The sequence below is a fragment of the Phyllobates terribilis genome, unplaced genomic scaffold (assembly GCF_046119375.1).
Source record: "Phyllobates terribilis strain yellow unplaced genomic scaffold, ASM4611937v1 Scaffold_7__3_contigs__length_470593459, whole genome shotgun sequence".
In the NCBI taxonomy this organism is placed as follows: domain Eukaryota; kingdom Metazoa; phylum Chordata; class Amphibia; order Anura; family Dendrobatidae; genus Phyllobates; species Phyllobates terribilis.
Window position 1 is genome coordinate 21,753,332 of NW_027362767.1, and position 144,179 is coordinate 21,897,510.

Consider the following 144,179-nt stretch of genomic DNA (forward strand, 5'->3'; position numbering starts at 1 on the left):
CGTCTATTTCTTCTCTGCCCCCTGTGACCGGCTATTTCTTCTCTGCCCCCTGTGACCGGCTATTTCTTCTCTGCCCCCTGTGACCAGCTATTTCTTCTCTGCCCCCTGTGACCGGCTATTTCCTTTCTGCCCCTGTGACCGGCTATTTCTTCTCTGCCCCCTCTGACCGGCTATTTCTTCTATGCCCCCTCTGACCGGCTATTTCTTCTCTGCCCCTGTGACCGGCTATTTCTTCTCTGCCCCCTGTGACCGGCTATTTCTTCTCTGCCCCCTGTGACCGGCTATTTCTTCTCTGCCCTCTGTGACCGCCTATTTCTTCTCTGCCCCCTGTGACCGGCTATTTCTTCTCTGCCCCCTGTGACCGGCTATTTCTTCTCTGCCCCCTGTGACCGGCTATTTCCTTTCTGCCCCTGTGACCGGCTATTTCTTCTCTGCCCCCTCTGACTGGCTATTTCTTCTCTGCCCCCTGTGACCGGCTATTTCTTCTCTTCCCCCTGTGACCGGCTATTTCCTTTCTGCCCCTGTGACCGGCTATTTCTTCTCTGCCCCCTCTGACCGGCTATTTCTTCTCTGCCCCTGTGACCGGCTATTTCTTCTCTGCCCCCTGTGACCGGCTATTTCTTCTCTGCCCCTGTGACGGGCTATTTCCTTTCTGCCCCTGTGACCGGCTATTTCTTCTCTGCCCCCTGTGACCGGCTATTTCTTCTCTGCCCCCTGTGACTGGCTATTTCTTCTCTGCCCCCTGTGACCGGCTATTTCCTTTCTGCCCCTGTGACCGGCTATTTCTTCTCTGCCCCCTCTGACCGGCTATTTCTTCTCTGCCTCTGTGACCGGCTATTTCTTCTCTGCCCCCTGTGACCGGCTATTTCTTCTCTGCCCCCTGTTACCGGCTATTTCTTCTCTGCCCCCTGTGACCGGCTATTTCTTCTCTGCCCCCTCTGACCGGCTATTTCCTTTCTGCCCCTGTGACCGGCTATTTCCTCTCTGCCCCCTCTGACCGGCTATTTCTTCTCTGCCCCCTCTGACCGGCTATTTCTTCTCTGCCCCCTGTGACCGGCTATTTCTTCTCTGCCCCCTGTGACCAGCTATTTCCTTTCTGCCCCTGTGACCGGCTATTTCTTCTCTGCCCCCTCTGACCGGCTATTTCTTCTCTGCCCCCTGTGACCGGCTATTTCTTCTCTGCCCCCTGTGACCGACTATTTCTTCTATGCCCCCTCTGACCGGCTATTTCTTCTATGCCCCCTCTGACCGGCTATTTCTTCTCTGCCCCTGTGACCGGCTATTTCTTCTCTGCCCCCTGTGACCGGCTATTTCTTCTCTGCCCCCTCTGACCTGCTATTTCTTCTCTGCCCCCTGTGACCGGCTATTTCTTTTCTGCCCCCTGTGACCGGCTATTTCTTCTCTGCCCCCTGTGACCGGCTATTTCTTCTCTGCCCCCTGTGACCGGCTATTTCTTCTCTGCTCCTGTGACGGGCTATTTCCTTTCTGCCCCTGTGACCAGCCATTTCTTCTCTGCCCCTGTGACCGGCTTTTTCTTCTCTGCCCCCTGTGACCGGCTATTTCTTCTCTGCCCCCTGTGACCGGCTATTTCTTCTCTGCCCCCTGTGACCGGCTATTTCTTCTCTGCCCCCTGTGACCGGCTATTTCTTCTCTGCCCCCTGTGCCCGGCTATTTTCTTTCTGCCCCTGTGACCGGCTATTTCTTCTCTGCCCCCTCTGACCGGCTATTTCTTCTCTGCCCCCTCTGACAGGCTATTTCTTCTCTGCCCCCTGTGACCGGCTATTTCTTCTCTGCCCCTGTGACCGGCTATTTATTCTCTGCCCCCTGTGACCGGCTATTTCTTCTCTGCCCCTGTGACGGGCTATTTCCTTTCTGCCCCTGTGACCGGCTATTTCTTCTCTGCCCCCTGTGACCGGCTATTTCCTTTCTGCCCCTGTGACCGGCTATTTCTTCTCTGCCCCTGTGACCGGCTATTTATTCTCTGCCCCCTGTGACCGGCTATTTCTTCTCTGCCCCTGTGACGGGCTATTTCCTTTCTGCCCCTGTGACCGGCTATTTCTTCTCTGCCCCCTGTGACCGGCTATTTCTTCTCTGCCCCCTGTGACCGGCTATTTCTTCTCTGCCCCCTGTGACCGGCTATTTCTTCTCTGCCCCCCTGTGACCGGCTATTTCATCTCTGCCCCCTGTGACCGGCTATTTCTTCTCTGCCCCCTCTGACCGGCTATTTCTTCTCTGCCCCCTGTGACTGGCTATTTCCTTTCTGCCCCTGTGACCGGCTATTTCTTCTCTGCCTCCTCTGACTGGCTATTTCTTCTCTGCCCCCTCTGACCGGCTATTTCTTCTCTGCCCCTGTGACCGGCTATTTCTTCTCTGCCCCTGTGACCGGCTATTTCTTCTCTGCCCCCTGTGACCGGCTATTTCTTCTCTGCCTCCTGTGACCGGCTATTTCCTTTCTGCCCCTGTGACCGGCTATTTCTTCTCTGCCCCCTCTGACCGGCTATTTCTTCTCTGCCCCTGTGACCGGCTATTTCTTCTCTGCCCCCTCTGACCGGCTATTTCTTCTCTGCCCCCTGTGACCGCCTATTTCTTCTCTGCCCCCTGTGACCGGCTATTTCTTCTCTGCCCCCTGTGACCGGCTATTTCTTCTCTGCCCCCTGTGACCGGCTATTTCTTCTCTGCCCCCTGTGACCGGCTATTTCCTTTCTGCCCCTGTGACCGGCTATTTCTTCTCTGCCCCCTGTGACCGGCTATTTCTTCTCTGCCCCCTCTTACTGGCTATTTCTTCTCTGCCCCCTGTGACCGGCTATTTCTTCTCTGCCCCTGTGATGGGCTATTTCTTCTCTGCCCCCTGTGACCGGCTATTTCTTCTCTTCCCCCTGTGACCGGCTATTTCCTTTCTGCCCCTGTGACCGGCTATTTCTTCTCTGCCCCCTCTGACCGGCTATTTCTTCTCTGCCCCCTCTGACCGGCTATTTCTTCTCTGCCCCCTGTGACCGGCTATTTCTTCTCTGCCCCTGTGACCGGCTATTTATTCTCTGCCCCCTGTGACCGGCTATTTCTTCTCTGCCCCTGTGACGGGCTATTTCCTTTCTGCCCCTGTGACCGGCTATTTCTTCTCTGCCCCCTCTGACCGGCTATTTCTTCTCTGCCCCCTGTGACCGGCTATTTCTTCTCTGCCCCCTGTGACCGGCTATTTCCTTTCTGCCCCTGTGACCGGCTATTTCTTCTCTGCCTCCTCTGACTGGCTATTTCTTCTCTGCCCCCTCTGTCCGGCTATTTCTTCTCTGCCCCTGTGACCGGCTATTTCTTCTCTGCCCCCTGTGACCGGCTATTTCTTCTCTGCCCCCTGTGACCGGCTATTTCTTCTCTGCCCCCTGTTACCGGCTATTTCTTCTCTGCCCCCTGTGACCGGCTATTTCTTCTCTGCCCCCTCTGACCGGCTATTTCCTTTCTGCCCCTGTGACCGGCTATTTCTTCTCTGCCCCCTCTGACCGGCTATTTCTTCTCTGCCCCCTCTGACCGGCTATTTCTTCTCTGCCCCCTGTGACCGGCTATTTCTTCTCTGCCCCCTGTGACCGGCTGTTTCTTCTCTGCCCCCTGTGACCGGCTGTTTCTTCTCTGCCCCCTCTGACCGGCTATTTCTTCTCTGCCCCCTGTGACCGGCTATTTCCTTTCTGCCCCTGTGACTGGCTATTTTTTCTCTGCCCCCTCTGACCGGCTGTTTCTTCTCTGCCCCCTCTGACCGGCTATTTCTTCTCTGCCCCCTGTGACCGGCTATTTCTTCTCTGCCCCCTCTGACCGGCTATTTCTTCTCTGCCCCCTGTGACCGGCTATTTCTTCTCTGCCCCCTGTGACCGGCTATTTCTTCTCTGCCCCCTGTGACCGGCTATTTCTTCTCTGCCCCCTGTGACCGGCTATTTCTTCTCTGCCCCCTCTGACCGGCTATTTCTTCTCTGCCCCCTGTGACCGGCTATTTCTTCTCTGCCCCCTGTGACCGGTTATTTCTTCTCTGCCCCCTGTGACCGGCTATTTCTTCTCTGCCCCCTGTGACCTGCTATTTCTTCTCTGCCCCCTGTTACCGGCTATTTCTTCTCTGCCCCCTCTGACCGGCTATTTCCTTTCTGCCCTTGTGACCGGCTATTTCTTCTCTGCCCCCTCTGACCGGCTATTTCTTCTCTGCCCCCTCTGACCGGCTATTTCTTCTCTGCCCCCTGTTACCGGCTATTTCTTCTCTGCCCCCTGTGACCGGCTATTTCTTCTCTGCCCCCTGTGACCGGCTATTTCTTCTCTGCCCCCTGTGACCGGCTATTTCTTCTCTGCCCCCTGTGACCGGCTATTTCTTCTCTGCCCCCTGTTACCGGCTATTTCTTCTCTGCCCCCTATGACCGGCTATTTCTTCTCTGCCCCCTCTGACCGGCTATTTCCTTTCTGCCCCTGTGACCGGCTATTTCTTCTCTGCCCCCTCTGACTGGCTATTTCTTCTCTGCCCCCTGTGACCGGCTATTTCTTCTCTGCCCCCTGTGACCGGCTATTTCTTCTCTGCCCCCTGTGACCGGCTATTTCTTCTCTGCCCCCTGTGACCAGCTATTTCTTCTCTGCCCCCTGTGACCGGCTATTTCTAGATTACACATTGCAGAGAACGGCCAACGACACCGACGTCTCCTGTACAGCGCTGATCGTTCTCTCCATCATCACCAATCACTGGCGGCTGTGACACCTGCACCACGGATCACACAAACAGCGCCAACTCTGTCCACAGGTTGTGTGTAGTACTGCACTGAATAGGACTAAACTTCAGTACCACATACGGCCTGCGAACAAGTGTGGCGCTGTTCTAGTAGCTGCTTTGTGCGTTTTGATGATTTTTGTTTTTTTCTCCAATCCATGACTAAGTGTGTAACCAACCTGGAATAAAAACTTCTAGTAAAAAGTTGCTAAAATTAACTAATTATGTTCTGTTTCATTTCTTCACCATTTTTAAAGATCCTTGCTCCTCATGAAGGAAATGACACAATCTTAATATCCAGAGATTTAAAATCTAATAATAATTACTTCTCACATCAGGTGGTTTGTTTTGTTACAATTGTATCTAGTAGTAAGAATCCTCTAAACATCCTGTATCCAAGCCTAAGGCTATGTGCGCACGATCAGGATTTGAAGCAGAAATTTCCTGAGCGTTTCAGCATCTCCTTTTTGACGCGTTTTTGATGCGGCTTTAAAGCGTTTTTGTACATCAATGAATGCTTTTTGGAGCTAAATAAAGTTATTTGGTTGGACATTGCTTAAACCCTTGTATTACCTTCAGAACTGGGATGAGTATATTGGTTAATTTGAATGATTAAAGAATGTGTCTGTTGTATTTCAAATAAAGTGTTTGCTCTGTGTCTGTGTGTTTATTTAACTCTTTACTTTAATTGGTTTTGGTCATGAAAAGTTCTGATTGACACCTTGTCATCACCAAACAAAAGAGCTGGGTGTCAGCTAGTCCCATTCACCCAATCTTCATTAGCATTTCTATTCATGTAATTTATGCGGCTGCTGTGAGCTGGTATTTTTAGCCTGGGAAGGTGCCATTTGCAAACATGGTCCCTGGCCATTAAATAACATCTCACAGCTGGTTCATCACCTGCTACATCCCCCCGACGCAGTGCATTTTTGTTGTGTCCAAAACGTGGTGTTCTAATGCCACACTTTTGTTGTTGGTACATGTGAATCCACCGCATATAATGACACTTCAATCGGTCAAAATCTGCAGCAGAGACTAGCGTGTCCGCTACAGAAATTGACATGCTGTGGGTGAGTTTGGGTTCGTGGCCACGCTCAGGAGCCGTTGCAGGTTTGACGCTGCATGTTTATACAGCGTCAAACCCGCAATGTCCAGATGTTACAGTATAGTGGATGTGATCTCTAGAAATCCCACGTCCACTATGCGTGCATCAGAGGCTGCGAATCACCCGTGGACACTGACATGCGGCGCGTCTTTCAGGACCGCAGCATGTCAAATCCTCTTGTGGAGTCGCTAGTCTCCACAACAGAAATTTGACCACCAGAATGTATTGAATGCGGTAAATCCACATGGTTCAGTGAACACGTGGATTTACCTGCGTTCAATAGAACGTTTTGGACGCAGCACAAAAAATAGCATCCAAAGCAGTGCTACGTCTGAATTTTGGGCACAGAGCCTAAAATTTTTTTAAAAAATGGCGTGGGCTCCCTTGTCATTTTTATAACCAGCAGAGGGAAAGCCGACCGCTGGGGGCTGATATTAGTAGACACGGAAGGGGCCATTACCCAACAATGTTCCCTGGCTATTAATATCAACTCACAGCTGTTTGTTTAACCTTTACTGGCTAGATTACAGGGGGACCCCAGAAAAAAATTGACGTGGGGTCCCCCTATAAAATCTAACCAGCAAAGGATAAACTAGACAGCTGCAGGCTGATATTAATAGCCAGGGAAGGGGCCATGGATACTAGCCCCCTCCGCTGCTATTAATATCACCACTCAGCAGTCCCAGAAATGGCGCATCCATAAGATGCGTCAAATCTGGCGCTTAGCCCCGCTCTTCCCACTGCCCTGTAGCGATGGCAGTGGGGTTGGGGTTCACATCAGCCTTGTATTGGCGGCTGACGTGAAGCCCAGGTTAGTAATGGAGGGCGTCTATAAGACGCCCCCATTACTAACCGCATAGTAAAGTGAACGGCGCTTTTTCAATAAAAACACGGCCAGAATAAAGTATTTTAATGAAATAAAAAACACGTTTTTTAAAAAAAAATGTTATTGCATGCCTCCGCAAAACCCTCGATCTCCTGAAAAAAACGTAAAATAACAAACAACCATATACTTCACCTGTTCGCCGTCAACGACACAGTCCACGATCACCGCCGAGTGTCCCACGACGATCCGGGTCACTTCTACAGCTGTGACATCAGAAATCACTGATGTCGCAGCTGTAGAATACAGCACTGTATACTGACAGGGGTGTAAAATCACCCCCTGTCAGTATACAGGTTACAGGAGGTCACTGGGGTTCATCAGCTGATGAGCCCCGGTGATTTTACCACCGTGGGAGCATTGTTGCGAATGTTCCCATGGTGAACATCAGCTGATCAGTCATGAGACCGATCAGCTGATTACCGACGTCATGTGATCATCAGCTGACGTCACTGATCAGCAGATGGTCGCGTGACCATCAGGTGATCAGTGATGTCACCGCAGGTCCTGGCAGTACACTGCGTGGCACGAGCTCGCGCCCTGCAGTGTACCGCTAGCCGCTGAGGACAGAGCATCGCTGCCGGTGACCAGGAGGACATCGGGGGCCGCCGGACAGGTGAGTATAAAGGTCTTTTATTTTTACTATTCTGTTCTTTTCTTTACTACTGCGGGCACACAGGCTTTGAAGAGCAGACTGCTGCTCCTCCCATCCTCGCTGCTCTCGCTGTTATCAGCCAGAGCAGCGGTCGGATGAGAGGAGTAGCGGCCTCCTCTCCCGACCTGGGTACCACCCGCAGCGCGATTTCGCGCCTTTTGATTTTCATTGAAACGCCACAAATCCGCATGTATAGATATTATACCTGCGGGTTTGTTGAGATTCAATGCAAGTCAATGGGCACAAATTCACGATGGAATCGTGCTAGAAATGGTCTTGCTGCGGTTTTTGCCGCAATGGTAATCCGGAGTGGAAATTTCCGCATCATGTGCACAGCTCATGCAGATTACCATTGCTATTCATGGCAGACCTATTAACAAGTGGTTTTAATGCGTTTCCGCTGTGGAAAAACCGCCGCAGAAACGTATAAAAACAGCATCGTGTGCATTTAGCCTAATACAACTTGTGACCAAATGTTGGGACAGGAGAGATTGTCTAGACTGAATACAACTGTAGCAAAACCTCAGCTAGGAAAAGTATCTATGCCGGCCTATTACTTATGTCACCAACCACTGGCAGAAGAGATCTTAGAATGATGAATCGAAACCCAAAGATTGTAATACAGAACTATTCATTATAGGATGTAGTAGGAATCTCTGTATACAGGGAGCTTCCTCTAGTGGTGGCTGCAAACAGAATCTTATCATGTATCTCTGTATACAGGGAGCTCCCCCTAGTGGTGACTGCAGACACATCTTATCATGTATCTCGGTATACAGGGAGCTCCCCCTAGTGGTGGCTGCAGACAGAATCTTATCATGCATCTCTGTATACAGGGAGCTCCCCCTAGTGGTGGCTGCAGACAGAATCTTATCATGTATCTCTATATACAGGGAGCTCCTCCTAGTGGTGGCTGCAGACAGGATCTTATCATGTATCTCTGTATACAGGGAGCTTCCTCTAGTGGTGGCTGCAAACAGAATCTTATCATGTATCTCTGTATACAGGGAGCTCCCCCTAGTGGTGACTGCAGACACATCTTATCATGTATCTCTGTATACAGGGAGCTCCCCCTAGTGGTGGCTGCAGACAGACTCTTATCATGTATCTCTGTATATAGGAAGCTCCCCCTAGTGGTGGCTGCAGACACATCTTATCATGCATCTCTGTATACAGGGAGCTCCCCCTAGTGGTGGCTGCAGACACATCTTATCATGTATCTCTTTATACAGGGAGCTCCCCCTAGTGGTGGCTGTAGACAATATTATCATGCATCTTTGTATATGGGGAGCTTCCTCTAGTGGTGGCTGCAGACAGGATCTTATCATGTATCTCTGTATACAGGGAGCTCCCCTAGTGCTGACTGCAGACAGAATCTTATCATGTATCTCTGTATACAGGGAGCTCCCCTTAGTGGTGGCTGCAGACATAATCTTATCATGTATCTCTGTATACAGGGAGCTCCCCCTAGTGCTGGCTGCAGACAGAATCTTATCATGTATCTCTGTATACAGGGAGCCCCCCTAGTGCTGACTGCAGACAGAATCTTATCATGTATCTCTGTATACAGGGAGCTCCCCCTAGTGGTGGCTGCAGACATAATCTTATCATGTATCTCTGTATAGAGGGAGCTCCCCCTAGTGCTGGGTGCAGACAGAATCTTATCATGTATCTCTGTATACAGGGAGCTCCCCCTAGTGCTGGCTGCAGACATAATCTTATTGTAACGGGTCTGGGAGGTGAAACCTCTGAGCAACTATACAAAGGGCAGTCCTTGTAAGGAAGCGGGTGGCTCCCAGGGAAGGCGGGCAGGTAGTCACGGCAAGTGACAGGGACAGTCTCTGGGTAGAAGGGCAGGAAGTCACAGCAAGTGACAGGGACAGTCTCTTGACAGGCGGATGGTCACGGCAAGTGACAGCAGGGTAAGAGTCTCTAGACGGGCAGGTGGTCACGGCAAGTGACAGCAGGGAAAGAGTCTCTAGACGGGCAGGTGGTCACGGCAAGTGACAGCAGGGAAGAGTCTCTAGATAGGCTAGCAGGTGAGCGCTCCCAGGTGAGCGGGCAAGAATCTCTGGACAGGCAGGTGGTCACGGCAAGCGACGGCTGGGCCTCCAGGTAGGCTAGCAGGCAGGTAGCAGGTGAGCGCTCCCAGGTGAGCGGGCAAGAGTCTCTGTACAGGCAGGTGGTCACGGCAAGTGACGGCAGGGCCTCCAGGTAGGCTAGCAGGCAGGTAGCAGGTGAGCGCTCCCAGGTGAGCGGGCAAGAGTCTCTGGACAGGCTGGTGGTCACGGCAAGTGACGGCAGAGCCTCCAGGTAGGCTAGCAGGCAGGTAGCAGGTGAGCGCTCCCAGGTGAGCAGGCAAGAGTCTCTGGACAGGCAGGTGGTCACAGCGAGTGACGGCTATGCCTCCAGGTAGGCTAGCAGGTAGGTAGCAGGTAAGCGCTCCCAGGTGAGCGAGTAAGAGTCTCTAGACAGGCAGGTGGTCACAGCTAGTGACGGCTAAGCCTCCAGGTAGGCTAGCAGGCAGGTAGCAGGTGAACGCTCCCAGGTGAGCGAGTAAGAGTCTCTGGACAGGCAGGCAGGTATCAGGCAGGTATCTGGCAGGTACTTCCTGGTCCGCAGGCGGACTGATCCATAGACAGACTGGCAGGTGCTGGTAGGCAGACTGTCGGACCACAGGATAGCAAGCAGGTAAGCAGATATCAGGCAGGTATCAAGCAGGAATCTGGCAGGTGACTGGCAGGTAACTGGTAACAGGACCTGAGGGCTGAAGCAGAGTTGAAAGGCTTTCCAACAACATTGCTCAGGCACCTCCATTTTGGAGAAGGTGCCTTATATATGGTGAGGTTCTCCGGCTATTGGTCGGGGACTCCTTAGGACGACGCGCGCGGCCCCTTTAAGAGAGGGGGAGCGCGCGCGCGCTCGCCCTAAGCACAAAGGCCGGGAAGCAGTGCTCGCTGCCAGCAGAGCGGGAGGAAGATGCCGGGCACGGAGCGGAGAGGTGAGGGGAACGGCGTCCCTGCCTAGCAGGAAGCAGGGACGCCGACGCTACACTTATCATGTATCTCTGTATACAGGGAGCTCCCCCTAGTGCTGGCTGCAGACAGGATCTTATCATGTATCTCTTTATACAGGGAGCTCCCCCTAGTGCTGGCTGCAGACAGAATCTTATCATGTATCTCTTTATACAAGGAGCTCCCCCTAGTGGTGACTGCAGACAGAATCTTATCATGTATCTCTGTATACAGGGAGCTCCCCCTAGTGCTGGCTGCAGACAGAATCTTATCATGTATCTCTGTATACAGGGAGCTCCCCCTAGTGCTGGCTGCAGACAGAATCTTTTCATGTATTTCTGTATACAGGGAGCTCCCCCTAGTGGTGGCTGCAGACAGAATCTTATCATGTATCTCTGTATACAGGGAACTCCCCCTAGTGGTGGCTGCAGACAGAATCTTATCATGTATCTCTGTATACAGGGAACTCCCCCTAGTGGTGGCTGCAGACAGGATCTTATCATGTATCTCTGTATACAGGGAGCTCCCCCTAGTGGTGTCTGCAGACAGGATCTTATCATGTATCTCTGTATACAGGGAACTCCCCCTAGTGGTGGCTGCAGACAGAATCTTATCATGTATCTCTGTATACAGGAAGCTTCCCCTAGTGGTGTCTGCAGACAGGATCTTATCATGTATCTCTGTATACAGGGAACTCCCCCTAGTGGTGGCTGCAGACAGAATCTTATCATGTATCTCTGTATACAGGAAGCTCCCCCTAGTGGTGGCTGCAGGCAGAATCTTATCATGTATCTCTGTATACAGGGAACTCCCCCTAGTGATGGCTGCAGACAGGATCTTATCATGTATCTCTGTATACAGGGAGCTCCCCCTAGTGGTGTCTGCAGACAGGATCTTATCATGTATCTCTGTATACAGGGAACTCCCCCTAGTGGTGGCTGCAGACAGAATCTTATCATGTATCTCTGTATACAGGAAGCTTCCCCTAGTGTTGTCTGCAGACAGGATCTTATCATGTATCTCTGTATACAAGGAACTCCCCCTAGTGGTGCCTGCAAACAGAATCTTATCATGAATCTCTGTATACAGGGAGCTCCCCCTAGTGGTGGCTGCAGACAGAATCTTATCATGTATCTCTGTATACAGGGAGCTCCCTCTAGTGGTGACTGCAGACAGGATCTTATCATGTATCTCTGTATACAGGGAGCTCCCTCTAGTGGTGACTGCAGACAGAATATTATCATGTATCTCTGTATACAGGGAACTCCCCCTAGTGGTGTCTGCAGACAGAATCTTATCATGTATCTCTGTATACAGGGAGCTCCCCCTAGTGCTGGCTGCAGACATAATCTTATTGTAATGGGTCTGGGAGGTGAAACCTCTGAGCAACTATACAAAGGGCAGTCTTTGTAAGGAAGCGGGTGGCTCCCAGGGAAGGCGGGCAGGTAGTCACGGCAAGTGACAGGGACAGTCTCTGGGTAGAAGGGCAGGAAGTCACAGCAAGTGACAGGGACAGTCTCTTGACAGGCGGATGGTCACGGCAAGTGACAGCAGGGTAAGAGTCTCTAGACGGGCAGGTGGTCACGGCAAGTGACAGCAGGGAAAGAGTCTCTAGACGGGCAGGTGGTCACGGCAAGTGACAGCAGGGAAGAGTCTCTAGATAGGCTAGCAGGCAGGTAGCAGGTGAGCGCTCCCAGGTGAGCGGGCAAGAATCTCTGGACAGGCAGGTGGTCACGGCAAGCGACGGCTGGGCCTCCAGGTAGGCTAGCAGGCAGGTAGCAGGTGAGCGCTCCCAGGTGAGCGGGCAAGAGTCTCTGTACAGGCAGGTGGTCACGGCAAGTGACGGCAGGGCCTCCAGGTAGGCTAGCAGGCAGGTAGCAGGTGAGCGCTCCCAGGTGAGCGGGCAAGAGTCTCTGGACAGGCTGGTGGTCACGGCAAGTGACGGCAGAGCCTCCAGGTAGGCTAGCAGGCAGGTAGCAGGTGAGCGCTCCCAGGTGAGCAGGCAAGAGTCTCTGGACAGGCAGGTGGTCACAGCGAGTGACGGCTATGCCTCCAGGTAGGCTAGCAGGTAGGTAGCAGGTAAGCGCTCCCAGGTGAGCGAGTAAGAGTCTCTAGACAGGCAGGTGGTCACAGCTAGTGACGGCTAAGCCTCCAGGTAGGCTAGCAGGCAGGTAGCAGGTGAACGCTCCCAGGTGAGCGAGTAAGAGTCTCTGGACAGGCAGGCAGGTATCAGGCAGGTATCTGGCAGGTACTTCCTGGTCCACAGGCGGACTGATCCATAGACAGACTGGCAGGTGCTGGTAGGCAGACTGTCGGACCACAGGATAGCAAGCAGGTAAGCAGATATCAGGCAGGTATCAAGCAGGAATCTGGCAGGTAACTGGTAACGGGACCTGAGGGCTGAAGCAGAGTTGAAAGGCTTTCCAACAACATTGCTCAGGCACCTCCATTTTGGAGAAGGTGCCTTATATATGGTGAGGTTCTCCGGCTATTGGTCGGGGACTCCTTAGGACGACGCGCGCGGCCCCTTTAAGAGAGGGGGAGCGCGCGCGCGCTCGCCCTAAGCACAGAGGCCGGGAAGCAGTGCTCGCTGCCAGCAGAGCGGGAGGAAGATGCCGGGCACGGAGCGGAGAGGTGAGGGGAACGGCGTCCCTGCCTAGCAGGAGGCAGGGACGCCGACGCTACACTTATCATGTATCTCTGTATACAGGGAGCTCCCCCTAGTGCTGGCTGCAGACAGGATCTTATCATGTATCTCTTTATACAGGGAGCTCCCCCTAGTGCTGGCTGCAGACAGAATCTTATCATGTATCTCTTTATACAAGGAGCTCCCCCTAGTGGTGACTGCAGACAGAATCTTATCATGTATCTCTGTATACAGGGAGCTCCCCCTAGTGCTGGCTGCAGACAGAATCTTATCATGTATCTCTGTATACAGGGAGCTCCCCCTAGTGCTGGCTGCAGACAGAATCTTTTCATGTATTTCTGTATACAGGGAGCTCCCCCTAGTGGTGGCTGCAGACAGAATCTTATCATGTATCTCTGTATACAGGGAACTCCCCCTAGTGGTGGCTGCAGACAGAATCTTATCATGTATCTCTGTATACAGGGAACTCCCCCTAGTGGTGACTGCAGACAGGATCTTATCATGTATCTCTGTATACAGGGAGCTCCCCCTAGTGGTGTCTGCAGACAGGATCTTATCATGTATCTCTGTATACAGGGAACTCCCCCTAGTGGTGGCTGCAGACAGAATCTTATCATGTATCTCTGTATACAGGAAGCTTCCCCTAGTGGTGTCTGCAGACAGGATCTTATCATGTATCTCTGTATACAGGGAACTCCCCCTAGTGGTGGCTGCAGACAGAATCTTATCATGTATCTCTGTATACAGGAAGCTCCCCCTAGTGGTGGCTGCAGACAGAAGCTTATCATGTATCTCTGTATACAGGGAGCTCCCCCTAGTGCTGGCTGCAGACAGAATCTTATCATGTATCTCTGTATACAGGGAACTCCCCCTAGTGGTGGCTGCAGGCAGAATCTTATCATGTATCTCTGTATACAGGGAACTCCCCCTAGTGATGGCTGCAGACAGGATCTTATCATGTATCTCTGTATACAGGGAGCTCCCCCTAGTGGTGTCTGCAGACAGGATCTTATCATGTATCTCTGTATACAGGGAACTCCCCCTAGTGGTGGCTGCAGACAGAATCTTATCATGTATCTCTGTATACAGGAAGCTTCCCCTAGTGGTGTCTGCAGACAGGATCTTATCATGTATCTATGTATACAGGGAACTCCCCCTAGTGGTGGCTGCAGACAGAATCTTATCATGTATCTCTGTATACAGGAAGCTCCCCCTAGTGGTGGCTGCAGACAGAAGCTTATCATGTATCTCTGTTTACTGGGAGCTCCCCCTAGTGCTGGCTGCAGACAGAATCTTATCATGTATCTCTTTATACATGGAGCTCCCCCTAGTGGTGGCTGCAGACAGAATCTTATATCTCTGTATACAGGGACCCCCTTTCCTCCCCTTGGGGAATTTGGAGCTCTGTATCAGAAGAGAGTTTATAAAGAGATATTTAGAATATGGAACCTATTTTCATGACATTAGTAATTACTGGCGATTGTGTTTCATTGCTGGTTATAGATTTTCTTGCATTCGTCTTTTACCTGTAATCTGACCAGAGCTGATGTTCCTTTGATAAACACTGAGCGCTGAATAAGAACTCTAAAAATATTGAGTAATGTAATTGTAGCCTCGGCTGTGCTGTTTTTGGTGGAGGGAAGGGGGGACATGAAGCTGGATACTCAGTATTATCCATTATCTCTTACATGCACATGGAGTAATTATAAAGAAGTCACATAAGGTTCAGCTCTTTACACAATCTCTCCCCATCTGTACAGGAGTAGAAGTCTGCACTGCGCCCACTACTCCGCCTCACGGGTGTTCATGGACGTCCTGCATGAACCACAATGTTATAAGGCACTCGCAGTGCCATGCAAAAGTATGGGCACCCTGGTCAAAATTAGTGTTATTGTGAACAGTTCAGCAAGATGAAATGATCTCTAAAAAGGCTAAAGTTGAAGATGACACATTTCCTTTGTATTTTAGGGAAAAAAAAAAATACATTTTATATATATATGTCTTTTTTTCCCCATTTTAACCCCTTTACCCCCAAGGGTGGTTTGAACGTTAATGACCCGGCCAATTTTTACAATTCTGGCCACTGTCACTTTATGAGGTAATTACTCTGGAACGCTTCAACGGATCCCCCTGATTCTGAGATTGTTTTTTCGAGACATATTGTACTTCATGACAGTGGTAAAATTTCTTCGATATCACTTGCGTTTATTTGTGAAAAAATCTAAAATTTGGTGAAAATTTGGAAAATTTTGCAATTTTCAAAATTTGAATTTTTATGCCCTTAAATCAGAGAGATATGTCACACAAAAGAGTTAATAAATAACATTTCCCACATGTTTACTTTACATCAGCACAATTTTGGAACCAAATTTTTTTTTTATTAGGGAGTTATAAGGGTTTGACCAGTGATTTCTAATTTTTACAACAAAATTTACAAAACCATTTTTTTAGGGACCACATCACATTTGAAGAGACTTTGAGGGGTCTTTATGACAGAAAATACCCAAAAGTGACACCATTCTAAAAACTGCACCCCTCAAGGTGCTCAAAACCACATTCAAGAAGTTTATTAACCCTTCAGGTGCTTCACAGGAATTTTTGGAATGGGGAAGAAAAAAATGAACATTTAACTTTTTTCACAAAAATGTTACTTTAGACCCCAATTTTTTTATTTTTGCAGGGGTAACAGAAAAATGGACCCCAAAATTTGTTGTGCAATTTCCCCTGAGCACGCAGATACCCCATATGTGGGGGAAAACCACTGTTTTGGCGCACGGTAGGGCTCAGAAGGGAAGGAGCACCATTAGACTTTTTGAATGTAAGATTTGCTTGAATAATTAGCGGACGCCATGTTGCGTTTGGAGAGCCCCTGATGTGCTTAAACAGTGGAAACCCCCCACAAGTGACACCATTTTTGAAACTAGACCCCTCAGGGAACTTATCTAGATGTGTGGTGGGCACCTTGAACCCCCAGGTGCTTCACAGAAGTTTATAACTTGGAGCCGTGAAAATAAAATTTTCACATTTTTCCCACAAAAATGTTTTTCAGCCCCCAGTTTTGCATTTTCATAAGGGTAACAGGAGAAACTGCATGATGCAACTTGTTGTGCAATTTCTCCTGAGTATGCCGATACCCCATATGTGGGGGAAAACCACTGCTTGGGCGCACGGCAGGGTTCGGAAGGGAAGGAGCGCCATTTGACTTTTTTCATGTAAAATTTGCTTGAATAATTAGCAGACACCATATTGCGTTTGGAGAGCCCCTGATGTGCCTAAACAGTGGAAACCCCCCACAAGTGACACCATTTTGGAAGCTAGACCCCTGAGGGAACTTATCTAGATGTGTATTGAGCACTTGAACCCCCAGGTGCTTCACAGAAGTTTATAACATGGTGCCGTGAAAATAAAAAAAAAATCAAACTTTTTCCACAAAAATGATCTTTTAGCCCCAAATTTTTTATTTTCACAAGGGTAAGGGGAGAAAAGGGAACCTAAAAACTGTTGTGCAATTTCTCCTGAGTACGCCAATACCCCATATGTGGGGAAAATACACTGTTTGGGCGCATTTCAGGGTTCAGAAGGGAAGGAGCGCTGTGACTCAAGAGTGGATGCAATGTCGCATTTTGGGAGCCCCTGATGTGCCTAAATAGTGGAAACCCCCCCACAATTGACTCCATTTTGGAAACTAGACCCCTCAGGGATTTTATCAAGGGGTTTAGTGTAAATTTTGAACCCAGAGGTACGACAAAATTTGATAACATTAGGTCATCAAATTGAATAAGTTGTCATTAGTCTTGAGCGCAATTGCTCGCTACTTGAGTTTGCATTGGGTACTCGGGTATGCACCATGTACAGCGTGTGCTCGAATGACATGCTCGAGTCCCTGCCCGCATGTTTCACGGTTGTTAGACACCCAAAAAAAACATGCGGAGATCGCTTGTGCATGGCAGGCGATCCCAGCAACTTTTTTTTTTTTTGCTGCGAAGCATATGGGATGGAGACTCGAGCATGTCACTCGAACACCCGCAATACTCAGTGCATACCCGAGCACCCGATGCAAACTCAAGTAGCGAGCACTTGCACTCAACACTGGTCGCCATATCGTCATTTTTTTTTCTTTACTTTTGAAAAAATACGAGCCCTAACCCCAACCTAGCCCAACCCTAACCCTAGCCCAACCCTAACCGTAGCACAACCCCAACCCTAACCCTAGCCTACCCCTAACCCTAGTCCAACCCTAGCCCAACCCTAACCCTAGCCATACCCTAACCCCAACCCTAACCCCAACCCTAATACAACACCAACCCTAGCCCAACCCTAACCCTAGCCCAACCCTAACCGTAGCACAACCCCAACCCTAACCCTAGCCTACCCCTAACCCTAGTCCAACCCTAGCCATACCCTAACCCCAACCCTAACCCCAACCCTAATACAACACCAACCCTAGCCCAACCCTAAACCCAACCCTAGTCCAACCCTAACCCTAGCCCTAGAGTTTATTTTTTACGCCGTTCCTCGTGCCAACGACTTTATTCTTCGGGTCGGTTTCGATTTCAGCGATACCAGGTTCATATTGGGTTTTTATGATTGACAGCTGTCACATACTAAAAGACGCTTTTTTTTTTGCAAAGACTAGTATTTGCATCGCCATATTTTGATAGCTATAATTTTTCCATATTTTGGCTGACAGAGTCATGTAAGGGCTTGTTTTTTGCGGGACAAGTTGACGTTTTTATTGGTACCATTTTCGGGCACGTGATATTTTTTGATCGCTTTCTATTATGATTTTTGGGAGGCAAAATAAACAAAAAATGGCAATTTCTGAATACCTCTTGAAGCTCATCAAGAGAATGCCAAGAGTGTGCAAAGCAGTCATCAAAGCAAAAGGTGGCTACTCTGAAGAACCTAGAATATAAGACATATATCCAGTTGTTTCACACTTTTTTGTTAAGTATATAATTCCACATGTGGTAATTCATAGTTTTGATGCCTTCAGTGTGAATGTACAATTTTCATAGTCATGAAAATACAGAAAAATCTTTAAATGAGAAGGTGTGTCCAAACTTTTGGTCTGTACTGTACACTGCACAGTATCACTTCTCTTGTCCTGTATATATACACTGCACAGTACCACTTCTCCTGTCCTGTATATATACACTGCACAGTACCACTTCTGTCCTGTATATATACACTGCACAGTACCACCTCTCCTGTCCTGTATATATACACTGCACAGTACCACCTCTCCTGTCCTGTATATATACACTGCACAGTATCACTTCTCTTGTCCTGTATATATACACTGCACAGTACTACTTCTCCTGTCCTGTATATATACACTGCACAGTACCACTTCTCCTGTCCTGTATATATACACTGCACAGTACCACCTCTCCTGTCCTGTATATATACACTGTACAGTACCACCTCTCCTGTCCTGTATATATACACTGTACAGTACCACCTCTCCTCTCCTGTATATATACACTGCACAGTACCACCTCTCCTCTCCTGTATATATACACTGTACAGTATCACTTCTCTTGTCCTGTATATATACACTGCACAGTACCACTTCTCCTGTCCTGTATATATACACTGCACAGTACCACTTCTGTCCTGTATATATACACTGCACAGTACCACCTCTCCTGTCCTGTATATATACACTGCACAGTACCACCTCTCCTGTCCTGTATATATACACTGCACAGTATCACTTCTCTTGTCCTGTATATATACACTGCACAGTACTACTTCTCCTGTCCTGTATATATACACTGCACAGTACCACTTCTCCTGTCCTGTATATATACACTGCACAGTACCACCTCTCCTGTCCTGTATATATACACTGTACAGTACCACCTCTCCTGTCCTGTATATATACACTGTACAGTACCACCTCTCCTCTCCTGTATATATACACTGCACAGTACCACCTCTCCTCTCCTGTATATATACACTGTACAGTACCACCTCTCCTGTCCTGTATATATACACTGCACAGTACCACCTCTCCTGTCCTGTATATATACACTGCACAGTACCACCTCTCATCTCCTGTTTATATACACTGCACAGTATCACTTCTCTTGTCCTGTATATATACACTGCACAGTACCACTCCTCCTGTCCTGTATATATACACTGCACAGTACCACCTCTCCTCTCCTGTATATATACACTGTACAGTACCACCTCTCCTGTCCTGTATATATACACTGCACAGTACCACCTCTCCTGTCCTGTATATATACACTGCACAGTATCACTCCTCCTGTCCTGTATATATACACTGCACAGTACCACTTCTCCTGCCCTGTATATATACTCTGCACAGTACCACCTCTCCTGTCCTGTCTATATATATATACACTGCACAGTACCACTTCTCCTGTCCTGTATATATACACTGCATATATCTATTTGCCTAAAATACAAAGGAAATGTGTCTTCTGTAGCTTTAGGTCTTTAGAGATCATTTCATCTTTAACTTGCTTAACTGTTCACAATAACAGTAATTTTGACCAGGGGTGCACAAAGTTTTACATGCCACTGTAGTGCTGGTCCTGCCCCCTGTAAATAAATTTCTGCAGTTTTTTAATGGACCTTGTGTTTCACATCCAAGATGTCTGGTCTGCTTGCTGTCAGGGAACAAAAACATCATACATGATGATGAGTACAGAGCTTATAGCTTGTTAATGTGTATCAGGGTAGGGGGCGACTTAGGCTGTGTGCCCACGATGCGTTTTTTAAGCGTTTCCGCAGCTGCAAAAACGCTGCAGAAACGCTTAAAAAACGCATGGTAGAAGGCCTGCCATGGTCCCCAATGATAATCCGCATGTGCTGTGCACATGCTGCGGAAATTTCCGCTGCAGATTATCATTGCGGAAAAAAATGCAGCATTACCAATTATTTTGCGGAAGCGCTGCGTTTTCTCCGCAATTGACTTGCATTGGAACGCTTGGATTCCGCATCACTGTATATGTAGATGTGGATTCCATGCGTTTCAATGTGCGGATGGTACCCAGGTCTAGAGGAGAGGAGACTCTCCTCCGGACCCGGGTACCATAGAAACTGTGAAAAAAAGAATAAAATAAAAAATAAATGTTATATTTACCTTCTGACGGCCTCCACTCTCCTTCTCTTTACTTGCCGGCAGCTCGCGATGGACTGGAGGACCTGCGCTGACGTCATAGTCATGTGATGGGTCACGCGATGCTGACATCGGCAGGTCCTTCAGTGTACCGCGATCTGCCGGCATGAGAGGACGAGAGTGAAGCAAGACTACAGGGGCCATCGGAAGGTAAGTATAGATTTGTTTTTTTATTTTTAAACATTCTTTACGGTCACACTATATAAATCCATGCCGGTTGCATGTGTGTCGCCCCTGAGGGTTCAATCGCCACAGAGGTACTGCACCTCACCCAGAGGTGTGGTATCTCCTTCTTTCAGGTAAGGATGGAGTACTGTCCCGGGACCCCAACACCTGCACTCAACACTACACTGCTCCAGGCCGGCTGGAAGGGCATTATGCACTTCTTCTGCTGCCCTGTCCCTGGCTGGAGTGGGGGGAACCAAAGAGAGGGGGAACCAGTAGTGGGTGTGGGTGGAGGACGTAGAACAGGGGAGCACTTAGACAATAGATATAAAAAGGGAAGCCATCTTAGTTAAGCAGTGCAGTGCAGTACAGTCAGTGAGTAGTAAGGAGAGGAGGGGAGCAAAGTCTCTTCAGGAGCTCTGCTCCATTGTGGGCCTAGTGAGTGAGGCCCAGGAGAGGAGGGGAGCAAGGGAGGAAGGCTCCGGGAACAGAAGGGATCCCAGGGGGTACAGTGAGTGCAGGACGGCACCCGTACGCCCGAATCTGCCAAGCGTCAGAGGGATCAGGCCACAGGAAGGGAACCGGTCCCTGGACCAGCCGTGTTACTCCAGGTCTCGGCTGGAAAAACCGGAGGCTTCTGCACTTCCATGGTGCAGTTGCCACAGCCTCACCTTAGTCGCCGTGAAGGGCATCAAGTAGGTCCGGGAACTCCAGGTTGCCCAGAAGGGACTTCAGAGCACCCGATCGGGACTGTGTGTGGGGAGCGCAGGGCAGGAGGGAGAAGACCCAGCGCGGGAAATTGGCCAAGGAAGGAACGTAAGAAAGGGGGTCCCGTTAAGTGCTTCTAATCTACCTGAAGGAGTGCTGAACCCCTGCCTGGCAAACGCAGTGCGACGCGGGAGTCTGACACCTGGACAGTGTACCCGAGGAACCTAAAAAGAACTGTGAGTAAACTCGGATGACTGCACTCCACTGTCTCTGTCAGTTATTTCCATCATGCTACCGCGCCTGCACTACAACGCCCAGCATTACCATCAATCCTGCCCCGGGGGCCCGCTCCGCCTGTGGGGAGTAGAAACATCCCAGCTGCCATCCCATCACCCCCGGAGGTCTGCAGAAGCCGGTACTCATTATCGGGATCCACAGGTGGCGTCACGAGACAAAACTGTTAACAAAAACCCCCTTTTCAAGAGTGACCCCAGAGGATGGGCCAGGGAACCAGCTGCTGTGACATCCTACAAAGAAGGTAAAGGCCCGGGTACCGAGTCTCCCCCATATCCCCCCCTGGGCGAGACACACTTCCTGGCGTCACGAACAGGATTTCGTGCCCGTTATCACCGGGTACTGTGCGCCTAGAGACTGTTTTTGCTTCACCGAATTTGGCGCCCGCCTCAGAAGATCGGGTGCCATTATATGCGTACTCAAAGACAACAAGGAATCACCTCCCATCGTGGGCCGGCTTCCAGAATGGCGCCAAAAGCAAGGCCCGCCCCAAGCAACAGTGACCATGTATGTAGATGTGTCTGTCAAAGTGGGGGCGCCGCTCCTAGGAGTGACCGACAACAGGCTGCCATGGAACCGCCCCCGAAAGGGGAGAGGAGGAGGAGAAAAGAAGTAGAGACAGGGTGTTGTCTTAACCAGTCTAGACAGGCCGCACCCGGCAGCCAGCATGGAAGGAAGCCTGGATCAAGCCTCCGCTTCTGGCCTGCAACAACAGGTGCCCCCCCTCACCCTGGAGGGAGCAATAAGAAAGCTGTCCCCGGAGGATGCCGAATTCCTCCAGAGTGAAGTACAGGAGCTGAGCCAGCGTGTAGAGAAGGCCCAGCAAGCAGCGATCGCATTGTGGAAGGAGCTGCTGGCAAAGATCACAGCCCGGCGGCAGTCAGCGCTGTGTGCCACCAGCGGCACCCCAGCCCCGGCGGAGCCTGATGACCGCCAGGAGGCCGCGTCCAGCACAGGAGCAGGTAAGGTAAGAGAAGATCCCCTGTCCCGGGCGCTGAAATCGCCGACCTGCTCCTGAGCCTCCTACAGCACCCTCCGTCCCCAGCCACGTACACCCTGGAGCAGCTGCTAAGCCCGGAACCTCCACCCCCGGGCGCCGACTTCATGGACCTCCTGCTCGGCTCTCTCCCGGAACCGCCAGCCCCGGCACCCGAGTGGGTGTATGGAGCGCCCTCTTTCGACTGGTCCGCCAAGTACGAGGACCAGCAACAACGCCCTCTACTCCCCGCACCAGCGCCCCCGGCTGCCCTCCATGAAGGAGAAGAATATAGGTGGGACAACCGGGGGGGGGACCTGATGGGGTTCCCGCAGGAGACCCAAGCCCAAGCTCTGCAGAGGGAGGAGTTCTGCAGACAGGAGCTGCTGCAGCTGGCCAAGGAACGGCGCACCCGGCGAGTGTGCTGGGAACAAATGGAGGCCAGGAATAAGGCCGCCAAAGCCCAAGTTCGTCAAACAGAGTCCGTCCGGCCTAGTCCCCGTGCAGAGGGATTAATCGTCAAATTTGATCTAGAGGCCGGATGGGGCTTTATCCGCGACCCACAGTTTGACAGAGACATTTTTGTAAATCGGCGGGATGTCGAGCCCCACCTGGAACAGGGCCATCCCGACCAGAACTTGTACCCTGGTGCTCGTATCACCTACACCAGGCATCACGGGGAACACGGGTGGTATGCCCTCCAGGTGCATAGAGTGGTCGAAGAGGAGGAGGACATGCCCCTGCAGCCTGAGGCTGATGACTCGGCTGGGTCAGTTGGCAAGAATCAGGCGTACCCCCGGCGGGAACACCACCACTAAGTCAAAGTGAGTGGACAAACTGTACCATAGTTACCCGTAAGGGTGCACTAAAGAAAATCTGTTTTTGTGTGAACTGAAAAAGTATAATTATGTGTGCATTAAGTTACCCGTAAGGGTATAGAGACTTGTATGCTGAGGACTGTGAGCAGCCAAAAACTTTCCGTTGTATATAGTTGCACTTATTAAAGTGCCCTCCATTGGTTTTATACTAAAAAGACCACAGAACAAAAACCCGTTTGGCGTGGCCGAAGACGTGGTCCACCACCTGGATCACTTATGCCCTGTAGCCACGCCCAGGGCCTACGTTGAGGGTTTTTAGGCGGGTCCCTCATGCTGCTCAAATTGCGCCTTTACCAGTGAAATGGACACCTGGTATTGGGACTCACCGTAACTTTAAGAAAATGTTTTATAAGTGTAAAAGGAAAATGTTATTTAAAAAGTTTTATAATGTTTCTGAAGAATGTAACCAGTAACGTTTAAGAGAAAGTGCCTCCCATAAAGGGAAGAAAAGTTGTTTATTATTTTCTATGCGAATGCATTCTAAAAATTTGCATGTCAATAATATACCTTGTTTTACTCTGTTCCAGCCCGCGGACGTGCTGTGTTTTGCCGGGGGGGAATGTGGCGCCCCTGAGGGTTCAGTCGCCACAGAGGTACTGCACCTCACTCAGAGGTGTGGTATCTCCTTCTTTCAGGTAAGGATGGAGTACTGCTCCGGGACCCCAACACTTGCACTCAACACTACACTACTCCAGGCCGGCTGGAAGGGCATTATGCACTTCTTCTGCTGCCCTGTCCCTGGCTGGAGTGTAGGGAACCAAAGAGAGGGGGAACCAGTAGTGGGTGTGGGTGGAGGATGTAGAACAGGGGAGCACTTAGACAATAGATATAAAAAGGGAAGCCTTCTTAGTTAGGCAGTGCAGTGCAGTACAGTCAGTGAGTAGTAAGGAGAGGAGGGGAGCAGAGTCTCTTCAGGAGCTCTGCTCCATTGTGGGCCTAGTGAGAGAGGCCCAGGAGAGGAGGGGAGCAAGGGAGGAATGATCCGGGAACGGAAGGGATCCCAGGGGGTACAGTGAGTGCAGGACGGCACCCGTACGCCCGAATCAGCCAAGCGTCAGAGGGATCAGGCCGCAGGAAGGGAACCGGTCCGTGGACCAGCCGTGTTACTCCAGATCTCGGCTGGAAAAACCGGAGGCTTCTGCACTTCCATGGTGCAGTTGCCACAGCCTCACCCTAGTCGCCGTGAAGGGCATCAAGTAGATCCGGGAACTCCAGGTTGCCCAGAAGGGACTTCAGAGCACCCGATCGGGACTGTGTGTGGGGAGCGCAGGGCAGGAGGGAGAAGACCCAGCGCGGGAAGTCGGCCAAGGAAGGAACATAAGAAAGGGGGTCCCGTTAAGTGCTTCTATTCTGCCTGAAGGAGTGTTGAACCCCTGCCTGGCAAACGCAGTGCGACGCGGGAGTCTGACACCTGGACAGTGTACCCGAGGAACCTAAAAAGAACTGTGAGTAAACTCGGATGACTGCACTCCACTGTCTCTGTCAGTTATTTCCATCACGCTACCGCGCCTGCACTACAACGCCCAGCATTACCATCAATCCTGCCCCGGGGGCCCGCTCCGCCTGTGGGGAGCAGAAACATCCCAGCTGCCATCCCATCACCCCGGAGGTCTGCAGCAGCGCCGGTACTCATTACCGGGAACCACAGGTGGCGTCACGAGACAAAACTGTTAACAAAAACCCCCTTTTCAAGAGTGACCCCAGAGGACGGGCCCGGGAACCGACTGCCGTGACATCCTACAAAGAAGGTAAAGGCCCGGGTACCGAGTCCCCCATATCCCCCTGGGCGAGACACATGGATTTATATAGTGTGACCAAGTTGACAAGCACTTTCAATGTGATGCTAAAATCGCTTGGAAAGCGCTTGTCAACCCGCATGCGGAAATGCATGTGACGAACGCTTCACATCCGCATGTCCCTGGCAGGAAAAACGCATATGCAATCCGCATGTGCAATCTGCATGTACAATCTGCATTTGCAATCTGCATGTACAATCCGCATGTACAATCCGCATGTACAATCCGCATGTACAATCTGCATGCACAATCCGCATGTACAATCCGCATGCATTTTTTCTGCCAGGGGAGATGCAGAAACGCTCAGGAAAAATCCGGAGCATTTCTGCATCGTGGGCACATAGCCTTATGCTGTTTAGGATTTTAACTTTACATGTAACTGGGGCCCCAATGTAATATCTGCACTAGTCCCCCCCTCCCACCATGGTCCATATTTAAGAATGGGGTCTTATTATGTAGCAGGGAAGCCCTCGCACCTTCTTAGGCATCACAGCTGAGGTGCATCTGCTATCTGTACCCCCTATACCCTTGTGTAATACTGTAACAAACCCCCAGCTATGTGAGTTGAACGTGGTCAGGGCATTCTCTGGGTGGACAGCAATGTTCTATTCACTAACGGTAACTTAAAATGAGGGATAAATTCAAACAAACACAAAGTTTGAAAGTTTCAGAAATCTACATTGAAACTTTATACAAGACTGCAGACTTAAACTATTAATTTGCAGAACTCCCCCGGACCACCCTGTGGCTGTGCCCCCAGGCGACCTGTCATGTGTCTCTTTGTGTAATGTCTTTCTGGTCTCTGACCCCGATGTATATTCTGATACTGCGGCTTAGAAATGTTTTATTGATCAGAGCTGTGATAAGCGGCAGCTGCTCCCTGCCCGCGCCCGAGGCCGCACTGGGTACAACCTAATCCCTCCTGCAGCTCGATGTCCTTTTATTATGCAGTATGGGTGATAATCATGAAAAGGGCAACTGGAGTTCAAAGGCAGAACGCACCATCGACGCTGAAATGTGGAGAACTACAAGTCCAGTGCAGTCTCTTCCTATTGTGCATAATCCCAATTCCAGAAAATCCCAAAGTCCCTTTATAGACCTGGCTGATTTCTTCAAGAGACAGCGCCACATCTGACTACAGGCTATGTAAGGTACTTCAGCTCAGCCCAAATGACAAGGGCCAAACAATAGTTGAGCTTGGGTTGGCAGAAGGACCAGGGGACACCAGGAACCAAAAAACACCCAAAACTTGCAACTTCTTTATTTAAGCGCACAAAGTCAGGAGAGGCGCCAGTGCTCTGCTCAGAGAAACAGGGCAGAGCGCCTCGCCTGCCTTTCCACCTCTAGAGAAGGTCCCCAGGCGTCTGCAGTAGTTAGAATCGCTGGCTGTTCTTCCAGCTTCTCTACAGGAGAGGATACTGACAGCCAGATAGAGGCACGGTGATCTGCTCTGGTCATAAGAGATGGAGATGGCGACAGCTGGGGAGACAAGACGGGACACCACCCAAGCAAGAAAAACAAAGATCCTGCTGCTGGTAGTAAGGGTGCATGGCCACTGCTGTCAGCATCTTGCAATCTCCTGACTTTATAGTTCAAGTTTAATAGATCATACCCCCTGACAGGCCAACTAGGCCATATAGTACTTTGGATCCTCATTACAGGGCTTCTGGGGACACGAGAGAAGGAACACTGTGTACTGTTAGGGCAGCAGAGCTGTGCGTGCATCCACTCTACATACAGAAATGTTGTGCGCCTGTGCACCTTGCAGTGTTTGCTTTCATAATGTGGATGCTGCGGAGTTTTGTGTGTAAGTATTGCCTCCCTATTTTACCATAGAGTACAAAAAAAATCCAGTGAGACCGTCCCAAATTTGGGAAGCTGCCCTGGAAGGTTGGTGAGTGTGTCCCAACTTCAACTGTATATGTCATTAATTCACAGATCCTGTTCAATACAATGGTGGAGCAGAGAGCCGACAGATCCCTGCTACACAATTCTGTCCAGGTAGAGACTGAAGGATCTTCAGGTAACGTGACGGCACCAGAGAGCAACTCAGTTGCTGAAAAGCATGGATGTAGGCAAGTGAGATGCTTGTGAGAGGGCCACTGCTGGGGCATCGTCGTGTGTCTGTGTGTGTGTGATGGGAGAAAGGTACTGTGGGGGCATCATACTGTGTGTGTGATGGGAGAAAGGTACTGTGGGGGCATCATACTGTGTGTGTGATGGGAGAAAGGTAATGTGGGGGCATCATACTGTGTGTGTGATGGGAGAAATATACTGTGGGGGCATCATACTGTGTGTGTGATGGGAGAAAGGTACTGTGGGGGCATCATACTGTGTGTGTGATGGGAGAAATATACTGTGGGGGTATCATACTGTGTGTGTGATGGGAGAAAGGTACTGTGGGGGCATCATACTGTGTGTGTGATGGGAGAAAGGTACTGTGGGGTCATCATACTGTGTGTGTGATGGGAGAAAGGTACTGTGGGGGCATCATACTGTGTGTGTGATGGGAGAAAGGTACTGTGGGGGCATCATACTGTGTGTGTGATGGGAGAAAGGTACTGTGGGGGCATCATACTGTGTGTGTGATGGGAGAAAGGTACTGTGGGGGCATCATACTGTGTGTGTGATGGGAGAAAGGTACTGTGGGGGCATCATACTGTGTGTGTGGTGGGGAAATGTACTGTGGGGAAATGTACTGTGGGGGCATCATACTGTGTTTGTGGTGGGGGAATTGTATTGTGGGGACATCATACTGTGTGAGGGGAGATATTCTGTGGGGGCTTTATACTATGTGTGAGGATATTACACTTTGCGTGTGTGTGGGGGGGTGTATGTCACAAGTGCACTGTTCGTGGAACTTAGCAGCTGTTAATAGGGCTTCCATGGGAAACCGCAAGCCGCTGTGTTTCACAAGGACCACGGAGTCATCTGCTGACTGGTGGAGAAATCTGGTAGCAAGAAAAGTCATCAAGTGGGGTTAATACCAAGCTGTCATATCTGGGACAATCAGAAAGCGAGAGGACAATCAAAATACATGCCGGAGATAGAGAACAGAATATGCAAAGTAGCACAATAAGAGAAATGTATCAAGTGACCAGGTGTAACTGACCTAATAACTGGCGGAGAAACTGTCTGCTGGGGTTTATATAGTTAGGAGCAGCCCATGGCTCCCAGCAGAAAGCTAATTACAATACCAGCTTCCTACAGAAAAACACAGGTTGTTACGAGTCCGCGTGGTGGAACCTCTGTGCTTTGGTGCAAGGAGGGACCAGAGGGGAGTGACTAAGTGCCTACTCGGCCTGACCAAGGTCGCACGGCGGCTCAATCGACTCCGTGAACCAGGGAGGGACCGAGCAGGGGGACCAAATGCCACTCTGGGACCGACGTTGTATGAGAGCAGGTGACTCCCACGGGTCAGATGGCAAGGACTGACCGATACAGCGGATGAGCACGGCAGGAAGGCTGACGGGTGGTCCGGGTAGATAAGCAGGCTGGTTCGGCAGATAGCCAGACGGGTGCTCTGGGTAGGCAAGCTGGTGGGCACAACAGGTAACAGGTAGGTGCTCCAGGTAGGCTGGCGGACATGACAGGTAATAGGCAGGTGCTCCAGGTAAGCAGGCTAGCGGGCAGAACTATAGACAGACTGGCGGGCTGGACTGTAGACAGACTGACGAGCAGGATTGACAGGCAGCGGGACCTGAGGGCTGAGGCAAGTGTTAGCACACAGAACAACAACCTTGCACAGGCACCTCCATTTTGGAGGAGGTGCCTTATATAGGGGCAGTCCTCCGGCCATTGACCGGGGACTCTATAGGACGGCGCGCGCGGCCCCTTTAAGAGGGAGGGAGTGCGTGCGCCCTAAGCACAGAGCCCGGGAAGCTGCGCATGGTGCGCGCCACAGCAGCGATGGAGCGGGAGGACACCGGACCTGGACCGCGGCGGTGAGGGGAATGGCGTCTCTGCCCGGAAGGAGGCAGAGACACCGATGCTACAGTACCCCCCCCCCTTACGCCCCCTCTTCTTAAGGCCCGCAAGAAATTTTTTAAGAAGATGAGGGGCATGAATATTCTCCCTGGGTTCCAAAGACCTCTCCTCAGGGCCAAACCCCTTCCAATCCACAAGAAAGAAGGTCTTTCCTCTTACCCTCTTGGTGGCCAAAATGTTTTCTACCTCAAAGACGTCCTCAGCAGAGACTGGAGCAGTACCTGGATTGTCAGAGAAATAATTAAGGACAACAGGTTTGAGGAGGGATACATGAAAGGAGTTGGGAATCCTTAAGGTGACCGGGAGTTTCAGCTTGTAAGCCACGGGATTGATTTGGTTAAGAACTTCGAACAGACCGATGAACCGTGGACCCAACTTATAGGAAGGTATCTTGAGATGAACATATTTGGAGGAAAGTCAGACCTTGTCTCCCGGACGGAATTGAGGCGGATCCAGACGTCTCTTATCAGCAAGTTTCTTCATCCACTCGGAGGACTGAAGAAGTTCAGATCTAGTGACTTCCCAAATAGCTGAAAATTCGCTGACCAGAGACTCGGCGGCATGATTGTCCACTGAAGAGGAGACGGGAAACTTAATCTGGGGGTGTTGACCGTAGACCTCAAAGAACGGGGATTTAGAAGAAGACTCGATCTCATGGTTATTATAGGAGAACTCGGCCCAGGGCAGGAGCTCAACTCAATCGTTATGGTGAGCGTTGACAAAGTGCCGAAGAAAGCTGGTAAGGACCTGGTTCATACGTTCCACTTGACTATTGGACTGAGGATGATAAGCAGAGGAGAAATCCAAGGAGACATCCAGCAGCTTACACGTAGCTCTCCAGAAGCACGAAGTGAACTGAACCCCGCGATCAGACACAATGTGGAGGGGTAGGCCATGGAGATGAAAAATGTGATGGATGAAGTCCTTAGCCAGCACCGATGCAGACGGGAGACCAGGCAGAGGGATGAAGTGGGCCATTTTAGAAAATCGGTCAGCGACCACCCAAATGACAGTACAACTGGCAGAAACAGGGAGATCTGTAATGAAGTCCATTGCAATGTGTTGCCACGGAGCATAAGGTATGGGAAGAGGAAGAAGACGGCCGGATGGAAGGTCCCTGGGAACCTTGTTACGGGCACAGGAGGAACAAGCCGCGACGAAGTCCGCAACATCCTTTCGTAGAGAAGGCCACCAGTAATGTCGGGCGATAAGCAGAAAGGTCTTCCTCTGGTCAATATGACCAGCTAGTTTGGATGAATGGCCCCAGAGTAGAACCTTCTTACGATCCAGATCCGCTACAAAGGTCTTACCGGGTGGAAGGCGAGACAGGTCAAACGGAGCCACAGTCATTAGTTTGGAGGGGTCGAAGATATGTAGAGGCTCCTCCTCGTGGTCGTAAGACAGGAATGAGCGGTAAAGAGCGTCAGCTTTAATGTTCTTGTCCGGCGGGTGGTAATGCAGAGTGAAGCAGAACCGGGCAAAGAATAAAGACCACCTGGTCTGACGCGGATTTAATCTTTGGGCGTTCTGCAAATAAGCCAGGTTTTTATGGTCAGTGTAGATGACCACCGGGTGCAGAGCCCCCTCCAGCAAGTAGCGCCACTCCTCCAGCGCTAATTTGATGGCCAGCAGCTCATGATCTCCTATGGAGTAATTGCGCTCGGACGAGGAGAAGAGCTTGGAGAAGAAGCCGCAGGTTGCGATTCTTCCGGACGAGGATTTCTGGGTGAGCACTGCTCCAGCTCCGGAGGAGGATGCATCAACCTCCAGGAAGAACTGCCTGTTGCAATCCGGTCGGTGTAGCACAGGAGCAGAGGAGAAGGCTTGTTTTAGAGAGACAAAGGCCTCCTCCGCTTCGGAAGTCCATTCCCTGGGATTTGCTACTTTATGGGTGAGCGCGTAGATGGGAGCAGTCCGGAAGGAAAAATGAGGAATGAAGAGGTGGTAGTAATTTTCGATCCCAGGAATCGCTGAATCGCCTCCGGTAGGGGCCACTTTAAGACGGCAGAGACCTTCTCGGGATCCATCCGCAGACCAGTCTCGGAGATAATATAGCCCAGGAACGGTAGAGAGGTATGCTCAAAGAGGCATTTCTTGAATTTAGCGTATAGGCGATTCTGCCGGAGCCTTAGCAAAACCTGACGAACATTCCTCCGGTGTGAGGGTAGATCCGGAGAGAAGACCAAGATATCGTCCAGGTACACCACCATGCAAGAATACAGGAGATCACGGAATATGTCGTTAACCAGCTCCTGGAAGACGGCAGGAGCATTACAGAGACCAAAAAGGCATTACGCTGTATTCGTAGTGACCGTCCCGGGTGTTGAATGCCGTCTTCCACTCTTCTCCCTGGCTTATCCGGACCAAATTGTACACCCCACGAAGATCGAGCTTGGTGAAGATCTTCTCGCCTTTGAGGCGGTCGAACAGCTCCGAGATGAATGGCAGGGCGTTCTTATTTTTGATGGTAATCTGGTTAAGACCCCTGTAAATCGATAGAGGGACCTAAAGAAAAAAAAATTATTATACGGTCACCTGAAAATCAGTCGGGAAGGTTAGAGACTGTCAGCACAGAATGACTGCTCAAACCAAGCACAAACGCTCGGTGTACCATAGCGGCCAAACATTTTGGTTCGGAAAAAGTCAGTAGAGATACTGCAGAGACTTGGGCCTGAACAGTTTCCTGAAACCGCTCTGCAAAATCCTGGACAACCCGGGCCAGATTTTTCATGAAATCCACCCTGGTTGGAGGGGATCCATCGTTTGTTGGGACAGTGATTCTTTCATGGGTGCACGGTTTGTGGAGGCCTGGCAGGAGTTAATTGGGCTTCCATGTACAGACTCAGTGCAATCTACTCCATTTACCCAATCACAGGGGTTGCCCAGGCCTTCCCTCTTTTAGCCTTTAACCCCTGCACAGGGACCTGGACTTTCACAGGGACCACTGGGCAGAAACCACAGAGTTAGCTGCTGACTAGTGGAGCAATCTGGGGGCAAGAAGGGTCCTCACGCGGTGTCAATACCAAAAGGTCATGTCAGAGACTAAATCAGAAAGCAAGTGGGGGGGTCAAAATACAATCCGAGGTCAGAAAACGTACCTGACGCGCCCCCTGGGCCATGTTGTATGTAGCGTTGCGCACGCGGGGAATACCCGGAGCCGGATCCGTTGGGGGTGGTAGTCCTCGTGGCGGTGACCCGGTCCGTGCCCAGGGTGTCAAACTAAGTGGCGATGTTTTTAGTGGCAGATGTGATATTGTTCGACTACGCCACCCGTTGAATGCGGTTATGAAACCGCCGCTGCAGGGCAGACCGCTGAGGCCGGTGGTACGGTTCTGCAGCGTGGATAGTATAACACCCAACGGGAGGGGTACGGCCTCAGGGCAGCGGACGTGGATGATGGGGATGGTAGAATTGCACGCAGGCACCAGGAACCACTCAGAGACGGTGCGGTGTAGTTCAGGGTCTTTACTGGTGACAAAGATAGACCCTCCCGGGAGTACTGGCTAGCGGTCGGGGTCTGGTCAGTCCGTGAGCAGACAGGATCTCCCCTGGCCAGGCGGAGTTGTAGGCCTCCCCAACTAACTGTACTCTTCTTGGCTACCTTGCTAGAAGCGGGTAAAAGTAGCCCACGTCCCTGAGTGTACCGTGTGGTGCTCACCCGTATGGCCGGTGACTCGGGGCCTTCTGGTAGCCTCCGCTCCACGACGGCGGTGCTGGTCCCTTGCGTGTGACCGTGCCTTCGGGTTTCTTGGCCAGAGGACCTGAAATCCCCTGCCGGACGGTTTCTGCTGCTGGGTATGGAACAGTTCCCACAGCCTCGGACTCCGTGTCCGGTGAGATCTCTTCAGTCAGGACGAGCTCTACAGCTTCCAGTCCTGGACCCCTTTTATCACTGCTCCCACAGAGCTCCTGATCTTGCTCTCCCTGCATCTGCTCCACTCCAGACCAGACTGTGTCTCTGTCTCTGTCTGTGTTCTTTTCTAACCCCACCTCAGCCCCAGTTTATATAGGGGAAGTTCTTCCCCTCCCAGGACTGGGCAGGAGGTGTGCCATGTTTAGGATTCCTGACCAGGAGACCTCCCACCTGCTCACAGACGTAATATTGCTATTACTGTGGTAACCAGACCCCTGGGGTTCCACATTCCCCCCTAGTAAAATTTAGTACTCCGGGACTAAACATATTTTTTTTTTTTTTTTGAAAACATAACAGGGTATAAACAGGAACAATACAATAAGGAAAAACATGTTAAAGTGGTCACGGCGTGTCCGCAACCGGGTGCAATTTTTGAAACAAAAAGGGTGTCCATTTCACCAAAGAACAGGGAGCCGTAACCAGGTAGGGGTCTGTCCTGCCCCGAGTCTTTAACAGTCTTTAGTCCGTTCCTGGGTTACGCTCCAAACATATATACAATAGAGTTCTAGTAAATCCACAAAAGATACCTATAAAATAACTGGAAAAACATAATTATTTACAAGCAACAGTAAACAGGTAAATATTAATAAAACAGTCTAAACACTTTAGATCCTCCAACGTACGGGCAACTGGCCTCTAGTGGCTCTAGTGGACCTACGGAGCTCACTAACTGGTCCTGCACTACAGGGTGTAGGAGCTGTTAAAGGTAAGCTGGGCAGCTGTCTACGGACTCTTTGGCTCACTAGGGGCACGGCAGGCTCACTATAAGCAGAGGGTCGACTCTCCTGGTCTGCTTGTGTGAGGTCTTCTGCCTCCTGGACCGGCTGCTCTTCCAGCTCTACCTGTTTTTCCGTAGGCACTTGGGATGCTGGCTGGAGGAAGGTGAGGACGGGTACCACAACAGCCCCATTTACCTGTGTCCAAGACCGAGGGAAGTCTCCGAGTACAGTACTGACCATCTCTTCCCTTTCCTCTGCGGGTCGAGGGTTTTCTTGATCTTCTTCAGGGCTTCGCAGCTGCTCGGGACACTTCTTCAGGTGATCTCGGGAGACAATGGCTGTGGTTTCTCCTCCATCCTTACTGATTGTGCAGACTTTCGGGTTTTCATGGCTTGATGGCAGTACGGTGTACGGGTCCTTCTCCCACTGGTCGTCCAACTTGTGGAGCCGTCTTTTCCTCTTCAAGACCTGCTCTCCAGGTACCAGGGGAACAGCGGGAGCATACTGGTTGTAAGTCTTCTCCTGTCTTTCTCTTGCTTGACGGAGACTTCGTTCAACGCTCTCCTGTACTTTCCGGTACTGCTGCTGCCTCTCTGTGTCCCAGTCTGCTTCTGGTGAAGTGTCCTCGGGTGTCAGGACTCCCATATCCAGATCAACAGGCAGCTTACCAGGTCTTGCTCTCATTAGGTAAGCCGGGGTACAGTTGGTAGAACCTACAGGGATGTGGTTGTATAGGTCCACCAGATCAGGCAGTTTCTCAGGCCACAGACTGCGTTCTTCCAGGGGCAATGTTTTCAGAAGGTCTATCACCACCTGGTTCATCTTCTCGCAGAGTCCATTGGTTTGCGGATGATAGGGTGTTGTTCTTATCTTCCGGCAGCCATACAGAGTGCAGAACTCCTGGAAGACTTCCGCTTCAAAGGCAGGTCCTTGGTCCGTCAGCACCTGCTCTGGGTATCCGTGTGGACGGCAGAAGTGCTGCTGGAAGGCTCTAGCTGCTGTTTGAGCCGTTAAGTCCTTGACGGGGACTACAACCAAGAACCGGGAATAGTGATCCACGATGGTCAACGCATAGACGTAGCCACTTCTGCTGGGGGTCAGTTTTACATGGTCCAAGGCTACCAGTTCCAACGGCTGCCTGATGACGATGGACTGCAGGGGAGTCTTCTGGCTGGCACGGTCCTTCCTTCTTAGGTTGCATGGGCCACAGTCTCTGCACCACCTCTCGATGGTTCCTCTCATGCCTACCCAGTGGAACCGCCCGCGCAGCAGGAACTCCAGCTTCTTCCATCCGAAGTGCCCAGCTCCGTCGTGGTATGCCTCCAGCACCATAGCCGCGTCTCTTCTTGGCACCACTACTTGCCAGTTCATGCGTCCGGGAGTTAACCATTCTGCGGCACAACTTCCCCTTGTAAAGGAACAGTCGACTCTTCTCAGCCCACAGTTGCTTGGTCTCCTCTGGAGCGTCTGGGTCAAGGCGGGCATCTGGCTGAGTCAGCATCTCCTTCACCAGTCGGACGGCGGGGTCACTGTCCTGCGTTTCCGCCCAGTTGTAATGAGGTAAGGGGTTGAACGTAGTGGATTGCTTACCCCTTACACGGTGGGAATACTGGGTAGTCCCATGACAGTGAAACGCGGGGAGTTCAACTTCTTCCAATTTCTCTGGATCTTCCCCTACGTCCGGTAGGTTTGGCATTCTGGACAAGGCATCCGCGTTGGTATTGGAGTGTCCTGCCCGGTATTTGATCGTGAACTCATAGTTGGACAGGCGGGCCATCCATCTCTGCTCCAGGGCACCGAGTCTTGCAGTGTCCAGGTGTGTCAACGGGTTGTTATCCGTGTACATGGTGAACCGGGAAGAGGCGAGGTAGTGCTTAAAGCGTTCGGTGACTGCCCACACCACTGCCAGGAACTCTAGCTTGAATGAGCTGTAATTCTCAGGGTTTCTTTCGGTGGGTCGCAGTTTTCGGCTGGCGTAAGCAATTACCCGTTCTCTCCCCTGCTGGATCTGGGACAGTACGGCTCCTAGCCCGATGTTACTTGCGTCGGTGTAGAGGATAAAGGGCTGGCTGTAATCCGGGTACGCCAGGATTTCATCCCCCGTGAGGGCCATCTTCAGCTGGCAGAAGGACTCTTCTTCCAGCTTCTCCCATCTGAAGGGCGGCTTCTGGTTCTTGGCCTTCCTGGACTGGCCTATCAGGAGGTCCTGCATAGGAGCTGCCTTTTTGGTGAAACCGGGAATGAATCTTCGGTAGTAGCCTACCAACCCGAGGAACTGCCGCACTTCCTTTACGCTGGAGGGTCTTGGCCATTCCTTAATCGCGGTGATCTTATCAGGGTCGGGAGCCACTCCGTTAGCACTCACCACGTGTCCCAGGTACTGCACTTTTGGTTTTAGCAGGTGACACTTCGACGGTTTCACCTTCAGACCGTAGTTTGCCAGGGCTTCAAACACTTCCGCCAGGTGTTTCAGGTGGTCTTCGTAGGTTTTGGAATAAACTATAACATCGTCCAGGTACAGCAGGACCGTCTCAAAGTTCCGGTGTCCCAGACAGCATTCCATCAATCGTTGGAAGGTTCCTGGTGCGTTGCAGAGTCCGAACGGCATGCAGGTAAACTCGCTAAGTCCCATCGGGGTGGTGAATGCGGTCTTCTCCCTGTCCGCCTCTGCTACAGGAACCTGCCAGTACCCGCTAGTGAGATCCAAAGTGGAGAAGAAGTTAGCAGATTTTAAAGCAGCCAAAGACTCCTCTATCCTTGGTAAGGGGTACGCATCTTTGTGTGTGATACGGTTGATTTTCCGGTAATCTACACACATTCTCATGGTGTTGTCTTTTTTTTTAACCAAGACTAGTGGAGCTGCCCAGGGGCTACAGCTATCCCTGATTACCCCAGCCTCCTTCATGTCTCTAAGCATCCCCTTGGCGTGTTGGTAGTGTGCAGGGGGTATGGGACGATACCTCTCCTTTATGGGAGGATGGTCTCCCGTGGGGATGTGATGTTCCACTCCCTTCACTCGCCCGAAGTCTAGCGGGTGTTTACTGAACACTCTCTCGTATTCCTGGAGCACCCGGTAGACTCCCTGCTTTTGGTGAGCGGGTGTGGAGTCAGTACCCAAATGCAGTTGCTGACACCAGTCCTCCATTTGTTGTTTAGAGCCGTTACCTTCCTCTGGATGAGATGGAGGCAAGGGTTCCACGGACTGTACAGAATTTTGGTTGATGGTATACAATTTGGCTAGCGTAGCATACCAGGGCAGGTACACTTCCCTCTTCCCGATATTTATTATGTGAACGGGCACCCTCCCATGGCGTACATCAACCACCCCCCGTGCCGTCAAAATGGTGGGCCTACTATCTGAGTAGACTGGTTCTACCATTGCCTGGTAATCTCTACCTCTCAGACCAATAGCTGCCCGGCACCAAATCATCATTTCACTTTTCGGGGGCATGGCAATAGGGAAAGGGTCACACATCCTCACCACCGGAGAGTTCCACCTGTTGCCGTCGCATCAGTGCCCGGATCTCTTTTTGGAGCACTCGCTGCTGGCCGGAGCTGGCGTTCTTGGCAACCTGCTGTAAAATAAGAATCACCTCTGCAAGACAATTTTCAATCACATTAGTTCCTAGAGTTATCTTTGGGTGACTCTCGCGCTTGTCAATGTCCACAATGATCAGTCCCTGTGCTGCCAGTTCGACTTTACCGATTTTAATGGTCATCTCTTTAAATCCGATCTGTGGCACGGGCTGACCATTGCTGGCGATGATACTCAAGTCGTCGTCTGGGTAGCGGGTTATATCCGAGTCATTCCAGTACTGCTTGAAGAGCACGTACGGGATGGTGGTGACCTGTGACCCGGTGTCAAGTAGGGCACTCATAGGAATGCCATCCAGTACTACAGGCAAGACTGGACGTCCTCCCACGTATTTGTCACGCCAGTTCGATGGGCCTGGTGATCTTATTCCTAGGGGTTGGCCCTCTACCCCAGGTTGTGCCAGTTTAAAGGACAGTACCTTGCCATATGTCCGGGTTGATTGCAGCGGCGGCAGATGGGTTGTCCGTCCTCGTTGTATCGGTCGCTGGGTCTTCCTCTGGCCGGTGGGGTCCTCCTTGGTCGGTGCCACGGGATATCCTCCGGTCCGGATGCCAGCTGGATCTTCCCTGGAGTAGAAACCTGTAAAGACTGCACAGTTCGGGTTAGCGCGGCAACGCTTTTAGTTAGCTCTTGGACCTGACGGTGCAGGTCTGTAGCCGGGTCATTGTTTAAAGCCTGCGCATCAGCTCCCACAGGCCCTGCCGACAAGGGCGCCGTCTCCTGGTGGTAAATGGTAGCAGGGCGTTTGTGGGTCACAGCGCCACCTGGTGCCGGTTCTCGTAGCACCTGGATGGCTCTGTCCTTGAACTGTGCAAAGTCCAGATGAGGGTCCTGTAAGGCCATGGCCCGCAACTGGGTTCGGTGGGCATTACAATGTAGACCCTCTATAAATTGTTCAGTCAACAGTTTGTCTTCGTTTCCCACGCCGTCAGGGTCGGCCTGCTTAATGGCTCTCAGGGCCTCTTGTAGGTTTAGCGCATAGTCCCTTATATTCTCATGTGCTCGCTGCTTACACCCGTAGAATCTAAGCTTGATCTCGGCTGAGGTACGGGTATCAAAGGTGTCCTTCAGCCGGGCTAGTATCTCTGCGACAGTCCTCCTCCTCCCAAGTGGCCAGGACTTTACCTCCCTTTTGGCTGCCCCTGTTAATTGAGCCACCAGGATGCTCACTTTTTGCTCTTCTGTGAGGGGGTACACCTGGAAGAGGCTATCCAGCTTTTCTCTGAAGTCATTTAGGGTATGTGACTCCCCTGAGTACTGGGGTAGCCAGGCTGCCCCCGGGATGTAGGGCATGGTGAAAGGCATGACCGCAGCAGCGGTGGTGCTGGCGGTGGCTGTGGCAGTGAAGCTCTCCTCCGTATCCGACATCCTCCTCCCCCCTAGTGGACCGTGGCCTACCTTGCGATGATCCTCTTCCGTAGGCCGCGGCTCCGCAGTGGATCGTCAGGGTTGAGGACCTTCCGTCGCGCTCCTGTGACGTCGGCGTCTGCTGGGTTCCTTCCAGGACCTTACGCAACGTCCGGACGTGAGGCGGGGCTTCAGTTCTCGCGCGCTTTCGGAGTCCACGCCCCTCTTCTTCCCGCGCGGCGTCCTCGAGATGGCGTCCAATGGCGGGAAAACTCCACGGATGGCGGGAAGAAGGCAAAAGATGGCGTCGGATGGCGGGAAAACTCCACGGATGGCGGGAAGAAGGCAAAAGATGGCGTCGGATGGCGGGAATCTTCACCACAGGTAAGTTTAACAGTCTTTTTCAGGCATGCAGTACCCGGTGGTTGCGGGCACGAGATCCTGCCGACTACGCCAAAAGTTGACGCGCCCCCTGGGCCATGTTGTATGTAGCGTTGCGCACGCGGGGAATACCCGGAGCCGGATCCGTTGGGGGTGGTAGTCCTCGTGGCGGTGACCCGGTCCGTGCCCAGGGTGTCAAACTAAGTGGCGATGTTTTTAGAGGCAGATGTGATATTGTTCGACTACGCCACCCGTTGAATGCGGTTATGAAACCGCCGCTGCAGGGCAGACCGCTGAGGCCGGTGGTACGGTTGTGCAGCGTGGATAGTATAACCCCCAACGGGAGGGGTACGGCCTCAGGGCAGCGGACGTGGATGATGGGGATGGTAGAATTGCACGCAGGCACCAGGAACCACTCAGAGACGGTGCGGTGTAGTTCAGGGTCTTTACTGATGACAAAGATAGACCCTCCCGGGAGTACTGGCTCGCGGTCGGGGTCTGGTCAGTCCGTGAGCAGACAGGATCTCCCCTGGCCAGGCGGAGTTGTAGGCCTCCCCAACTAACTGTACTCTTCTTGGCTACCTTGCTAGAAGCGGGTAAAAGTAGCCCACGTCCCTGAGTGTACCGTGTGGTGCTCACCCGTATGGCCGGTGACTCGGGGCCTTCTGGTAGCCTCCGCTCCACGACGGCGGTGCTGGTCCCTTGCGTGTGACCGTGCCTTCGGGTTTCTTGGCCAGAGGACCTGAAATCCCCTGCCGGACGGTTTCTGCTGCTGGGTATGGAACAGTTCCCACAGCCTCGGACTCCGTGTCCGGTGAGATCTCTTCAGTCAGGACGAGCTCTACAGCTTCCAGTCCTGGACCCCTTTTATCACTGCTCCCACAGAGCTCCTGATCTTGCTCTCCCTGCATCTGCTCCACTCCAGACCAGACTGTGTCTCTGTCTCTGTCTGTGTTCTTTTCTAACCCCACCTCAGCCCCAGTTTATATAGGGGAAGTTCTTCCCCTCCCAGGACTGGGCAGGAGGTGTGGCATGCTTAGGATTCCTGACCAGGAGACCTCCCACCTGCTCACAGACGTAATATTGCTATTACTGTGGTAACCAGACCCCTGGGGTTCCACATATCTGCAAAACAGCACAGGAGCAATGGATCAGTGACCAGGTATAGCTGATCGAGCAGCCACAGACTGTCTGCTGGGGTTTATATAGAAGGAGCCGCCCATGGCTCCCAGCAGAAAGCTAATTACTAGTGTTGAGCGAGCACTAAAATGCTCGGGTGCTCGAAGCTCGGGCCGAGCTCGCCGTGATACTCGGGTGCTCGACCCAAGCAACGAGCCCAATGTTAGTCTATGGGAGACTCGAGCATTTTTGCGGTGGCACCCCCGGCAGTCTTTTAAAAGCCTAACAAGTGCCCAAAACGATAGTGACAGTGCTCAAATGACATGGGGACAGCATGGGGATCGCCCCAGGAAGCATTTCTGACCCCCAGGTCACTGCTGTCAACAACGTGGTCAGAGGTATTAAGCCACTTTTACGGGCTCATAATAAAACGTTCAAAAACGAAAGTGAAACTTTTTTCCTGTGAAATATGTTAAGGAACATCCTTTCCAGGGAAAAGACTTGTGTATATGTTAAAATAAATGACCAAAAACAAAAATACTCCTCCACACCTTCGGCTATGTTCACAAGTAGCATTTTTTATGCGTTTTTGCACTTTTGTATTGCTTTCAACTATGACAAATGCATTCACCGGGAAATGTCATTTTAACATTTTACAACCTTATCTGGCCATGTGCTGTGTGACACATGCATAAAGTGCTGAAAAGACATGGGAACAGCATGGGGAAGACCCCTGGAAGCATATCTGACTCCCAGATCACTGTCTAAAAGTGTACCCATCATAAGTGATCCTTGCCGCATCAGAAGATGCAGACTTGCAACTATCCCCATGCAAGTTCTAGTCCCAGGGCAGTGTTCAATTGTACCTCCCCCATTCCTCGCAATACAAGCGCAAGTATGCAGCCTGCCTCCCACCCACCCCCAGGCTGCAATACCATACTGCTAGCTTGCTTGAACTTGAAATTGGGCCTTTTAGGCATGTGGAGGCGGAATCTGGCCACCACATCATGGCTGTGTTGGCGGCCTGGAATCCATACTCAGTCCCCAGCCGCCCGGTGGCCGGGTGTCCATACTCGGTCCCCAGCCGCCCCGCGGCCGGGTGTCCACACACGGTCCCCAGCCGCCTGGGGGCAGCCGGGTGTCCATAAACGGTCCCCAGCCGCCCCTATTTCTCCTTGGAACATCCCCCCCACACACTTTTCTTAGCCCGGCCTGCTTTAGGCAGCATTGGACGAGCCCACCAGAGAACCAGACTCCTCCGGTGGGCCCTGACTTCTCCATTGGTGGAGTTGAGAGTGCCAAGGTGAGGAGCATGATGATGATGACAGAAGTTAGCATCTGCTATGTTTTCTTTTAATGCAAGTGTAAGTGTGCAGCCTGCCACCCACCCACCCCCAGACTGCAATTCCATACTGCTAGCTTGCACTTGAAATGGGGCCTTTTAGTTTGGAGGAGGCCGAAGCTGGCCACTACCTCATGGCTGCTTCGGCAGCGAGGTATCCATACTCAGTCCCCAGCCGCCCCTATTTGTCCTGGTGTGCCTTATACATAAGATTAAGCGCGTATACCAAAACATTACCTGTGCCCTCCCCAGTGCATTTAGTGGGAAGGAGAGCCTATTCCGCTGTAGTGTGGGCATGCCAAACCCCTGTTCATGGTACATGCGAAGATGCCTCCCACCTTGCACCTGTCGTTGCAGACTTGCAACTATCCCCATTCAAGTCCTTGTCCCAGGGCAGTGTTCAATTGTACCTCTCCCATTCCTTGCAATGCAAGCGCAAGTATGCAGCCTGCCACCCACCCACCCCCAGGCTGCAATACCATACTGCTTGCTTGCTTGCACTTTAAATTGGGCCTTTTAGGCATGTGGAGGTGGAATCTGGCCACCACGCCATGGCTGTGTTGGCGGCCTGGTATCCATACTCAGTCCCCAGCCGCCTGGTGGCCGGATGTCCCCGCTTGCTCCCCAGCCTCCAGGGGGTGGCCGGGTGTCCATACTCGGTCCCCAGCCACCCCTATTTGTCCCGGTAACCTTTCCCACACTTTTCTTAGCCTGGCCTGCTTTAGGGCAGCATTGGCCGAGCCCACCGGACTATCAGACTCCTCCGGTGGGCCCTGGCTTCTCCATCAGGGGAGTTGAGAGTGCCAAGGTGAGGAGCATGATGAGGATGATAGAAGTTAGCATCTGCTTTGTTTTGTTGTAATGCAAGCGCATGTATGTAGTAGCGGCTAGGCCTGAGGTGGTCAGCGTTTTGGCGCATATCCTACCTCCTCCGAGGATTGCTGGATGTTTTCCTGCTACTATCCAAGTTCTATGACTCCCGTTAAAACAAAGCTTCAGGTGATAAATGATGGATGAGGTAGTGGCAAAGGAGAAAGAGCAGGAGGAACAGGGGCCATTCACATCAATATCAGGCCAGTCAACCAGATATGTCTTGTAGGATATGTTTCTGTAACAAAAGGAGCGGTTCGGCTACACAGTTATAGGGCATACAGTGAGTGCAATGCCTACCAAAAATTTCGAGGCACTCCAATGCCCCTTGGAAATGACATGGAGGTCAGAGGGCGTTAACTAAACCTTTTTTTCCATTTATAGCAACTGGGTCTCCTGTGCACTGTTGGCCTAAGCAGTGAATGGAAGGCTTTCCAAAAATTATGAGGAACTGCAATGCCCCTTACAAGAGCCATGTGTGGCACCCAAGGGGTCTGGTCACCACAGTAATACAGATATTACGTCGGAGAGCAAGTGGGAGGTTTCCTGGTCAGGATCCCTTAAACATGCAACATCCTCCTGCCCCAGTCCTGGGAGGGGAGAATTCTGCCCTTATAAACTGGATCTGGGGCGGGGTTGAGTGAGTCAGAGAACAGTCAGAGTCAGAGTGAGAGCAAGGGAAAGTAACAGCAAGAAGCTCTGTAGGAGCTAGGAGCTAAAGACCAGGGGCTGGAAGTTGAGCAGAGCTCGCCCTGGCAGAAGACAATAGGAACCGGACACAGGAGTCCGAGGCTGTGAGGACTTATATATCCAGCAGCAGAAACCAGCCGGCAGGGGATTTCAGGTCCTCTGGCCATAGAAGCCCGGAGGCTCAGTCACAAGCAAGGGACCAGCACTGCCGTCGTGGAGCGGAGGCTAACAGAAGGCCCCAAGTCACCAGCCATACGGGTGAGCACTACACGGTACACTCAGGGACGTGGGCTACTTCTACCCGCTTACAGCAAGGTAGCCAGGAAGAGTGCAGACAGACGGGGGGGCCTACAACTCCACCTGGCCAGGGGAACTCCTGCTTGCTCACAGACTGACCAGGCCTCTTATGCTAGCCAGTACTCCCGGGAGGGTCTACCTTATAATCATCAGTAAAGACCCTGAACTGCACTGCAAAGACTCTGAGTCATTCCTGCTGCGCTCGTGCACCATCTCCCCCATCATCCACACTCACTGCCCTGAGGCTATACTCCTCCTGTGGGGAGTTATCCCATTCTCTGCTGCGCACACAGCACCAGCCTCAGCGGTCTGCCTTGCAGCGGTGGTACTCCCTGACCGCAATCCACGGGTGGCGCAGTCGGACAATTAACCTCAAAACCTAAGAAAGACTGCCACTGGTTTGACCAGCCTGAGCCACGGGACCGGGTCACCGCCACGGAGACTACAGACCCCAGAGACCCGGCACCGGGTATCCCACACACGTGTACACACGGCCCAGGGGGCGCGTCACATGCAGTACAGCATATTACAAACATAAGTCCCATTATTGGGGAGTGGGTCTCCCATAGTATTTGCTTATGCCTTGCAAGCAAAAGCTGCCAAAAATTAGGACGGAGCAACTTGCAATACCCCTTACAAGAGCCATGCAGTACAGCATATTACAAACATAAGTCCCATTATTGGGAAGTGGGTCTCCCATAGTGTTTGCTTATGCCTTGCAAGCAAAAGCTGCCCAAAATTAGGACGGAGCAACTTGCAATGCCCCTTACAAGAGCCATGCAGTACAGCATATTACAAACATAAGTCCCATTATTGGGGAGTGGGTGTCCCATAGTATTTGCTTATGCTTTCCAAGCAAAAGCTGCCCAAAATTAGGACGGAGCAACTTGCAATGCCCCTTACAAGAGCCATGCAGTACAGCATATTACAAACATAAGTCCCATTATTGGGGAGTGGGTGTCCCATAGTATTTGCTTATGCCTTGCAAGCAAAAGCTGCCAAAAATTAGGACGGAGCAACTTGCAATGCCCCTTACAAGAGCCATGCAGTACAGCATATTACAAACATAAGTCCCATTATTGGGGAGTGGGTCTCCCATAGTATTTGCTTATGCCTTGCAAGCAAGAGCTGCCAAAAATTAGGATGGAGCAACTTGCAATGCCCCTTACAAGAGCCATGCAGTACAGCATATTACAAACATAAGTCCCATTATTGGGGAGTGGGTGTCCCATAGTATTTGCTTATGCCTTGCAAGCAAAAGCTGCCAAAAATAAGGACGGAGGAACTTGCAATGCTGGCACCCTGGTGGTATAGTGGTGGTGGAGGCTGAGGATAAGGAGAAGAAGATAAAACAGCCGAAACGAGGAAGCGTATACCCATGTGTGGGTGTGAAGCGGTGCATGTGAATACACCTCCCGAAATAACACAGTGGATTTGACTTTATCTTACTCTGCTGTCATTTGGTGGTGATGAGCAGTCTGGCCCAATCCAGCCCTTGTTCATTTTGATAAGGGTCAGCTTGTCAGCATGTCAGTTGACAGGCGAGTGCGCTTATCAGTTATAATTCCCCCAGTGGCACTAAAAACACGCTCCGATAACACGCTAGCGGCAGGGCAGGCCAGGACCTCCAAGGCGTACAGAGCGAGTTCATTCCAAGTGTCCAGCTTGGATTCCCAATAATTAAAAGGCACAGAGGAATCACGGAGGACGCTGGTACGGTCGGCTAGGTACTCCCTCACCATCTTTTGAAACTTTCCACTCCTTGTGAGAGTACCCCGCGCCTCAGGGCCTGTAAGCTGGGCGGGTGTCAGAAAACTGTCCCAGAACGTTGACAGTGTTCCCCTGCCTCTGCTGGATTGGAGTTGCATCTCTCTTGCCTGTACGCCTTGGTTGGGCAACGAACTGTGACCTCTTCCGCTAGCGTGTTCAGATGGGAATTTTTTTAAGAGTTCTGCAGCAAGGGCCTTCTGGTACTGCCCCATTTTTGTAGACCTCTCCACCTCAGGAATAAGAGAGTGAAAGTTCTCCTTGTAGCGGGGGTCTACAAGTGTCACCAACCAGTAATGACTGTCACCCAACATTTTGACAACGCGAGGGTCACGGTTAAGGCAACGTAACATAAAGTCAGCCATGCGTGCCAGACTGGTAACGGGCAAGATTTCCGTGTCCTCACCAAGATGACGACTGACCATGCTCTCCTCCTCCTCCTCTTCCTCCTCCCCCCTGTCCTCAGGCCACCCACGCTGAACCGACGGTATGACACTTGTACAGGTACTACCGTCTACAACGCATGATATCAGCTCCTGTTCTTCCTCCTCCTCCTCCTCCTCTCCCTCATTGTCCCCCAACACACGTTGGGATGAGATGAGGCTGGGCTGTGTGTAATCGCCCGCTACGGCTTCTTGATCCATCTCATCATACTCTGGCTGCAATGCCTCCTCTTTAATTCTCTGCAGAGAGCGTTGCAAAAGACAGACAAGTGGGATGCTGACACTAATGATGGCATCATCGCCACTCACCATCTTGGTGGCCTCCTCAAAGTTTGTCAGGATGGTACATATGTCAGACATCCAGGTCCACTCCTGAGGTCTTATGTGTGGAGTCTGACCTGAATATCGACGGCCTTGTTGCAGCTGGTACTCCACAACTGCTCTCTTCTAATCACAAATCCTTTGCAACATCTGGAGGGTAGAGTTCCAACGTGTGGGGACATCACTCACCAGTCGGTGTGCCGGAAGCTGCAAACGCTGCTGCAACACAGCAAGGGCGGCGGAAGCTGTAGCTGACTTCCGAAAATGAGCTGACAGGCGGTGTACTTTCACGAGCAGATCTGGCAACTCGGGGTACGATTTAAGAAACCGCTGAACCACGAGGTTAAGCACATGAGCCAGGCATGGTACGTGTGTGATCTCACCTCGCCTCAGAGCCGCCACCAGGTTACGGCCATTGTCACACATGACCATGCCTGGATGTAGGTTCAGCGGTCTCAGCCACAGATCTGCCTGCTCTTTCACAGCTAAAAATAGCCTTGGCACTCCAAAAAGTTCGATTTGAGAAAATTTATTACAGTCCAAATTAATATACAGTAAACATACGTTAACGTTTCGGTCTATACGACCTTCTTCAGTTGACCGTATGCTGCGTCAATGGTGCAAGGGAGGATAAGCTGGAGGAGTATATTAGGACAGCCTACTGGGAAGCTCGTGGGAACACCGGACCGGCAGCGCGGCATCCACCGCTAGTTGCTGTCAACTAGCGGTGGATGACAGCAACTAGCGGTGGATGCCGCGCTGCCGGTCCGGTGTTCCCACGAGCTTCCCAGCAGGCTGTGCTAATATACTCCTCCAGCTTATCCTCCCTTGCACCATTGACGCAGCATACGGTCAACTGAAGAAGGTCGTATAGACCGAAACGTTAACGTATGTTTACTGTATATTAATTTGGACTGTAATAAATTTTCTCAAATCGAACTTTTTGGAGTGCCAAGGCTATTTTTACATGTGACAGGGCACGGTCCCTTCTTGAGCACCACATTAGGGTGTGCAGTGATTTCTTTATTTACTGCTCTTTCACAGCTGTCCACAACTCACAAGCAGTGTAAGGTTTATCACCTAAGCTTATGAGTTTCAGCACAGCCTGTTGCCGCTTGGCTGAGGCAGTACTGCAATGCTTCCAGCTTGTAACTGATGTGGTGATATCTGAGATGGAGGGTGAACATGAGGAGGAGGAGGAGGATGCGCAGGAGCTGTACACTGTGGAGGCAACTCTGACTGACATAGGGCCCGCAATCCTCGGTGTGGGGAGGATGTGTTCCGTCACAAGGTCCGACTGGGTCCCGGCTTCCACTATATTTACCCAATGTGCCGTCAGAGAGATTTACCGTCTCTGGCCACAAGCACTTGTCCATGTGTCCGTTGTCAGGTGGACTCTCCCAGTAACTGCGTTGTTGAGGGCACGGCAGATGCTTTGGGACACGTGCTTGTGTAGTGCGGGGATGGCACACCGGGCAAAATAGTGTCGGCTGGGGACCAAGTACCGAGGGACGGCCACCGCCATAAGATTGCGGAAGGATTCCGTCTCCACCAGCCTAAAAGGCAGCATTTCCAACGCAAGCAGTCGTGAAATGTGCGAATTTAGGACTGTGGCCTGTGGGGCGTTAGCTGCGAATTTCCGCGTTCGTTCAAAGGTCTGGGATCTGGACAACTGAACGCTGCGGTGGGACGTGGACGTGGACGTTGATGCTGTTTCTTGAGAAACTGCCATAACAAGTGAAGACTGAGAGGAGGGGGCATCTTTACATGCAGTATGGACAGGGGATTGCCTTGCACACACAACAGAGGGTTCTATTGCACGGACAACAGTGGAATAAGCAGTGGTGACACCCGCTGACACTGGTCGTGGACCCTGGGTTTCGCCCCACAAAGTCGGGTGCTTTGCTGCCATGTGCCTGATCATGCTGGTGGTGGTCAGGCTGGTAGTTTTGTCACCCCTGCTGATGCTGGCATGGCAGGTGGAACATATGGCCTTTTTGGGGTTATCAGCAGAGTCTTTAAAAAAATTCCAGACTCTGGAAGACCTACCGCTTGTACTGGCAACGTCCCTTGTGTTGGTGTTACGGTGAACGGTTGCCTGCCTTCTGTCTGCGGCCACCACACTGCTTCTTCCTGCCTGTTGGGGTACTCTGCCTCCCTCCCCCTGTGTGCTGCTGGCCTCACTCTGCATGTCCTCCTGCCACGTTGGGTCAGTTACTAGATCATCCACCACCTCCTCCTCTTCCACTTCCGCACCACCGTCCTCCTCCTGACTTCCTGGCAATTGTGTCTCGTTATCGTCCACCTCTTGTGACAGATTGCCAGCGTCGACTTCCTGTGGCCGTGGCTGTTCAAATATTTGGGCATCGCAACACGGGATCTCCTCTTCCACCACTTCAAGCGTATCAGGCGAAGGGCCCAAATATGGAAATGGACCAGTGAACAGCTCTTCAGAGTGTCCAAGTGTGGGATCACTTGCTGTCTGATGACACTCGGCATGGTGGGAGGAAGGAGCATCAGGGTGAGGAGGAGTATGCGGTCGAGACTCACGGCTACTAAGAGTTGACCGTGTGGAAGACAGACCGGAGGTGGTGGTGCCCAGGTGACTGGAAGTATTATCTGCTATCCAATTAATAACCTGTTCACACTGATCAGTTGGTAATAGTGGTGTTGTTCTGTGCTTCCCTAGTAATTCGGTCAAGAACTGGAAGCGAGAAGATGTGCCTGTTGGCTGTGGCACATTTTCACCTTGACCACGGCCCCGTCCTCTACACGCACCATCACCAGAACGTCCACTTCCATGTCCCTTGCCACGCACCTTGCCCATTGTAAATGAAGTAAAATAGCTTACACTTGCACTATCAATGGAAAAAGGGTAATAAAGAGTAGATTAGAACCGTGGAAGAGGAAAACCACAGTTATTGTTTACTGGGGTATACCACACTTTTTTAAATAGAGATATTTGCGGCTGAACTTTTTCTTGGGGGGGGACACCAAAAGGTTAATAAGACGGGTATTTGTACAGTGTGAAGGAGGAAAAAAAAAGGAGGATTTAGATGAAAAAAAAGGATTTTTGCTGGCCCCTGAGACCTGGTGCTAAGTCCAGCAATTTCAGCAACAGGAGCACACAGGACTGTAATGCAGCGTTTGCTGGTATAACCACTGCGTCTCCTATACAGCCTGCCTGCCTGGTATCTGGGATGGATATTAGTCCTGAGAAGGACTGTTTGTTTGATCTGGCAGCCTTTACAGACCCTACACTACCTATTTCGCAGTTTATATCTCTCCCTAGCTCAGCAGCGCTGTCCCTACACTGTCTGATCCGGAGCGACTGTGTCCAAGATGGCGGCGCCTGGTTTTAAATACTTGAGGTGACGCTTTGCGGCCAGCCAATCACTGTAATGCCCACAACCAACATGGCTGCGGCATTACAGTGACTGGCTGGCAATACCTGCATGTTCATTGGCTCTGTAAAGAGCGCCAAACATGCAGGGCGGAGACCCGGGCTCCCGCCCGAGTAACCCGGAAATGCTCGGTGCTCGCCGAACATCCCGAGTAGTGAGATGCTCGGGCGAGTACCGAGCAGTGTCGAGCATGCTCGCTCAACACTACTAATTACATACCAGCTCACTGCAGCAAAACACAGGTGAATCGAAAGGGACAACTAGTCTCAGCATTCTTAACCCTCAACTGGTGAGGTGGGGTTTTTGTCACGCAACTGGTGATGTGGGGTTTCCTATAACCCAGTGTTTAGAAATCTCTTATTTTTACAGAAAAAGCAAAGGATTACATTTGTTTTAATCGTTTTCTTATTGGCGATTGATTACACAGGAGTATAACAAATTTTTGACACCCACAAATGGATGGAAGCTAGTGAGACACGTATCCTCATACCAGCATTTTTCAATGAATGACAGCTGAACAAAAATTCCCTGGGGTGTGGCAAACCCCACCTCACCAGTGGAGGGTTAAAGCTAAACTGCCACCCAATATCCAGCAGCAATAGAGGTATTAGTGCAGCACCTCCTAGTGACCAGGGCAGGGGTTGCAGCAGAATGTTCCGACACGGATGTGACAGTGTACTTTGAGGGCATCATACCGTGGGGGACTCTAAATATACTGTCTGTGTGTGTGGGGGGGGAAAATACTGTGGGGTCATCATACTGTGTGTGGGGGTCTTATACTGCAGTGATCTGGGGGGTTTTGTGTTCTATGTGGAATAACAAAGCCCGTAGTTGGCTTACCAGGCCGCTGTTTAGATGCGGTCCCAGACCTGCAGTCCCGTTGTAGAGCACTAACGCTCGATCCAAACTTTCTTAGGGAAATCGGCACATCCACGTTGCTTTAATGTCACATCTTCTTTATTAAAATAGAATTTAAAAGGTGCAAAACACATTCAGCGAGTTACAGACTAAAGATGTGACATTTTAAAGGGAATCTGTCAGTGATCGTCCCTCCTGAGCCGTCTATATGGGCACGCAGGTCATAGGAAGCTGAATAAACTGATGCCTTGATATCTGCGATCTGATGTCTTATTCCAGAGAAATCCACATTTTTCTTACCATGTAAATGAGCTGTTAAGATCTATGGGCTGGACATAAATCTCCCAGAAAATCTGCCTCCAAAGCTTATTGTAAGTGATGGGGCGTTACCAGTGTGAGACATGTAAGGGCTGACAGTCCGCTCTCCTGATCTGCATGTCTCACACGTTGCTCTATGATGGTGGTATTGGCACCTACACATCTGGGACCACATCTGGTAGATATATAAAGTATTTACATCATCTGTGAAGATTTAATTAGTAGGAAAGATGTTTCTCCTATTTTCCGCTATCTAGCCCTGGGACGCGTCTTTTACTGTAGTGTTCAGCCAGTGAGACGCACATTACTGTATATCCGTCCCTCTCTGTGCTGCAGTCGTCAGAGTCTGTATATGGCGTCATATAAGGGGGTCCATGCAAAAGTTTTCTTTATGGCCCTGTCTTTTCCACTTCCATCTCTTGTGGTTATTTGATCACTCAGATGATAAATAAAGTGTCTCGCTTCTCCTGGATCTCGACAGACATCAGTCAAAATACTGCAGCCTGGAATGTCTTGGTATGCTGGGAGTTGTAGTGCTTTCTTTTTTTTGCATCCGATGCTCTGCAGATCCTCCTGTCTCTGAGTTTTGTATGTGACAGAAGTGACAGCTGGGGGGGAATATACAATGTATTCCTGAGAGCAGATGGCGTCGATGTCATCACGGGACTCAGTACAACAAGTTATTTCATTCTTGTAGTTTCTAGGACAAATCCTGGTGCCCGTCCAACCTCCAGTCACCCAGCTGGTGCCATCCTTGCATCACATGTTCATTCTGATCAATAATTCGGGCGCGTTTTACACTGTCAAATTGCTGGTTACTTTAATATATTCACATTTTGCTCCAAATCTCCAAACGTGAGATTCGCCTTCAATTTCTTACTTTTATGATGAGAAGTTTTGAAACTTTCCAATACCTTCAATTCCTCAGCGCCTGTTTAGGATCTCTGCTTGCTGTCGATTGTATAGAATCATTTTTGTTTGCTGAAGTCCCATCTGCAGGTAATAATTAGCCTTTTATTACAATTATATCCAGCCTAGACCACTGTATGTGGGTCAGAATGATAGATTTTACCTGCACTGATACATTGTAGCAATCTGTCCAATCAGGAGAGAGATTTGTGTTTTGCTCACAGAGGACTTTAAAGACTGGATACAACTGTAACAAATCCTCAGCTGTGAGAAGTATTGAGTTAATCGGACTGTCGGTCTTAAGTTACACAAGCAATTACTTCCAATCTGACCTTGGAGAAGAGCGAAATCTGCTAAGTGATCTATGACGTGCGGCTCCTTAGCTTTTGTGGAACTACAATTCCCAGTATGCCCTGCCTACACACTACACTGTGTTCCAAATTATTATGCAAATAATATTTTCTCAGATTTTCCCAAATTACCTATATGAATTGCAGTCATTGTAATTTTCCAGTCAAATATCTATTAGAGTACAATTGAAAGGTTTTTGTACAAACTGCCTATGATAACAGTATATTTAAAAAAAAATAAAAAACTCAAACTGCACTCAAAATGCATGTTCCAAATTATTATGCACAGCAGAGTTTTCAACCTTTTCATTTTAATAAAGAACAAAAAAATGGTCATTTTTGAAATTATAAGCATTAGCAGGTTATTACAAACTGAAATCAAACAGTTTTCAACTCAAAACTTTATTCTAGGTGATGTTACATTTGCACATAGGACCCCTTGTTGGAAAGGAGCTTCTGAACTCTCTCGTCCATTGAATTTGTCAGGTTTTGGATGGTTTCTGCTTCAATTGTTTTGCATGAGGACAGAATACCCTCCCAGAGCTGTTGCTTAGATGTGAACTGCCTCCCGCCATCATAGACACTCCTTTTGATGATGCTCCAGAGGTTCTCAATGGGGTTGAGGTCAGGGGAGCATGGGTGCCACACCATAATTTTGTCCCCTTTTATGCCCATAGCAGCCAGAGATGCAGATGTGTTATGTGCAGCATGAGACGGGGCATTATCATGCATGAAATGATCTCGATGGTCCAGATGGATGGAGTGGAGGATGGCTGGTTGATGGACACCCCATGCAAACACGGCTACAGCGCCAACAAGGAGGAGGTGGAGTAATGTTTTGGGCTGGAATCATGGGGAGAGAGATTGTCGGCTCTTTTAGGATCCCTGAAGGGGTAAAGATGAACTCCATAATGTATGTTGAGTTTCTCAAACAGCACTTCCTTCCATGGTTCAAGAAGAAGAACCGTGCATTCCGCAGCAAGATCATTTTCATGCATGATAATGCCCCGTCTCATGCTGCACATAACACATCTGCATCTCTGGCTGCTATGGGCATAAAAGGGGACAAACTTATGGCGTGACCCCCATGCTCCCCTGACCTCAACCCCATTGAGAACCTCTGGAGCATCATCAAAAGGAGTGCCTATGATGGCGGGAGGCAGTTCACATCTAAGCAACAGCTCTGGGAGGGTATTCTGTCCTCATGCAAAACAATTGAAGCAGAAACCATCCAAAACCTGACAAATTCAATGGACGAGAGAGTTCAGAAGCTCCTTTCGAACAAGCGGTCCTATGTGCAAATGTAACATCACCTAGAATAAAGTTTTGAGATGAAAACTGTTTGATTTCAGTGTGTAATAACCTGCTAATGCTTATAATTTCAAAAAAGACCATTTTTTTGTTCTTTATTAAAATGAAAAGGTTGAAAACTCTGCTGTGCATAATAATTTGGAACATGCATTTTGAGTGCAGTTTGAGTTTTTTATTTTTTTAAAAATATCCTGTTATCATAGGCAGTTTGCACAAAAACCTTTCAATTGTACTCTAATAGTTATTTGACTGGAAAATTGCAATGACTGCAATTCATATAGGTAATTTGGGAAAATCTGAGAAAATATTATTTGCATAATAATTTGGAACACAGTGTATTGATAAAAGTAAAGTGCATTTACACTACCTGATTATCGGGATCATGCCTAGGAACGCTTGTTTCATGATCCTGTAAACAGGCTGCCGATCACCTGATGAACGAGCAAAAGGTTCATTCATCGGATGAAATTATGTTTTGTGCTGCACAAAAGATCATTGTTATGAAAAATGGCAGCTTGTGCAGACTGAACGATTACAGGTGGTCAGTGCGCCTTGTTAGGGTGGTCTACCTGAGGAAATGGGCTGTTAAACGACCACCGATCAGCGGCCGTTTAATGCCGCCGGTCGGTTTGTGTAAACCAGGGGTACACCAACTTTTTTTGTTCTGAGGGTCACATTGTCAGATTGGACCAACCCCAAGTACCTCAATAAAACTTGGGTATTAGCGAGTCTTACCTTCCAAGGATGTATCTAAAATATAAGCCATAAATATCGAATAGATACTGCTTCTATTTTGCAGAAGGATAATGGTCGCCTTCTCCCCGCTCACAATGCAGAAAGGAAGAGACCGTGCATTCAGCTCTTCCACTGTAGTTAAAGGGATCAACTTGTTTTCCCAGGATAGGGGATAATTGTTGATCGTGGGGGTCCGGCCGCAGGGACAGAACTGGGAATTTGTATCTGCCCCCTGGAATGAAGCCGCTGTGGGAATATTCTACTGCCACTCCATTCATTTTCTAATGGACTGCCCAGCTCTGGATTTGGCATTTTCCGTCAGTCCCATAGAAATAGTGTTCCTGTTCCTCACCATCGTTAACATTCATTGACCGCAAGCACAATCTTAACATTCCTATTTATATCTAAACCTATAATGGCCAACTGACCAGGGTGCGTTGCTTGTTACATGACAGATCTGACAGCTACTACGAGCCGGCGTCTGTGTGCTCAGGATGTGTTTTCTGAGTGGAAATGACATTTGTGCAATTCACTGATAAGGAAATTGGTTTACAAATCACTGAAAAAGGCCATTATCTGGTAACGTGGCTCAGTACTCATCTCTTATGCCCCGGCACGATGACATCGGCAGCCCAGGACCAGATGTTGAACAGTTCAATGGGAACTATGTAGAGTAGATAGCGGGGGCAATACTTCACATTTTCCTTTAACACATAGAGAGAGCATCTTGACATACATTCTTCCTGTCCTCAGAATGGCTCGGTTCTCCCTCACTCCATCCTATATCTTTATTGCTACCTAGCACAATACTACGGTCCAGTAAGTGAAAGTCCTATTCTCAATCCGCAGTTCCTTGTCCTCTTCCCTCTTAATGGAACTAGTTTGCCAGTATGGCTGGTTCTCAGCCTCTTTGCTTCTGATGCTTTGGACTCCCACCTGCGGCACTCATCATCTCAAGTTCTCTGTCCCATCCTGGCCCGTTACTTCCGAGTTATAAACTCAGGGCCGTACTACTAGGCGTCCTGTCCCGGGATCAGTCTCAAGTGCGTCGCTCCGATCTCCGGTCACTTCTCTCTTTTCCACTTTCTCTTTACTGAGGATCATGCTGTCTACTGCCTCGGTTTCCACTCACGTTAGTTTCACCTACATCACACGGCTCTGCTCACTAGTCAGACCATAGGTCTGCTTTTACTGCACGCTGGGCCCTATCTAATGTCCTGACAGGAAACGGTCTCTGTCCCTTCACCTTACACCTTTCCACTCTGGGCTAGTCCCAAACATTAACCCCAACTCTCCCTACTGTTGGGCTGAACACAACACTATCACCAGTAAAATGTATCCTTGCAAGGAGAAGAGCAGAAGAACAGTACATTTGTTGAACCCGTAGAAGCGTAGTGCGCGAAATGGCCATCGTCCTCTCCTCACTCCTGCACCCCCCAGCCAACTGCGGCATCTGAATGTCCGATCTGGAATAAAGGACTTCATACCGGCATCTGATGATGAGTGCTGTTCTTCTGCTCTTCTCCTTGCAAGGATATATTTCATTGTAATGTGTATAGCATCATCATAGAAAGATTGCCGACAGCCACATGCCCCGGAAATAGGGTTAACAGACGTACAGGGTTTGTTTGTAGGAGCTGATGCCTTTCAGCTATTCTCACAGGACTACCATCACCAGTAACACATGTCAAAATACATGTGTCATCAAGGGGAAACATGGGCAGTATGTCCATCTTCTTACTATCTACTGATACATGTGCATGATCAACAGGCTAACATGTGCTGCACTACACGTACCAGAGTGACTGGCGCCTTATCTGTGTGCAAACGTATTACTAAGCTTCCACCCCCGTGGGTGATAGGAGTATGAGTGTATCAGTAAGGTTGGACTTTTCCAGTAAATAATAATGGTGCTATTCATAGACAGACAGCAAAGATCTCCAAAATGGTGATGAATCGAAACATTAATCAGACTTAGAGACGTGGCTAGGATCCCCACCTCCAGTTACCCATCACTCGATTGCTTCCCCTTATTTCCATTTATTTATTAAAGCTGATACTAAATCTGGATTCAGGACTCCGTGTTTTGCAGTCCAAGTATGGCCTGATTCAGGTCTCCTGATGTGAATTCTGCCTCTCAGGCGGTCGTGTTTGGGTCAGGGCCATGGCCGATCCATGCATCATTGTCCGTCCAGTCTACGAGTGTTTCTCTCCTTGGAGGATCTAACTGGCCGCCATGTAATACTTTATGTGCTAAATGTCCGACGCCCCCAACCTCCTGGGCTCTGCATGCTATAGGGACCGTCCATCCTGCAGCTGTGGGGCTCTTGGAGAGAGGGGTCCATTTCATGTTGGTCTCATCCCTAACATGAAGGCTTCCCTGAGAACCTGCATAGGCCAATGCTTCGGAGTAAGGTCGTGTCAAGCAAACCCTAAAAGCCCTTTTTTTGCTTTGAGCTCCTAAGTCCTTTTTATGAACCTCCTCGTGCCATAATTGCTGGGGTCTTCGCCACCCGGACCACACATGGTTAGCTAATCAAGGCGGATTGTTAAAGGCAGAGTTCCTACACTCCTCTGTGGGGAGACTACAACTCCCAGCATGGTGATAATTGGTGGTAGGGGCTATATTTACTTAGGTATCCATTGGGTTGGACCCAGTTTTGGCTACCTGTCATGTATGGCCTCAGTGGTGAACATCCCACCACGAATTCCAGCAGGAAGGAAACCCACAAATGTGAGACCAGACCCCATTGTAATTTTGATGATGACCCTGATTATCGCTCGTCGGCCCTCTGTGCCATCTAATTTTGCTCGGCCTCCATTGAAAATCCACGTGTAGGTGAGGGGGTGAGGATCACGTATCTTCTGCGCTCAGACACAATTCAATTTGGTCTTTCCTTTTTCCAAGCTTCACATGAAAGCCGGGATTTAGCAGTCTGTTCTCGGAGAATGCTTTCTTAGACTTTTTAATCATCTTAAGAGCTGAGCGCTTACATGATACAAACGTTTAGTGTTCACTGGAGCTTTGCTTATAATTAATTCCCCCTCTGACGGCTCCATGCAACCTATACAGAATAAGGATGTGATAACAACCCCCTCCCCCAGTATACAGCTGACCCCCTCCATCCTCAGCACCAGGTAGGGTGGGGGAGGATGCTGTGACATCACTTCCACTGGGTCTGGCATATATAGAGTAGACTCTGCTGCAGTGCTCAGTATCTGGAGAAAGCCAGGCAGGCAGGTACCACTAATCCCATTAAACCCATATGTGCAGCCTCTAATCTGCAGCCTCCTGGCATTGTGGCAGCTGCTTCCTATCTGCTATTTATCCATTTTATTTCTATCCAGGACCAGGGCTGTGAAACAAAAGGATATAACACCCATCATCACCCCTGACTGCGTCCAGCTCTCCCCAGCTGACAATGCTCTATATTGGGGTGTTATCTATAGCCCTGTGTGCAGTGCAAGGTAAGAGGGGTAATGGGGGGGATCTGTTGCCGGGTTGTTCTGCAGCGTCTGTCCTTTCAGCACCAAGGACAGCAGAACCCTATAAGCAATGCAGGGTCAGCACCAAGGACAGCAGAGTCCTATGAGCAGGTTTAGTGTCAAGGGCAGGGGCTAGAGGGCAAGATCGGATCAGCACCAAGGACAGCGTCTATTTAGGGGTACAATTGGCACTGATTCTGGTCTATGAGGTTTATATGGGTAAGGCAGGTTCAGAACTAAGAGAGTAGGTATAGGGCTTCAGATAAGACAGAAGTGTATAGAAGGGTCTCCTCCAAATCTAGGACGATATGCCCCCCCATCCTTGACCTACATATGAGTTAGACAGATTCCGGATCAAAGACAGGAGAAGTTTAGAGACCTCCTTGAGATGACCCGGCACAGACGCTGATTAGTAGGATTAGGCTGGGACCGTTTGCTTGGCTGCGGGCACAGATTCTCCTGCAAAACCCCAAAAACTTCGATCCCAACTGGAGTATACAGCAAGGTCACTGCACCATCTGCCCAGCCTCCATTCTTCTCCTCCTGCCTTTGTTTTATCCTTCATATCTTGTTCTTTCTTCTATTGGGGCTTCTGCAGCCTCCCCGTGTGTTACATGTAATATGTTGCTTTTCCTGGACTGTGGAATCGGATAGAATATTATAGAAGGTATCTGTAATGTCAGTTTCCAGTGCTCTTGGTTACATTTCCCTGTGGTTAGGAATCATTGCTCACAAGGGGCTGCGCATCTTCAGTCTTCATCTAAGAAGATACTTGCAGGCCCAGAAGTATACCTTGGAATGATTAGGGCACCATTGGGTGCTGGGGGTTAATTCCCCAACTCAACCAGGGATTTTGGGTAATTGGCGAGGGTAATGAACTGAATTTCTGCCCCTCATTGTGGAACAGTCAGACTACAGCTCAGGTCACATCAGCAGGATTATGTGCCGCTGATGTTTTCTGATTTCTAAGCATTACAGCTGCTATAGGGGTCCATGTCTAAGACACGTTCTCCTCTTACCTCCCCTCCAAAGAAAGAGGGTGACCAGTACATGCAATGATTTAGTTAGGACTAGGTGGAAAGGTAGAGGACAATCTGGTTATTTTCCATGCAACCTGCCCTCCTTACACATTTTTGCTTCCATTATTATTTCTCAGTGCCATAGCTTGTTTTTTTTTTTGCAGTAATCTCCTTTCCTGCATCCGGCCGGAACACTGAAGATGACACTAAGGTAAGGCGCCCCTGTGGCCATGAATCCCACAGAGGGAGGGTGGCATGTTCTCCCTAATAACTGTAAGGTCACAGGAGATATAATATATCCACATCCGTCTCATGATCAGGGGGGGAGGGTGAAGTGACTGCAAGGAGAAAAGTCTTGTAATATTTCCCCATCATTATCCGGCCCATAACGTGATTGTTCTTGCTGCTGCAGATGGAAAAGTTTGGGGAGATTTTTTTTTTTTTTATTAAGAAACCTGCAAAAAATTTAGATTTTTTTTTTTTTTTTATAAGAAAGTGGTAAAAAAAAATGTCACACTTCTCCATTTTCATAATCTGTTTGCTGTCAGTGAACGAGACTATTAATATAGTGAAGGAGCGGACAGGCCGTCCTGACCTGATACTTCCGCCAAGTGAAAGTTTGTAACACGTTCCGACCAATCCTCAGCCGAGACGAGTATTAGGAATGACCGGATTTCATGGCAATGGTTCTATGCACAGACGGCAAGGGGAGAGCTGCAAAACGTTTGAGAAGTTGCACTGTTTGTAGGGAAAATTAATTATATCCATCACCTGGTTCTATAATCTGTAACATTCAGGACACCGCAGGCCAGATCAACCCAGACTGAATAATCTCTAGTTTATTGGTGTGTATCCGGAGGGTTTAGCAGACCTACGAACACAATGGGAGATCGTGGCCAAAAATTTTCAGACTGACCCAGATTTTGTTTTTCACATTTTGCCTCTTCAATGTTTTTCACTCCTTTAGTCCGAGGTCTCTATTGTTACTGACGGACAATTTTAAACATGCCATAACTTGGTACATTTTATTGACAAATCCATAAAGTTTCTGTAAAACCTCAAAATTCCCGGCAGCGCTGCCCCTTATTCTCCAGACTTCTGCCCCTTATTCTCCAGTTTTGCCTTTCCCCCGGCAGCTGGATATCGGCTTCTGGGCAGATCCTGACTGATGGCCGCCCGTTCTTGTATCATCAGGGCTCGGAGGTTATCACATATTCTGGGGTTTGGGACATCTAGAAGAATGTCTGGAGAACAGAAGGTGACGCTGCCGTGAGTCCTGCCTCTGCTGACAGCAAAGCCTCCTGACACCACTCTTGTGGGGGCTTTTCATCCATGGACGGGGCTCACTCCCATTTTTGCCTAAGATCACTGGATAAACCTCCTCCAAGAGCAACTTCTCCCATCATCCAGGACAATGTGGTGATGAACAACACAATAGAGACTGTGAAAAGTGATCGAAAACATTGACATTTTAGGTCCATGGTCAGGAAACTCCCCAGATCTCATCCCAGTGAGAACCTGCGGTCAATCCTCAAAGAGTGATAAAACCACAGAAGTTGTGATAACTCCAAGCCCTGATGAGACAAGAACGGGCGGCCATCAGTCAGGATCTGCCCAGAAGTCGATATCCAGCTGCCGGGGGAAAGGCAGAAGTCTGGAGAATAAGGGGCAGAAGTCTGGAGAATAAGGGGCAGAAGTCTGGAGAATAAGGGGCAGAAGTGTGGAGAATAAGGGGCAGAAGTCTGGAGAATAAGGGGCAGAAGTCTGGAGAATAAGGGGCAGAAGTCTGGAGAATAAGGGGCAGAAGTCTGGAGAATAAGGGGCAGCGCTGCCGGGAATATCGAGACGTCACAGAAACGTCATGGATTTATCAATAACGTGTGACAAGTTCTGGAATGTTTAGAGTTGTCCGTCAGTAACGATAGAAAAGAGCAAAAAACACTGAAGATGTGAAAAGCAAAATATGTGTCAGTCTCAGGACATTTGTCACCGACTATAAGTGAATTAAGGGTGGGGGTGCCCTGCGTTCTGTATATATACTGTAACTACATAGAGTTTATCAGTGTCTAATGTCCCAGTGATGTCATCATGCATAGTATGTATGATCTTATATAGAGCAGTATGATGTCATCCTATATAATGTGATGTCGTTGTGCGCAGTATCTATGATCTCCTTCTATAGAGCGGTATGATGTCATCCTATATAATGTGATGGCGTTGTGCACAGTATGTATGATCTCCTTCTATAGAGCGGTATGATGTCATCCTATATAATGTGATGTCGTTGTGCACAGTATGTATGATCTCCTTCTATAGAGCGGTATGATGTCATCCTATATAATGTGATGTCGTTGTGCACAGTATGTATGATCTCCTTCTATAGAGCGGTATGATGTCATCCTATATAATGTGATGGCGTTGTGCACAGTATGTATGATCTCCTTCTATAGAGCGGTATGATGTCATCCTATATAATGTGATGTCGTTGTGCACAGTATGTATGATCTCCTTCTATAGAGCAGAATGATGTCATCCTATATAATGTGATGTCGTTGTGCACAGTATGTATGATCTCCTTCTATAGAGCAGAATGATGTCATCCTATATAATGTGATGTCGTTGTGCGCAGTATGTATGATCTCCTTCTATAGAGCAGAATGATGTCATCCTATATAATGTGATGTCGTTGTGCACAGTATGTATGATCTCCTTCTATAGAGCAGAATGATGTCATCCTATATAATGTGATGTCGTTGTGCGCAGTATGTATGATCTCCTTCTATAGAGCAGTATGATGTCATCCTATATAATGTGATGTCGTTGTGCACAGTATGTATGATCTCCTTCTATAGAGCAGAATGATGTCATCCTATATAATGTGATGTCGTTGTGCGCAGTATGTATGATCTCCTTCTATAGAGCGGTATGATGTCATCCTATATAATGTGATGTCGTTGTGCACAGTATGTATGATCTCCTTCTATAGAGCAGAATGATGTCATCCTATATAATGTGATGTCGTTGTGCGCAGTATGTATGATCTCCTTCTATAGAGCAGTATGATGTCATCCTATATAATGTGATGTCGTTGTGCACAGTATGTATGATCTCCTTCTATAGAGCAGTATGATGTCATCCTATATAATGTGATGTCGTTGTGCGCAGTATGTATGATCTCCTTCTATAGAGCAGTATGATGTCATCCTATATAATGTGATGTCGTTGTGCACAGTATGTATGATCTCCTTCTATAGAGCGGTATGATGTCATCCTATATAATGTGATGTCGTTGTGCGCAGTATGTATGATCTCCTTCTATAGAGCGGTATGATGTCATCCTATATAATGTGATGTCGTTGTGCGCAGTATGTATGATCTCCTTCTATAGAGCGGTATGATGTCATCCTATATAATGTGATGGCGTTGTGCACAGTATGTATGATCTCCTTCTATAGAGCGGTATGATGTCATCCTATATAATGTGATGGCGTTGTGCACAGTATGTATGATCTCCTTCTATAGAGCAGTATGATGTCATACTATATAATGTGATGGCGTTGTGCACAGTATGTATGATCTCCTTCTATAGAGCAGTATGATGTCATACTATATAATGTGATGGCGTTGTGCACAGTATGTATGATCTCCTTCTATAGAGCAGTATGATGTCATCCTATATAATGTGATGGCGTTGTGCACAGTATGTATGATCTCCTTCTATAGAGCAGTATGATGTCATCCTATATAATGTGATGGCGTTGTGCACAGTATGTATGATCTCCTTCTATAGAGCAGTATGATGTCATCCTATATAATGTGATGTCGTTGTGCGCAGTATGTATGATCTCCTTCTATAGAGCGGTATGATGTCATCCTATATAATGTGATGTCGTTGTGCGCAGTATGTATGATCTCCTTCTATAGAGCAGTATGATGTCATCCTATATAATGTGATGGCGTTGTGCGCAGTATGTATGATCTCCTTCTATAGAGCAGTATGATGTCATCCTATATAATGTGATGGCGTTGTGCGCAGTATGTATGATCTCTTTCTATAGAGCAGTATGATGTCATCCTATATAATGTGATGTCGTTGTGCACAGTATGTATGATCTCCTTCTATAGAGCGGTATGATGTCATCCTATATAATGTGATGTCGTTGTGCGCAGTATGTATGATCTCCTTCTATAGACCAGTATGATGTCATCCTATATAATGTGATGTCGTTGTGCGCAGTATGTATGATCTCCTTCTATAGAGCTGTATGATGTCATCCTATATAATGTGATGTCGTTGTGCGCAGTATGTATGATCTCCTTCTATAGAGCGGTATGATGTCATCCTATATAATGTGATGTTGTTGTGCGCAGTATGTATGATCTCCTTCTATAGAGCAGTATGATGTCATCCTATATAATGTGATGGCGTTGTGCGCAGTATGTATGATCTCCTTCTATAGAGCAGTATGATGTCATCCTATATAATGTGATGTCGTTGTGCACAGTATGTATGATCTCCTTCTATAGAGCGGTATGATGTCATCCTATATAATGTGATGTCGTTGTGCGCAGTATGTATGATCTCCTTCTATAGACCAGTATGATGTCATCCTATATAATGTGATGTCGTTGTGCACAGTATGTATGATCTCCTTCTATAGACCAGTATGATGTCATCCTATATAATGTGATGTCGTTGTGCGCAGTATGTATGATCTCCTTCTATAGACCAGTATGATGTCATCCTATATAATGTGATGTCGTTGTGCGCAGTATGTATGATCTCCTTCTATAGACCAGTATGATGTCATCCTATATAATGTGATGTCGTTGTGCGCAGTATGTATGATCTCCTTCTATAGACCAGTATGATGTCATCCTATATAATGTGATGTCGTTGTGCGCAGTATGTATGATCTCCTTCTATAGAGCGGTATGATGTCATCCTATATAATGTGATGTCGTTGTGCGCAGTATGTATGATCTCCTTCTATAGAGCAGTATGATGTCATCCTATATAATGTGATGTCGTTGTGCGCAGTATGTATGATCTCCTTCTATAGAGCTGTATGATGTCATCCTATATAATGTGATGTCGTTGTGCGCAGTATGTATGATCTCCTTCTATAGAGCGGTATGATGTCATCCTATATAATGTGATGTCGTTGTGCGCAGTATGTATGATCTCCTTCTATAGAGCAGTATGATGTCATCCTATATAATGTGATGTCGTTGTGCGCAGTATGTATGATCTCCTTCTATAGAGCGGTATGATGTCATCCTATATAATGTGATGTCGCTGTGCGCAGTATGTATGATCTCCTTCTATAGAGCAGTATGATGTCATCCTATATAATGTGATGGCGTTGTGCACAGTATGTATGATCTCCTTCTATAGAGCGGTATGATGTCATCCTATATAATGTGATGGCGTTGTGCACAGTATGTATGATCTCCTTCTATAGAGCAGTATGATGTCATCCTATATAATGTGATGTCGTTGTGCGCAGTATGTATGATCTCCTTCTATAGAGCAGTATGATGTCATCCTATATAATGTGATGTCGTTGTGCGCAGTATGTATGATCTCCTTCTATAGAGCGGTATGATGTCATCCTATATAATGTGATGTCGCTGTGTGCAGTATGTATGATCTCCTTCTATAGAGCAGTATGATGTCATCCTATATAATGTGATGGCGTTGTGCACAGTATGTATGATCTCCTTCTATAGAGCGGTATGATGTCATCCTATATAATGTGATGTCGTTGTGCGCAGTATGTATGATCTCCTTCTATAGAGCAGTATGATGTCATCCTATATAATGTGATGGCGTTGTGCACAGTATGTATGATCTCCTTCTAGAGAGCGGTATGATGTCATCCTATATAATGTGATGTCGTTGTGCACAGTATGTATGATCTCCTTCTATAGAGCGGTATGATGTCATCCTATATAATGTGATGTCGCTGTGCACAGTATGTATGATCTCCTTCTATAGAGCAGTATGATGTCATCCTATATAAAGTGATGTCGTTGTGCGCAGTATGTATGATCTCCTTCTATAGAGCAGTAGGATGTCATCCTATATAATGTGATGTCGTTGTGCGCAGTATGTATGATCTCCTTCTATAGAGCGGTATGATGTCATCCTATATAATGTGATGTCGTTGTGCACAGTATGTATGATCTCCTTCTATAGAGCTGTATGATGTCATCCTATATAATGTGATGGCGTTGTGCGCAGTATGTATGATCTCCTTCTATAGAGCAGTATGATGTCATCCTATATAATGTGATGTCGTTGTGCGCAGTATGTATGATCTCCTTCTATAGAGCAGTATGATGTCATCCTATATAATGTGATGTCGCTGTGCACAGTATGTATGATCTCCTTCTATAGAGCAGTATGATGTCATCCTATATAATGTGATGTCGTTGTGCGCAGTATGTATGATCTCCTTCTATAGAGCAGTAGGATGTCATCCTATATAATGTGATGTCGTTGTGCGCAGTATGTATGATCTCCTTCTATAGAGCTGTATGATGTCATCCTATATAATGTGATGGCGTTGTGCGCAGTATGTATGATCTCCTTCTATAGAGCAGTATGATGTCATCCTATATAATGTGATGTCGTTGTGCGCAGTATGTATGATCTCCTTCTATAGAGCGGTATGATGTCATCCTATATAATGTGATGTCGCTGTGCGCAGTATGTATGATCTCCTTCTATAGAGCGGTATGATGTCATCCTATATAATGTGATGGCGTTGTGCACAGTATGTATGATCTCCTTCTATAGAGCAGTATGATGTCATCCTATATAATGTGATGTCGTTGTGCGCAGTATGTATGATCTCCTTCTATAGAGCTGTATGATGTCATCCTATATAATGTGATGTCGCTGTGCACAGTATGTATGATCTCCTTCTATAGAGCGGTATGATGTCATCCTATATAATGTGATGTCGCTGTGCACAGTATGTATGATCTCCTTCTATAGAGCAGTATGATGTCATCCTATATAATGTGATGTCGCTGTGCACAGTATGTATGATCTCCTTCTATAGAGCAGTATGATGTCATCCTATATAATGTGATGGCGTTGTGCATAGTATGTATGATCTCCTTCTATAGAGCAGTATGATGTCATCCTATATAATGTGATGTCGCTATGCGCAGTATGTATGATCTCCTTCTATAGAGCGGTATGATGTCATCCTATATAATGTGATGTCGTTGTGCAAAGTATGTATGATCTCCTTCTATAGAGCGGTATGATGTCATCCTATATAATGTGATGTCGTTGTGCGCAGTATGTATGATCTCCTTCTATAGAGCAGTATGATGTCATCCTATATAATGTGATGGCGTTGTGCACAGTATGTATGATCTCCTTCTATAGAGCGGTATGATGTCATCCTATATAATGTGATGTCGTTGTGCGCAGTATGTATGATCTCCTTCTATAGAGCAGTATGATGTCATCCTATATAATGTGATGGCGTTGTGCATAGTATGTATGATCTCCTTCTATAGAGCAGTATGATGTCATCCTATATAATGTGATGTCGTTGTGCGCAGTATGTATGATCTCCTTCTATAGAGCAGTATGATGTCATCCTATATAATGTGATGGCGTTGTGCATAGTATGTATGATCTCCTTCTATAGAGCAGTATGATGTCATCCTATATAATGTGATGTCGCTATGCGCAGTATGTATGATCTCCTTCTATAGAGCGGTATGATGTCATCCTATATAATGTGATGTCGTTGTGCAAAGTATGTATGATCTCCTTCTATAGAGCGGTATGATGTCATCCTATATAATGTGATGTCGTTGTGCGCAGTATGTATGATCTCCTTCTATAGAGCAGTATGATGTCATCCTATATAATGTGATGTCGTTGTGCACAGTATGTATGATCTCCTTCTATAGAGCAGTATGATGTCATCCTATATAATGTGATGTCGTTGTGCGCAGTATGTATGATCTCCTTCTATAAAGCAGTATGATGTCATCCTATATAATGTGATGTCGTTGTGCACAGTATGTATGATCTCCTTCTATAGAGCAGTATGATGTCATCCTATATAATGTGATGTCATTGTGCACAGTATGTATGATCTCCTTCTATAGAGCAGTATGATGTCATCCTATATAATGTGATGGCGTTGTGCACAGTATGTATGATCTCCTTCTATAGAGCAGTATGATGTCATCCTATATAATGTGATGTCATTGTGCACAGTATGTATGATCTCCTTCTATAGAGCAGTATGATGTCATCCTATATAATGTGATGGCGTTGTGCACAGTATGGATGATCTCCTTCTATAGAGCAGTATGATGTCATCCTATATAATGTGATGGCGTTGTGCACAGTATGTATGATCTCCTTCTATAAAGCATTATGATGTCATCCTATATAATGTGATGTCGTTGTGCGCAGTATGTATGATCTCCTTCTATAGAGCAGTATGATGTCATCCTATATAATGTGATGTCGTTGTGCACAGTATGTATGATCTCCTTCTATAGAGCAGTATGATGTCATCCTATATAATGTGATGTCATTGTGCACAGTATGTATGATCTCCTTCTATAGAGCGGTATGATGTCATCCTATATAATGTGATGTCGTTGTGCGCAGTATGTATGATCTCCTTCTATAGAGCAGTATGATGTCATCCTATATAATGTGATGTCATTGTGCACAGTATGTATGATCACCTTCTATAGAGCAGTATGATGTCATCCTATATAATGTGATGTCGTTGTGCGCAGTATGTATGATCTCCTTCTATAGAGCAGTATGATGTCATCTTATATAATGTGATGTCGTTGTGCACAGTATGTATGATCTCCTTCTATAGAGCAGTATGATGTCATCCTATATAATGTGATGTCATTGTGCACAGTATGTATGATCTCCTTCTATAGAGCGGTATGATGTCATCCTATATAATGTGATGTCATTGTGCTCAGTATGTATGATCTCCTTCTATAGAGCGGTATGATGTCATCCTATATAATGTGATGTCGTTGTGCACAGTATGTATGATCTCCTTCTATAGAGCGGTATGATGTCATCCTATATAATGTGCTGTCGTGCGCAGTATGTATGATCTCCTTCTATAGAGCGGTATGATGTCATCCTATATAATGTGATGTCGTCGTGTACAGTATGTATGATCTCCTTCTATAGAGCAGTATGATGTCATCCTATATAATGTGCTGTCGTTGTGCGCAGTATGTATGATCTCCTTCTATAGAGCGGTATGATGTCATCCTATATAATGTGATGTCATTGTGTGCACAGTATGTATGATCTCCTTCTATAGAGCAGTATGATGTCATCCTATTTAATGTGATGGCGTTGTGCGCAGTATGTATGATCTCCTTCTATAGAGCGGTATGATGTCATCCTATATAATGTGATGTCATTGTGTGCACAGTATGTATGATCTCCTTCTATAGAGCGGTATGATGTCATCCTATATAATGTGATGGCGTTGTGCGCAGTATGTATGATCTCCTTCTATAGAGCAGTATGATGTCATCCTATATAATGTGATGTCGTTGTGCACAGTATGTATGATCTCCTTCTATAGAGCGGTATGATGTCATCCTATATAATGTGATGGCGTTGTGCGCAGTATGTATGATCTCCTTCTATAGAGCAGTATGATGTCATCCTATATAATGTGATGTCGTTGTGCACAGTATGTATGATCTCCTTCTATAGAGCGGTATGATGTCATCCTATATAATGTGATGGCGTTGTGCGCAGTATGTATGATCTCATTCTATAGAGCGGTATGATGTCATCCTATATAATGTGATGTCGTTGTGCATAGTATGTATGATCTCCTTCTATAGAGCGGTATGATGTCATCCTATATAATGTGATGGCGTTGTGCACAGTATGTATGATCTCCTTCTATAGAGCAGTATGATGTCATCCTATATAATGTGATGTCATTGTGCGCAGTATGTATGATCTCCTTCTATAGAGCAGTATGATGTCATCCTATATCATGTGATGTCGTCGTGCACAGTATGTATGATCTCCTTCTATAGAGCGGTATGATGTCATCCTATATAATGTGATGTCGTTGTGCGCAGTATGTATGATCTCCTTCTATAGAGCGGTATGATGTCATCCTATATAATGTGATGTCGTTGTGCACAGTATGTATGATCTCCTTCTATAGAGCGGTATGATGTCATCCTATATAATGTGATGTCGTTGTGCGCAGTATGTATGATCTCCTTCTATAGAGCGGTATGATGTCATCCTATATAATGTGATGTCATTGTGCGCAGTATGTATGATCTCCTTCTATAGAGCGGTATGATGTCATCCTATATAATGTGATGTCATTGTGCACAGTATGTATGATCTCCTTCTATAAAGCAGTATGATGTCATCCTATATAATGTGATGTCGTTGTGCGCAGTATGTATGATCTCCTTCTATAAAGCAGTATGATGTCATCCTATATAATGTGATGGCGTTGTGCACAGTATGTATGATCTCCTTCTATAGAGCGGTATGATGTCATCCTATATAATGTGATGTCGTTGTGCATAGTATGTATGATCTCCTTCTATAGAGCAATATGATGTCATCCTATATAATGTGATGTCATTGTGCACAGTATGTATGATCTCCTTCTATAGAGCAGTATGATGTCATCCTATATAATGTGATGTCGTTGTGCGCAGTATGTATGATCTCCTTCTATAGAGCGGTATGATGTCATCCTATATAATGTGATGTCGTTGTGCATAGTATGTATGATCTCCTTCTATAGAGCGGTATGATGTCATCCTATATAATGTGATGTCGTTGTGCACAGTATGTATGATCTCCTTCTATAAAGCAGTATGATGTCATCCTATATAATGTGATGTCGTTGTGCGCAGTATGTATGATCTCCTTCTATAGAGCGGTATGATGTCATCCTATATAATGTGATGTCGTTGTGCACAGTATGTATGATCTCCTTCTATAAAGCAGTATGATGTCATCCTATATAATGTGATGTCGTTGTGCGCAGTATGTATGATCTCCTTCTATAGAGCAGTATGATGTCATCCTATATAATGTGATGTCGTTGTGCGCAGTATGTATGATCTCCTTCTATAGAGCGGTATGATGTCATCCTATATAATGTGATGTCGTTGTGCGCAGTATGTATGATCTCCTTCTATAGAGCGGTATGATGTCATCCTATATAATGTGATGGCGTTGTGCATAGTATGTATGATCTCCTTCTATAAAGCGGTATGATGTCATCCTATATAATGTGATGTCGTTGTGCGCAATATGTATGATCTCCTTCTATAGAGCGGTATGATGTCATCCTATATAATGTGATGGCGTTGTGCACAGTATGTATGATCTCCTTCTATAGAGCAGTATGATGTCATCCTATATAATGTGATGTCGTTGTGCGCAGTATGTATGATCTCCTTCTATAGAGCAGTATGATGTCATCCTATATAATGTGATGTCGTTGTGCGCAGTATGTATGATCTCCTTCTATAGAGCAGTATGATGTCATCCTATATAATGTGATGTCATTGTGCGCAGTATGTATGATCTCCTTCTATAGAGCAGTATGATGTCATCCTATATAATGTGATGGCGTTGTGCGCAGTATGTATGATCTCCTTCTATAGAGCGGTATGATGTCATCCTATATAATGTGATGTCGTCGTGCACAGTATGTATGATCTCCTTCTATAGAGCGGTATGATGTCATCCTATATAATGTGATGTCGTCGTGCACAGTATGTATGATCTCCTTCTATAGAGCGGTATGATGTCATCCTATATAATGTGATGTCGTCGTGCACAGTATGTATGATCTCCTTCTATAGAGCGGTATGATGTCATCCTATATAATGTGATGTCGTTGTGCGCAGTATGTATGATCTCCTTCTATAGAGCGGTATGATGTCATCCTATATAATGTGATGTCGCTGTGCACAGTATGTATGATCTCCTTCTATAGAGCGGTATGATGTCATCCTATATAATGTGATGTCGTTGTGCGCAGTATATATGATCTCCTTCTATAGAGCGGTATGATGTCATCCTATATAATGTGATGTCGTTGTGCGCAGTATGTATGATCTCCTTCTATAGAGCGGTATGATGTCATCCTATATAATGTGATGTCGTTGTGCACAGTATGTATGATCTCCTTCTATAGAGCAGTATGATGTCATCCTATATAATGTGATGTCGTTGTGCGCAGTATGTGTGATCTCCTTCTATAGAGCGGTATGATGTCATCCTATATAATGTGATGTCGTTGTGCGCAGTATATATGATCTCCTTCTATAGAGCGGTATGATGTCATCCTATATAATGTGATGGCGTTGTGCGCAGTATGTATGATCTCCCTCTATAGAGCGGTATGATGTCATCCTATATAATGTGATGTCGTTGTGCACAGTATGTATGATCTCCTTCTATAGAGCGGTATGATGTCATCCTATATAATGTGATGTCGTTGTGCGCAGTATGTATGATCTCCTTCTACAGAGCGGTATGATGTCATCCTATATAATGTGATGTCGTTGTGCGCAGTATGTATGATCTCCTTCTATAGAGCAGTATGATGTCATCCTATATAATGTGATGTCGTTGTGCGCAGTATGTATGATCTCCTTCTATAGAGCAGTATGATGTCATCCTATATAATGTGATGTCGTTGTGCACAGTATGTATGATCTCCTTCTATAGAGCGGTATGATGTCATCCTATATAATGTGATGTCGTTGTGCACAGTATGTATGATCTCCTTCTATAGAGCGGTATAATGTCATCCTATATAATGTGATGTCGTTGTGCGCAGTATGTATGATCTCCTTCTATAGAGCGTATGATGTCATCCTATATAATGTGATGTCGTTGTGCACAGTATGTATGATCTCCTTCTATAGAGCGGTATAATGTCATCCTATATAATGTGATGTCGTTGTGCGCAGTATGTATGATCTCCTTCTATAGAGCGTATGATGTCATCCTATATAATGTGATGTCGTTGTGCGCAGTATGTATGATCTCCTTCTATAGAGCGTATGATGTCATCCTATATAATGTGATGGCGTTGTGCACAGTATGTATGATCTCCTTCTATAGAGCGGTATGATGTCATCCTATATAATGTGATGTCGCTATGCGCAGTATGTATGATCTCCTTCTATAGAGCGGTATGATGTCATCCTATATAATGTGATGTCGTTGTGCGCAGTATGTATGATCTCCTTCTATAGAGCAGTATGATGTCATCCTATATAATGTGATGTCGTTGTGCGCAGTATGTATGATCTCCTTCTATAGAGCAGTATGATGTCATCCTATATAATGTGATGTCGTTGTGCACAGTATGTATGATCTCCTTCTATAGAGCAGTATGATGTCATCCTATATAATGTGATGTCGTTGTGCACAGTATGTATGATCTCCTTCTATAGAGCAGTATGATGTCATCCTATATAATGTGATGGCGTTGTGCACAGTATGTATGATCTCCTTCTATAGAGCAGTATGATGTCATCCTATATAATGTGATGTCGTTGTGCACAGTATGTATGATCTCCTTCTATAGAGCAGTATGATGTCATCCTATATAATGTGATGTCGTTGTGCACAGTATGTATGATCTCCTTCTATAGAGCGGTATAATGTCATCCTATATAATGTGATGTCGTTGTGCACAGTATGTATGATCTCCTTCTATAGAGCGGTATGATGTCATCCTATATAATGTGATGTCGTTGTGCACAGTATGTATGATCTCCTTCTATAGAGCAGTATGATGTCATCCTATATAATGTGATGTCGTTGTGCACAGTATGTATGATCTCCTTCTATAGAGCGGTATGATGTCATCCTATATAATGTGATGTCGTTGTGCACAGTATGTATGATCTCCTTCTATAGAACAGTATGATGTCATCCTATATAATGTGATGTCTTTGTGCACAGTATGTATGATCTCCTTCTATAGAGCGGTATGATGTCATCCTATATAATGTGATGTCGCTGTGCACAGTATGTATGATCTCCTTCTATAGAGCGGTATGATGTCATCCTATATAATGTGATGGCGTTGTGCACAGTATGTATGATCTCCTTCTATAGAGCAGTATGATGTCATCCTATATAATGTGATGGCGTTGTGCACAGTATGTATGATCTCCTTCTATAGAGCAGTATGATGTCATCCTATATAATGTGATGTCGTTGTGCACAGTATGTATGATCTCCTTCTATAGAGCGGTATGATGTCATCCTATATAATGTGATGTCGTTGTGCACAGTATGTATGATCTCCTTCTATAGAGCGGTATATTGTCATCCTATATAATGTGATGGCGTTGTGCACAGTATGTATGATCTCCTTCTATAGAGCGGTATGATGTCATCCTATATAATGTGATGTCATTGTGCGCAGTATGTATGATCTCCTTCTATAGAGCAGTATGATGTCATCCTATATAATGTGATGTCGTTGTGCACAGTATGTATGATCTCCTTCTATAGAGCGGTATGATGTCATCCTATATAATGTGATGTCGTTGTGCGCAGTATGTATGATCTCCTTCTATAGAGCGGTATGATGTCATCCTATATAATGTGATGTCGTTGTGCGCAGTATGTATGATCTCCTTCTATAGAGCAGTATGATGTCATCCTATATAATGTGATGTCGTCGTGCACAGTATGTATGATCTCCTTCTATAGAGCAGTATGATGTCATCCTATATAATGTGATGTCGTCGTGCACAGTATGTATGATCTCCTTCTATAGAGCGGTATGATGTCATCCTATATAATGTGATGGCGTTGTGCGCAGTATGTATGATCTCCTTCTATAAAGCGGTATGATGTCATCCTATATAATGTGATGGCGTTGTGCACAGTATGTATGATCTCCTTCTATAGAGCGGTATGATGTCATCCTATATAATGTGATGTCGTTGTGCGCAGTATGTATGATCTCCTTCTATAAAGCGGTATGATGTCATCCTATATAATGTGATGTCGTTGTGCACAGTATGTATGATCTCCTTCTATAGAGCGGTATGATGTCATCCTATATAATGTGATGTCGCTGTGCACAGTATGTATGATCTCCTTCTATAGAGCAGTATGATGTCATCCTATATAATGTGATGTCGTTGTGCGCAGTATGTATGATCTCCTTCTATAGAGCAGTATGATGTCATCCTATATAATGTGATGGCGTTGTGCACAGTATGTATGATCTCCTTCTATAGAGCAGTATGATGTCATCCTATATAATGTGATGGCGTTGTGCACAGTATGTATGATCTCCTTCTATAGAGCAGTATGATGTCATCCTATATAATGTGATGTCGTTGTGCACAGTATGTATGATCTCCTTCTATAGAGCGGTATGATGTCATCCTATATAATGTGATGTCGCTGTGCACAGTATGTATGATCTCCTTCTATAGAGCAGTATGATGTCATCCTATATAATGTGATGTCGTTGTGCGCAGTATGTATGATCTCCTTCTATAGAGCGGTATGATGTCATCCTATATAATGTGATGTCGTTGTGCGCAGTATGTATGATCTCCTTCTATAGAGCGGTATGATGTCATCCTATATAATGTGATGTCGCTGTGCACAGTATGTATGATCTCCTTCTATAGAGCGGTATGATGTCATCCTATATAATGTGATGTCGCTGTGCACAGTATGTATGATCTCCTTCTATAGAGCGGTATGATGTCATCCTATATAATGTGATGTCGTTGTGCGCAGTATGTATGATCTCCTTCTATAGAGCAGTATGATGTCATCCTATATAATGTGATGTCGTTGTGCACAGTATGTATGATCTCCTTCTATAGAGCGGTATGATGTCATCCTATATAATGTGATGTCGTTGTGCGCAGTATGTATGATCTCCTTCTATAGAGCGGTATGATGTCATCCTATATAATGTGATGTCGTTGTGCACAGTATGTATGATCTCCTTCTATAGAGCGGTATGATGTCATCCTATATAATGTGATGTCGCTGTGCACAGTATGTATGATCTCCTTCTATAGAGCGGTATGATGTCATCCTATATAATGTGATGTCGTTGTGCACAGTATGTATGATCTCCTTCTATAGAGCAGTATGATGTCATCCTATATAATGTGATGTCGTTGTGCGCAGTATGTATGATCTCCTTCTATAGAGCGGTATGATGTCATCCTATATAATGTGATGTCGCTGTGCACAGTATGTATGATCTCCTTCTACAGAGCGGTATGATGTCATCCTATATAATGTGATGTCGTTGTGCGCAGTATGTATGATCTCCTTCTATAGAGCGGTATGATGTCATCCTATATAATGTGATGTCGTTGTGCACAGTATGTATGATCTCCTTCTATAGAGCGGTATGATGTCATCCTATATAATGTGATGTCGCTGTGCACAGTATGTATGATCTCCTTCTATAGAGCAGTATGATGTCATCCTATATAATGTGATGTCGTTGTGCACAGTATGTATGATCTCCTTCTATAGAGCGGTATGATGTCATCCTATATAATGTGATGTCGCTGTGCACAGTATGTATGATCTCCTTCTATAGAGCGGTATGATGTCATCCTATATAATGTGATGTCGTTGTGCACAGTATGTATGATCTCCTTCTATAGAGCGGTATGATGTCATCCTATATAATGTGATGTCGTTGTGCACAGTATGTATGATCTCCTTCTATAGAGCGGTATGATGTCATCCTATATAATGTGATGGCGTCGTGCGCAGTATGTATGATCTCCTTCTATAGAGCAGTATGATGTCATCCTATATAATGTGATGTCGCTGTGCACAGTATGTATGATCTCCTTCTATAGAGCAGTATGATGTCATCCTATATAATGTGATGGCGTTGTGCACAGTATGTATGATCTCCTTCTATAGAGCAGTATGATGTCATCCTATATAATGTGATGGCGTCGTGCACAGTATGTATGATCTCCTTCTATAGAGCGGTATGATGTCATCCTATATAATGTGATGTCGTTGTGCGCAGTATGTATGATCTCCTTCTATAGAGCGGTATGATGTCATCCTATATAATGTGATGTCGTTGTGCACAGTATGTATGATCTCCTTCTATAGAGCGGTATGATGTCATCCTATATAATGTGATGTCGTTGTGCGCAGTATGTATGATCTCCTTCTATAGAGCGGTATGATGTCATCCTATATAATGTGATGTCGCTGTGCACAGTATGTATGATCTCCTTCTATAGAGCAGTATGATGTCATCCTATATAATGTGATGGCGTTGTGCACAGTATGTATGATCTCCTTCTATAGAGCGGTATGATGTCATCCTATATAATGTGATGTCGTTGTGCGCAGTATGTATGATCTCCTTCTATAGAGCGGTATGATGTCATCCTATATAATGTGATGTCGTTGTGCGCAGTATGTATGATCTCCTTCTATAGAGCAGTATGATGTCATCCTATATAATGTGATGGCGTTGTGCACAGTATGTATGATCTCCTTCTATAGAGCGGTATGATGTCATCCTATATAATGTGATGTCGTTGTGCGCAGTATGTATGATCTCCTTCTATAGAGCAGTATGATGTCATCCTATATAATGTGATGGCGTTGTGCACAGTATGTATGATCTCCTTCTATAGAGCGGTATGATGTCATCCTATATAATGTGATGGCGTCGTGCGCAGTATGTATGATCTCCTTCTATAGAGCAGTATGATGTCATCCTATATAATGTGATGTCGCTGTGCACAGTATGTATGATCTCCTTCTATAGAGCAGTATGATGTCATCCTATATAATGTGATGTCGTTGTGCGCAGTATGTATGATCTCCTTCTATAGAGCAGTATGATGTCATCCTATATAATGTGATGGCGTTGTGCGCAGTATGTATGATCTCCTTCTATAGAGCAGTATGATGTCATCCTATATAATGTGATGTCGTTGTGCGCAGTATGTATGATCTCCTTCTATAGAGCGGTATGATGTCATCCTATATAATGTGATGTCGTTGTGCACAGTATGTATGATCTCCTTCTATAGAGCGGTATGATGTCATCCTATATAATGTGATGTCGTTGTGCGCAGTATGTATGATCTCCTTCTATAGAGCGGTATGATGTCATCCTATATAATGTGATGGCGTTGTGCGCAGTATGTATGATCTCCTTCTATAGAGCAGTATGATGTCATCCTATATAATGTGATGGCGTTGTGCGCAGTATGTATGATTTCCTTCTATAGAGCGGTATGATGTCATCCTATATAATGTGATGTCGTTGTGCGCAGTATGTGTGATCTCCTTCTATAGAGCAGTATGATGTCATCCTATATAATGTGATGTCGTTGTGCGCAGTATGTATGATCTTATATAGAGCAGTATGATGTCATCCTATATAATGTGATGTCGTTGTGCACAGTATGTATGATCTCCTTCTATAGAGCAGTATGATGTCATCCTATATAATGTGATGTCGTTGTGCGCAGTATGTATGATCTTATATAGAGCAGTATGATGTCATCCTATATAATGTGATGTCGTTGTGCACAGTATGTATGATCTCCTTCTATAGAGCAGTATGATGTCATCCTATATAATGTGATGTCGTTGTGCGCAGTATGTGTGATCTCCTTCTATAGAGCAGTATGATGTCATCCTATATAATGTGATGTCATTGTGCACAGTATGTATGATCTCCTTCTATAGAGCAGTATGATGTCATCCTATATAATGTGATGTCATTGTGCACAGTATGTATGATCTCCTTCTATAGAGCAGTATGATGTCATCCTATATAATGTGATGTCGTTGTGCGCAGTATGTATGATCTCCTTCTATAGAGCAGTATGATGTCATCCTATATAATGTGATGGCGTTGTGCGCAGTATGTATGATTTCCTTCTATAGAGCGGTATGATGTCATCCTATATAATGTGATGTCGTTGTGCACAGTATGTATGATCTCCTTCTATAGAGCAGTATGATGTCATCCTATATAATGTGATGTCGTTGTGCGCAGTATGTGTGATCTCCTTCTATAGAGCAGTATGATGTCATCCTATATAATGTGATGTCATTGTGCACAGTATGTATGATCTCCTTCTATAGAGCAGTATGATGTCATCCTATATAATGTGATGTCATTGTGCACAGTATGTATGATCTCCTTCTATAGAGCAGTATGATGTCATCCTATATAATGTGATGTCGTTGTGCGCAGTATGTGTGATCTCCTTCTATAGAGCGGTATGATGTCATTATATATAATGTGATGTCGTTGTGCGCAGTATGTGTGATCTCCTTCTATAGAGCTGTATGATGTCATCCTATATAATGTGATGTCGTTGTGCGCAGTATGTATGATCTTATATAGAGCAGTATGATGTCATCCTATATAATGTGATGTCGTTGTGCGCAGTATGTATGATCTCCTTCTATAGAGCGGTATGATGTCATCCTATATAATGTGATGTCGTTGTGCGCAGTATGTATGATCTCCTTCTATAGAGCAGTATGATGTCATCCTATATAATGTGATGTCGTTGTGCGCAGTATGTATGATCTCCTTCTATAGAGCAGTATGATGTCATCCTATATAATGTGATGTCGTTGTGCGCAGTATGTGTGATCTCCTTCTATAGAGCTGTATGATGTCATCCTATATAATGTGATGTCGTTGTGCGCAGTATGTATGATCTCCTTCTATAGAGCAGTATGATGTCATCCTATATAATGTGATGGCGTTGTGCGCAGTATGTATGATTTCCTTCTATAGAGCGGTATGATGTCATCCTATATAATGTGATGTCGTTGTGCACAGTATGTATGATCTCCTTCTATAGAGCAGTATGATGTCATCCTATATAATGTGATGTCGTTGTGCACAGTATGTATGATCTCCTTCTATAGAGCAGTATGATGTCATCCTATATAATGTGATGTCGTTGTGCACAGTATGTATGATCTCCTTCTATAGAGCGGTATGATGTCATCCTATATAATGTGATGGCGTTGTGCACAGTATGTATGATCTCCTTCTATAGAGCGGTATGATGTCATCCTATATAATGTGATGTCGTTGTGCACAGTATGTATGATCTCCTTCTATAGAGCAGTATGATGTCATCCTATATAATGTGATGTCGTTGTGCACAGTATGTATGATCTCCTTCTATAGAGCAGTATGATGTCATCCTATATAATGTGATGTCGTTGTGCGCAGTATGTGTGATCTCCTTCTATAGAGCAGTATGATGTCATCCTATATAATGTGATGTCATTGTGCACAGTATGTATGATCTCCTTCTATAGAGCAGTATGATGTCATCCTATATAATGTGATGTCATTGTGCACAGTATGTGTGATCTCCTTCTATAGAGCGGTATGATGTCATCCTATATAATGTGATGTCGTTGTGCGCAGTATGTATGATCTTATATAGAGCAGTATGATGTCATCCTATATAATGTGATGTCGTTGTGCGCAGTATGTATGATCTCCTTCTATAGAGCAGTATGATGTCATCCTATATAATGTGATGTCGCTGTGCACAGTATGTATGATCTCCTTCTATAGAGCAGTATGATGTCATCCTATATAATGTGATGTCGCTGTGCACAGTATGTATGATCTCCTTCTATAGAGCGGTATGATGTCATCCTATATAATGTGATGTCGTTGTGCACAGTATGTATGATCTCCTGCTATAGAGCGGTATGATGTCATCCTATATAATGTGATGTCATTGTGCGCAGTATGTATGATCTCCTTCTATAGAGCAGTATGATGTCATCCTATATAATGTGATGTCGTCGTTCACAGTATGTATGATCTCCTTCTATAGAGCGGTATGATGTCATCCTATATAATGTGATGTCGTTGTGCGCAGTATGTATGATCTCCTTCTATAGAGCGGTATGATGTCATCCTATATAATGTGATGTCGTTGTGCACAGTATTATCTCCTTCTATAGAGCGGTATGATGTCATCCTATATAATGTGATGTCGTCGTGCACAGTATGTATGATCTCCTTCTATAGAGCGGTATGATGTCATCCTATATAATGTGATGTCGTTGTGCACAGTATGTATGATCTCCTTCTATAGAGCAGTATGATGTCATCCTATATAATGTGATGTCGTCGTGCACAGTATGTATGATCTCCTTCTATAGAGCGGTATGATGTCATCCTATATAATGTGATGTCGTTGTGCGCAGTATCTATGATCTCCTTCTATAGAGCGGTATGATGTCATCCTATATAATGTGATGTCGTTGTGCGCAGTATGTATGATCTCCTTCTATAGAGCGGTATGATGTCATCCTATATAATGTGATGTCATTGTGCGCAGTATGTATGATCTCCTTCTATAGAGCGGTATGATGTCATCCTATATAATGTGATGTCGTTGTGCACAGTATGTATGATCTCCTTCTATAGAGCAGTATGATGTCATCCTATATAATGTGATGTCGTTGTGCACAGTATGTATGATCTCCTTCTATAAAGCAGTATGATGTCATCCTATATAATGTGATGTCGTTGTGCGCAGTATGTATGATCTCCTTCTATAGAGCGGTATGATGTCATCCTATATAATGTGATGTCGTTGTGCACAGTATGTATGATCTCCTTCTATAGAGCAGTATGATGTCATCCTATATAATGTGATGTCGTTGTGCGCAGTATGTATGATCTCCTTCTATAGAGCGGTATGATGTCATCCTATATAATGTGATGTCGCTGTGCACAGTATGTATGATCTCCTTCTATAGAGCAGTATGATGTCATCCTATATAATGTGATGTCGTTGTGCACAGTATGTATGATCTCCTTCTATAGAGCGGTATGATGTCATCCTATATAATGTGATGTCGTTGTGCGCAGTATGTATGATCTCCTTCTATAGAGCGGTATGATGTCATCCTATATAATGTGATGGCGTTGTGCACAGTATGTATGATCTCCTTCTATAGAGCGGTATGATGTCATCCTATATAATGTGATGTCGTTGTGCGCAGTATGTATGATCTCCTTCTATAGAGCGGTATGATGTCATCCTATATAATGTGATGTCGTTGTGCGCAGTATGTATGATCTCCTTCTATAGAGCAGTATGATGTCATCCTATATAATGTGATGTCGTTGTGCGCAGTATGTATGATCTCCTTCTATAGAGCAGTATGATGTCATCCTATATAATGTGATGTCGTTGTGCGCAGTATGTATGATCTCCTTCTATAGAGCAGTATGATGTCATCCTATATAATGTGATGTCGTTGTGCGCAGTATGTATGATCTCCTTCTATAGAGCAGTATGATGTCATCCTATATAATGTGATGTCGTTGTGCGCAGTATGTATGATCTCCTTCTATAGAGCAGTATGATGTCATCCTATATAATGTGATGTCGCTGTGCGCAGTATGTATGATCTCCTATAGAGCGGTATGATGTCATCCTATATAATGTGATGTCGTTGTGCGCAGTATGTATGATCTCCTTCTATAGAGCAGTATGATGTCATCCTATATAATGTGATGGCGTTGTGCACAGTATGTATGATCTCCTTCTATAGAGCGGTATGATGTCATCCTATATAATGTGATGTCGTTGTGCGCAGTATGTATGATCTCCTTCTATAGAGCAGTATGATGTCATCCTATATAATGTGATGTCGTTGTGCGCAGTATGTATGATCTCCTTCTATAGAGCAGTATGATGTCATCCTATATAATGTGATGTCGTTGTGCACAGTATGTATGATCTCCTTCTATAGAGCAGTATGATGTCATCCTATATAATGTGATGTCGTTGTGCACAGTATGTATGATCTCCTTCTATAGAGCGGTATGATGTCATCCTATATAATGTGATGTCGTTGTGCACAGTATGTATGATCTCCTTCTATAGAGCGGTATGATGTCATCCTATATAATGTGATGTCGTTGTGCGCAGTATGTATGATCTCCTTCTATAGAGCGGTATGATGTCATCCTATATAATGTGATGTCGTTGTGCGCAGTATGTATGATCTCCTTCTATAGAGCGGTATGATGTCATCCTATATAATGTGATGTCGCTGTGCGCAGTATGTATGATCTCCTTCTATAGAGCGGTATGATGTCATCCTATATAATGTGATGGCGTTGTGCGCAGTATGTATGATCTCCTTCTATAGAGCGTATGATGTCATCCTATATAATGTGATGGCGTTGTGCGCAGTATGTATGATCTCCTTCTATAGAGCGTATGATGTCATCCTATATAATGTGATGTCGCTGTGCGCAGTATGTATGATCTCCTTCTATAGAGCGGTATGATGTCATCCTATATAATGTGATGGCGTTGTGCGCAGTATGTATGATCTCCTTCTATAGAGCGTATGATGTCATCCTATATAATGTGATGTCGCTGTGCGCAGTATGTATGATCTCCTTCTATAGAACAGTATGATGTCATCCTATATAATGTGATGGCGTTGTGCACAGTATGTATGATCTCCTTCTATAGAGCGGTATGATGTCATCCTATATAATGTGATGTCGTTGTGCGCAGTATGTATGATCTCCTTCTATAGAGCGGTATGATGTCATCCTATATAATGTGATGTCGTTGTGCACAGTATGTATGATCTCCTTCTATAGAGCAGTATGATGTCATCCTATATAATGTGATGTCGTTGTGCGCAGTATGTATGATCTCCTTCTATAGAGCAGTATGATGTCATCCTATATAATGTGATGTCGTTGTGCGCAGTATGTATGATCTCCTTCTATAGAGCGGTATGATGTCATCCTATATAATGTGATGTCGTTGTGCACAGTATGTATGATCTCCTTCTATAGAGCGGTATGATGTCATCCTATTTAATGTGATGTCGTTGTGCATAGTATGTATGATCTCCTTCTATAGAGCAGTATGATGTCATCCTATATAATGTGATGGCGTTGTGCGCAGTATGTATGATCTCCTTCTATAGAGCGGTATGATGTCATCCTATATAATGTGATGTCGTTGTGCGCAGTATGTATGATCTCCTTCTATAGAGCGGTATGATGTCATCCTATATAATGTGATGTCGTTGTGCACAGTATGTATGATCTCCTTCTATAGAGCGGTATGATGTCATCCTATATAATGTGATGGCGTTGTGCACAGTATGTATGATCTCCTTCTATAGAGCAGTATGATGTCATCCTATATAATGTGATGTCGTTGTGCGCAGTATGTATGATCTCCTTCTATAGAGCGGTATGATGTCATCCTATATAATGTGATGGCGTTGTGCACAGTATGTATGATCTCCTTCTATAGAGCAGTATGATGTCATCCTATATAATGTGATGTCGTTGTGCGCAGTATGTATGATCTCCTTCTATAGAGCAGTATGATGTCATCCTATATAATGTGATGTCGTTGTGCGCAGTATGTATGATCTCCTTCTATAGAGCGGTATGATGTCATCCTATATAATGTGATGGCGTTGTGCACAGTATGTATGATCTCCTTCTATAGAGCAGTATGATGTCATCCTATATAATGTGATGGCGTTGTGCACAGTATGTATGATCTCCTTCTATAGAGCAGTATGATGTCATCCTATATAATGTGATGTCGTTGTGCGCAGTATGTATGATCTCCTTCTATTGAGCGGTATGATGTCATCCTATATAATGTGATGTCGTTGTGCACAGTATGTATGATCTCCTTCTATAGAGCAGTATGATGTCATCCTATATAATGTGATGGCGTTGTGCACAGTATGTATGATCTCCTTCTATAGAGCAGTATGATGTCATCCTATATAATGTGATGTCGTTGTGCGCAGTATGTATGATCTCCTTCTATAGAGCGGTATGATGTCATCCTATATAATGTGATGGCGTTGTGCGCAGTATGTATGATCTCCTTCTATAGAGCGGTATGATGTCATCCTATATAATGTGATGGCGTTGTGCACAGTATGTATGATCTCCTTCTATAGAGCGGTATGATGTCATCCTATATAATGTGATGTCGTTGTGCGCAGTATGTATGATCTCCTTCTATAGAGCGGTATGATGTCATCCTATATAATGTGATGTCGTTGTGCACAGTATGTATGATCTCCTTCTATAGAGCAGTATGATGTCATCCTATATAATGTGATGTCGTTGTGCACAGTATGTATGATCTCCTTCTATAGAGCGGTATGATGTCATCCTATATAATGTGATGTCGTTGTGCGCAGTATGTATGATCTCCTTCTATAGAGCAGTATAATGTCATCCTATATAATGTGATGTCGCTGTGCGCAGTATGTATGATCTCCTTCTATAGAGCGGTATGATGTCATCCTATATAATGTGATGTCGCTGTGCGCAGTATGTATGATCTCCTTCTATAGAGCGGTATGATGTCATCCTATATAATGTGATGTCGCTGTGCGCAGTATGTATGATCTCCTTCTATAGAGCAGTATGATGTCATCCTATATAATGTGATGTCGCTGTGCGCAGTATGTATGATCTCCTTCTATAGAGCAGTATGATGTCATCCTATATAATGTGATGGCGTTGTGCGCAGTATGTATGATTTCCTTCTATAAAGCGGTATGATGTCATCCTATATAATGTGATGGCGTTGTGCATAGTATGTATGATCTCCCTCTATAGAGCGGTATGATGTCATCCTATATAATGTGATGTCGCTGTGCATAGTATGTATGATCTCCCTCTATAGAGCGGTATGATGTCATCCTATATAATGTGATGGCGTTGTGCACAGTATGTATGATCTCCTTCTATAGAGCGGTATGATGTCATCCTATATAATGTGATGTCGTTGTGCGCAGTATGTATGATCTCCTTCTATAGAGCGGTATGATGTCATCCTATATAATGTGATGTCGTTGTGCACAGTATGTATGATCTCCTTCTATAGAGCAGTATGATGTCATCCTATATAATGTGATGTCGTTGTGCACAGTATGTATGATCTCCTTCTATAGAGCGGTATGATGTCATCCTATATAATGTGATGTCGTTGTGCGCAGTATGTATGATCTCCTTCTATAGAGCAGTATAATGTCATCCTATATAATGTGATGTCGTTGTGCACAGTATGTATGATCTCCTTCTATAGAGCGGTATGATGTCATCCTATATAATGTGATGTCGTTGTGCGCAGTATGTATGATCTCCTTCTATAGAGCAGTATGATGTCATCCTATATAATGTGATGGCGTTGTGCACAGTATGTATGATCTCCTTCTATAGAGCAGTATGATGTCATCCTATATAATGTGATGGCGTTGTGCGCAGTATGTATGATTTCCTTCTATAAAGCGGTATGATGTCATCCTATATAATGTGATGGCGTTGTGCATAGTATGTATGATCTCCCTCTATAGAGCGGTATGATGTCATCCTATATAATGTGATGGCGTTGTGCACAGTATGTATGATCTCCTTCTATAGAGCGGTATGATGTCATCCTATATAATGTGATGTCGTTGTGCGCAGTATGTATGATCTCCTTCTATAGAGCGGTATGATGTCATCCTATATAATGTGATGTCGTTGTGCACAGTATGTATGATCTCCTTCTATAGAGCGGTATGATGTCATCCTATATAATGTGATGTCGTTGTGCGCAGTATGTATGATCTCCTTCTATAGAGCAGTATGATGTCATCCTATATAATGTGATGTCGTTGTGCACAGTATGTATGATCTCCTTCTATAGAGCGGTATGATGTCATCCTATATAATGTGATGTCGTTGTGCACAGTATGTATGATCTCCTTCTATAGAGCGGTATGATGTCATCCTATATAATGTGATGTCGTTGTGCGCAGTATGTATGATCTCCTTCTATAGAGCAGTATAATGTCATCCTATATAATGTGATGTCGCTGTGCGCAGTATGTATGATCTCCTTCTATAGAGCGGTATGATGTCATCCTATATAATGTGATGTCGCTGTGCGCAGTATGTATCATCTCCTTCTATAGAGCGGTATGATGTCATCCTATATAATGTGATGTCGCTGTGCGCAGTATGTATGATCTCCTTCTATAGAGCAGTATGATGTCATCCTATATAATGTGATGTCGCTGTGCGCAGTATGTATGATCTCCTTCTATAGAGCAGTATGATGTCATCCTATATAATGTGATGGCGTTGTGCGCAGTATGTATGATTTCCTTCTATAAAGCGGTATGATGTCATCCTATATAATGTGATGGCGTTGTGCGCAGTATGTATGATCTCCTTCTATAGAGCGGTATGATGTCATCCTATATAATGTGATGGCGTTGTGCGCAGTATGTATGATCTCCTTCTATAGAGCAGTATGATGTCATCCTATATAATGTGATGGCGTTGTGCGCAGTATGTATGATTTCCTTCTATAGAGCGGTATGATGTCATCCTATATAATGTGATGGCGTTGTGCACAGTATGTATGATCTCCCTCTATAGAGCGGTATGATGTCATCCTATATAATGTGATGTCGTTGTGCGCAGTATGTATGATCTCCTTCTATAGAGCAGTATGATGTCATCCTATATAATGTGATGTCGTTGTGCACAGTATGTATGATCTCCTTCTATAGAGCGGTATGATGTCATCCTATATAATGTGATGTCGTTGTGCGCAGTATGTATGATCTCCTTCTATAGAGCAGTATAATGTCATCCTATATAATGTGATGTCGTTGTGCACAGTATGTATGATCTCCTTCTATAGAGCGGTATGATGTCATCCTATATAATGTGATGTCGTTGTGCGCAGTATGTATGATCTCCTTCTATAGAGCAGTATAATTTCATCCTATATAATGTGATGTCGCTGTGCGCAGTATGTATGATCTCCTTCTATAGAGCGGTATGATGTCATCCTATATAATGTGATGGCGTTGTGCACAGTATGTATGATCTCCTTCTATAGAGCAGTATAATGTCATCCTATATAATGTGATGTCGCTGTGCGCAGTATGTATGATCTCCTTCTATAGAGCAGTATAATGTCATCCTATATAATGTGATGGCGTTGTGCACAGTATGTATGATCTCCTTCTATAGAGCGGTATGATGTCATCCTATATAATGTGATGTCGCTGTGCGCAGTATGTATGATCTCCTTCTATAGAGCGGTATGATGTCATCCTATATAATGTGATGTCGCTGTGCGCAGTATGTATGATCTCCTTCTATAGAGCAGTATGATGTCATCCTATATAATGTGATGGCGTTGTGCGCAGTATGTATGATTTCCTTCTATAAAGCGGTATGATGTCATCCTATATAATGTGATGGCGTTGTGCATAGTATGTATGATCTCCCTCTATAGAGCGGTATGATGTCATCCTATATAATGTGATGGCGTTGTGCACAGTATGTATGATCTCCTTCTATAGAGCGGTATGATGTCATCCTATATAATGTGATGTCGTTGTGCGCAGTATGTATGATCTCCTTCTATAGAGCGGTATGATGTCATCCTATATAATGTGATGTCGTTGTGCACAGTATGTATGATCTCCTTCTATAGAGCGGTATGATGTCATCCTATATAATGTGATGTCGTTGTGCGCAGTATGTATGATCTCCTTCTATAGAGCAGTATGATGTCATCCTATATAATGTGATGTCGTTGTGCACAGTATGTATGATCTCCTTCTATAGAGCGGTATGATGTCATCCTATATAATGTGATGTCGTTGTGCACAGTATGTATGATCTCCTTCTATAGAGCGGTATGATGTCATCCTATATAATGTGATGTCGTTGTGCGCAGTATGTATGATCTCCTTCTATAGAGCAGTATAATGTCATCCTATATAATGTGATGTCGCTGTGCGCAGTATGTATGATCTCCTTCTATAGAGCGGTATGATGTCATCCTATATAATGTGATGTCGCTGTGCGCAGTATGTATCATCTCCTTCTATAGAGCGGTATGATGTCATCCTATATAATGTGATGTCGCTGTGCGCAGTATGTATGATCTCCTTCTATAGAGCAGTATGATGTCATCCTATATAATGTGATGGCGTTGTGCGCAGTATGTATGATTTCCTTCTATAGAGCGGTATGATGTCATCCTATATAATGTGATGTCGTTGTGCGCAGTATGTATGATCTCCTTCTATAGAGCGGTATGATGTCATCCTATATAATGTAATGTCGTTGTGCGCAGTATGTATGATCTCCTTCTATAGAGCAGTATAATGTCATCCTATATAATGTGATGTCGTTGTGCACAGTATGTATGATCTCCTTCTATAGAGCGGTATGATGTCATCCTATATAATGTGATGTCGTTGTGCGCAGTATGTATGATCTCCTTCTATAGAGCGGTATGATGTCATCCTATATAATGTGATGGCGTTGTGCGCAGTATGTATGATCTCCTTCTATAGAGCAGTATGATGTCATCCTATATAATGTGATGGCGTTGTGCGCAGTATGTATGATCTCCTTCTATAGAGCGGTATGATGTCATCCTATATAATGTGATGTCGTTGTGCACAGTATGTATGATCTCCTTCTATAGAGCAGTATGATGTCATCCTATATAATGTGATGTCGTTGTGCGCAGTATGTATGATCTCCTTCTATAGAGCGGTATGATGTCATCCTATATAATGTGATGTCGCTGTGCGCAGTATGTATGATCTCCTTCTATAGAGCAGTATGATGTCATCCTATATAATGTGATGGCGTTGTGCGCAGTATGTATGATCTCCTTCTATAGAGCGGTATGATGTCATCCTATATAATGTGATGTCGTTGTGCACAGTATGTATGATCTCCTTCTATAGAGCGGTATGATGTCATCCTATATAATGTGATGTCGTTGTGCGCAGTATGTATGATCTCCTTCTATAGAGCGGTATGATGTCATCCTATATAATGTGATGTCGCTGTGCGCAGTATGTATGATCTCCTTCTATAGAGCAGTATGATGTCATCCTATATAATGTGATGGCGTTGTGCGCAGTATGTATGATCTCCTTCTATAGAGCGGTATGATGTCATCCTATATAATGTGATGTCGTTGTGCGCAGTATGTATGATCTCCTTCTATAGAGCGGTATGATGTCATCCTATATAATGTGATGTCGCTGTGCGCAGTATGTATGATCTCCTTCTATAGAGCGGTATGATGTCATCCTATATAATGTGATGTCGTTGTGCGCAGTATGTATGATCTCCTTCTATAGAGCGGTATGATGTCATCCTATATAATGTGATGGCGTTGTGCGCAGTATGTATGATTTCCTTCTATAGAGCGGTATGATGTCATCCTATATAATGTGATGTCGTTGTGCGCAGTATGTATGATCTCCTTCTATAGAGCGGTATGATGTCATCCTATATAATGTGATGTCGTTGTGCGCAGTATGTATGATCTCCTTCTATAGAGCGGTATGATGTCATCCTATATAATGTGATGTCGTTGTGCACAGTATGTATGATCTCCTTCTATAGAGCGGTATGATGTCATCCTATATAATGTGATGTCGTTGTGCGCAGTATGTATGATCTCCTTCTATAGAGCGGTATGATGTCATCCTATATAATGTGATGTCGCTGTGCGCAGTATGTATGATCTCCTTCTATAGAGCGGTATGATGTCATCCTATATAATGTGATGTCGTTGTGCGCAGTATGTATGATCTCCTTCTATAGAGCGGTATGATGTCATCCTATATAATGTGATGGCGTTGTGCGCAGTATGTATGATTTCCTTCTATAGAGCGGTATGATGTCATCCTATATAATGTGATGTCGCTGTGCACAGTATGTATGATCTCCTTCTATAGAGCAGTATGATGTCATCCTATATAATGTGATGTCGTTGTGCACAGTATGTATGATCTCCTTCTACTTAGCGGTATGATGTCATCCTATATAATGTGATGTCGTTGTGCACAGTATGTATGATCTCCTTCTATAGAGCAGTATGATGTCATCCTATATAATGTGATGTCGTTGTGCACAGTATGTATGATCTCCTTCTATAGAGCGGTATGATGTCATCCTATATAATGTGATGTCGTTGTGCGCAGTATGTATGATCTCCTTCTATAGAGCGGTATGATGTCATCCTATATAATGTGATGTCGTTGTGCGCAGTATGTATGATCTCCTTCTATAGAGCAGTATGATGTCATCCTATATAATGTGATGTCGTTGTGCGCAGTATGTATGATCTCCTTCTATAGAGCAGTATGATGTCATCCTATATAATGTGATGGCGTTGTGCGCAGTATGTATGATCTCCTTCTATAGAGCAGTATGATGTCATCCTATATAATGTGATGGCGTTGTGCGCAGTATGTATGATCTCCTTCTATAGAGCAGTATGATGTCATCCTATATAATGTGATGGCGTTGTGCGCAGTATGTATGATCTCCTTCTATAGAGCAGTATGATGTCATACTATATAATGTGATGTCGTTGTGCACAGTATGTATGATCTCCTTCTATAGAGCAGTATGATGTCATCCTATATAATGTGATGTCGCTGTGCACAGTATGTATGATCTCCTTCTATAGAGCAGTATGATGTCATCCTATATAATGTGATGTCGTTGTGCACAGTATGTATGATCTCCTTCTATAGAGCAGTATGATGTCATCCTATATAATGTGATGTCGCTGTGCGCAGTATGTATGATCTCCTTCTATAGAGCAGTATGATGTCATCCTATATAATGTGATGTCGTTGTGCGCAGTATGTATGATCTCCTTCTATAGAGCGGTATGATGTCATCCTATATAATGTGATGGCGTTGTGCACAGTATGTATGATCTCCTTCTATAGAGCGGTATGATGTCATCCTATATAATGTGATGTCGTTGTGCGCAGTATGTATGATCTCCTTCTATAGAGCAGTATGATGTCATCCTATATAATGTGATGTCGTTGTGCACAGTATGTATGATCTCCTTCTATAGAGCAGTATGATGTCATCCTATATAATGTGATGTCGTTGTGCGCAGTATGTATGATCTTATATAGAGCAGTATGATGTCATCCTATATAATGTGATGTCGTTGTGCACAGTATGTATGATCTCCTTCTATAGAGCAGTATGATGTCATCCTATATAATGTGATGTCGTTGTGCGCAGTATGTATGATCTTATATAGAGCGGTATGATGTCATCCTATATAATGTGATGTCGTTGTGCGCAGTATGTATGATCTTATATAGAGCGGTATGATGTCATCCTATATAATGTGATGTCGTTGTGCGCAGTATGTATGATCTTATATAGAGCAGTATGATGTCATCCTATATAATGTGATGTCGTTGTGCGCAGTATGTATGATCTCCTTCTATAGAGCAGTATGATGTCATCCTATATAATGTGATGTCGCTGTGCACAGTATGTATGATCTCCTTCTATAGAGCAGTATGATGTCATCCTATATAATGTGATGTCGTTGTGCACAGTATGTATGATCTCCTTCTACTTAGCGGTATGATGTCATCCTATATAATGTGATGTCGTTGTGCACAGTATGTATGATCTCCTTCTATAGAGCAGTATGATGTCATCCTATATAATGTGATGTCGTTGTGCGCAGTATGTATGATCTTATATAGAGCGGTATGATGTCATCCTATATAATGTGATGTCGTTGTGCGCAGTATGTATGATCTTATATAGAGCAGTATGATGTCATCCTATATAATGTGATGTCGTTGTGCGCAGTATGTATGATCTCCTTCTATAGAGCAGTATGATGTCATCCTATATAATGTGATGTCGCTGTGCACAGTATGTATGATCTCCTTCTATAGAGCAGTATGATGTCATCCTATATAATGTGATGTCGTTGTGCACAGTATGTATGATCTCCTTCTATAGAGCGGTATGATGTCATCCTATATAATGTGATGTCGCTGTGCGCAGTATGTATGATCTCCTTCTATAGAGCAGTATGATGTCATCCTATATAATGTGATGTCGTTGTGCGCAGTATGTATGATCTCCTTCTATAGAGCGGTATGATGTCATCCTATATAATGTGATGGCGTTGTGCACAGTATGTATGATCTCCTTCTATAGAGCAGTATGATGTCATCCTATATAATGTGATGGCGTTGTGCACAGTATGTATGATCTCCTTCTATAGAGCAGTATGATGTCATCCTATATAATGTGATGTCGTTGTGCGCAGTATGTATGATCTCCTTCTATTGAGCGGTATGATGTCATCCTATATAATGTGATGGCGTTGTGCACAGTATGTATGATCTCCTTCTATAGAGCAGTATGATGTCATCCTATATAATGTGATGGCGTTGTGCACAGTATGTATGATCTCCTTCTATAGAGCAGTATGATGTCATCCTATATAATGTGATGTCGTTGTGCGCAGTATGTATGATCTCCTTCTATAGAGCGGTATGATGTCATCCTATATAATGTGATGGCGTTGTGCGCAGTATGTATGATCTCCTTCTATAGAGCGGTATGATGTCATCCTATATAATGTGATGGCGTTGTGCACAGTATGTATGATCTCCTTCTATAGAGCGGTATGATGTCATCCTATATAATGTGATGTCGTTGTGCGCAGTATGTATGATCTCCTTCTATAGAGCGGTATGATGTCATCCTATATAATGTGATGTCGTTGTGCACAGTATGTATGATCTCCTTCTATAGAGCAGTATGATGTCATCCTATATAATGTGATGTCGTTGTGCACAGTATGTATGATCTCCTTCTATAGAGCGGTATGATGTCATCCTATATAATGTGATGTCGTTGTGCGCAGTATGTATGATCTCCTTCTATAGAGCAGTATAATGTCATCCTATATAATGTGATGTCGCTGTGCGCAGTATGTATGATCTCCTTCTATAGAGCGGTATGATGTCATCCTATATAATGTGATGTCGCTGTGCGCAGTATGTATGATCTCCTTCTATAGAGCGGTATGATGTCATCCTATATAATGTGATGTCGCTGTGCGCAGTATGTATGATCTCCTTCTATAGAGCAGTATGATGTCATCCTATATAATGTGATGTCGCTGTGCGCAGTATGTATGATCTCCTTCTATAGAGCAGTATGATGTCATCCTATATAATGTGATGGCGTTGTGCGCAGTATGTATGATTTCCTTCTATAAAGCGGTATGATGTCATCCTATATAATGTGATGGCGTTGTGCATAGTATGTATGATCTCCCTCTATAGAGCGGTATGATGTCATCCTATATAATGTGATGGCGTTGTGCATAGTATGTATGATCTCCCTCTATAGAGCGGTATGATGTCATCCTATATAATGTGATGGCGTTGTGCACAGTATGTATGATCTCCTTCTATAGAGCGGTATGATGTCATCCTATATAATGTGATGTCGTTGTGCGCAGTATGTATGATCTCCTTCTATAGAGCGGTATGATGTCATCCTATATAATGTGATGTCGTTGTGCACAGTATGTATGATCTCCTTCTATAGAGCAGTATGATGTCATCCTATATAATGTGATGTCGTTGTGCACAGTATGTATGATCTCCTTCTATAGAGCGGTATGATGTCATCCTATATAATGTGATGTCGTTGTGCGCAGTATGTATGATCTCCTTCTATAGAGCAGTATGATGTCATCCTATATAATGTGATGGCGTTGTGCACAGTATGTATGATCTCCTTCTATAGAGCAGTATGATGTCATCCTATATAATGTGATGGCGTTGTGCGCAGTATGTATGATTTCCTTCTATAAAGCGGTATGATGTCATCCTATATAATGTGATGGCGTTGTGCATAGTATGTATGATCTCCCTCTATAGAGCGGTATGATGTCATCCTATATAATGTGATGGCGTTGTGCACAGTATGTATGATCTCCTTCTATAGAGCAGTATGATGTCATCCTATATAATGTGATGTCGTTGTGCGCAGTATGTATGATCTCCTTCTATAGAGCGGTATGATGTCATCCTATATAATGTGATGGCGTTGTGCACAGTATGTATGATCTCCTTCTATAGAGCGGTATGATGTCATCCTATATAATGTGATGTCGTTGTGCGCAGTATGTATGATCTCCTTCTATAGAGCGGTATGATGTCATCCTATATAATGTGATGTCGTTGTGCACAGTATGTATGATCTCCTTCTATAGAGCGGTATGATGTCATCCTATATAATGTGATGTCGTTGTGCGCAGTATGTATGATCTCCTTCTATAGAGCAGTATGATGTCATCCTATATAATGTGATGTCGTTGTGCACAGTATGTATGATCTCCTTCTATAGAGCGGTATGATGTCATCCTATATAATGTGATGTCGTTGTGCACAGTATGTATGATCTCCTTCTATAGAGCGGTATGATGTCATCCTATATAATGTGATGTCGTTGTGCGCAGTATGTATGATCTCCTTCTATAGAGCAGTATAATGTCATCCTATATAATGTGATGTCGCTGTGCGCAGTATGTATGATCTCCTTCTATAGAGCGGTATGATGTCATCCTATATAATGTGATGTCGCTGTGCGCAGTATGTATCATCTCCTTCTATAGAGCGGTATGATGTCATCCTATATAATGTGATGTCGCTGTGCGCAGTATGTATGATCTCCTTCTATAGAGCAGTATGATGTCATCCTATATAATGTGATGGCGCTGTGCACAGTATGTATGATCTCCTTCTATAGAGCAGTATGATGTCATCCTATATAATGTGATGGCGTTGTGCGCAGTATGTATGATTTCCTTCTATAAAGCGGTATGATGTCATCCTATATAATGTGATGGCGTTGTGCGCAGTATGTATGATCTCCTTCTATAGAGCGGTATGATGTCATCCTATATAATGTGATGGCGTTGTGCGCAGTATGTATGATCTCCTTCTATAGAGCAGTATGATGTCATCCTATATAATGTGATGGCGTTGTGCGCAGTATGTATGATTTCCTTCTATAGAGCGGTATGATGTCATCCTATATAATGTGATGGCGTTGTGCACAGTATGTATGATCTCCCTCTATAGAGCAGTATGATGTCATCCTATATAATGTGATGTCGTTGTGCACAGTATGTATGATCTCCTTCTATAGAGCGGTATGATGTCATCCTATATAATGTGATGTCGTTGTGCGCAGTATGTATGATCTCCTTCTATAGAGCAGTATGATGTCATCCTATATAATGTGATGGCGTTGTGCATAGTATGTATGATCTCCCTCTATAGAGCGGTATGATGTCATCCTATATAATGTGATGGCGTTGTGCACAGTATGTATGATCTCCTTCTATAGAGCGGTATGATGTCATCCTATATAATGTGATGTCGTTGTGCGCAGTATGTATGATCTCCTTCTATAGAGCGGTATGATGTCATCCTATATAATGTGATGTCGTTGTGCACAGTATGTATGATCTCCTTCTATAGAGCAGTATGATGTCATCCTATATAATGTGATGTCGTTGTGCACAGTATGTATGATCTCCTTCTATAGAGCGGTATGATGTCATCCTATATAATGTGATGTCGTTGTGCGCAGTATGTATGATCTCCTTCTATAGAGCAGTATAATGTCATCCTATATAATGTGATGTCGTTGTGCACAGTATGTATGATCTCCTTCTATAGAGCGGTATGATGTCATCCTATATAATGTGATGTCGTTGTGCGCAGTATGTATGATCTCCTTCTATAGAGCAGTATAATGTCATCCTATATAATGTGATGTCGCTGTGCGCAGTATGTATGATCTCCTTCTATAGAGCAGTATAATGTCATCCTATATAATGTGATGGCGTTGTGCACAGTATGTATGATCTCCTTCTATAGAGCGGTATGATGTCATCCTATATAATGTGATGTCGCTGTGCGCAGTATGTATGATCTCCTTCTATAGAGCGGTATGATGTCATCCTATATAATGTGATGTCGCTGTGCGCAGTATGTATGATCTCCTTCTATAGAGCGGTATGATGTCATCCTATATAATGTGATGTCGCTGTGCGCAGTATGTATCATCTCCTTCTATAGAGCGGTATGATGTCATCCTATATAATGTGATGTCGCTGTGCGCAGTATGTATGATCTCCTTCTATAGAGCAGTATGATGTCATCCTATATAATGTGATGGCGTTGTGCGCAGTATGTATGATTTCCTTCTATAGAGCGGTATGATGTCATCCTATATAATGTGATGTCGTTGTGCGCAGTATGTATGATCTCCTTCTATAGAGCGGTATGATGTCATCCTATATAATGTAATGTCGTTGTGCGCAGTATGTATGATCTCCTTCTATAGAGCAGTATAATGTCATCCTATATAATGTGATGTCGTTGTGCACAGTATGTATGATCTCCTTCTATAGAGCTGTATGATGTCATCCTATATAATGTGATGTCGTTGTGCGCAGTATGTATGATCTCCTTCTATAGAGCGGTATGATGTCATCCTATATAATGTGATGGCGTTGTGCGCAGTATGTATGATCTCCTTCTATAGAGCAGTATGATGTCATCCTATATAATGTGATGGCGTTGTGCGCAGTATGTATGATCTCCTTCTATAGAGCGGTATGATGTCATCCTATATAATGTGATGTCGTTGTGCACAGTATGTATGATCTCCTTCTATAGAGCAGTATGATGTCATCCTATATAATGTGATGTCGTTGTGCGCAGTATGTATGATCTCCTTCTATAGAGCTGTATGATGTCATCCTATATAATGTGATGTCGTTGTGCACAGTATGTATGATCTCCTTCTATAGAGCGGTATGATGTCATCCTATATAATGTGATGTCGCTGTGCGCAGTATGTATGATCTCCTTCTATAGAGCAGTATGATGTCATCCTATATAATGTGATGTCGTTGTGCGCAGTATGTATGATCTCCTTCTATAGAGCAGTATGATGTCATCCTATATAATGTGATGGCGTTGTGCGCAGTATGTATGATCTCCTTCTATAGAGCAGTATGATGTCATCCTATATAATGTGATGGCGTTGTGCGCAGTATGTATGATCTCCTTCTATAGAGCGGTATGATGTCATCCTATATAATGTGATGTCGTTGTGCGCAGTATGTATGATCTCCTTCTATAGAGCGGTATGATGTCATCCTATATAATGTGATGTCGCTGTGCGCAGTATGTATGATCTCCTTCTATAGAGCAGTATGATGTCATCCTATATAATGTGATGGAGTTGTGCGCAGTATGTATGATCTCCTTCTATAGAGCGGTATGATGTCATCCTATATAATGTGATGGCGTTGTGCGCAGTATGTATGATCTCCTTCTATAGAGCTGTATGATGTCATCCTATATAATGTGATGGCGTTGTGCACAGTATGTATGATCTCCTTCTATAGAGCTGTATGATGTCATCCTATATAATGTGATGTCGTTGTGCGCAGTATGTATGATCTCCTTCTATAGAGCGGTATGATGTCATCCTATATAATGTGATGGCGTTGTGCACAGTATGTATGATCTCCTTCTATAGAGCGGTATGATGTCATCCTATATAATGTGATGTCGTTGTGCGCAGTATGTATGATCTCCTTCTATAGAGCGGTATGATGTCATCCTATATAATGTGATGTCGCTGTGCGCAGTATGTATGATCTCCTTCTATAGAGCAGTATGATGTCATCCTATATAATGTGATGGCGTTGTGCGCAGTATGTATGATCTCCTTCTATAGAGCGGTATGATGTCATCCTATATAATGTGATGTCGTTGTGCGCAGTATGTATGATCTCCTTCTATAGAGCGGTATGATGTCATCCTATATAATGTGATGTCGCTGTGCGCAGTATGTATGATCTCCTTCTATAGAGCGGTATGATGTCATCCTATATAATGTGATGTCGTTGTGCGCAGTATGTATGATCTCCTTCTATAGAGCGGTATGATGTCATCCTATATAATGTGATGTCGTTGTGCGCAGTATGTATGATCTCCTTCTATAGAGCGGTATGATGTCATCCTATATAATGTGATGTCGTTGTGCACAGTATGTATGATCTCCTTCTATAGAGCGGTATGATGTCATCCTATATAATGTGATGTCGTTGTGCGCAGTATGTATGATCTCCTTCTATAGAGCGGTATGATGTCATCCTATATAATGTGATGTCGTTGTGCGCAGTATGTATGATCTCCTTCTATAGAGCAGTATGATGTCATCCTATATAATGTGATGTCGTTGTGCGCAGTATGTATGATCTCCTTCTATAGAGCAGTATGATGTCATCCTATATAATGTGATGGCGTTGTGCGCAGTATGTATGATCTCCTTCTATAGAGCAGTATGATGTCATACTATATAATGTGATGTCGTTGTGCACAGTATGTATGATCTCCTTCTATAGAGCAGTATGATGTCATCCTATATAATGTGATGTCGCTGTGCACAGTATGTATGATCTCCTTCTATAGAGCAGTATGATGTCATCCTATATAATGTGATGTCGTTGTGCACAGTATGTATGATCTCCTTCTATAGAGCAGTATGATGTCATCCTATATAATGTGATGTCGCTGTGCGCAGTATGTATGATCTCCTTCTATAGAGCAGTATGATGTCATCCTATATAATGTGATGTCGTTGTGCGCAGTATGTATGATCTCCTTCTATAGAGCGGTATGATGTCATCCTATATAATGTGATGGCGTTGTGCACAGTATGTATGATCTCCTTCTATAGAGCGGTATGATGTCATCCTATATAATGTGATGTCGTTGTGCGCAGTATGTATGATCTCCTTCTATAGAGCAGTATGATGTCATCCTATATAATGTGATGTCGTTGTGCACAGTATGTATGATCTCCTTCTATAGAGCAGTATGATGTCATCCTATATAATGTGATGTCGTTGTGCGCAGTATGTATGATCTTATATAGAGCAGTATGATGTCATCCTATATAATGTGATGTCGTTGTGCACAGTATGTATGATCTCCTTCTATAGAGCAGTATGATGTCATCCTATATAATGTGATGTCGTTGTGCGCAGTATGTATGATCTTATATAGAGCGGTATGATGTCATCCTATATAATGTGATGTCGTTGTGCGCAGTATGTATGATCTTATATAGAGCAGTATGATGTCATCCTATATAATGTGATGTCGTTGTGCACAGTATGTATGATCTCCTTCTATAGAGCAGTATGATGTCATCCTATATAATGTGATGTCGTTGTGCGCAGTATGTATGATCTTATATAGAGCAGTATGATGTCATCCTATATAATGTGATGTCGTTGTGCACAGTATGTATGATCTCCTTCTATAGAGCAGTATGATGTCATCCTATATAATGTGATGTCGTTGTGCGCAGTATGTATGATCTTATATAGAGCGGTATGATGTCATCCTATATAATGTAATGTCGTTGTGCGCAGTATGTATGATCTCCTTCTATAGAGCAGTATAATGTCATCCTATATAATGTGATGTCGTTGTGCACAGTATGTATGATCTCCTTCTATAGAGCTGTATGATGTCATCCTATATAATGTGATGTCGTTGTGCGCAGTATGTATGATCTCCTTCTATAGAGCGGTATGATGTCATCCTATATAATGTGATGGCGTTGTGCGCAGTATGTATGATCTCCTTCTATAGAGCAGTATGATGTCATCCTATATAATGTGATGGCGTTGTGCGCAGTATGTATGATCTCCTTCTATAGAGCGGTATGATGTCATCCTATATAATGTGATGTCGTTGTGCACAGTATGTATGATCTCCTTCTATAGAGCAGTATGATGTCATCCTATATAATGTGATGTCGTTGTGCGCAGTATGTATGATCTCCTTCTATAGAGCTGTATGATGTCATCCTATATAATGTGATGTCGTTGTGCACAGTATGTATGATCTCCTTCTATAGAGCGGTATGATGTCATCCTATATAATGTGATGTCGCTGTGCGCAGTATGTATGATCTCCTTCTATAGAGCAGTATGATGTCATCCTATATAATGTGATGTCGTTGTGCGCAGTATGTATGATCTCCTTCTATAGAGCAGTATGATGTCATCCTATATAATGTGATGGCGTTGTGCGCAGTATGTATGATCTCCTTCTATAGAGCAGTATGATGTCATCCTATATAATGTGATGGCGTTGTGCGCAGTATGTATGATCTCCTTCTATAGAGCGGTATGATGTCATCCTATATAATGTGATGTCGTTGTGCGCAGTATGTATGATCTCCTTCTATAGAGCGGTATGATGTCATCCTATATAATGTGATGTCGCTGTGCGCAGTATGTATGATCTCCTTCTATAGAGCAGTATGATGTCATCCTATATAATGTGATGGAGTTGTGCGCAGTATGTATGATCTCCTTCTATAGAGCGGTATGATGTCATCCTATATAATGTGATGGCGTTGTGCGCAGTATGTATGATCTCCTTCTATAGAGCTGTATGATGTCATCCTATATAATGTGATGGCGTTGTGCACAGTATGTATGATCTCCTTCTATAGAGCTGTATGATGTCATCCTATATAATGTGATGTCGTTGTGCGCAGTATGTATGATCTCCTTCTATAGAGCGGTATGATGTCATCCTATATAATGTGATGGCGTTGTGCACAGTATGTATGATCTCCTTCTATAGAGCGGTATGATGTCATCCTATATAATGTGATGTCGTTGTGCGCAGTATGTATGATCTCCTTCTATAGAGCGGTATGATGTCATCCTATATAATGTGATGTCGCTGTGCGCAGTATGTATGATCTCCTTCTATAGAGCAGTATGATGTCATCCTATATAATGTGATGGCGTTGTGCGCAGTATGTATGATCTCCTTCTATAGAGCGGTATGATGTCATCCTATATAATGTGATGTCGTTGTGCGCAGTATGTATGATCTCCTTCTATAGAGCGGTATGATGTCATCCTATATAATGTGATGTCGCTGTGCGCAGTATGTATGATCTCCTTCTATAGAGCGGTATGATGTCATCCTATATAATGTGATGTCGTTGTGCGCAGTATGTATGATCTCCTTCTATAGAGCGGTATGATGTCATCCTATATAATGTGATGTCGTTGTGCGCAGTATGTATGATCTCCTTCTATAGAGCGGTATGATGTCATCCTATATAATGTGATGTCGTTGTGCACAGTATGTATGATCTCCTTCTATAGAGCGGTATGATGTCATCCTATATAATGTGATGTCGTTGTGCGCAGTATGTATGATCTCCTTCTATAGAGCGGTATGATGTCATCCTATATAATGTGATGTCGTTGTGCGCAGTATGTATGATCTCCTTCTATAGAGCAGTATGATGTCATCCTATATAATGTGATGTCGTTGTGCGCAGTATGTATGATCTCCTTCTATAGAGCAGTATGATGTCATCCTATATAATGTGATGGCGTTGTGCGCAGTATGTATGATCTCCTTCTATAGAGCAGTATGATGTCATACTATATAATGTGATGTCGTTGTGCACAGTATGTATGATCTCCTTCTATAGAGCAGTATGATGTCATCCTATATAATGTGATGTCGCTGTGCACAGTATGTATGATCTCCTTCTATAGAGCAGTATGATGTCATCCTATATAATGTGATGTCGTTGTGCACAGTATGTATGATCTCCTTCTATAGAGCAGTATGATGTCATCCTATATAATGTGATGTCGCTGTGCGCAGTATGTATGATCTCCTTCTATAGAGCAGTATGATGTCATCCTATATAATGTGATGTCGTTGTGCGCAGTATGTATGATCTCCTTCTATAGAGCGGTATGATGTCATCCTATATAATGTGATGGCGTTGTGCACAGTATGTATGATCTCCTTCTATAGAGCGGTATGATGTCATCCTATATAATGTGATGTCGTTGTGCGCAGTATGTATGATCTCCTTCTATAGAGCAGTATGATGTCATCCTATATAATGTGATGTCGTTGTGCACAGTATGTATGATCTCCTTCTATAGAGCAGTATGATGTCATCCTATATAATGTGATGTCGTTGTGCGCAGTATGTATGATCTTATATAGAGCAGTATGATGTCATCCTATATAATGTGATGTCGTTGTGCACAGTATGTATGATCTCCTTCTATAGAGCAGTATGATGTCATCCTATATAATGTGATGTCGTTGTGCGCAGTATGTATGATCTTATATAGAGCGGTATGATGTCATCCTATATAATGTGATGTCGTTGTGCGCAGTATGTATGATCTTATATAGAGCAGTATGATGTCATCCTATATAATGTGATGTCGTTGTGCGCAGTATGTATGATCTCCTTCTATAGAGCAGTATGATGTCATCCTATATAATGTGATGTCGCTGTGCACAGTATGTATGATCTCCTTCTATAGAGCAGTATGATGTCATCCTATATAATGTGATGTCGTTGTGCACAGTATGTATGATCTCCTTCTACTTAGCGGTATGATGTCATCCTATATAATGTGATGTCGTTGTGCACAGTATGTATGATCTCCTTCTATAGAGCAGTATGATGTCATCCTATATAATGTGATGTCGTTGTGCGCAGTATGTATGATCTTATATAGAGCGGTATGATGTCATCCTATATAATGTGATGTCGTTGTGCGCAGTATGTATGATCTTATATAGAGCAGTATGATGTCATCCTATATAATGTGATGTCGTTGTGCGCAGTATGTATGATCTCCTTCTATAGAGCAGTATGATGTCATCCTATATAATGTGATGTCGCTGTGCACAGTATGTATGATTTCCTTCTATAGAGCAGTATGATGTCATCCTATATAATGTGATGTCGTTGTGCACAGTATGTATGATCTCCTTCTATAGAGCGGTATGATGTCATCCTATATAATGTGATGTCGCTGTGCGCAGTATGTATGATCTCCTTCTATAGAGCAGTATGATGTCATCCTATATAATGTGATGTCGTTGTGCGCAGTATGTATGATCTCCTTCTATAGAGCAGTATGATGTCATCCTATATAATGTGATGGCGTTGTGCACAGTATGTATGATCTCCTTCTATAGAGCAGTATGATGTCATCCTATATAATGTGATGTCGTTGTGCACAGTATGTATGATCTCCTTCTATAGAGCGGTATGATGTCATCCTATATAATGTGATGTCGCTGTGCACAGTATGTATGATCTCCTTCTATAGAGCGGTATGATGTCATCCTATATAATGTGATGTCGTTGTGCACAGTATGTATGATCTCCTTCTATAGAGCGGTATGATGTCATCCTATATAATGTGATGTCGTTGTGCGCAGTATGTATGATCTCCTTCTATAGAGCAGTATGATGTCATCCTATATAATATGATGTCGTTGTGCGCAGTATGTATGATCTCCTTCTATAGAGCGGTATGATGTCATCCTATATAATATGATGTCGCTGTGCACAGTATGTATGATCTCCTTCTATAGAGCAGTATGATGTCATCCTATATAATGTGATGTCGTTGTGCGCAGTATGTATGATTTCCTTCTATAGAGCGGTATGATGTCATCCTATATAATGTGATGGCGTTGTGCGCAGTATGTATGATCTCCTTCTATAGAGCAGTATGATGTCATCCTATATAATGTGATGGCGTTGTGCGCAGTATGTATGATCTCCTTCTATAGAGCGGTATGATGTCATCCTATATAATGTGATGTCGTTGTGCGCAGTATGTATGATCTCCTTCTATAGAGCAGTATGATGTCATCCTATATAATGTGATGTCGTTGTGCGCAGTATGTATGATCTCCTTCTATAGAGCAGTATGATGTCATCCTATATAATGTGATGTCGTTGTGCGCAGTATGTATGATCTCCTTCTATAGAGCGGTATGATGTCATCCTATATAATGTGATGTCGTTGTGCGCAGTATGTATGATCTCCTTCTATAGAGCAGTATGATGTCATCCTATATAATGTGATGGCGTTGTGCGCAGTATGTATGATCTCCTTCTATAGAGCGGTATGATGTCATCCTATATAATGTGATGTCGTTGTGCACAGTATGTATGATCTCCTTCTATAGAGCGGTATGATGTCATCCTATATAATGTGATGTCGTTGTGCACAGTATGTATGATCTCCTTCTATAGAGCAGTATGATGTCATCCTATATAATGTGATGTCGCTGTGCACAGTATGTATGATCTCCTTCTATAGAGCAGTATGATGTCATCCTATATAATGTGATGTCATTGTGCGCAGTATGTATGATCTCCTTCTATAGAGCAGTATGATGTCATCCTATATAATGTGATGGCGTTGTGCGCAGTATGTATGATCTCCTTCTATAGAGCGGTATGATGTCATCCTATATAATGTGATGTCGTTGTGCACAGTATGTATGATCTCCTTCTATAGAGCGGTATGATGTCATCCTATATAATGTGATGCCGTTGTAACCAGCTGGGTGATACCCCTGCCGGTCTTTCATGCCATATAGTGTTAGGTTAGCGGATGGGTCCCGGTGCCCTCTGCAGCAGATTAGCTGGGATGAGATATCGGGGGCAGGGATGTCTCTGCAATGGCTGCTGGTTCTGGAACAGTCTGTTAATAAATGGCTGAGATTAGGCCCTGATTCCACTGGAGGCCGCGGCTCGGATCTCTTCTGCTTCAGCACCAGGTTTAGCTCCTGGTAATCATATAACTGGCAGATCCATCCTGCCACATAACGCAGCATCACATTGTGCATTTCACCAGAGCGGAGCAGATTATACACAGATCACATCTTCCACAATACGACAAGGTTCATACCCAGGGGACGTAGACATGGAAGAGCCGCTAACTGTACAATGTGCATCTTATTACGCTCCTGCATTATTATAACAGGAGCGGCTGATATCTGTTGCTGTAGTGGATGCAGGAACACATGGGCCTTTACGCCTAGTAGGGATCTAGAGGTTCTTTTGCCCTATATGAAGAGACCAATACTATTAAAGACCCAAGAAAGTTGGTGGCCCTTTTGGAGATTTATCATTGTGGTCCACAAGCTACTGAAGGCTCACGGTACTGGAGATATGATCTACAGGGGGTAGGAAGGTTTCTCTACTTCACTCATCTATTGAAGAGCTCTACAGTATTCAGCCTGAAATGACTGATAACAGAAAGCAGTAGACTGTAGGTTTTTGTATATGGGTAACAATAATTCAGCACCATGGGGACAATAGTAGGGAGCAGACATCTGCAGCTTGTCCGAAAACTGAGGACATAAACGGCTGAGCAAGAGGAAAAGAGCGGAGGGAGAGGATTACACCACGTCTTCTAATGCAGTGTTCACAATCGTGCAGCTTCAGAGCTGAAATCTGTGTCTACCCAGCACTTGTTCTACTGATTTGCATTCTGGATCTGTTCCTATTTAGGAAAATTAAACTACCTCCAGCATTACAGAAGCGCAGCCAGTCTATCCACAAGCTTGCTGACTGTTTCCTATAAGACTGACACGTGTCAGTGACTGGTGGGAAACCTGTTCTTATCTCAAGCCGTCTTGTCAGCTTTATTGAAGGGTTTTCTTTCTTGCCGGCGCAGTGTGAGACATTTGACATCTTTGCAAAGGTTTCCCTCTAAATCATTCATTGACGGCTGTGATGAATTATTGACTGACTCTATTCTTAGCGGAGATTTCACAACAGTAATTAAGGAACAGTTAAGGATTAAGAGGCTGCAGTGAGGGGTAGATCCTGTAGAACTACAAGTGACACAATATCATGGCTGTGACGAGCTCTGCTGGAACTGGTCCGTGACCTGCGCTCCCCAGCAGAGCGACACAAATCCGCCAGATAGAAGAAACTTCTGCAGCTTTTCTAGATCTTCCTATTCTTCACAGTCATCATCTTTCTTCTCGCTCACTGTCATCATCTTTCTTCTCGCTCACTGTCATCATCTTTCTTCTCGCTCACTGTCATCATCTTTCTTCTCGCTCACTGTCATCATCTTTCTTCTCGCTCACTGACTCTTCTGTTCTCACAGTAAAAAATTGTGCTATAAAGTGAGAAATATCAGTCTGGACACAATTGTATCCAACCATCCGGACTGCTTTGTATGTGCAGCACTGAGGATTGTGGAAACTGGATACATTGTAACAAACCCTCAGCGGTTTCCATTTTCTTCTCCGCTCCTTGCAGTGATATTACGTCCCTCAGCAGTCGCTGCTCATTGTTTTTGCCTCTTTCCAGGTGATGAAATGCATCGTAGAAGTGATTTCTGACACTTTGTCCAAACCTAACCCTGTTCCCACCAGTGAGGACTGTCTGGAGACCCTCCGAGGAGGTGAGTTAATCACGGCAGGGATTAAAACCATTTTGGAATAGGGATCTCTTACACATTTTGCAGTTTTCTTCTCAGCTGATTTATGGCCAGAGACTAAATAAATGCAGGATTAATAAGCAGGAAACCGATAAAGATATAAACGTACATGTTAGACATCAAAAATGAGCTCGCTGACTGGTTCTCAGTCACACCAGCGCTTCTGTGCATTCAGCAGCTGCTAGTGAGTCATGTGATCAGCCTCCTCCAATAGAAGAGCAGCTTTCCCCATGTAAAGAGTTTCACCATTGGAGGCGGCTGACGGGCGAGTTAAGTCAACTGAGAACCTGTCGGCAAGCTCGGGCCGATGTCTAACAGGTAAGTTTATATCTTTTTATTTATTTTCTGCACATTCAACTTTAATTTAGTCTGTGGTCATAAATCAGCTGAGAAAACTGTGAAAAAATGTGTAAGGGATCAAAATTCCCCCAAAAAATGCTTTTTAGTTCAAAATACATGCATTTAGGTTATAAAAATTAAAGGGGGTCTTTGGACATCTTTTTAGGAAAGTCACCCCCATACTGATAGTATGAGCTAAACACACAGACGCTCTATAATCTTCATTTTCTTATCAGTTCTGCAAAAATCTGAAGACCCCGATTAATGGGTAACTGATCTCTGGCGGGGACATTATCTGTCAGCTTCAGCTATATACTCCAGTCCCGGCTCTGGCACATTTCTCTTGCAACTTACTGCACTTTTGAGGGTTAAATTGTGATGAATTTGTCAGGTCTGCTCTGGTCCACCTCCCCCCAGCTGACAATCCAGTCCGAGGGTCCCACATATAGTGCCCCCTCCCATGTATATATTATACTACAGAACACGCCCCGGCCCGCATCCATGTGCTGATGAATATTCTGCTCCTGGAAAGCTCTTGAAGGTAAATGGTCTTCACGGATCCGGATCCTCAGTTTTCACGTGTGATTTATTCTAGATGAAAGGATCATCTCCATCCTGCGGCACCAGAACCTGCTCAAGGAGCTGCAGGAACTCGCGGCTCAAGGTGAGGAGAGCACCGGTGAAGATCTCTGCTTGCTGTCAGTAATGGTGGATATATCTATTATCAGTCTATCCAAAGCCGGTGTAAAGGGCTCTCGTTTCTGATGATATACAGTCTGCAGGGGATCAAGAATAATAATTTATATAGCGCCAACACATTCCGCAGCACAATACAAGTAGAATGGTTTCTCTCACTGACAACCAGCAGAGATCGTATCTTAGTATTTTTATGTGTCAGAAAAAAAAAGTCATTCATTGTATTGGTTTGGTGTAATCCAATTTTCACAGGACGGGTAGTAAATGATATAATGGGCAGACGTGTGCACGATGGCAGAGAATATTTAGGCCTTTTTCCACATCTGTGATATAATCTCGGGGTTCGCGCTGATCCCGGTTTTCTCCACCCTCAGTAGCTGAGAAGACACGAGGGCACTCGCCATAGCGATGAAGGTGTTATTAAATAGGAAAAGTCTCCGTCAGCTCCATCCCCAGATGTAACTACTCCCCGAGGAATACAACTCTCATCATTATGTACACCATAGTGATCTCTGCAGCCGTATGATCAGACATGAGCCGCACACCTTCAGCCCCAGCTCATCATCTGTATAACGAGAGAGGTTGTCAGAGTCGCCCTATTACGGAGACGCCCGGACTCCCTTCCCGGCTGCAGTGTTCTTCCTACGTTCATCCCAAACTACAGTCCGTTGCTAAGTTTAATCTGAAGGATAATGTAACTCGTTCTGTACAGTCCGGTTTTTAAATCACCAAATTTCCCATTTACATGTCACGTCCTCAGGAGCGACGGAGAGACTCAAGAAGCAGAAAAAGAACGGCGGTTTCATGGAGGAGCTATCCGGCATCCTTGAGAAGCAGAGTAATAAGCCCCTGCCATCCGGTGAGTGTCGCGGTGACTCTGACCTCCTCCTCACAGCCTTGAGGTTCTCCACAGTCCAGAATCCTCCGTTCATGTGATACTGCCCCGATCTGCTCCGCGCCATGCACTCTCACAGCACATGATAAGCAGAGGGTTCATCAACCACCTAGAGATTGTGCCCAGAATGTCCAATATATTCCCAGCATTCAGCGATGGCAGCTGGAGGGAGGAGAGGGGCTTATTCTCGATGCGGAGGTTTCTATAGTACAAATATTCCTGAGGCTTCAGCTGACAATCTGCGGTGACTTTATAGAAGTCATTTCAGTTAAATAACACAAGTTCTAGATACTTCGTTATTTTTCCTCTTGTCGCATCCAAAATTAAATGAGTCACTACTGGTAGCGAAGATAATCATAACCATCACACCTAAGGTGTCCAAAACCTCTCTGTTTCCAAGAACGCCAAGTGAAAGTCTGTAAATCGGTTTTGGATGTGAAAAGAGCAGAGAACGAAAGTAAAAAACAGAAGAAAGTAAAAAAAAAAAAAAAAAAAAAAAGTTAGAAAAGTGTCAAATATCACAAAATAAAATTATGATTTTTTTTTGGGCCGAATTCTTCTAAAATAGTAAAGGAATATTTAGCAAAATCAAAAGTTATTTATTTTTCAGCTTTAACAGTTTTGGAATTTGTAACATTTATTTTTTTGTAACTTTTTCAAAAAGTTCTGCTAAAAATCACTTCTGGTGGAGAAGGACCTGGGGCACATTTGCACTCAAACACCTCAACTTTTTAAAAGTTTCCAAATGATGAATCAGCTCCAAAAATTCTAGAAAACCAAAATCTCACCATCAATGACAAACTAAATAACAAAAATAAATAGGCAGACCTATAAAGTCTATTTTATATATGAATTAAGAGTAAATGAAAACAACAAAATGTAGCCAGAAAAAAGGCAGATATGCAATAATGAGGCTAGTAATGGATTTTTAATTGCAGTGTAAAATACTGTAAAAGGTAGTATTTTAAAAAATAAATTGGATAAAAACTTTATCTCCTCTAATGATGCAGTAAAGTCCCAAGTTCCTGCTCTTCTGGAAAATTCTCCAGCAAGAGATGAAGAGAAGAGACAATCCGAGGAAGAAGAGCGCAAAAGAAGCTCCGAGCGTCCAGAGGAAGACGACAGTGCTGAAGAGCTGGATAGCAATGAGATCAGTAAGAGGGAAGAGACCTCCGAGGATGAAGAGATCGATAACCGCATCACAGACGAGATCAATGAGATGGAGCTCCCCAAAGACAACCAAGAGGACGCCAGCGAGGGGCGTGCGTCTGACGAGAGGGAAACCGTGACCAAGAAAGATCAAGAGGCCGACGAGAAGGAAGAGCACCACAAGCAAGACAGCAACGAGACCGACGATGAGGAGGACGAGACCCAGCGGGAGGACAGTGAGTACAGACTGGAAACCCTCATCCTCCTCTGCTCATTGTGTAATAGATCTGTATATGATAAAGAACGGCGTCCAGTCCTGTGCAAATCCAACAGAATGATTGCATTACACCATTTAGAATGATTTTTTCCTATTCATTAATCTATAATAAAACCGGCAGGCTTCAGTCATAGGAAGGCGCTCAATTCTTTCCAGTTTGCATTTTCTCCAACCGTATCGGCTTGAGAACCATCAGGACCAGTTTAATAGAATCGATTCATGTTTTCTTCGATCATTTCTAAGATTTGTTTGGATCTTGAGGCAATTCTTATTTATTCAGTAAGGCTTTTGTGCGTTTTATACACCGGTCTTTTCCAGTTAATTTTGCAACATTTTTGTGCAGTGCCCTAATGGAGTCCAAAAGTAATGTTCACCTGTAGCAAGAAGGAGGGAAAAACACTCCAAGGTCCTGGGGTAAAACTGCACCAAAATGTTTCAACATTGAGAAGCGAAATAATGCAGCAGGTGAAAACCTCAGGATGAACACCATGGCCACGCTGTGAAACTGGGAAAAAAAAAAGATTCAGCAGAACAAGCGTAACTAAAACTGGAAGCCAAGCTAAGTTTAATATCTGTTCCCATCGCATGAGTTAAATGCAGAAAATTCACAGCATTTTACCGAGCCAACAGCGAGCATGAGATTTTACATAACTGCAACAAAATTATCTGCAGCATATATTGCTCTGATGTCTACAATGCTTAGGCAGGATAAATTTGCAGCTCCAGAGGAGACTGTTCACACCTCAGCTGGGTGCTCACATAGTTGCCCTACATCAGACCAGATGTCTCCAAAAATAGGGTGCAGCTAAGCAGGTTCTGGACCCACAAGACATGACCCCATGCCGTTTACCTCCAGCCTGCTGTTCAGGTTTGGATGTGACAAGCTTATACTCCAGTTTTCCACCTTTCTTCTTGCAGACTCCATGAGGATTCCTGAAGACTCCAAATCTGAAGCCGGCAAGGAAACCATAGAAGAAGCAGAAACAACCGACTGCACCGAGGAAAACTCCCAGAGTGACGACGACACTTCATCTAAAGATCTAGGAGACTCTAAACGATGGAACAAGATGGACGAGCTGGCCAAAGAGCTACGAGCTAAGAAGTGTGCCGCCAGACGAAGCGAGGATGACCCCGACGTGTCGATGAAAATTCCACCCAAAGAGCCTAAAGATGATCCAAGCAGCCAGGGGGCTGAAGACCAAACACAATGGCAGCGATCCCATGAGGACAGTGCGGAGACCGAGGCTCCAATGCTAAAGAGGGCGGAGGAAGAGGGCAGCGCCAACAGGAAGACTGAGGTTAGTGCCGGGGTATCATTCATTATCAGCTTATCTGATGGTGGAGCCATCGGCTGTTGGACCCGATATTATGGCCTATGGCCGGAATAGGTTATAAATTCTAGATGCCCTGCCTTCCTCAGCCACAATACTCTGCAGCATATATACTCTGTGTGCACACACCTTAACAGTTCTTTTTTATTTTGTGCTATTGTTTCTGCACAGGAACAAGAACTGGAGAGTTTAGCAGCCATCGAGGCAGAGCTGGAAAATGTTGCCCACAAGCTGCATGATCTGAGGAGGGGATAAAAACTAAGAAACAAAAAGAAAAAAAAAGTTGCAAAAAATAAAATTTTGCCATTGCACCTTCTATGTTTTTCGGCTTAACCCCATGAATGCTGGAAACAATTCATGGCAATCTCCTGCGGCAACCATGGGGTTAAACGTTCTGTAGTTCTATCACTGTCCTGTAGTAAAGCTGGTACGGCTGCCACAAATTATTTTTGGAGAATGGAGAAGTGCGCTCACCAGCTCCATGGCGGCAGCAGCGGCGTGCGTGTGAGAGGCTGCGGTGTCTGTACTCATCCTGCAGTATTTCCAATGTTCTCAGCTCTTTACTGTCACTTCTCAATCTTTTTGTTAGATGAACATATTGCAATAACTTGTTACTTTTTGATTACAATCTGGGGGCGAAGATTTGTCCTGTACGAAAAAAATATGAAAAAAAAAAAATATCTTACAGGGAAATAAAATGGTGGATTTTTCCTTTACGTCTTCATTTCTTTATTTAGAGGGCAGATTCTCAGCACTCATCTACAGACCAAATCTATATGCTGTAAATGACAAATTATTGAGTAATTGTAGAGTAAAGCCACCAATAGGGGGAGTTCCCTGTATACAGAGATACATTGTAATGCACACGCCCGGACTGACTGGCGTGTGCTTGTTTATGTAGTGATTCCACTGTGCCATGAACCGGAGAGTGCCTGGAGGGGCGTAACTAAGTATCTGCCCGATCCGACCAAGGTCGCACGACGGCATACGACGCCAGTGCACCAGGGAGGAAACGAGCAGAGGAACCAGGGTCTACTCCAGGTCAGACTCCGGACACGGCTGTTGACCCACACCGGGGAATATAGGGACAGGCAGACTAGAGCGCAGGCTGGGTAGGGTCCAGTACAGACTGGGAGACAAATTCGAAACCGCAGACGCGGTGGACAGGGCCGAGCAAAGCGAAACCGCGGTGGACAGGGCCGAGCAAAGCGAAACCGCAGACGCGGTGGACAGGGCTGAGCAAAGCGAAACCGCAGACGCGGTGGACAGGGCCGAGCAAAGCGAAAACCGCAGACGCGGTGGACAGGGCCGAGCAAAGCGAAAACCGCAGACGCGGTGGACAGGGCCGAGCAAAGCAAAACCGCAGACGCGGTGGACAGGGCCGAGCAAAGCGAAAACCGCAGACGCGGTGGACAGGGCCGAGCAAAGCGAAAACCGCAGACGCGGTGGACAGGGCCGAGCAAAGCGAAAACCGCAGACGCGGTGGACAGGGCCGAGCAAAGCGAAAACCGCAGACGCGGTGGACAGGGCCGAGCAAAGCGAAACCGCAGACGCGGTGGACAGGGCCGAGCAAAGCGAAAACCGCAGACGCGGTGGACAGAGCTGGGCAAAGCGAAAACCGCAGACGCGGTGGACAGAGCTGAGCAAAGCGAAAACCGCAGACGCGGAAGGAACAGGGCTCTGTTCACACGGAACAGACTAGAAGGGAAAGGCAGAACCAGATACCCACAGGGTACTTGCAGAGAAGTAGCGAGTGGACCACAAACTCACAAACGGAAGTACAGTGACAACGAGCAGGAGTTAGGTACGAGTACAGACTCTGCAGAAAAAGGAAAGGAACGGACGTAGAGAAAAAACAGGTAAAAGATAGGAGAGAGTTCAGACTGGAACTGAGTGTACGGAAGAGACCGACACTGCAGCGGGATACAGGAGCGGGTCTGGGAATACGGCCCCCAGAGAGGCGGGACGAACAGGCAAGGAGCGTGTTCAGACTGGCCTGGAAATACAGCCTCCAGGAAGGCGGAACGAACAGGCAAGGAACGAGTACAGACTGCAGGTTAAGGTACACAGATAGGACACAGTACAGACATGGGAACAGATACTGCAAGACAGGTAACATAGACAGGACCTGGCATGTCAGAGACAAAAGCCAACTGACAGGGCAAGATGCTCAGGCCTCAGTTAATTAGGGCAGCTGGTTTAAATACCAGGTGATAGACAGCAATAGGCTGAGGACGCACAAGGGGTGTGACCCACAGCAGGTACAAAAAGCAGGAAGTGATCGGGCGCCGCCCTTAAGCAGCAGAAACAGACACAAACAGACAGCATGGAGGGAAGCCAGAGAGACACCCCGGACAGGAGATCAAGTGCGCGCTCTTGCACAGTGGGAGATGGACCACTATGCAAGGACGCCGCCAGGTATGTTACAGTACCCCCCCCCCCTTACGCCCCCTCTTCTTCAGGCCTGCCAGAATGTTCCGCAGGGAATTCGAGGGCCAATCCTTTACTTCAAGGAGATCACTTCCACTGTCCACTGGAGAAACTGATCTCATCTGGGTAGCTAGGATGCTACCTCCTATCCAGCCATCCTCAGCAACAGACGAAACGGGTGGAGTACCAGGAACAGCACACAGGGAAGTCTCTCTCCACTTATTATCAGGTAGCACCCCAGAGGGTTCAGGAGACAACTGGAAGTCCTCCGCCGGGTTGGAGGAGTGCAGAGACTCGGGGGTAACCTTTGCTTCGGGGTACATCTTGTCAAACTCACAGGATGAAATGGGCGAGGTATCAGGTACAAGGTGTAGAAAAGTCCCTGTTACCTTGTTATCTGGTGGTACCCAGGAGGATTCAGAAAACAACTGGGGGTCCTCCGCCGGGTCGGAATAGTGCAGAGACTCGGGGGTAACCTCTGCTTCGGAGTACACTAGGTCGGACTCGCTGGATGAAGCGGGCGAGGTATCAGGTACCGAATATAGAAGAGTACCTGTCCATTCGTTATCAGGTAGCACCCCGAAGGGTTCAGGAGACAACTGGAGGTCCTCCGCCTGGTCGGAGGGGTGTAGAGACTCTGGGATAACGTCTGCTTCGAGGTACATCTTGTCAAATTCACAGGAAGAAATAGACGGGTTATCAGGTACAGGGTGAGAAAAAGTCACTGTCTCTTTGTTATCTGGTGGTACCCCGGAGGAGTCAGGAAACAACTGGAGGTCCTCTGCTGGGTCAGAAGAGTGCAGAGGCTCGGGGAAAACATCTGCTTCAGAGTACACTAGGTTGGACTCACTGGATGAAGCAGCCGAGATATCAGGTACCGAGTATTGGAAAGTCTCTGTCCATTCACCACCAGGTGGCACCCCGAAGGGTTCTGGGGACAACTGGAGGTCCTCCGCCTGGTCAGAGGGGTGTAGAGACTCATGGGTAACCTCTGCTTCAGAGTACACTAGGTCGGACTCACTGGATGAAGCAAGCGAGGTATCAGATCCAGGATATAGGAAAGTCTCTGTCCATTCACCACCAGGTGGCACCCCGAAGGGTTCTAGAGACAACTGGAGGTCCTCCGCCTGGTCGGAGGGGTGTAGAGACTCGGGAGTAACCTCTGCTTCGGAGTACACTAGGTGGGACTCACTGGACGAAGCAAGCAAGGTATCAGGTACAGAGTATAGGAGAGTCTCTGTCCTTTCGCTACCAGGTAGCACCCCGAAGGGCTCAGGAGACAACTGGAGGTCCTCCGCCAGGTCGGAGGGGTGAAGAGACTCATGGGTAACCTCTGCTTCAGAGTACACTAGGTTGGACTCACTGGATGAAGCAGCCGAGATATCAGGTACCGAGTATAGGAAAGTCTCTGTCCATTCGCTACCAGGTAGCACCCCGAAGGGTTCAGGAGACAACTGGAGATCCTCCGCCTGATCGGAGGGGTGTAGAGACTCAGGGGTAACCTCTGCTTCGGAGAACACTAGGTCGGACTCACTGGACGAAGCGGGCGAGGTATCAGGTGCAGGGTATAGGGAAGTCTCTCTCCAATTGTCCTCAAGTGGTATCCCGGGGGATTCAGGAGGCAACAGGGGGTCCTCCGGTGTGAATTCTGGGTGGGCAGCAGTCTCTTCGGGCAGGAGAACTGGTGCACTACCCACGCACATTACCCGTTGGGGCTTCTCCAGGATACAGGGAGATGAAGCTTCAGTAGGGACTTCAAGGTTGGGGTCAGGAGGTCTCAGGGAGGACAGACCCTGGCGTGACGGCTTGCCTCTATGTCTAGCACATCTGGACTGCCTCTTGAGGTTGGGAGAAGTATTCCGGAGAGTGTAGTCACCCTGTGAGGATTCTGGGTGGGCAGTAGTCTCATTGGGCTGGAGGACTGTTGCGCTACCCACACACATTACCCATCGGGGCTGCTCCGGGATACTGGGAAGTGAAGCTTCAGCAGGAGCCTCCGGGTTAGGATCATCGAAGACCATTAGAAAGGCCACCAGGAAGGCCATTATGTCCAGGACAATAGGATCCTGTGTTTCCCATAGGGGGTTGATCCATTCCAAGGCATCACCCGCTAGGTTAGACATAATGAATCCCACCTTAACCCGATCGTTGGGAAAACAAAGAGGGTAGAACTTGAAGTGTAGCATGCATTGCTCCACAAATGCACGACTCTGTCTTGGATCCCCATAGTAACGTGGCGGATCCGCAGGAACGAGAGCTGATAGATCCATCAGGACGGGTGCGTAATTCGCCTGGAACTCAGCTAGAGAAAAAAAAAAAAAAAAAAAAAAATTATTTATTTTTAATGCACGTAGTCGCTGGAAAAAAGTCTCAGAGAGCAAAGGCCGTGGGGCTCAACGGGAACCATGGCCTGAGCATGCTGTAATGCACACGCCCGGACTGACTGGCGTGTGCGTGTTTATGTAGTGATTCCACTGTGCCATGAACCGGAGAGTGCCTGGAGGGGCGTAACTAAGTATCTGCCCGATCCGACCAAGGTCGCACGACGGCATACGACGCCAGTGCACCAGGGAGGAACCGAGCAGAGGAACCAGGGTCTACTCCAGGTCAGACTCCGGACACGGCTGTTGACCCACACCGGGGAATACAGGAACAGGCAGACTAGAGCACAAGCTGGGTAGGGTCCAGTACAGACTGGGAGACAAATTCGAAACCGCAGACGCGGTGGACAGAGCTGAGCAAAGCGAAAACCGCAGACGCGGTGGACAGAGCTGAGCAAAGCGAAAACCGCAGACGCGGTGGACAGAGCTGAGCAAAGCGAAAACCGCAGACGCGGTGGACAGAGCTGAGCAAAGCGAAAACCGCAGACGCGGTGGACAGAGCTGAGCAAAGCGAAAACCGCAGACGCGGTGGACAGAGCTGAGCAAAGCGAAAACCGCAGACGCGGTGGACAGAGCTGAGCAAAGCGAAAACCGCAGACGCGGTGGACAGAGCTGAGCAAAGCGAAAACCGCAGACGCGGTGGACAGAGCTGAGCAAAGCGAAAACCGCAGACGCGGTGGACAGAGCTGAGCAAAGCGAAAACCGCAGACGCGGAAGGAACAGGGCTCTGTTCACACGGAACAGACTAGAAGGGAAAGGCAGAACCAGATACCCACAGGGTACTTGCAGAGAAGTAGCGAGTGGACCACAAACTCACAAACGGAAGTACAGTGACAACGAGCAGGAGTTAGGTACGAGTACAGACTCTGCAGAAAAAGGAAAGGAACGGACGTAGAGAAAAAACAGGTAAAAGATAGGAGAGAGTTCAGACTGGAACTGAGTGTACGGAAGAGACCGACACTGCAGCGGGATACAGGAGCGGGTCTGGGAATACGGCCCCCAGAGAGGCGGGACGAACAGGCAAGGAGCGTGTTCAGACTGGCCTGGAAATACAGCCTCCAGGAAGGCGGAACGAACAGGCAAGGAACGAGTACAGACTGCAGGTTAAGGTACACAGATAGGACACAGTACAGACATGGGAACAGATACTGCAAGACAGGTAACATAGACAGGACCTGGCATGTCAGAGACAAAAGCCAACTGACAGGGCAAGATGCTCAGGCCTCAGTTAATTAGGGCAGCTGGTTTAAATACCAGGTGATAGACAGCAATAGGCTGAGGACGCACAAGGGGTGTGACCCACAGCAGGTACAAAAAGCAGGAAGTGATCGGGCGCCGCCCTTAAGCAGCAGAAACAGACACAAACAGACAGCATGGAGGGAAGCCAGAGAGACACCCCGGACAGGAGATCAAGTGCGCGCTCTTGCACAGTGGGAGATGGACCACTATGCAAGGACACCGCCAGGTATGTTACAGTACCCCCCCCCTTACGCCCCCTCTTCTTCAGGCCTGCCAGAATGTTCCGCAGAGAATTCGAGGGCCAATCCTTTACTTCAAGGAGATCACTTCCACTGTCCACTGGAGAAACTGATCTCATCTGGGTAGCTAGGATGCTACCTCCTATCCAGCCATCCTCAGCAACAGACGAAACGGGTGGAGTACCAGGAACAGCACACAGGGAAGTCTCTCTCCACTTATTATCAGGTAGCACCCCAGAGGGTTCAGGAGACAACTGGAAGTCCTCCGCCGGGTTGGAGGAGTGCAGAGACTCGGGGGTAACCTTTGCTTCGGGGTACATCTTGTCAAACTCACAGGATGAAATGGGCGAGGTATCAGGTACAAGGTGTAGAAAAGTCCCTGTTACCTTGTTATCTGGTGGTACCCAGGAGGATTCAGAAAACAACTGGGGGTCCTCCGCCGGGTCGGAATAGTGCAGAGACTCGGGGGTAACCTCTGCTTCGGAGTACACTAGGTCGGACTCGCTGGATGAAGCGGGCGAGGTATCAGGTACCGAATATAGAAGAGTACCTGTCCATTCGTTATCAGGTAGCACCCCGAAGGGTTCAGGAGACAACTGGAGGTCCTCCGCCTGGTCGGAGGGGTGTAGAGACTCTGGGATAACGTCTGCTTCGAGGTACATCTTGTCAAATTCACAGGAAGAAATAGACGGGTTATCAGGTACAGGGTGAGAAAAAGTCACTGTCTCTTTGTTATCTGGTGGTACCCCGGAGGAGTCAGGAAACAACTGGAGGTCCTCTGCCGGGTCAGAAGAGTGCAGAGGCTCGGGGAAAACATCTGCTTCAGAGTACACTAGGTTGGACTCACTGGATGAAGCAGCCGAGATATCAGGTACCGAGTATTGGAAAGTCTCTGTCCATTCACCACCAGGTGGCACCCCGAAGGGTTCTGGAGACAACTGGAGGTCCTCCGCCTGGTCAGAGGGGTGTAGAGACTCATGGGTAACCTCTGCTTCAGAGTACACTAGGTCGGACTCACTGGATGAAGCAAGCGAGGTATCAGATCCAGGATATAGGAAAGTCTCTGTCCATTCACCACCAGGTGGCACCCCGAAGGGTTCTAGAGACAACTGGAGGTCCTCCGCCTGGTCGGAGGGGTGTAGAGACTCGGGAGTAACCTCTGCTTCGGAGTACACTAGGTGGGACTCACTGGACGAAGCAAGCAAGGTATCAGGTACAGAGTATAGGAGAGTCTCTGTCCTTTCGCTACCAGGTAGCACCCCGAAGGGCTCAGGAGACAACTGGAGGTCCTCCGCCAGGTCGGAGGGGTGAAGAGACTCATGGGTAACCTCTGCTTCAGAGTACACTAGGTTGGACTCACTGGATGAAGCAGCCGAGATATCAGGTACCGAGTATAGGAAAGTCTCTGTCCATTCGCTACCAGGTAGCACCCCGAAGGGTTCAGGAGACAACTGGAGATCCTCCGCCTGATCGGAGGGGTGTAGAGACTCAGGGGTAACCTCTGCTTCGGAGAACACTAGGTCGGACTCACTGGACGAAGCGGGCGAGGTATCAGGTGCAGGGTATAGGGAAGTCTCTCTCCAATTGTCCTCAAGTGGTATCCCGGGGGATTCAGGAGGCAACAGGGGGTCCTCCGGTGTGAATTCTGGGTGGGCAGCAGTCTCTTCGGGCAGGAGAACTGGTGCACTACCCACGCACATTACCCGTTGGGGCTTCTCCAGGATACAGGGAGATGAAGCTTCAGTAGGGACTTCAAGGTTGGGGTCAGGAGGTCTCAGGGAGGACAGACCCTGGCGTGACGGCTTGCCTCTACGTCTAGCACATCTGGACTGCCTCTTGAGGTTGGGAGAAGTATTCCGGAGAGTGTAGTCACCCTGTGAGGATTCTGGGTGGGCAGTAGTCTCATTGGGCTGGAGGACTGTTGCGCTACCCACACACATTACCCATCGGGGCTGCTCCGGGATACTGGGAAGTGAAGCTTCAGCAGGAGCCTCCGGGTTAGGATCATCGAAGACCATTAGAAAGGCCACCAGGAAGGCCATTATGTCCAGGAAAATAGGATCCTGTGTTTCCCATAGGGGGTTGATCCATTCCAAGGCATCACCCGCTAGGTTAGACATAATGAATCCCACCTTAACCCGATCGGTGGGAAAACAAAGAGGGTAGAACTTGAAGTGTAGCATGCATTGCTCCACAAATGCATGACTCTGTCTTGGATCCCCATAGTAACGTGGCGGATCCGCAGGAACGAGAGCTGATAGATCCATCAGGACGGGTGCGTAATTCGCCTGGAACTCAGCTAGAGAAAAAAAAAAAAAAAAAAAATTATTTATTTTTAATGCACGTAGTCGCTGGAAAAAAGTCTCAGAGAGCGAAGGCCGTGGGGCTCAACGGGAACCATGGCCTGAGCATGCTGTAATGCACACGCCCGGACTGACTGGCGTGTGCGTGTTTATGTAGTGATTCCACTGTGCCATGAACCGGAGAGTGCCTGGAGGGGCGTAACTAAGTATCTGCCCGATCTGACCAAGGTCGCACGACGGCATACGACGCCAGTGCACCAGGGAGGAACCGAGCAGAGGAACCAGGGTCTACTCCAGGTCAGACTCCGGACACGGCTGTTGACCCACACCGGGGAATACAGGAACAGGCAGACTAGAGCACAAGCTGGGTAGGGTCCAGTACAGACTGGGAGACAAATTCGAAACCGCAGACGCGGTGGACAGAGCTGAGCAAAGCGAAAACCGCAGACGCGGTGGACAGAGCTGAGCAAAGCGAAAACCGCAGACGCGGTGGACAGAGCTGAGCAAAGCGAAAACCGCAGACGCGGTGGACAGAGCTGAGCAAAGCGAAAACCGCAGACGCGGTGGACAGAGCTGAGCAAAGCGAAAACCGCAGACGCGGTGGACAGAGCTGAGCAAAGCGAAAACCGCAGACGCGGTGGACAGAGCTGAGCAAAGCGAAAACCGCAGACGCGGTGGACAGAGCTGAGCAAAGCGAAAACCGCAGACGCGGTGGACAGAGCTGAGCAAAGCGAAAACCGCAGACGCGGTGGACAGAGCTGAGCAAAGCGAAAACCGCAGACGCGGTGGACAGAGCTGAGCAAAGCGAAAACCGCAGACGCGGTGGACAGAGCTGAGCAAAGCGAAAACCGCAGACGCGGAAGGAACAGGGCTCTGTTCACACGGAACAGACTAGAAGGGAAAGGCAGAACCAGATACCCACAGGGTACTTGCAGAAAAGTAGCGAGTGGACCACAAACTCACAAACGGAAGTACAGTGACAACGAGCAGGAGTTAGGTACGAGTACAGACTCTGCAGAAAAAGGAAAGGAACGGACGTAGAGAAAAAACAGGTAAAAGATAGGAGAGAGTTCAGACTGGAACTGAGTGTACGGAAGAGACCGACACTGCAGCGGGATACAGGAGCAGGTCTGGGAATACGGCCCCCAGAGAGGCGGGACGAACAGGCAAGGAGCGTGTTCAGACTGGCCTGGAAATACAGCCTCCAGGAAGGCGGAACGAACAGGCAAGGAACGAGTACAGACTGCAGGTTAAGGTACACAGATAGGACACAGTACAGACATGGGAACAGATACTGCAAGACAGGTAACATAGACAGGACCTGGCATGTCAGAGACAAAAGCCAACTGACAGGGCAAGATGCTCAGGCCTCAGTTAATTAGGGCAGCTGGTTTAAATACCAGGTGATAGACAGCAATAGGCTGAGGACGCACAAGGGGTGTGACCCACAGCAGGTACAAAAAGCAGGAAGTGATCGGGCGCCGCCCTTAAGCAGCAGAAACAGACACAAACAGACAGCATGGAGGGAAGCCAGAGAGACACCCCGGACAGGAGATCAAGTGCGCGCTCTTGCACAGTGGGAGATGGACCAATATGCAAGGACGCCGCCAGGTATGTTACATACATGATACGATTCTGTCTGCAGCCACCAATAGGGGGAGCTCCCTGTATACAGAGATACATGATAAGATCCTGTCTGCAGCCACCACTAGGGGGAGCTCCCTGTATACAGAGATACATGATAAGATACTGTCTGCAGCCACCACTAGGGGGAGCTCCCTGTATACAGAGATACATGATAAGATTCTGTCTGCAGCCAGCACTAGGGGGAGCTCCCTGTATACAGAGATGCATGATAAGATTCTGTCTGCAGCCAGCACTAGGGGGAGCTCCCTGTATACAGAGATTCATGATAAGATCCTGTCTGCAGCCACCACTAGGGGGAGCTCCCTGTATACAGAGATACATGATAAGATCCTGTCTGTATGCACCACTAGGAGGAGCTCCCTGTATACAGAGATATATGATAAGATTCTGTCTGCAGCCAGCACTAGGGGGAGCTCCCTGTATACAGAGATATATGATAAGATTCTATCTGCAGCCACCACTAGGGGGAGCTCCCTGTATACAGAGATACATGATAAGATCCTGACTGTATGCACCACTAGGAGGAGCTCCCTGTATACAGAGATATATGATAAGATTCTATCTGCAGTCACCACTAGGGGGAGCTCCCTGTATACAGAGATATATGATAAGATTCTATCTGCAGCCACCACTAGGGGGAGCTCGCTGTATACACAGATACATGATAAGATCCTGTCTGCAGCCACCACTAGGAGGAGCTCCCTGTATACAGAGATTCATAAGATTCTGTCTGCAGCCACCACTAGGGGGAGCTCCTTGTATACAGAGATACACGATAAGATCCTGTCTGCAGCCACCACTAGGGGGAGCTACCTGTATACAGAGATACATGATAAGATTCTGTTTGCAGTCACCTCTAGGGGGAGCTCCCTGTATACAGAGATACATGATAAGATCCTGTCTGCAGCCACCACTAGAGGGAGCTCCCTGTATACAGAGATGCATGATAAGATTCTGTCTGCAGCCACCACTAGAGGGAGCTCCCTGTATACAGAGATACATGATAAGATCCTGTCTGCAGCCACCACTAGAGGGAGCTCCCTGTATACAGAGATACATGATAAGATTCTGTCTGCAGCCAGCACTAGGGGGAGCTCCCTGTATACAGAGATACATGATAAGATTCTGTCTGCAGCCACCACTAGGGGGAGCTCCCTGTATGCAGAGATACATGATAAGATTCTGTCTGCAGCCACCACTAGGAGGAGCTCCCTGTATACAGAGATACATAAGATTCTGTCTGCAGCCACCACTAGGGGGAGCTCCCTGTATACAGAGATACATGATAAGATCCTGTCTGCAGCCACCACTAGGGGGAGCTCCCTGTATACAGAGATTCATAAGATTCTGTCTGCAGCCACCACTAGGTGGAGCTCCGTGTATACAGAGATTCATAAGATTCTGTCTGCAGCCACCACTAGGGGGAGCTCCCTGTATACAGAGATTCATAAATTTCTGTCTGCAGCCACCACTAGGGGGAGCTCCCTGTATAGCGAGATACATGATAAGATACTGTCTGCAGCCACCACTAGGGGAAGCTCCCTGTATACAGAGATACATGATTAGATCCTGTCTGCAGCCACCACTAGAGGGAGCTCCCTGTATACAGAGATGCATGATAAGATTCTGTCTGCAGCCACCACTAGGGGGAGCTCCCTGTATACAGAGATGCATGATAAGATCCTGTCTGCAGCCACCACTAAGGGGAGCTCCCTGTATACAGAGATACATGAAAAGATCCTGTCTGCAGCCACCACTAGGGGGAGCTCCCTGTATACAGAGATGGATGATAAGATCCTGTCTGCAGCCACCACTAGGGGGAGCTCCCTGTATACAGCGATACATAAGATTCTGTCTGCAGCCACCACTAGGGGGATGTCACGGGTGTGTCAGAAGTGACAGACAGTTGACCTGCAGTTGGTTGCAGGAGATCTCTTCGTTTGGCATTACAGACACCTTCTTAGAGGCTGTCTCTCTAGGACCCAGTGGCTAACTTCCTCTGGCTAATTAACACCCTGGCCTGGGTGTATAAATACGTGCTGTCTGCTAGAGGGAGGTGCCGGCGATACTTACATTACCCTTTGTGAAGGCTCGGAGCAAGTGCATTACTTCATCCTCTCTGGAGCTATGAGGATGGGTGTTCATCTGTCTGAAGTTGACTAAAAGCTAAGCTATCTTCCCTTATTTGTTCCCCCTTGTTGTCTTTAGTTCTCAGTGGGGATCAACTAGCGCTCATCCCCCTCCCTTCCCTAGCCAGGACCAAACGCCAGGGAAAGACAGGGCGAGGTTCGTGTGCGGCGATTGGTGAAGAGCCAATATAGGGACGTTAGTAGAGACAGGGTGATTGTAGATCAGCCTAGGAGGTCTTCACTTACCCCTTTCCTTAGAGTCTGGGCTCCCTTTCTCTCTTCCCTTTGTGTTGCACTAAGTCTTTCCCACACCTTGCGTGACAGGGGAGCTCCCTGTATACAGAGATATATGATAAGATCCTATCTGCAGCCACCACTAGGGGGAGCTCCCTGTATACAGAGATACATGATAAGATTCTGTCTGCAGCCAGCACTAGAGGGAGCTCCCTGTATACAGAGATACATGATAATATTCAGTCTGCAGCCACCACTAGGGGAAGCTCCCTGTATACAGAGATACATGATAAGATTCAGTTTGCAGCCACCACTAGGGGGAGCTCCCTGTATACAGAGATACATGATAAGATTCTGTCTGCAGCCACCACTAGCAGGAGCTCCCTGTATACAGAGATACATAAGATTCTGTCTGCAGCCACCACTAGGGGGAGCTCCCTGTATACAGAGATACATGATAAGATCCTGTCTGCAGCCACCACTACGGGGAGCTCCCTGTATACAGAGATACATGATAAGATCCTGTCTGCAGCCACCACTAGGGGGAGCTCCCTGTATACAGAGATTCATAAGATTCTGTCTGCAGCCACCACTAGGCAGAGCTCCCTGTATACAGAGATTCATAAGATTCTGTCTGCAGCCACCACTAGGGGGAGCTCCCTGTATACAGAGATTCATAAGATTCTGTCTGCAGCCACCACTAGGGGGAGCTCCCTGTATATCGAGATACATGATAAGATACTGTCTGCAGCCACCACTAGGGGAAGCTCCCTGTATACAGAGATACATGATTAGATCCTGTCTGCAGCCACCACTAGAGGGAGCTCCCTGTATACAGAGATGCATGATAAGATTCTGTCTGCAGCCACCACTAGGGGGAGCTCCCTGTATACAGAGATGCATGATAAGATCCTGTCTGCAGCCACCACTAAGGGGAGCTCCCTGTATACAGAGATACATGATAAGATCCTGTCTGCAGCCACCACTAGGGGGAGCTCCCTGTATACAGAGATGGATGATAAGATCCTGTCTGCAGCCACCACTAGGGGGAGCTCCCTGTATACAGAGATACATAAGATTCTGTCTGCAGCCACCACTAGGGGGATGTCACGGGTGTGTCAGAAGTGACAGACAGTTCACCTGCAGTTGGTTGCAGGAGATCTCTTCGTTTGGCATTACAGACACCTTCTTAGAGGCTGTCTCTCTAGGACCCAGTGGCTAACTTCCTCTGGCTAATTAACACCCTGGCCTGGGTGTATAAATACCTGCTGTCTGCTAGAGGGAGGTGCCGGCGATACTTACATTACCCTTTGTGAAGGCTCGGAGCAAGTGCATTACTTCATCCTCTCTGGAGCTATGAGGATGGGTGTTCATCTGTCTGAAGTTGACTAAAAGCTAAGCTATCTTCCCTTATTTGTTCCCCCTTGTTGTCTTTAGTTCTCAGTGGGGATCAACTAGCGCTCATCCCCCTCCCTTCCCTAGCCAGGACCAAACGCCAGGGAAAGACAGGGCGAGGTTCGTGTGCGGCGATTGGTGAAGAGCCAATATAGGGACGTTAGTAGAGACAGGGTGATTGTAGATCAGCCTAGGAGGTCTTCACTTACCCCTTTCCTTAGAGTCTGGGCTCCCTTTCTCTCTTCCCTTTGTGTTGCACTAAGTCTTTCCCACACCTTGCGTGACAGGGGAGCTCCCTGTATACAGAGATATATGATAAGATCCTGTCTGCAGCCACCACTAGGGGGAGCTCCCTGTATACAGAGATACATGATAAGATTCTGTCTGCAGCCAGCACTAGGGGGAGCTCCCTGTATACAGAGATACATGATAAGATTCTGTCTGCAGCCACCACTAAGGGGAGCTCCCTGTATACAGAGATACATGATAAGATCCTGTCTGCAGTCACCACTAGTGGGAGCTCCCTGTATACAGAGATACATGATAAGATCCTGTCTGCAGCCACCACTAGGGGGAGCTCCCTGTATACAGAGATACATGATAAGATTCAGTCTGCAGCCACCACTAGGGGAAGCTCCCTGTATACAGAGATACATGATAAGATTCTGTCTGCAGCCACCACTAGCAGGAGCTCCCTGTATACAGAGATACATAAGATTCTGTCTGCAGCTACCACTAGGGGGAGCTCCCTGTATACAGAGATACATGATAAGATCCTGTCTGCAGCCACCACTAGGGGGAGCTCCCTGTATACAGAGATACATGATAAGATCCTGTCTGCAGCCACCACTAGGTGGAGCTCCCTGTATACAGAGATTCATAAGATTCTGTCTGCAGCCACCACTAGGGGGAGCTCCCTGTATACAGAGATTCATAAGATTCTGTCTGCAGCCAACACTAGGGGGAGCTCCCTGTATATCGAGATACATGATAAGATACTGTCTGCAGCCACCACTAGGGGAAGCTCCCTGTATACAGAGATACATGATTAGATCCTGTCTGCAGCCACCACTAGAGGGAGCTCCCTGTATACAGAGATGCATGATAAGATTCTGTCTGCAGCCACCACTAGGGGGAGCTCCCTGTATACAGAGATACATGATAAGATCCTGTCTGCAGCCACCACTAGGGGGAGCTCCCTATATACAGAGATACATGATAAGATCCTGTCTGCAGCCACCACTAGGGGCAGCTCCCTGTATACAGAGATACATAAGATTCTGTGTGCAGCCACCACTAGAGGGAGCTCCCTGTATACAGAGATACATGATAAGATCCTGTCTGCAGCCACCACTAGGGGGAGCTCCCTGTATACAGAGATGGATGATAAGATCCTGTCTGCAGCCACCACTAGGGGGAGCTCCCTGTATACAGAGATGGATGATAAGATCCTGTCTGCAGCCACCACTAGGGGGAGCTCCCTGTATACAGAGATACATAAGATTCTGTCTGCAGCCACCACTAGGGGGATGTCACGGGTGTGTCAGAAGTGACAGACAGTTGACCTGCAGTTGGTTGCAGGAGATCTCTTCGTTTGGCATTACAGACACCTTCTTAGAGGCTGTCTCTCTAGGACCCAGTGGCTAACTTCCTCTGGCTAATTAACACCCTGGCCTGGGTGTATAAATACCTGCTGTCTGCTAGAGGGAGGTGCCGGCGATACTTACATTACCCTTTGTGAAGGCTCGGAGCAAGTGCATTACTTCATCCTCTCTGGAGCTATGAGGATGGGTGTTCATCTGTCTGAAGTTGACTAAAAGCTAAGCTATCTTCCCTTATTTGTTCCCCCTTGTTGTCTTTAGTTCTCAGTGGGGATCAACTAGCGCTCATCCCCCTCCCTTCCCTAGCCAGGACCAAACGCCAGGGAAAGACAGGGCGAGGTTCGTGTGCGGCGATTGGTGAAGAGCCAATATAGGGACGTTAGTAGAGACAGGGTGATTGTAGATCAGCCTAGGAGGTCTTCACTTACCCCTTTCCTTAGAGTCTGGGCTCCCTTTCTCTCTTCCCTTTGTGTTGCACTAAGTCTTTCCCACACCTTGCGTGACAGGGGAGCTCCCTGTATACAGAGATATATGATAAGATCCTGTCTGCAGCCACCACTAGGGGGAGCTCCCTGTATACAGAGATACATGATAAGATTCTGTCTGCAGCCACCACTAGGGGGAGCTCCCTGCATACAGCAGTTCCGACTGCTCAGTTCTATAAAACTCCGCCCACACCACTGAGTGACAGCTCTCTGTGTATTGGCAGAATACTGGCAACAGGAGTTGGGAGCCGGGATATACAATGCAGACGGACTACATGACACTAGACAATTCGCACACAGTGATAATCTCCTGCTCATAAAACACTGATTTTATTGAAACTTCAACAAGCAGCACATTAAGTGACACATCGCTGGAATCAGGATCTTTGCCCCTGCATCATGCTGCTCTCAAATTGCAATTTGATGTAAATTCATCAAAAAGCTCTGGGGTCAATTAACTAAAGGGAAAGTGAAACAGCAAAAGAAATCTAGATCCCATCATCAGTATCTGGTGACCGCCCGTCACCTCCATCGTCAGTATCTGGTGACCGCCCGTCGCCCCCATCGTCAGTATCTGGTGACCGCCCGTCGCCCCCATCATTAGTATCTGGGAACCACTCATCGCCTCCATCACTTCTTCAGCAAGAAGTTGTGCCAAACATCTTGGAGGACTGCCCCCAGATCTTCTGTGTATGAGGCTTGTGCGGATCCTTCTGTCTCTTCAAGTGATCCCAGCCAGACTGGATGAGGTGAGATCAGGGATCTGTGGGGCCAGATCATCACTTCAAGGACTCTTCATTCTTCTTAAAAATGCAGAGAATTCCTAATCTTGGATCCAACTGTATTCTGCAGCCGGACAATGACCCCAAACATCCGGCAGGTGTCATTAAGAGCGAAGAGTCCTGGGGGTGATGTTCCAGCCCCACAGAGCCCTGATCTCCCATCATCCTGTCAGTCTGGGATCACATGAAGAGGCAGAAGGATCCGCACAACCCTCATTCACAGCAGATCTGGGTTCAGGTCTCCAAGATGTTTAGCACAAACTCCTGTTGAGAACCTTCTAAAGAGCAGCAGTTTTTGAAAGATTTTAGGTGATTGTTAATTTAATTTGGTTTATAAACGAATTATCTAATAACGGTGATGTCGTCATCAGGAGACGGGGAAGATAAACTCTCACACATGAGATATACAGGCTGGTTGTTTGCAGGAATAGAGGAGGCGCTGGGGCTATAGTATTAGATGATCAGGTGTTTGATCCTATTCGGTGGGAGTTGTTCTTTAAAATTAATATGGTGATCATGTCTGTAGGTCTCATACTGGCATCTGTCAAATTTACATAGTCTTAATTCAACCTTAAAAATTTGTTACTAAGTCCATCTACACTGCTCAAAAAATAAAGGGAACACTTAAACAACAGAATATAACTCCAAGTAAATCAAACTTCTGTGAAATCAAACTGTCCACTTAGGAAGCAACACTGATTGACAATCAATTTCACATGCTGTTGTGCAAATGGAATAGACAATAGATGGAAATTATTGGCAATTATCAAGACACCCTCAATAAAGGAGTGGTTCTGCAGGTGGGGACCACAGACCACATCTCAGTACCAATGCTTTCTGGCTGATGTTTTAGTCACTTTTGAATGTTGGTTGTGCTTTCACACTCGTGGTAGCATGAGACGGGCTCTACAACCCACAGAAGTTGCTCAGGTAGTGCAGCTCATCCAGGATGGCACATCAATGCGAGCTGTGGCAAGAAGGTTTGCTGTGTCTGTCAGCGTAGTGTCCAGAGGCTGGAGGCGCTACCAGGAGACAGGCCAGTACACCAGGAGACGTGGAGGGGGCCGTAGGAGGGCAACAACCCAGCAGCAGGACCACTACCTCCGCCTTTGTGCAAGGAGGAACAGGAGGAGCACTGCCAGAGCCCTGCAAAATGACCTCCAGCAGGCCACAAATGTGCATGTGTCTGCACAAACTGTTAGAAACCAACTCCATGAGGGTGGTATGAGGGCCCGACGTCCACAGATGGGGGTTGTGCTCACAGCCCAACACCGTGCAGGACACTTTGCAATTGCCGCAGAACACCAGGATTGGCAAAGTGCTCTTCACAGATGAAAGCAGGTTCACACTGAGCACGTGACAGACGTGACAGAGTCTGGAGACTCCGTGGAGAGCGACCTGCTGCCTGCAACATCCTTCAGCATGACCGGTTTGGCAGTGTGTCAGTATTGGTGTGGGGTGGCATTTCTTTGGAGGGCCGCACAGCCCTCCATGTGCTCACCAGAGGTAGCCTGACTTCCATTAGGTACCAAGATGAGATCCTCAGACCCCTTGTGAGACCATATGCTGGTGCGGTTGGCCCTGGGTTCCTCCTAATGCAGGACAATGCCAGACCTCATGTGGCTGGAGTGTGTCAGCAGTTCCTGCAAGATGAAGGCATTGAAGCTATGGACTGGCCCGCCCGTTCCCTAGACCTGAATCCGATTGAGCACATCTGGGACATCATGTCTCGCTCCATCCACAAACGTCACGTTGCACCACAGACTGTCCAGGAGTTGGCGGATGCTTTAGTCCAGGTCTGGGAGGAGATCCCACAGGAGACCATCCGCAACCTCATCAGGAGCATGCCCAGGCGTTGTAGGGAGGTCATACGGGCACGTGGAGGCCACACACAATACTCAGCCTCATCAGGAGCATGCCCAGGCGTTGTAGGGAGGTCATACAGGCACGTGGAGGCCACAGACAATACTGAGCCTCATCAGGAGCATGCCCAGGCGTTGTAGGGAGGTCATACAGGCACGTGGAGGCCACACACAATACTCAGCCTCATCAGGAGCATGCCCAGGCGTTGTAGGGAGGTCATACAGGCACGTGGAGGCCACACACAATACTCAGCCTCATCAGGAGCATGCCCAGGCGTTGTAGGGAGGTCATACAGGCACGTGGAGGCCACACACAATACTCAGCCTCATCAGGAGCATGCCCAGGCGTTGTAGGGAGGTCATACAGGCACGTGGAGGCCACACACAATACTCAGCCTCATCAGGAGCATGCCCAGGCGTTGTAGGGAGGTCATACAGGCACGTGGAGGCCACACACAATACTCAGCCTCATCAGGAGCATGCCCAGGCGTTGTAGGGAGGTCATACAGGCACGTGGAGGCCACACACAATACTGAGCCTCATCAGGAGCATGCCCAGGCGTTGTAGGGAGGTCATACAGGCACGTGGAGGCCACACACAATACTCAGCCTCATCAGGAGCATGCCCAGGCGTTGTAGGGAGGTCATACAGGCACGTGGAGGCCACACACAATACTCAGCCTCATCAGGAGCATGCCCAGGCGTTGTAGGGAGGTCATACAGGCACGTGGAGGCCACACACAATACTCAGCCTCATCAGGAGCATGCCCAGGCGTTGTAGGGAGGTCATACAGGCACGTGGAGGCCACACACAATACTCAGCCTCATCAGGAGCATGCCCAGGCGTTGTAAGGAGGTCATACAGGCACATGGAGGCCACACACAATACTCAGCCTCATCAGGAGCATGCCCAGGCATTGTAGGGAGGTCATACAGGCACGTGGAGGCCACACACAATACTCAGCCTCATCAGGAGCATGCCCAGGCGTTGTAGGGAGGTCATACAGGCACGTGGAGGCCACACACAATACTCAGCCTCATCAGGAGCATGCCCAGGCATTGTAGGGAGGTCATACAGGCACGTGGAGGCCACACACAATACTCAGCCTCATCAGGAGCATGCCCAGGCGTTGTAGGGAGGTCATACAGGCACGTGGAGGCCACACACAATACTCAGCCTCATCAGGAGCATGCCCAGGCGTTGTAGGGAGGTCATACAGGCACGTGGAGGCCACACACAATACTCAGCCTCATCAGGAGCATGCCTAGGCGTTGTAGGGAGGTCATACAGGCACGTGGAGGCCACACACAATACTCAGCCTCATTGTGAATTGTTTTAAGGACATTACGTCAAAGTTGGATCAGCCTGTAGTGTTTTTCCGCTTTAATTTTGGGGGTGACTCCAAATCCAGGCCTCCATTGGTTAATAAATGTGATTTCCATTGATGATTTTTGGGTGATTTTGTTGTCAGCACATTCAGCTTTATACAGAACAAAGTATTCAGTGAGAAGATTTCATTCATTCAGATCTAGGATGTGGTATTTGAGTGTTCCCTTTATTTTTTTGAGCAGTGTAGTTCAACCCATAGCCTAACATGTTGATCCAGAGAAAGGCAAAAAAAAAACCCATGTGGCAAACACTAAGCTCCACACTGGGGAAAAAAAATTCCTTCCCGACTCCATACGACAATCAGACTAGATCCCTGGATCAATGCCCTATCAAGGAATCTAGTATTTATAACCTGTAATATTATACTTTTCAAGAAAGACATCCATGCCCTTCTTAAATTGTAGTAGTGAATCCCTCATTACAACATCATGCGGCAGAGAGCTCCATAGTCTCACTGCTCTTACAGTAAAGAATCCCCGTCTGTGATTATGATTAAACCTTCTTTAGATCTATAAAAAGTTTGTAAAGGAACATTATTTTAACACAAAATTACACACAGGGTCATACTGAGGTACGTGACTGGGTCCTACAGTTCAGGTACCTTTGCCTGTACTGCTGCTCCTGCTCATACAGGGTGGTGGGGAGCCCATTCCAGTACAGGGGCCATACAGGGTGGCGGGGAGCCCCCTCCAGTACAGGGGCCATACAGGGTGATGAGGGGCCCGTTCCAGTACAGGGGCCACACAGGGTGGCGGGGGGCCCATTCCAGTACAGGGGCCACACAGGGTAGCGGGGAGCCCCCTCCAGTACAGGGGCCATACAGGGTGGCGGGGAGCCCCCTCCAGTACAGGGGCCATACAGGGTGGTGGGGGGCCCGTTCCAGTACAGGGGCCATACAAGGTGGTGGGGAGCCCGTTCCAGTACAGGGGCCATACAGGGTGGCGGGGAGCCCCGTTCCAGTACAGGGGCCATACAAGGTGGTGGGGAGCCCGTTCCAGTACAGGGGCCATACAGGGTGGTGGGGAGCCCGTTCCAGTACAGGGGCCATGAAGGGTAGTGGGGAGCCCGCTTCAGTACAGGGGCCATGAAGGGTAGTGGGGAGCCCGCTCCAGTACAGGGGCCATACAGAGTGGTGGGGAGCCCGTTCCAGTACAGGGGCCATACAGGGTGGTGGGGAGCCCGTTCCAGTACAGGGGCCATGAAGGGTAGTGGGGAGCCCGCTTCAGTACAGGGGCCATGAAGGGTAGTGGGGAGCCCGCTCCAGTACAGGGGCCATACAGGGTGGTGGGGAGCCCGTTCCAGTACAGGGTCCATACAGGGTGGTGGGGAGCCCGTTCCAGTACAGGGGCCATACAGGGTGGTGGGGAGCCCGTTCCAGTACAGAGGCCATACAGGGTGGTGGGGAGCCCGTTCCAGTACAGAGGCCATACAGGGTGGTGGGGAGCCCGTTCCAGTACAGGGGCCATACAGGGTGGTGGGGAGCCCGTTCCAGCACAGGGGCCATACAGGGTGGTGGGGAGCCCGTTCCAGCACAGGGGCCATACAGGGTGGTGGGGAGCCCGTTCCAGTGCAGGGAGGTGTGGAGCCTCCTCCAGTACAGGGGCCATACAGGGTGGTGGGGAACCCGTTCCAGTACAGGGGCCATACAGGGTGGTGGGGAACCCGTTCCAGTACAGGGGCCATACAGGGTGGTGGGGAACCCGTTCCAGTACAGGGGCCATACAGGGTGGTGTGGAGCCTCCGCCAGTACAGGGGCCATACAGGGTGGTGGGGAGCCCGTTCTAGTACAGGTGCCATACAGGGTGGTGGGGAACCCGTTCCAGTACAGGGGCCATACAGGGTGGTGGGGAACCCGTTCCAGTACAGGGGCCATACAGGGTGGTGGGGAACCCGTTCCAGTGCAGGGGCCATACAGGGTGGTGGGGAGCCCGTTCCAGTACAGGGGCCATACAGGGTGGTGGGGAACCCGTTCCAGTGCAGGGGCCATACAGGGTGGTGGGGAGCCCGTTCCAGTACAGGGGCCATACAGGGTGGGGAGGGGAAGCCCGCTCCAGTACAGGAGCCATACAGGGTGGTGGGGAGCCCATTCCAGTACAGGGGCCATACAGGGTGATGAGGTGCCCATTCCAGTACAGGGGCCATACAGGGTGATGAGGTGCCCATTCCAGTACAGGGGCCATACAGGGTTGGGAGGGGAAGCCCGCTCCAGTAAAGGTGCCATACAGGGTGGTGGGGAGCCCCCTCCAGTACAGGGGCCATACAGGGTGGTGGGGAGCCCCCTCCAGTACAGGGGCCATACAGGGTGGCGGGGAGCCCCCTCCAGTACAGGGGCCATACAGGGTGGCGGGGAGCCCCCTCCAGTACAGGGGCCATACAGGGTGGTGGGGAGCCCCCTCCAGTACAGGGGCCATACAGGGTGGTGGGGAGCCCCCTCCAGTACAGGGGCCATACAGGGTGGTGGGGAGCCCCCTCCAGTACAGGGGCCATACAGGGTGGTGGGGAGCCCCCTCCAGTACAGGGGCCATACAGGGTGGTGGGGAGCCCCCTCCAGTACAGGGGCCATACAGAATGGTGGGGAGCCCTCTCCAGTACAGGGGCCATACAGGGTAGTGAGGGGCCCGCTCCAGTACAGGGGCCATACAGGGTGGTGGGGGGCCCGTTCCAGTTCAGGGGTCATACAGGGTGGTGGGGAGCCCGTTCCAGTACAGGGGCCATACAGGGTGGTGGGGAGCCCGTTCCAGTACAGGGGCCATACAGGGTGGTGGGGAGCCCGTTCCAGTACAGGGGCCATACAGGGTGGTGGGGAGCCCGTTCCAGTACAGGGGCCATACAGGGTAGTGGGGGGCCCGTTCCAGTACAGGGGCCATACAGGGTAGTGGGGGGCCCGTTCCAGTACAGGGGCCATACAGGGTAGTGGGGGGCCCGTTCCAGTACAGGGTCCATACAGGGTGGTGGGGAGCCTGCTCCAGTACAGGGTGGTGGGGGAGCCGCTCCAGTACAGGGGCCATACAGGGTGGTGGGGAGCCCCCTCCAGTACAGGGGCCATACAGGGTGGTGGGGAGCCCGTTCCAGTACAGGGGCCATACAGGGTGGTGGGGCGCCCGTTCCAGTACAGGGGCCATACAGGGTGGTGGGGCGCCCGTTCCAGTACAGGGGCCATACAGGGTGGTGGGGAGCCCGTTCCAGTACAGGGGCCATACAGGGTGGTGGGGAGCCCGTTCCAGTACAGGGGCCATACAGGGTGGTGGGGAGCCCGTTCCAGTACAGGGGCCATACAGGGTAGTGGGGGGCCCGCTCCAGTACAAGGGCCATAAAGGGTAGTGGGGAGCCCGTTCCAGTACAGGGGCCATACAGGGTGGTGGGGAGCCCGTTCCAGTACAGGGGCCATACAGGGTGGTGGGGAGCCCGTTCCAGTACAGGGGCCATACAGGGTGGTGGGGAGCCGTTCCAGTACAGGGTCCATACAGGGTGGTGGGGAGCCTGCTCCAGTACAGGGTGGTGGGGGGGCCGCTCCAGTACAGGGGCCATACAGGTTGGTGGGGAGCCCGTTCCAGTACAGGGAGGTGTGGAGCCTCCTCCAGTACAGGGGCCATACACGGTGGTGGGGAACCGGTTCCAGTACAGGGGCCATACAGGGTGGTGGGGAGCCTGCTCCAGTACAGGGGCCATACAGGGTGGTTGGGAGCCCGTTCCAGTACAAGGGCCATAAAGGGTGGTGGGGAGCCCGTTCCAGTACAGGGGCCATACAGGGTGGTGGGGAGCCCGTTCCAGTACAGGGGCCATACAGGGTGGTGGGGAGCCCGTTCCAGTACAGGGTGGTGGAGAGCCGTTCCAGTACTGGGGCCATACAGGGTGGTGGTGAGCCTCCTCCAGTACAGGGGCCATACACGGTGGTGGGGAACCGGTTCCAGTACAGGGGCCATACAGGGTGGTGGGGAGCCTGCTCCAGTACAGGGTGGTGGGGGAGCCGCTCCAGTACAGGGGCCATACAGGGTGGTGGGGAGCCTGCTCCAGTACAGGGTGGTGGGAGGCCAGCTCCAGTACAGGGGCCATACAGGGTGGTGGGGAGCCCGTTCCAGTACAGGGGCCGTACAGGGTGGTGGGGAGCCCGTTCCAGTACAGGGTGGTGGAGAGCCGTTCCAGTACAGGGTCCATACAGGGTGGTGGGGAGCCTGCTCCAGTACAGGGTGGTGGGGGGGCCGCTCCAGTACAGGGGCCATACAGGGTGGTGGGGAGCCCGTTCCAGTACAGGGAGGTGTGGAGCCTCCTCCAGTACAGGGGCCATACACGGTGGTGGGGAACCGGTTCCAGTACAGGGGCCATACAGGGTGGTGGGGAGCCTGCTCCAGTACAGGGGCCATACAGGGTGGTGGGGAGCCCGTTCCAGTACAAGGGCCATAAAGGGTAGTGGGGAGCCCGTTCCAGTACAGGGGCCATACAGGGTGGTGGGGAGCCCGTTCCAGTACAGGGGCCATACAGGGTGGTGGGGAGCCCGTTCCAGTACAGGGTGGTGGAGAGCCGTTCCAGTACTGGGGCCATACAGGGTGGTGGGGAGCCTCCTCCAGTACAGGGGCCATACACGGTGGTGGGGAACCGGTTCCAGTACAGGGGCCATACAGGGTGGTGGGGAGCCTGCTCCAGTACAGGGTGGTGGGGGAGCCGCTCCAGTACAGGGTGGTGGGAGGCCAGCTCCAGTACAGGGGCCATATAGGGTGGTGTGGAGCCTCCTCCAGTACAGGGGCCATACAGGGTGGTGGGGAGCCCGTTCCAGTACAGGGGCCATACAGGGTGGTGGGGGTCCATACAGGGTGGTGTGGAGCCTCCTCCAGTACAGGGGCCATACAGGGTGGTGGGGAGCCCCCTCCAGTACAGGGGCCATACAGGGTGGTGGGGAGCCCGTTCCAGTACAGGGGCCATACAGGGTGGTGGGGAGCCCGTTCCAGTACAGGGGCCATACAGGGTGGTGGGGAGCCCGTTCCAGTACAGGGAGGTATGGAGCCTCCTCCAGTACAGGGGCCATACAGGGTGGTGGGGAGCCCGTTCCAGTACAGGGGCCATACAGGGCGGTGGGGAACCCGTTCCAGTACAGGGGCCATACAGGGTTGTGGGAGGCCCGCTCCAGTACAGGGTCCATACAGGGTGGTGGGGAGCCCGCTCCAGTACAGGGTCCATACAGGGTGGTGGGGAGCCTGCTCCAGTACAGGGTGGTGGGGGAGCCGCTCCAGCACAGGGGCCATTCAGAGTGGTGGGGAGCCTGCTCCAGTACAGGGTGGTGGGAGGCCAGCTCCAGTACAGGGGCCATAAAGGGTGTGTGTGTGTGTGTGTGTGTGTGTGTGTGTGTGTGTGTGTGTGTGTGTGTGTGTGTCCATACAGGGTTCCAGTAAAGGGGCCACACAGGGTGGTGGGGGTCCATACAGGGTGGTGGGGAGCCCGCTCCAGTGCAGGGGCCATACAGGGTGGTGGGGGGTCTGCTCCAGTACAGGGGCCATACAGGGTGGTGGGGGTCCATACAGGGTGGTGGGGAGCCCGCCCCAGTACAGGGGCCATAAAGGGTGTGTGTGTGTGTGTGTGTGTGTGTGGGGGGGGGGGGGGTCCATACAGGGTTCCAGTACAGGAGCCACACAGGGTGGGGAGGGGAAGCCCGCTCCAGTACAGGTGCCATACAGGGTGGTGGGGAGCCCCCTCCAGTACAGGTGCCATACAGGGTGGTGGGGAGCCCCCTCCAGTACAGGTGCCATACAGGGTGGTGGGGAGCCCCCTCCAGTACAGGGGCCATACAGGGTGGGGAGCCCCCTCCAGTACAGGGGCCATACAGGGTGGTGGGGAGCCCCCTCCAGTACAGGGGCCATACAGGGTAGTGAGGGGCCCGCTCCAGTACAAGGGCCATACAGGGTGGTGGGGGGCCCGTTCCCGTTCAGGGGCCATACAGGGTAGTGAGGGGCCCGCTCCAGTACAAGGGCCATACAGGGTGGTGGGGGGCCCGTTCCAGTTCAGGGGCCATACAGGGTGGTGGGGAGCCCGTTCCAGTACAGGGGCCATACAGGGTAGTGGGGGGCCCGTTCCAGTGCAGGGGCCATACAGGGTAGTGGGGGGCCTGTTCCAGTACAGGGGCCATACAGGGTAGTGGGGGGCCCGCTCCAGTACAGGGGCCATACAGGGTGGTGGGGAGCCCGTTCCAGTACAGGGTCCATACAGGGTGGTGGGGAGCCCGTTCCAGTACAGGGTCCATACAGGGTGGTGGGGAGCCCGTTCCAGTACAGGGTCCATACAGGGTGGTGGGGAGCCTGCTCCAGTACAGGGTGGTGGGGGAGCCGCTCCAGTACAGGGGCCATACAGGGTGGTGGGGAGCCCGTTCCAGTACAGGGGCCATACAGGGTGGTGGGGAGCCCGTTCCAGTACAGGGGCCATACAGGGTGGTGGGGAGCCCGTTCCAGTACAGGGGCCATACAGGGTGGTGGGGAGCCCGTTCCAGTACAGGGGCCATACAGGGTGGTGGGGAGCCCGTTCCAGTACAGGGGCCATACAGGGTGGTGGGGAGCCCGTTCCAGTACAAGGGCCATAAAGGGTAGTGGGGAGCCCGTTCCAGTACAGGGGCCATACAGGGTGGTGGGGAGCCCGTTCCAGTACAGGGTGGTGGGGAGCCGTTCCAGTACAGGGTCCATACAGGGTGGTGGGGAGCCTGCTCCAGTACAGGGTGGTGGGGGGGCCGCTCCAGTACAGGGGCCATACAGGGTGGTGGGGAGCCCCCTCCAGTACAGGGGCCATACAGGGTGGTGGGGGGTCTGCTCCAGTACAGGGGCCATACAGGGTGGTGGGGGTCCATACAGGGTGGTGGGGAGCCCGCCCCAGTACAGGGGCCATAAAGGGTGTGAGTGTGTGTGTGTGTGTGTGGGGGGGGGGTGTCCATACAGGGTTCCAGTACAGGGGCCATACAGGGTGGTGGGGGGCATACTCCAATACATGGGCCCTTCGGGGGATTCGCTGTCCCCTGTGGGCGAGTCACAGCCTGTATATACTGTATACATATACTTTTGAAGTGTGCACCTTATTCTGACCCTTGTAAACACTATATAAATTTCAACACCTGTCTTGTTTTTGGTGTAATGGCCGTCAGGTTTCTGCACGTGAATTTCCCATGATTCGCGCCTCATTATAATAAATTGCAGCTAATCAGCCAGTGATTATGTGTCATTTGCATATTGTGCCCTATTATAATATATGAGAACAATCAAAGAATGGAAAACCTCTGGTGCTGGACAGCGGGACATCTAGGGGAAGTTTTATAATAATTATAGACGGGGACCATGTTCTTTTCTCAATCATAAATGTTTTTTTCCAGCTTAGAGCAACTTCTCCTGGCAGCGTGTAATCTCCAGGACCGGCTCGGCTGACTTATGATCACGTAACGACCACTTGATCTGAGAAGCAAACGGCATATAAGTGGTCTCGTGCCCACTACACTAATGAGACTTGGCCCTGGCAGTGTGGTGGGTACAGGAGGTAAAGGAGTCAATTCCAGGGGCCGGAGCTGTTGGGATTTACTCCAGAGCAGTGAATCCAGTCCCTGACCTGGACTCCATAGTTTGCTGCTTTTGGTTTGTCCTACAAAGACCCTGAAAGTTTTCATTTGACTACAAGGCTGAAGCACTGCCCCCTGCTGGTAGCCAATGGCCACACGAGTTTACTTCAATGATATCTGGCCATTTGCCTGCTGTGTGTGGGTGAAGTTTTGGCGGCTCAATAGCCCCATGAAGCACAATACCAAGGGGAACATCCACGTCTGGGTCTCTCCATAATCTCATACACAGGGCTGGATTTATGACCACAATCCCAGGCCAAGAGCAGATTTGTAGCTTTAAAAATGCCGATTAGTGCAGGTCAGGAACATAAATACAACACGGATACTTAATAAACTTATTTTCTTTTAAATGTATGGACTTAAATAGGTGTATAATAATAATAATAATAAAAAAAATACAATATACCTTAATTTAATTTAAATAAAATTAAATGGTGTTTTTTCTTTTCGTTACCCAGCCACTGGAGGCTGCCATTTTTTTTTTTTTTTTTTTGCTAGTGTGTAAGTGTCAGAGTGTGACACTGGCACACTGCAAATACAGCAGCCCCGCGCCGGTCTGCGTCCAACCACCAGAGTCTCTTATGCTGTGGCGGCCTCAGCACCACTGGCATGCCCAGCTCAGAGCTATAGGTGCAGCCCAGTGCTGTGTGCTGACTACAATTTCCCTGCTCTCTGTAATGACTGTGATCTGAGTGGAGCAGTCATGCAGTTACTTCTGCAGTGCTCAGATCACAGTAAATGCCAGTGAGCATTTAGTACAGGTCCGGGCACCAAGGCTGCGGTGACGACTTACTGGATTAAATCACCGACAGCCCTGGTGCTGGATCCGATGAGCTCGCACAGATAAATAATGTGATCTGAGCACTGCAATGACATGACAACTCCACTCAGATCTCTGTAAAGACCGGTGATCAGCACCGACTAACTGCCCCCTTCTCCAACACCTCCCTGGTGCAGCAGTATCTGTTCCCGGGACCAGCTTTCCCAAGTTCACAGCCTTTGGAGGAACAGATGAACACATTTGTTGTATCTTTTTTACGAGCATAGGAGGCATTGCCACAACCGTAAAAGTCCAGTCTATAAAAATATAAAATTAATTCTCCTCAACGATAAATACCATAAACAGAAAGATAATCAAGTGGTAGAATTGGGTGTTTTTTTTTTTCGAAAAAAAAAAAATCACTTGTACCCCAATTACTATCCTCACAAAAAAAAAAAGCCCTCAGAGAAAAACCACAAAAAAAATTGTTACACGTCTCTAAAAATGACGAGACATATCAAGCCTGCAATTTAGAAGTAAAAAAAAATAAATAAATATAGTGTATTTATTTTCTCCAGGTCCGTACGGAGTCAGCGATATAGATTATATATATAGATATACGCTATTGAGCCCGTTCTACCCCCGGATGGTCTCCCATGCTGGTATGTGCTGCCCCTATCCTATTCCCCCATCCTGTTATGTGCTGCCCTCATCCCTATCCTGCACCCCTCACCCTCAATCCTGGTACGCATGGCACCCCTCACCCTCGATCCTGGTATGCATGGTACCCAATCCCTCATCCTGGTATGTGTGGCCCGCTCATCCCTAACATGGTATGCTTGGCACTCCTCATTCCCCAATCCTGGCATGCGTGGTCCCCCCTCATCCCCCAATCCTGGCATGCGTGGCCCCCCTCATCCCCCAATCCTGGTATGCATGGCACCCCTCATCCCCCAATCCTGGTATGCATGGTCCCCTCATCCCTAGTATGTATGGTACCCCTCATCCCCCAATCCTGGTATGCATGGCACCCCTCATCCTCCAATCCTGGTATGCATGGTCCCCTCTCATCCCCCAATCCTGGCATGTATGGTACCCCCTCATCCCCCAATCCTTGTATGTATGGTACCCCCTCATCCCCCAATCCTAGTATGTATGGTACCCCCTCATCCCCCAATCCTGGTATGTAGGGTACCCCATCATCCCCCAATCCTGGTAGGTGTGGCACCCCTCATCCCTTTCACGCTGCACATATACAAAAAAAATAAACCCTTATACTCCCCTTTCTTCCCTGTGCTCCAGCGCTGCTGTGTCCTGTTCTGCCGGAGGCCGGGGGAGGAGTGCGGGGCTGGAGAACCGCGCTGTCCGGAACCATTTTGCTGAAGACACACTGCAAATGTGTCTTCAGTAAAATGGTGCCGGATAGCGCTATGCACATGCGCCGATTCCGATGCCTTCACTCTGCCCCCGGTCTCCGGCCAGAAGAGATAGATAAAAACTACCGCACTCCTGGAGTAGTGGTGGTGCCCAGGTAGGGTTACAAGCCCGTAATCATTAGAAAAGTAGCAGCTCCTGACAAACGGTGGACACCGTGTCCGGCTACCACATACCTACAGCTAACAGAACCTAACAGGCTACTGCCTTAATATACCCACTTCTGTATACTGTACACCGAGGAAGGTCTAATGTGACCGAAACGTCTGTTGTTTATTTGCTGCACTACCTCATTAAAAATTATAAAAAGAACCCATGAGTCTTCCGAGTGCCAGGTTACTCTTCTGGCCAGAAGAGAGGCGCCGCGGCAACGCTCCTCCCGGTCAGGTAAGTATGGCGCTGGAGATCGCGGTATGCGTTCAGTGTCTACACATACTGCGATCTCCGGCGCCATACACTCCTCTTACCTGTAATGGCTCCAAGCGTTCTTCTGTCTGCAGCCAGACTGCGCGTCGCGCATGCGCAGTCTATATAGAGGCTTCAGACAGAGGGACGCTTGGCTGACTATATTATAGATATATATATATATATTTATTATCGCTGACACCGTACAGACCTGGAGAATCGTGAGACCAGGTCATATAGTCAATGTGGTAATAACGAACCCCACGAAAAAAAAACAAACAATGGGGGACTGCAATTATTCACAGCCTGGTTATATTGCACGAAAAAATGTATTGATGACCCGTTCCCCTTAAAGGAGCCGCCATTCACTTTGAATTAACACTGGCATAATAGGAAACCATCCCTGAATGGCGGCTGATTACTGAGGCACAGGGACCACCGCCCGAGAATACAAAGCCACAGCTGTATGGAAAATGTGTCCCACATCGTAACACAACGTGATGGAGGAAGGAAAGGAAAATTCACTGAAACTAAAGAGACGTACAGGTTCAGATAGACAGTGGTCCTCATATCCACCAATCAGATTGCAGCTTACACGTCAGCAGGGCAGAGGTGAAAATGAAAGAAGGAATAGGATTGGTTGGCACATTTCACAGTAGAGTTGCAGGGTGAACAGACTGTCAATCACCCGATGGATGAGCAAAACTCTCAGTAGGGTGAAATGAGCTTTTGTGCAGCACAATAGACCACCACTCTAGGCAGCACATCGTGCTGTGCAACAGGACTCGTGCTGCCGAGAACAGTGTGTGATCTCTGCAGATTTAGAGTTGTCGGTATGCATTGCTCTGCCAGTGTGAACAGAGTGAACTGTAAAAATTACAACTTAGAACATTGCAGAAAAAGTTATAATAAACAGAATCAAAGCGACTCACCTCCTCTAGGTGGCGCCGATCATAAAGACCACAAGTGCCCTCCAGCCGTGGTATCTCCAGCTGCAGGGACTTGTCAGCTCTGTCATTGCATTTTCTGAAAATAAAAGCTAAAAGGCAGCGACTCTCAGGTAACAGAGTACATCTGGTTTTAATCAGCAGGATTGTTTTGACAATATACACATGATCTTTTTTTAGTTTATTTTTCTATAAAACTGAAGTAGAAGATCGGTCCGTCCCTCCCGCAGGTGGTGGAAATAAGCTGGAAGTGCTGCGACCATCATGCGGGTGGTGGTGCAGGGTTTATGGTCCTGCTCGCACTCCACCCGGGTCAGTCAGTCTGTAATTATCTGTATACCAGGAGGATGATTCATCCAAAGTCATTATAATCTAGGCAAAAAAATATCATCAACTAACTCAACAAAGCGCCGGCGGACCTAGAAGAGTTTAAAAGCAAGAATTACAAAAAAAAAAAAATAAAATAAAATAATAGGACATGTCCAGCGTGACCGCCGCCGCTCCAGTCATTGTAGGATTCTCTATCAGAATAAAATTTATCTTTAAAAATATTTTCATTTCTTTTATAGAACATTTGCAAAAAAAAATAATAATAATAATTTGCATGATGTACGGTACGTTTCATTAACGTACATTTCATTTCCTTCCCATTATCTTATATTTGCGCTGATTCTGTTATCGATTGGCGATTCTTTTATCCAAAAAAAAAATATATATTAGGTCGTCTGCTCAGATTGGACGACAAGTTGAGCGCGATGATGCCACAGATTCGGCCCGTTCCTGCGCAGAGTTCTCAGATGGCGAACGTTTCAAGGCCTGGTGTTTAACCCCTTACTTGCTGGCACAGCAGTTCCCGGGATTACTGAGAGGACGCCTTCGTCGTCAGCGATGCCACGCAGTGCTTCTGGAAGCTGGGGGACACGGCGGAGTTGCACCCTAGTCTTTGGCTTGGCAGTTTTACGGCTCCGTCGCTCTCCACCATCCAGGGGTCTATCCGAGCCTCGGGGGTGCAGCACATGACGGCCGCCGTTAACTGTTCTGACGGGGGCTTATTCGCGTTCACCTCTGGCCGCTGAAGGATGGTGGTGATGTGATTCAACAGCTCCCCAAAGAATTCTGGAACGCCCTCGTATCCTAAGGAACAAGGAGAGAACAGGCTAAGGAGTCGCCTCTCACAGATAATCGGCACAATATAAATGAATGAGCTACAATCCTCGATATGACGTCATGTGCACTTATTACCAGAGGGACTTTTGTGTTCTTTCCCTTTAATATCCCCGTGTGTCGGTGCACAGCGGCTGCTCATCTCCATGGTGTCGCTATTCACGTGTGCAGCGCCAACCGAGCGTTCCTCATATTAATAGTGGAAATTCATTAACATTTATTAATGCGCCGGACTCCCTGTAATCAGATGCACGGCCACCTGGAAACCAGATTTTATGCAGGAAATGAAAAAAGGCCACGTCCTCTGCTACAAGAGACCATTATGGCAGCAGTGAGTCCTGAGTACAAGACGGAGCCGCGGAGAATGCAGGAGCGAGACTGAAATAAAACCGGAGAAACCCTGAAGGTTATGTAAATCACAGAATCAAAAGTTCAAAAACTTTCACAAAAAATGGTGAAAAATGGTGAGAAATGGAAACAAAGTTTCACAATCTCTGCTGGATGTCAGTGAATAAGGACAGATCTAGAGGCCGAGAACAACTTCTCACCACGAGGTTCTGCTACAAACGTGTGATCGGTGAAGATCAAGAAGGCGGCCAAGTGAGGGCCGGACATGGTGCATGATATATTCTAGGTAGCTGCTCCCTCTAGTGTCCAACAGTGGGAAATACCAAAAATTATTTAAAAGGGAACAAAATGACTGTTCACACCAAGCACAGGCATTCGGTGCATCACGGAGCAGGGAATCATTTACGTGCATCTTTCCAGCTGATTGTTTTCCCTCTATCAAGCCACAGCTGTCAATAATTGAACAGCGGAGGGTGGAGACAGAAGGAAAACAAGTACATAATGTTTGGCCGCGCCATAATGCCATTTGCTGGGGTAATGGGGTTTATTACCGCTGTCGCTCACAGTTTAGTGTGCAGTAACCGCTCCGCGCGGCTGCAGGGAGGATAAAAGTTCGCTTTCTCCCTGCAGCTGCTGCATTATGGCAGTCAGGATGCATACTGACACCATTCACCTGCAGATTTACCCCTATATGTGCAGGTAAACAGCATTTCTTGATGTGACCATTTCTCTCTAATGCAAATCTATCCTTACCTGGAAACGCGTTGATGTCAATGACGGCGTGCTGTCCGGTTTTGTTATTAATTATAATGTCGATCCCAAATAGCGAGATGCCCAGAGCTTGTCGGAGAGCCTTGGAGATGGCGCGGATGACATCATCGCTGGGACGCTCAAACACGCCTTCCACCTTCTCCAGCTGTGGGCGAGAACCAGGGAGGAAAATCACAATATTATCAGTGATGTCATCACCAGGGGGCGGGGCCGATTACTGCAGTTAACCAATTAGATGGCACGGCTCCCATCGACCCTCTACAACGCAATCTCAGGGCACCGATGGGTTACCAGACAGCCAGGGTCCTGCTGAAGGCCCCCGTCACTGCAAGCTTGTAACTCCAGCCCCAGGCTGAGCTCCATCGGAAACTGAGATTTTCA

The 144,179-nt window shown here is 47.3% G+C and overlaps 2 protein-coding genes across 4 annotated transcripts in view; one reads left to right on the forward strand and one right to left on the reverse strand.

Moving 5' to 3' along the window:
- Nucleotides 1-56,783: 56,783 nt before the first annotated feature.
- Nucleotides 56,784-110,990, forward strand: CHGA (chromogranin A). Of its 2 annotated transcripts, none has more exons than XM_073638282.1 (9): nucleotides 56,784-56,919; nucleotides 57,031-57,150; nucleotides 58,352-58,398; nucleotides 105,458-105,551; nucleotides 106,522-106,590; nucleotides 107,383-107,481; nucleotides 108,528-108,902; nucleotides 109,862-110,241; nucleotides 110,446-110,990. In XM_073638282.1, exons 2-9 carry the CDS (start codon nucleotides 57,105-57,107, stop codon nucleotides 110,527-110,529), a joined length of 1,194 nt encoding a protein of 397 aa, XP_073494383.1. In that variant the 5' UTR covers nucleotides 56,784-56,919; nucleotides 57,031-57,104; the 3' UTR covers nucleotides 110,530-110,990. The 2 variants fall into 2 exon arrangements, with proteins under 2 accessions (XP_073494383.1, XP_073494382.1); XM_073638281.1 differs by having other exon boundaries at nucleotides 56,788-56,923.
- A 30,639-nt stretch (nucleotides 110,991-141,629) lies between these two features.
- Nucleotides 141,630-144,179, reverse strand: part of ITPK1 (inositol-tetrakisphosphate 1-kinase) — a 197,317-nt gene continuing 194,767 nt past the window's right edge. For both annotated transcript variants that reach the window (XM_073638286.1, XM_073638284.1), the window contains 2 exons: nucleotides 143,781-143,943; nucleotides 141,630-142,649 (listed from right to left, as the gene is read on the reverse strand). In XM_073638286.1, coding sequence (XP_073494387.1) covers nucleotides 142,375-142,649; nucleotides 143,781-143,943 — 438 coding nt within the window. In that variant the 3' untranslated portion in view covers nucleotides 141,630-142,374. The remainder of the gene's footprint in view (nucleotides 142,650-143,780; nucleotides 143,944-144,179) is intronic.

Excerpts from the sequence above, each read along its gene's own strand:
- CHGA (XM_073638282.1), top strand. The coding sequence starts at position 57,105 with ATGCTCTATATTGGGGTGTTATCTATAGCCCTGTGTGCAGTGCAAG. Across the intron at positions 58,399-105,457 it reads ACACTGAAGATGACACTAAG|GTGATGAAATGCATCGTAGA; the intron begins GTAAGGCGCCCC and ends GCCTCTTTCCAG. Across the intron at positions 107,482-108,527 it reads TAATAAGCCCCTGCCATCCG|TAAAGTCCCAAGTTCCTGCT; the intron begins GTGAGTGTCGCG and ends CTAATGATGCAG.